Raw genomic sequence first — 139,979 nt, forward strand, 5'->3', positions numbered from 1 at the left:
AATCTAAGCTCTTTGAATGGTTTTTCATTTGGCATTTATATCTCTGGAGGCTAGCACAATGCTTTGAATATAACAAATGATTAATAATTCAACATATTGAATTTTGAGAGATGGAGAAGAGGAGGGAGTCCATTCTGGGAAAAGGGGCTGGCCTGTTCAAATACATGCATGAGGGAAAAGAAATGCCCGAGTATGTGAAACAGCTAGTAGCCTAGTTTAGCTGGAATGTAGAGTTTATACAGGAATCCAGTATGAAATAAGTCTGGAATGGTCAACTAGTAATAGATTGGGAAGGGCCTTGGCTCTTTGCCCATGTCTAATAGACATTGAGAAGGGGGTTATTTTTTGTACTAGAGAGACATAGATGAGGTTTTGGGCTTTTGTTTTTGTTTTTGTTTTTGTTTTTTTGGCAGGAGAGAGATATAGTCAAGCCCATGCCTTTGGATTATTTCAGTAGCAGGGTGATGGGCTGGAAGGCAGAGATTGGAAAGAAGGAAATAAATGGGAAAGTGAGTATAGTAATCCAGGCAAAAGGTGATGAGTCCCTGAGCTAGGCTGATAACTGTACACAGTACCCTACCATGTATAGGACACCATGTTGGCCTTGATCCAGCTCAGTGACTTTCCTCTCCTCTAGACTCCTGCCTTCATCATCTGTATCATTCAGCACTTCAAGAGATCATGTCAGGGATTGTTCACCATTGTTTCCTGTGTATTAGTCTTTAGTCTTCTCTTCCAAATTAGGTGATAGTTTCTACTTCTGGATCTCTCTCAGTACCTGGCACTTAGAAGATACTTGATGAATGTTGGTTGGTTGGTTGTTTGGTTGGCAATGAGTAGATTTTGTTCCATTGTGTTGGCCACTCCACTCAGAGCCTGTCCCTGAGCAAAGCTATTTACAATTGTTAGGTCAAGGAAGAAGTGGAGGTCAAGGCCCTTGACAAGATGGAGCAAGAAGATCAGCAACAACAACAACAACAACCAGCATTTACATCATATTTTAAGGTTTGCGAAGTGTCTCACACATACTGTCTCTTTTGAGCCTTGTGACGATCCTCTGAGGTAGGTGCTATTATTATCTCCACTTTACAGACGAGGAAAGTGAGTCTGAGACAGTTGGGATGACTTCATTGAACTTACATAGCTAGTAAGTTACCTGGTAAAATTTGAACTCAGGTCATCCTGACTCCAAGACCACCACTCTAGCTACTTACTGTACCACCCAGCTGCTAATGTATTCATTCAGCCTTCACATTAGTGTTGAGAAAAGGTAGCTGTTTTCTTAAGGGGATCATATACTGTGAGATCAGAGAGGTAGCTTTAGTTTCTATTGAAATAATTCGGTTTGGGATTGGGGCGGAGGGTCATCCTTGGGGTGGGAGCCCAGGTGACAAGTATAGATCTGTTTTTTGCCAGTGTGCCCCATGGAGAAGGAGCATGGCATATTTACTTTTATATGGTTTATTTTTATATAATGACATATATTGTTTTATATAACCACACACACACACACACACACACACACACACACATATATTACTATAGTAAAGAGAGAGTCAGTTCTGGAGTAAGGAAACTCTAGGTTCAAGTGTGACTTCTATTTCTTTCTTTTTTTTGGTAGGGCAATGAGGGTTAAGTGACTTGCCCAAGGTCACACAGCTAGTAAGTGTCAAGTGTCTGAGGCTGGATTTGAACCCAGGTCCTCCTGAATCCAAGGCCAGTGCTTTATCCACTGCGCCACCTAGCTGCCCCACTTCTATTTCTTTAAAAAATTTTTTTTTTGCAGGGCAATGACAGTTAAGTGACTTACCCAGGGTCACACAGCCAGTAAGTGTCAAGTGTCTGAAGCCAGGTTTGAACTCAGGTCCTCCTGAGTCCAGGGCTGGTGCTTTATCCACTGTACTATCTAGCTGCCCCCTCTAGTGTGACTTCTAACACATACAGTCTGTAACTTAGCCTCTCAGACTATAAATAATAGGGGAGGTGCCAATCTTTGTTCTTGTTAAGGGAGTTTTCCCCAAGGGGGAACTCACAGGTCCTGACCAAAAAGAAAATGTTTGTTGTACAAGCAGTTGTCCTCTAGGTCTGAAGGTTGATGGCTGGGACAGGCCACCTTCCCAAGGACTGGGCTGCCCCCCTGTTCCATTGACTCCTGTCACTTGGTGACAAGAAAGATGTGGGAAGCAAGAAAGCTGCTTTTCTATCAGAAAAGTGGTGTTGAGTGAGAGCACTGCCTGCCAATTTAGGGACTCCTTCCAGTGATAGCTATCTACACAGAAGCAGAGGAGGCAGGGCCTTTCAGAGGTCATCTTGCTCATCCCTCTGCCTCTAAGCTACCAGTTCAGCCCTTTCAAAGAGCCATCTCTTTTTTCTTCCCTCTCCAGAGAGGGAGGTTGTGCCTCATCTGCAGGCAACTTCTCATCTGAGGGGGACAAGGATAGAGACAGAAGTGGACTACTACGTGGAGGTATTGCAAACACTAGAAAGGGAAATTACTGGTAGGGGGCAGCTAGGTGGCTCAGTGGATAAAGCACTGGCCCTGGATTCAGGAGGACCTGAGTTCAAATCTGGCCTCAGACACTTGACACTTACTAGCTGTGTGACCCTGGGTAAGTCACTTAACCCTCATTGCCCTGCAAAAAAAAATAAGGAAAGAAAAGAAAGGGAAGTTATATGTTTGATGGGAAAGAGGTCAAGGCCATGTTGAAGTTGAACAGGAAGGCTCTTCCTTTGGGAGAACCTCTGGGGGCAATAGCTGCACATGATCTCTCTCCATAATCTGTTTCCTATTTAGAAGCTTGAGACCAAAATCATAGCCTCAAAGACTTGGGATTGGAAGAAGCTTTAGTAGTCATCTAGACCAACCCATACCTGGAAGAAATCACCATTAGAACACATTCAGCCAGTGACCATCCAACACTTGCTTGAAAACTCCCAATGACAAGTACCCTACTACCTACCCAGGCAGGCTACTGTAACGATTGGAGTGATGCCACCTGCTGGAGAGCTACTGTAGGAAAGCTCCGCCATGAGGAGAAGGCATCTGAGGGCAAGCCATGTGGTCAGTTCCTTGGCGTGAGGAAGTGACATTTGCTTGTGGGGGCTGTCTATCAAAGCTACCAGCCAATTGGCTTGGAGCTGTGTGTGCATGTGGATGGGATGTCCCCAGTTTCACAGGAGGCTTCTGAGCAAGAAGGAAGCGTTGGGTCCTTTTTGTTCCTGACCTCGCCATGGCAGGTTGGATGATGGGATCTCTTAGAAATAGTTAGATTTTTACCTTTTTCTCTGATCATTAGATCCTAATGCTCTTTAATAAATACTTAAACACTTAAATACTCTTGCTAAAGCTTCTAATTTATTGGCGACCACTCATTAGATATTTTAGACAGACTAGCTAGGATTTTAGCAACTATACACTACTCCACTTTGGGATTGCTTTAAGGGTTATGATGTTTTCCCACACATCAAGTCTAAATCTTCCTCCTTGTATCTTTCACCTGCTGCTCCAGTTTGTGGTAGAAGGTATCATGATGCAGTGAGGTGTCAGATTTTGAATCAGAGATCTGATTTTGAATCCTAGCTCTGCTGTGAACCTCTCTGGGTCTCACTTTCCTCAGATGTAAAATGAAGGGGTTGAGCTAGATGACCTGTAAGGTCTACTCAAGTTCTAAATCCATGTTCCTATAATATTGGTTTATGATCATATGCAAAGCTCTCTACAGACTGAAAAACTTTAGATAAACATCTGTTATTATTAATGTCTGCATGACTTTGGATAAGTTGCTACATCTCTCTGCAACTCAGCCCCCTCATCTATTAAGTGAGAAGGCTGCCAAAGAAATCAAAGAAAGAAATGGTCCTACATGTACAAAAATCTTTATAGCAGTTCTTTTTTGTAGTAGAAAATAATGGAAACAAAAGGGGTGCCTATCAGCTGGAGAATGGCTGAACAAGTTACGGAATATAATAATATAATATTATTGTGCCATAAGAAATGACATAACAGATGGTTTCTGAGAAAACTGAGGCAGCCTGTAGGAACTGATGTAAAGTTAAGTGAGGATAACCAGGAGAGCAGTTTATAATATAACATCATAAGGAAAAGCAACTTTGGAATATTTGAGAACACTTGCTTTGCAATGGAAAAATGTGGTTTCAGAAGATTGAAGATGAAACATGCTATTTACCTCCTGACAGAAAGCTGATGAACTCAAGGTGGAAGCCAAGTTAAGAAGCATTCATTAAGTACCTCCTAAAATGACAAATGTTGTGGGGGATATGGGGAAAAATGAGACATTAATACACTCCTGGTAAAGTTGTAAACTGATTCAAACATTCTATAGAGCAATTTGGAACTATGGCCAAGGGGCTATAAAACCATGCATATTCTTTGACTTAGCAATACCACTACTAGGTTGGTATCCTAAAAGAGATTTGTTTTTGTTTTTGTTTTTTTAGTGAGGCAATTGGGGTTAAGTGACTTGCCCAGGGTCACACAGCTAGTAAGTGTTTAAGTGTCTGAGGCCAGATTTGAACTCAGGTACTCCTGACTCCAGGGCCGGTGCTCTATCCACTGTGCCACCTAGCTGCCCCCTAAAAGAGATTTTTTTAAAGTTGAATTCAAAATAGAACAATTGGGGAATGGCTGAACAAATCATGGGATGAGATTAGGATGGGACACTATTGTGCTGTAAGAAATGATGTGCAGCATGCTATTAGAAGGACTTATGAAAAAGGCAATCCTTCTACAGAGAAAGAACTGATGGTATCTGAATATAGATTGAAGTATAATTTTTTTGTTAGTTCCTCTGTCTAAAGTTTTTTTGTTTGTTTTCTTTCACAACCTGACTAATGTGGAAATGTTTTGCATGACGCAACATGTATAACTTATATTGAATTGCTTAGGGGGTAGGGAGGGAGGGAGGAAGAGAATTTGGAACACTAAGTTAAAAATCAATGTGAAAATTTGTTTTTACATGTAACTTGGGAAAAATTCTAGGTAGTTAATAAAATAAATAAATGAATGAATGAATAAGTAAATAAATGAACAGATAAATAAACAGATAAGCAAATAAATAAATAAATGGATGGATGAATAAATAAATAAGTAAATGAGTAAATGAATGAATGAATATTAAGCACCTCCTATAACAGGCACTGTGCTAAGTGCTGTGAGCAGAATGAAACAAGTTTTGGATGGGGCCAGTGTGGGAATTTGCCTTGTTTGATTACAAATATTTGTTATGAGGACTTTATTTATTTATGTTCATCTAGGGCAAGAGGAGGTGGCAGAAAGAGAAAATAAAATGAAATTAATTTAAAATATCAAACGTGGTTGGTAGTAGAGGTGGAATGGATGGCTTTTAAGGTCCTTTTCTGCTTTAGATCTTGTAAAGCCCAAATGGAATTTGCCCCCATTCCTAAGGATGGCTACATTGACAATGCTGGGAATGAGACACCAAGCTGATGGACAGGACTGGGAAAAGGGCCAAGTTTTCCACTGATTCTTCTTCCATATTGTTCCAGCCTGGGCATGTTTCCTGCTTCCCCTCCAGCCATCGCTCCCCCCCACCTCCCCGCACCACCACCTGCTCCACACCCATCCACACTATTGCACCTCACCCGTAACTTGAACCCAATTACTACGAAAAGTTATCATTGAGTTCCACCCACTCATCCCCCTTAATCCCTAGCCTCTTTATTTTGGTGACGTGTTCCACGTGGCCCCAGTCATCCAAGGAAGAAGAAAACTATTAGCATCCTGTGGCACCCAGGAATAGCAGCTTCTTCCTGTACAAGAAGTAAGGGGAAGGGCAACCAAAACCCAGGGATTAAGGGGAGGAAAGTGGCAGCAGAGGGAGAGGCCCAGGCAGGCCCTGCCTTGCCGCTGCGTCAGGCTTTTATTTCTGCACATTAAACCTGGGCTGGGCCAAAGACAACAGCAGTCATGGAGAGCCAGGTTTCCTATCTGATTGTCCCATCTACCTTCACCTGGGTTGCACTTGCCATTCTTCAAATGAGAAAACTGACATAAGCACACTTATGGTACTTAGGGAGAGCAGCCCGGAGCCATGAGAAAGACAAAGGATAGGACTGTGACTTAGGCTGGGGGGGTGGGAGCTCCCACCATCAGGTCATACGAAGGTCCCTATGATAATGGACACTGGAGAGAGAGGGCTTCCCCGGGCTGGAGCTCTCCTGAGAAAGGAAATCATCTGGATTCATGCATCAAGTCAGTAATGAGCAATAGAAAGAATCCAGGTCTTTAATTCTCATTTCTGTGTGCATTGTTTGGCTTTCAAAGCCCTGCCTACTTTCTCAGCTTTGTTGTACATTACTCCTCTTCCTGTACTCTAGAACAAAGTTTCTTAAACCATGGGTCATGAGCCAATAGTGGGGTCACATAACTGAATGTGGGGGTTGTGAAAAACTTAGCAACAGTAAAAAGTTATGTATACCTATTTATATGCCTATATACCTGGGGTCAGGTCTCAGGCAAAAGGGGGGCATGAGTGGGAAAAGTTTAGGAAGCCCTGATCTAGAAGAGTCCCTCCAAACTGACTTTCTTGCTCTTTCTCACACCTCACCCTCTATGTAACACCTCTGTGCCTTTGTACAGGCTGTGCCCTGCCCATGTCTAGAATGCTCTCCCTCATCACTTCTACTTCTTAGAATTCTTCCCTCCCTCCGCTCCTTCCTTCCTTCCTTCCTTCCTTCCTTCCTTCCTTCCTTCCTTCCTTCCTTCCTTCCTTCCTTCCTTCCTTCCTTCCTTCCTTTCTTCCTTTCCTTCCTTCCTTCCTTTCTTCCTTTCTTCCTTCCTTCCTTCCTTCCTTCCTTCCTTCCTTCCTTCCTTCCTTCCTTCCTTCCTTCCTTCCTTCCTTCCTTCCTTCCTTCCTTCCTTCCTTCCTTCCTTCCTGCCATCTCTCCCCTCCATTCTTTCCTTTCTCCCTTCCTTAGCTCAAGCACCTTCTCTATGAGGACTTTCCTCATCCTCCCAGTTGCTAGTGCCCTCCTTCCCCAAACTACCTCATACTGATTTTGTCTGGGGTCAGTCTATGAGCAGTGCCATGGTGGAGCACCTAGAGAGAGCCTTGAAGCTAGCAGGGCCTGGGTTCAGGCTCTTTCTGTGGCACATACTAACCCTTCCAAGCCTCAGTGCTCTATGAGCCTCTCTGAGACTGTAAGTTAAAGAGAAGGCATCAGTCAACAGTGGTATAGGGCATTCTCTCTCTACTTGTTCATAAAAGCAGTGAAATCCCAGGTCCAGTCCCCATTCCTATATTCTCTATGAGCTTATCTATGCAGGTATTGTCTTTCCATAGTATGGAAGCTTCTCAAGGACAGGAAATCATCTTTGTAACCCCAGTGCCTTGTGCCATTCCTAACAAACAATAGGCACTTAATAAATGCCTGTGGCTTGATCTATTGATGGACTTTCCTTGAATCTACACTATAATAGCAATAATAGTATTTATATAGCTGGGACGGCTGGGTGGTGCAGTGGATAGAGCACCAGGCCTGCAGTTATGAAGACTCATCTTCCTGAGTTCAAATCAGGCCCTTACCAGCTGTGTGACCCTGGGCAAGTCACTTAATCCATGTGCCTCAGTTTCCTCATCTGTCAAATGAGCTGGAGAAGGAAATGGCAAACCACTCTAGGGCCAATAGTCTTTCCATTCTATTGTGCTGGGGAAGTTGGGATATGTTCTATATAGTGGATAAGTTAAAAATAGGGCTTCGTCTTCTTTTTCCCATCTTTGGGCTTTCAACTTCCTCCTCTGCCCTTGATTGTAAACAAAAGTCACTGATTAAGAACTTCTGGAGAGGAATGAGTCTTGAAGGAGAGGAGAGGGAAGATTGGGTAACAGGATGTTTTATGAGTAGGGGACTAAAGAACACAGAGAGAGAAGATCTGAGAGGTAAGAGCAAAGATTTTCCATTTTCGTATGTTCTCTCAGGGCTGATTATGATGCGGTAAGATCCCTTGAGGCTAGAGAGTGGGTAGAAAAGTGGCCCAGTGTCAGTGCTGGCATATTTAAGGTAATAATTTAGGGGGAAATGTACATAGTATGAACTCAATAAATGGTGAATTGAGTAATAAATAAGCTATTCTTACAGGATAATAGGCCCTAACCTTTGGACTCCTGAATTAAAATGTAGGATCATGATCATAGAATTTAGAAGTAGGAGGGCCCTTGGAAGTCATCCTGACAAAATATCTCATTTTATAGGTGAAGTCTGAAAGGTGGTAAGTAGGGAAGCTGGCATGAGCACCTAGGTCATCTAACTGGATATAATGCTTTCTTCACTTTGCCAGGCTGCCTCAGTCACCCTGGAAAAGGATCCAGCATCATGGGACTTGGTCCAGGAGGGAACTTTAGAGACCATCCCATTCAAGCCTTTGTTGTACAGATGAGAAGACTGAGATCCAGACAAATCACATAGTTTTTCCCAGGTTACAAAATGAGTTTGTAGAATTGAGGTTAGAACTCAAGTGCGTCCTGCCTCTCATTTCAGAACTTTTCCCCTGGCACAATGGCATAGGAAGGGCATTGCAAAGAAAAGAAAAAAAAGGTAGTAGGAATGTTCCATGTTCTGGTCTTGGCACTCTTAGAAAGGAAGGAGAGTTTTCAAGAGAAAGGCAGATAAAATAAAATAAGGAAATGGAGTCAGATGATATGAAAGATTTGAGGAGATTCGAACCCTTTAGTCTCAGCAGACAAGTTTTTTTTTTTTTTTTTTTTTTTTTTAGTGAGGCAATTGTGGTTAAGTGACTTGCCCAGGCAGACAAGTTTTGAAAGGAGAACTACCCAGAGTAGAAAACCATGCACAATCTAGATAAAATGAGCATAGACATGTTGACAAAATTACAGAATACTAGAACACAAGGCAGCACCCTTTGAATTGAAATAAATGGAACAAAGGTTTAAGAAGTGCCCACCGTGTACAAAGTAACAGGAGATGGAATTTTAAGATAAAGAAAAAGAAGTCCTATTCCGTATGAGAGGCATTAAATTTAGGGAAATCATTATCCCAGGAAAGTTTTGTTTTTTGTCATTCAGTTGTTTCACTTTTGTCCAACTGTTTATGATCCCATTTGGGGTTTTCTTGTCAAAGATACTTGAGTGGTTTGCCAATTCCTTCTCCACCTCATTTGACAGATGAGGAAACTGAGGCCAACAGGGTTAAGTAAGTTGCCCAGGGTCACACAGCAGGTAAATGTCTGAGGCCAAATTTGAACTTAGGAAGATGAGTTTTCTTGACTCCAGACCTAGCACTCTAGCTATTGTGCCACCTAGTCGCTAAAAAAGATAGATTAATAAGAAGTTTAGATAAATTAAGATCATAGATTTAGAGCTTAAAGGAACTTTGGAGCTTATCTAGCCCAGTGACTCTCAAAGGCTATAACTAAGGTTTGCTAGATATACCAGGAAATGGCTACCCACGCCAACACTTTCACATTCCCCAGCTTTACTTTGCTGCCTGTTCTTCCCACCTTGGCACTAGGAAGGTCACGAAGGGCAGCTCTGTATCCCAGCATACAAAGTGTGTCTTTTCTTTTTTGAGTCTGGGGAAAATGAAGAGGTTGAGGAGGTGGGAAGAGGGAAAGAAGGGCACACGAGTCCCAAGGCTCAGCTAATGGGTCCGTTGACACAACTGCTTGGGAACCTTTCTTGGTGGCTAACTTAAATGTTTGCTCTGCTGCAATTCTTCACAGTGAAGAATACTGTGCTATATGCTAAAAATAAGGTGGGATCCAGAACCACTCAATCAACTGCAATGTGTTTATTAAGCCCAACACTGTGCTAAGTATTGGGAATACAAATAGAAGCAAAAAGCAAGACAGTGTCTGCCCTCAAGGAGATTACATTCTAATGGGGGAAAATATATAAAAAGGGAGCCGAAAAGGGAGGTGGGATGTAGGGTGGAGAAAGAGGTACTCTCAGAGGCCATGGTCACTAATCCTAGAGAATAATGGTGTAGCCGGTCTGGGTCCTTTCCCAAAATGGAGGTTATTGGAAGAATGCATTAATAGGAGAAAATGCCTGCAAGAGGGAGATGAACACATAATGAATTTTAAAGAAAAACCAGGCAACTTTGGGCCACCTTAATTGTCGTGGCTGATTTTAAAGATAGCCATGCCCTCCCACTTCCCTTGGTGATGTTATTAGAAAGAAATCACTTTTCTGAGTATGATCCCTTATAGCAGTGCTTCTTAATCTGAGGTCCTACAAGGAATCCTTGGATAGTTTAGGTGGGAAAATGACATATTTAAACAAAACAATCTCTACTTGAAATGTAACATTTTCTTCAATTACTTAGAAATATTATTCTGAGAAGGGGTCCATGGGCTTCACCATCCTGGCAAAGGGGTCCATGATTCAAAAAAAAGGTGATTAAGAACCTTGCTTTTTGGTATTCTTTATTTTATGAGTTGCAGAACACAAGTGTTGGAGACAGAAATCCATGGGTTCAGATCCTGCTTTTATTACCATGTGATCATGAAAAAATGATTCACAAACCTTCTGAGCCTCCATTCACTCATCTGTAAAATCAGAATAATAACTATAGTACTTCTCTCCCTAGGTTGTCTTAAAGAACTAATGAGATGATATATGTAAAAAAAAATTTCTGACTTTAAAACATTATGTGGGGGCAGCTAGGTGGTGCAGTGGATAGAGCACCGGCCTTGGAGTTGGGAGTACCTGAGTTCAAATCCGGCCTCAGACACTTAACACTTACTAGCTGTGTGACCCTGGGCAAGTCACTTAACCCCAATTGCCTCACTAAAAAAAACCCAAAACCCCAAAACCCCAAAACCAAAAAAACACTATGTGGGGGGCAGCTAGGTGGCCCAGTGGACAAAGCACTGGCCCTGGAGTCAGGAGGACCTGAGTTCAAATCCGACCTCAGATACTTGACACTTACTAGCTGTGTGACCCAGGGCAAGTCACTTAACCCTCATTGCCCCCCCCCAAAAGTTAGAGCCAGTCATTCCTTGGTCTGTGCTTCCATCAACATATGTGCTTTTGTTTCTTCTCCATGGCATAATTTACCAGTGATTTCTCCTCTTTATCATAAAAACCCAGAATTCAGAGTTTGCAGGGGATTTAGAGATCATTTCATCTCATTTTACAGATAAGGAAACTGAAGCCTAGGGAGGGCAAATGCTTTGCCCATGGGTACCCAGGTATTAAATGGGCCAGCATTTGGATCAAAGTCTTCCACCTCTAAATCCTTGCCATTAACTCTTCCAATCCCTTCCTTCTGCTCTCCCCCTTGTCTGCTAATCCTTTTGCCACCTAACCTACACATGGCCCTTCTTTCTTTCCTTCCTAATGTCTCCCAAAGTCCCTTCTACTTCCCTCTCCTCATCTCACCCTCCAGCTTCATCAATTCTTGGACTCATGACGTCCTGCCCTGGCCTTTGATTCCCAGGTAATTGTGGCTAATAGTCCTTGCCACCCATATACCTCCTAAGAATGTGGCAGGATTAGTGGGGATTAAGGAAATTTTAGGATTAAGGACAGGTAGGTAGTTAAAAGAGATTTTTAGCTCCTCCTAAATGAGAGGATCAACTTGACAAGGTGACTAAGAACACAATGTAGTGAGCCAACATATTTCCCTCTGGTCATAGTTCTTCCTGTCCCCTGGTCTCATAGCAGGGTTCCTTTTTGGGTTGTTTAGAAATATGAGCTTTTAGAGTTATCATCCCACCCCACCTCAATAACACTCACCCATGTACAAATGCACAGCCTCCCTTAATCTTGTAGCAGCAGATACCACCAGGCAAATAGAGAGGTGTGTGTGTGTGTGTGTGTGTGTGTACAATAGAAAAAGCCAGAGGCTCTGGGCTCTAATCTTGCCTTGAATGTAGCACTGTAATGGGACCTTGAGAAAGTCAATTTTCTTCTCCAGGTCTGTTTCCTCATCATCTGTCAAATGAGGGGTTTGGATGAGATGACCTTTGAGGTTCCTTCCAGCTCTGGAGCCAGGGTCCTATGATAATATCTTACTCAGTCATTGTCTAGTCACAGCATACTTTTTTCATTAGCATACTTCTCTTGTGTGTTGGAAAAATTATTTTGACCACAACAAAGAAATCCCTTGGATTTTGCCAAAGATAACACAGGTTTGCCCACAGGAGGTGGCAGAACAGTTTTTTTTTTCAGATCCTGCTTCTGTGACCTCTCCTTATATTTTCCAGTTGTATCACTACTTCAGGACATGAGTCCTCTGCTTTAGTCACCTTGGTCTATTCCTCATTCACCAAATAACCCATGTACATGCCTGTTTCTCTGTCACTAGGTAATTTGAGATCTGTGGGCATTCCCTAGCTCTTTTTTTTTTTTTTTGTCTTCTCTGTATTGCAATCTGTTAGTTTATCTACTTAACTGAAAAACTGGTGGCTTAAGATCACCCAGAAAAGAATTCTTTCTTTTAAGTCCTTTAAACTCATACAGAAAAGAGTTAGTCCCCTTTTAAGATGCAATTTGGAGTAGTGGAATGTTGGACTTTGAATTAGGAAGACCCAGTTCAAATCCTGTTTCAGGCAATAATAGCCATGTGATTCTGGTAAAGTGGATAGAGCCCTGGATTTGGAATCAGGGAAACCAGAGTTTAAACCCAGTTCAGATACCATCTGTGTGACCCTGGGCAAGTCACTTACCCTCCATTTGCCTAGTTTCCTCATCCATAAAATGGAAATAATAATAGCACCTACCTCCTAAGGTGTTGTGAAGATCAAAGGAAAGGTTATTTGTAAAGTGCTTATCACAGGGCTTGGCACATAGTAGGTACTTAATAAATACTTGTTCAAGTTTTAAAAAATTTAGAAGTTACAATTTCTTTTGGTCTCAGTTTCTACATCTTTAAAATGATGGCTTTAAAATGATAGATTGTTTGTCCACTTACAATTTAATTTAAAATTCAATTTGAACTTAAATACAAAAAGACAAAGAAAAAATTTCCATGTACACAGCACAAAAAAATGAAGATTCAATATGAAACCACAAATTTCCATTTTATACTATTTTTTGAATAGTATGTAATAAATACCCTGCTTTTCTGTGCTTCCTTTTGAATTTTTCTTTTGTTCTCTCCTGTGCTCTTCCTCCCCCTCCCCTCCTCATATATATATATATATATATATATATATATATATATATATATATACACAGTACAATACATGTATGCATGCACACACACATGTATGTACACACATGCAAATCATACTATCCATACTTCTATTACCTATATATGCCATAATATATATAAAATCACATATATACATAAATGCATGTATACATACATATACATATATGTATATAAAACCGTACTATATATACTTCTATTGCCCCACATGTAATTTCTGGTAGAATGTGTTGGGAGATGTGAATCTAATTCCATTTTTAAGTGTACTTTTTTTTTTTGAGGCAATTGGGGTTAAGTGACTTGCCCAGGGTCACACAGCTAGTAAGTGTCAAGTATCTGAGGCTAGATTTGAACTCAGGTACTCCTGACTCCAGGGCCGGTGCTCTATCCACTGCACCACCTAGCTTCCCCTTAAGTGTACTATTATATAATTTTCCCAACTTTTTTTGTGTGGGGCAATGAGCATTAAATGACTTGCCCAGGGTCACATAGTTAGAAAGTGTCAAGTGTCTGAGTCTGGATTTGAACTCAGGTCCTCCTGAATCCAGGGCTGGTGCTTTATCCACTGTGCCACCTAGCTGCCTCTCCCCAACAATTTTGATTGAATAATGATTTTCTTTCCCAGTGTTTTGTGATCTTGATCAGACACTGGGCTAGTCTAAATTTAGTTCTACTCACTTGTATACTGCTCTCTGATACTTCCCCTATCATCTCCATGTCTTTGTACTGACTGTCCCACATGCCTAGAATGTTCTCGCTCCTCTCCTCTGCCTTTTTGTTTTCCTACTCCCCTTTAAAGCAACTCAGATGTCACTTCTGCAGGAGGCCTTTCCTATTCCCACTGACTGCTTGTGCCTTCCCCTTTGGGGATACTTACATTTACTTTGTGTGTATGCATGTAAACACACCATATATGCATATGTATACACATATAAGTGTACGTATTTATGCATGTGTATACACACGTATATCACATACTTACTTATTTGTACATTTCTCTCCTGCAATAGAAGGTAAATTCCTTGAGGGCAGGGATTCTGTTTTTATCTTTCTATCTCCAGTCTTTGACAGAGCACCTGACATATAGGAAGAGTTTTAAAATTCTTGTTGACTTTCTATTCTGTTCCATTGACATATTCCTTTTCTATTAAAATAATCAATCCAGTACCAGATTGTTTTAATAAATACCAATTTAGAGTCTGAAACTCCCCATGCCCTTCTCCTCTCCATAGTTTCATCCTTTGTTTCTCCATGTTCATTTGATCATTCATGTGGTTCTATGAAGTGGACCACTGTTGTTTTGATTGGCATTGTAATGAATCGATAAACTAAGCTGCGTAGAATTGTCATCTTTACTATATTGCCTTGACCTATCCATGCATATTGAATTTTTCTCCAATTAGTTGTCTTTTCTTTGGCTAACCTTGATTTCTAGATGTCTTTATAGTAGTGTTTTATTTTTTAAAAAATTCTTTAAATTTATCTATCTATCTGTCTGTCTGTCTATCTATCTATCTATCTATCTATCTATCTATCCATCTATCTATCTATCTATTTATCTATGTTGCAGGGCAATGAGGTTTAAGTGACTTGCCCAGGGTCACACAGCTCGTAAGTGTCAAGTGTCTGAGGCCAGATTTGAACTTAGGTCCTCCTGAATCCAGGGCTGGTGCTTTATCTACTGTGCCACCTAGCTGCCCCCTATCTTTATAGAAGTTAATGGGAATTTTCTTCATAAAAGCCCAGCAAAGTAGGTACTAGCTAATATGGGACTTTTTCCATGTATAACTTATTTTGAGTTGAGTTCTTGTGGGTGAGGGGTGGGAATGGGAATGGAGGGAGGAAGAGAAGTTGGAACACAAAGTTTTAAAAAATTGATGTTAAAATTTGTTTTTGCATATATTTTGGAAAATGAAATTCTATTCAAAACAAAAAAAAGAAGTTAATGGGAAATGTGGGGCTCAGGATCAAGTTAGAGCTGGAACTCACCCTGGTTGATACTTCCCTTGCCTTGGCTATCTGGGTAAGGGTTCAGTAAAGGAGACAGATAAAGAATGCTTAGTGAGCTAGGAGAAGAATGAGGACTTGGGAAGTGAGGGTATTTAGAAGAAAGAAGAATTACATTTGTTCTGTTTGCCCCTGGAGGGCAGAAGTAGGAGTCATAGTTGGTGCAGATTTTGTCTTCACAGCAGGAAAAAAAAATTCCTATCAGTGAGAGCTCTCCACACATGGAATGAGCCACTTCAGGAAGTAAAGGGTTCCCCCTCACTAAAGCTCTTGCAGTAGAGAGGGGATGATAACTTTTCAAGTGTGTTGTAGTAGGGATTTTTTTTTTTCAGCTAGAGGTTGGACAAGATGGTTTCCAAAGTCCCATCCAGTTTTTTGGTTCACTTCTGACCTTATTTGTTGCAGCTTACTCATGACAGAGCCTTGTGGGTGAAAATGGCAGCCAGTCCCAGCAAGGAATCATTCAATCATCACAGTTCCTTATGACCCTTTCACTTAGGCCTTGCCTACCACTCTATGCTGCCATTAAATCACATCACTTCTATTCTCCCTTCTTCAGTTTCCCCTTGTTCTTCAAGACCTTCCTTGTTATTTGCAACAGATGGAGGGGGATGCTATAAAGGCTCACTACACATAATTTATTTTAACAATCTTCTTCTTCTTCTTCTTCTTCTTTGTGGGGCAGTGAGGGTTAAATGACTTTCCCAGGGTCACACAGCTAGTAAGTGTCAAGTGTCCGAGGTTGGATTTGAAGTCAGGTCCTCTTGAATCTAGGGCCGGTCCTTTATCCACTGCGCCAACTAACTGCCCCTTAACAATATTCTTTATGATTGTTTGGGGTGTATTATTTTTGTGTCCTTGAAACAGAAGTTCCCAAAATGCTATTTGCAATCACCACATTGACTTTGTTAAAAAAAAATAAAGACACACCATTGCAAGCATGTACTCTACAGGATACTCCAGGTGGTCATAGACTAATCTTGATGGAAGAGAATTGGAGGAAGTTACAGACTATCATAGATTGAATGAAGAATAGCAGTGACTAGGCAAAAAGAAGATAATGAGAGCATGAGAACTTTAGCCAAAGGACAACTATAAACCTGGCAAAAGTTAAGGCAAAAAAGTACTGGATAGACTCATTGCCTCCTGAATCTCTTAATAATAGCTCTCACAGAATATTATGGGGTAGTATGAAGCATCAGAATTGACCCTGATATTTGATTGCCTAGGAGGTATGGTAATTAAGAAACAAAAGGGATAGTTAGTGACAAAGGAGGTTTGTTTTTTCTTTTTCTTTTCTTTTTTTGACAAAGGAGTTTCACAGATGAGGTGGGAAGGGAGGGCAGAAGAGACCCTTGTGGGAATCAAGTTGGGTTCAGGTTATGAACATACAGCTTTCTCATACTGTTACAAGCTTAGTCAAATAAGCTTAGATGAATCTTTGAAATATTTCATTACTATGTTACCTTGACTTATGGGACATGATAGAGGTGCACCATGATGTGAACCTGGATTTAAGAGCTAATATTTTATTCATTTGTCAGTTTCTAAACTAATTGTTTTTCTCTTTTTCACATGAACACAAGCAATCATGTATGTTAGTTTATCACTGAGTACTACTTTGGCTATGTCCAATACATTTTGATATATTGTATCTTTCATATATTACTTCTATATTTTGTTCATTAATCCAGAAGTTATCCAACTGTTCATTTTAATTTTCATATAGCTTTAAATCTTTTGATTATTTTTTTCTTGTTGATCATAATTTTATTATGTTTCTAGCTTTTTGACTTTATAACTTCTTAGTACTTATGAGGAATATTTTACACGTATTTTTTTAGAAGTATATGTTTCCCACTGGAGATAAAATGCTGGTTAGGAAGGTATTGCAATAGTTAAGTCTTATTTTTTCTGAACTTAACAAACACTTAATAAAAGGAACATTTACATACACAAAGAAGAATAGAAAAAGAATGATTGTCCACAAAACTATGTGACTATTATGTACAGCTTGCTTTTTCTTTTAAGTATATAATAAATTCAGTGTGTAACTTTCAAAACTGTCCTACTTGTCTATGTTCCTTTCTTACTTTCATTCTGTTCTCCTCTATCCATTGAAAAGTACTCCAATATTGCCTCCCTCCCTCCTTCCCCTTCTCTCACTCCCTTCTTTCCTTCCTTCTATATTTTCTATCACTAGCCCCTTTACCTCCCTCTCTTTTCCCTTAGTTGAGGGGAAAAACAAACAGCTTTTGTAACAAATATGTATAGTCAAAGAAAACAAATCCTCACATTGGTCACAATAAAAAATGCACATCTCATTCTGTACTTTGAGTCCATTAACTCTCTGTTAGTAGGTGGGTAATATTTTGTCATCAATCCTCTGGAATCATGGTTGGTCACTGTATTGATCAAAATTCATAAGTCGTTCCCCCTGCCCCTTTACAATGGTGGTGTTGTATAAATTGTTTTCCCAGTTTTGTTCACTCTGTATCCATTTGCATTTGTTAAATTGTTCATTTTATCAGAAGGGAATATAATCTTCCTAATTTCACTAAAACAAATCCTTCCCCCCAAACACACAAAATTAATAGATTTTTATATTCCTGACACTATAAATTTTAGAAAGAAAAGCTTGATCCCCCATTCCCTTGTTTAAAATGAGAATTTTGCTATAGTAGCCTCCTTCATTTCTTAACCTTCATTTCCTTGCTATTTTCTTTTTCTGCAATGTCTATAATCAAAACAGTAATTTGTTCCTTTTTATTTTCCTCCTTAGCTATGACTGTCACTCAGTATTTAATAAAAACATTACACTATTGAGTTTTTTTTAAAAAAAACCCTTCTATAGTGTTTGCATTGAGATGGTAATTAGTTAATTATAGGTGTAAAGTATCTATTGATTAAAGCATTTGGAGTGTCAGCCCAGATATTTTCCAGAGGCATTTTCCTTTGTTCTCTCTGGGCGGTCAGTTGTTTAATATCTTGAATCCTCTTTTTAATTGTGTAAATAAAGTTATTCTGACTTTGCTCACAGTCATTTTGATTATTAAATGTTCCTCTTTTGTTTACAAAAGAATGCTTAGTTTTTGTTGGGACCTTGTTCAGGGATTAAAGCCCTGTATTTCTTAACTTCTGATTTGTCATATTGCAGCTTGTGATGTTTCTTGTCTTTTTAATTGTTTTTAAATCCTATGAAATTTGAATCAGTGCTTGTTGATACTAGATCCCTTTCTCCTTGGCTTCTTGAAAGATCCAGCTGCTTGGCTTATTGTTGTAGTTTTAAAGGTTAATAATGTTATGCCTAGGTGAAAAATTAATTTTATGCCCTTCCTTCTATCTGTAATCCCTTGTTTCCCAATATTTATCAAAAATTTGTCAACATAATTTCCTAAATTTTAGTTGTCATGTTCTTTAATTTTTCAGTTTTTAGGGCATCTGATATCTTAAATTTTGTCAACTTGGTCTGTTTTTATCACCTTTGACTTATGTCTGCTTTTTAATCTATTTTTCCAGTTGAGTTGTGTTTTGGGTTAAATTTTCTGTTTCTCTTGTTCTATAAGTGATTCCATTCTTCAAGTAGAATATTACATTTTTTATTGATTCCATTGTTGAGTATATATACTCCACAGATATTTTAAATATGCTGAGTTTGGAACCTACCTTTTCCTCTACATTTAATGTTATCATTTTGGTTGTAGGGGCTAATTCCATTTTCTCCTTTTATTCACATAGTGTATTTGGTATTTATTTATAGTGTCTTGAGAACATTCTAGCTTTGTTTCAGATACTATTGCTGGTTTACTTTCACTACATTTTTCATTGGTATAGTGTGTGTGTATATGAGAGAGAAAGAGAGATTTTAAACTTTTCAGGATACTTATAGGAGGGCAATTATAAATAGGGGAATATTAAAGTTCCTTATTTGAAATAAAACAGATTAAGCACTGAATTTTATTAACCAGCAAAGGGAGTTTTTCATTTTTGTAAAACTTGATTATCATTGGGAGCTGGTTTACATTTAGGTAGAAGGGAATATCTGAAGATGGAAAGAATTGGAAAACATTTTATACTAAAGTGTTTTACCTAACTTGGGTATCTAAAGAACTTCCTAAAATTTTGTGTTGTCTTAGAATGGATTTCCTCACGAAATAATGAATCCCTTGTATTGACAAGGGGCTGGGTGATCATTTGTCAGGAACAACATAGAGTGAAAGAGGTAAAAGGAGATGATTTTCCAACATCCTTTCGAACTCTAGGATTTCATGATTCTAAGTCAGTGAGCAAAAAGGCTGCCAAGGGCCCTCAGAATGACCAATGGAACATGTTAGAGGGGTTTTGTCACATAGGAAAAAAAAGCAGAGAGAAGGGAAAGGTACAGTTTCTTCTCCAGAGAGAGAGAGAGTAGCCCATTTCTTATTATATGTCCTTTTGACCATTCAGATAAATGTCCAGATTCCCAGGATATAAAATGGTGACCATATTACAAGCAGGAAGAATAAGTGATCTCTTAGATGCCACATAACTAGGTTGCAAAATCAGTAATTATTTTTATGATTGATGAGGCACTAGAAAATACTTCTTACTTCCCCCTCTTCCTCCCCTTTCCCAATATTTCTGTCTCAAGTACTACAGTGCCTGGAATCCTACCATTAAACATTCATTTAATATTATAGGATTAGAGAAATTTAGGGCTGTAAGGAAACTTAGGTAAATTCTAGTCAAATACCTTCATTTTATAGATGAACTAAATGAAGGTCTTTGAAATAAAATAGCTTGGCCAATGTCACACAGCTATTCAGTTGCAAACACAGAATTCAAATCCAGATATTATGATTCAAAACCTCCATTATACCAAACTTCTTTCTGGGTATCCTTTCAAAAATATAGATTCATCTGAATAAAGTAAAGCATTTGCATTATTTGTCAAAGACTCTTTCAATATGAATAGCTTATGTAACACATTGGGGGATTTTTATACTTCAGTTCTATAGATATTTATTTTACCTCTCAACTTTCTCATACACAAAACCTGGGAAAATTCTGACAAATGTAGTTTATTCTGGAATTTTCATGGACTACTGGAGTCAGTGTAGGGGAAACATAAGTCTTAATCCCCAATCATAGCATTAACTAGAAATAAAATAGTAAAGAGTTTGATTGGGACAGAATAGCCAAGTAAATAACAAGAAAATGTCAAGCAATAGAATCCATCTCAGCTCTGAACCTCACCATCACTGGCCACACACACAAATTAGTACAATTTCCTATAGGCCCATTTGATGGTGGCAAAGGGCAGAGTCCCTTGAATGAGCAACTAGTAGTTTCAAAATTATATAAATTTCCATAGTCCTTTATTTTTATTTTTAAAAATTATTTTTTATTTATTTTATTAAATATTTTTCAATTACATGTAATTTTTTTGGCAATTATTTTTAGAATTTTTGAGTTCCAAATTATTTTCCTCCCTCTAATCCCTCTCTCCTCCTTAAGAAGGTAAGCAATTTGATTTTGATTTCACACGTGAGGTCATGTGAAACATATTTCCATATTAGTCATGTTGCAAAAGAAAACAGAGACAAAATAAAACAATATAGATAAAGAAATTTTTTAAAAAGCATGCTTCAGGGGCAGCTAGGTGGCGCAGTGGATAGAGCACCGGTCCTAGAGTCAGGAGTACCTGAGTTCAAATCTGGCCTCAGACACTTAACACTTACTAGCTGTGTGACCCTGGGCAAGTCACTTAACCCCAATTGCCTCACTAAAAAAAAAAAGCATGCTTCAATCTGCATTCAGAGGTCATCAGTTCTTTCTCTGGAGGTAGATAGCATTTTCCATCACATATCTTTGGAAATGTCTTGGATCATTGTCTTGATCAGAGTAGCTAAGTTTTTCACAGTTGACAATTGTAACAGAATTGCCATTACTGTGTACCATGTTCTCCTGGTTCTGCTCACTTCACTCTGTATCAGTTCATGTCAATCTTCCCAGGTTTTTCTGAAACCATCCTGCTCATTATTTCTTATGGTACAATAGTAGTCTATCACATTCATATGCTACAACTTGTTCAGTCATTCCCAGTTGATGAGCCTCCTCTTGATTTCTAATTCTTTGCCACCACAGAAAGAACTGCTGTAACTACTTTTGTACAAATAAGTACTTTTGGGGGCAGCTAGGTGGCGCAGTGGATAAAGCACTGGCCTTGGATTCAGGAGTATCCGAGTTCAAATCCAGCCTCAGACACTTGACACTTAACTAGCTGTGTGACCCTAGGCAAGTCACTTAACCCTCATTGCCTTGCAAAAATTAAAAAAACAACAACAACAAAACCAAATAAGTACTTTCCCCTTTTCTTTGATCTCTTTGGGATACATACCTAGTGGTGGTATTTCTGATTCAAAGGGTCCAGAATGCCTGGACTAGTCCATGACCCCACCAATGCTGCATTAGTGTCCCAATTTTTCCACATCCCCTCCAGCATCTGCCATTTTTTTCCTGTCATGTTAGCTAATCTGATAGGTATGAGTAGTATCTCAGAGGTGTTTTAATTTGTATTTTCTAATCAGTAGAGATTTATAGTATTTTTATGTGACTGCTGATAGTTTTTATTTCTTTTTCTGAAAATGGTCTGTTCATGTCCTTTGACCATTTATCAGCTGAGGAATGGCTCTTGTTTTTATAAATTTGGCTCAGTTCTCTATATATTTGAGAAATTATAGGACTCCTGTAGCATATTTTTGTTACACCCCCCCCCCCTTTTCTATTGTTCTCTTTTGGCAGAAATGAAAATTGAAATGAGATGTTGGTACGTGAATGTCTTTTTTTTTCTTTCTCTAACTTCTAATTCTACTAAATTCCACTAATTCTACTAAACTATGGACTCTGCACAGTTTTTTGGGCAAGATAAAGATAAGTTTCTAGGTGTGAGAAATAGGTAGTTGTCTCCTCTCAATGTGGATATAATAGTCAGTCATACTCCCCCTGACCTGTTTGTAGGATAATGTTAAGGGTTAAAATTCTAAACTGTCTAAAATATCTAATGAGTGGTCGCTAATAAATTATAAGCTTTAGCAAGAGTTAGACTTTTAAGCATTTATTAAGGAGAATAAGAATTTGGTAAAGAGAGAGAAAGGCCTAGATTCCTATCTATTAAAGGGAGAGCACATTTCTAGCTCTGCTCTCCACCAGAGTCCTCAGGAAAGAGCGAGAGACCGAGTGCCAGTCTCTTCCTTCCTCCTCCCACTAGCCTGCGTCATTTCCTGACACCAAAGAAAAGACTCCTGGTCTTGTCCTCAAAGACCTTCGTTTCATGGGCGGAACTCTTCTACAGTAAGTCTCCAGCAGGTGGCGTCATTCCAATCGTTACAGTTCCCCGCTTTGTTTCCTCAAGAAACGGTACGTTTCCTTGATGAAACAGTCAAAAATAACAGAATATAATAACCTATGCTAACTAACAATATGTTAATAACAATATAGAAAAGGAAGAGAGGAAATTTTTGTCCAGAGGGGCGATTTTTTTGTCCTCATGAACCGACACTTTGACATTGGTCTTGCAAAGGGAGGGCCTCTGCAGAGAATACATGTTACAGATGGTGTATATTATAACAGAAAGAGAAAAGAGAAAAAACCAACAACAACAACAACAAAACAAAACTGTTCATTTAAAGTCTCTGAAAGTCTTTTCTTAGATGTCCTCTAGGTGTAGTCATGGAATAGAAATCTTTTCAGGGGTTGATGTGTAGATGCTGGTAATCAGCCAGGAAAATTTCCTACAAAATTGAGCTTAACACAACTTTAAAATAGCTTTGTCAATAATCAAATCAAACAATGAAAGTTCTCAAAAACATGTCTAAGGGAATTCAGAATCTTGGTTGTTACACATGAAACATATAATAAAACAAAAATTGAAACATTCTTTAAAATGAATATTAATATAGTTCCCCCTTATGGAGGGCAATTGAGAAGACAATTGCTGCGATATTAATTATTAAAAATAATTTTTATCTTTGTTTCATCACTTTTTGCATCATCTGCCTAATCATCCTCATGCCATTATGAGAAATTTAAAAAATCTAATATAATTGGTAACAGATGTCAAGGCCAAATTCAACAGTGTATTTATCATGACACCTGAGGTAATTATGGGTGTTACCATAAAAGAACAGAGAAATGATGGGATATGAGCATTCCCACACTTGAGCAATATATACTGCCCATGCAGTATGCCAGGCTTAAAATAGGTGGATGGAATATATGTCCATGCCACCGAATATATTGAAGGAAACTGAGTCAGACTTAATCAGATGCATGGGATTCAGATATCCATGGCATCAGGCATATAGGAGGGGGCATAGAAGCCAGGTGTAGAAATGAGATGGGTGGGATCAATACTTCCAGCCATCTGTACAATATTGTGGGGGAAAATAGAATAAAATATTAAACCAAGAGAATCCAACCTCAACATTTGTCAAAAGCCGTTCCCTCGGCCATACCTTGACTTCATGCATGTCTCCCCTCATGTGACAGTTCAGTGTCTGCTCTTGCATGTATTCCTCTTGTGATTGGATGGCATCTTGGCCAACTGGCATCTGATAACTCAGAATAACGGCAATTAATGTCTTAAATGATAAGTTCCCATAATCCAAGTCTCATATGGATTTAAAAATTGAGGATAATAAATGATTGCAAAAAATGTGAATACATCTTGACTCAGAACACAATATATAATTATGAAACAATTTCAAATAATACCCCTTTTTTTTACTTAGTATACAATTAATTACTTTTGTGAAAAATCAGAACATATTTAAATATAAGTTAAAGCACAACAGAATCTCAAAGAAAACTTTTTTTTTTGAAAAAAGAAAACTTTTACAAATGTTCCCCTCTTTTTTTTTTCTTTTGGGAATATGCTTATCAAAAATAATACTTCTAGAATCAATTTACCCTTGCCATGGCAACCAATTTGCCAGGGAAATGCTTTAAAGAGTTTGATCAAATAATCAGTTGAGAGAAAATAACAAAAACAAACAACTCAGAATATGGGAGCACAATACTCCTAGAATTAACATTGCATTATGAAATCAAAACCATCTTGCAATGTTTCAAAATTAGATAGACAAATGAATATAAGAAAATACACATGGAACAATAAAAGACAATGACATTCAAACTAAGGAAGTCTAAATGAATGTGAACTTAATATTAATAAGAGTATTATAAAATATAAACTTGATCACATGACCATAAAAATTTTTTACAAATGTTCTCCTTGTTTTAAAAACTAAGTATAAAACACAATCTCAAAAGCATGAAAATCTCTATGAAAATAAACCCATACCATTAATTTCAAAACATAGATGTGATAGCATAGAAATCCTAGGTAACCTCTGAACTGACATTAATACTCTGAGTGAATTCAGAACACTTTTGATTCCGATATCTAAAATCCCCACTACTCATATCAATACCTTGCTGCTTACTTCTACATTTCTGTAAAATATATACCCTTCCATGGCAAAAGAAGTGGAGTCTTGAACTATGGTGATGATTGTCATTCTTATTCAGCTTAAGTTTTTCTTCTTTAACCCCTCTATATTGTCTGTCAGTCTTTTCACCATACAAATGCTTTATAAGATTACTAATTAAAGACAAAAGCAGGTTAGCAAAATTATGAACAAATCGAGCATATCTGGAATTTAAAGGGTTTTCTAAGGTTGTCTCAGAAGCACAGGCAGGCTGGGGAAGGGCTGAGCCTGAAGCTGCAAATGTAGTTAGAGAAAGTTGAACATGCGCATCAGATCTCTGGACTTCCCAGGCAGGGGAAGCAATGGGCTTGGCCATGGGAGGAGTAGAGGGTGGGGTCTGGAGAGGAGGGGAGGGACCAGTGCAATTTGAATCAGACTTGATTTTGAACTCAGGCCTGGATTCCTCTTCCCCTACTTTGCCTCTAGGTGCTAGGGTATTAAAAGCTTCTAGAGGGTGGGTCATTGCCTCCAGGCATGCAAAATTAGAGCAACAATTAGTGTTAGAACTGGGAAAAGCTGCAGGAATCTCTTCAGGTTTCTCTGAAAAAGCATGGTTGGGAGAGGGGGAGATATTTCCTTGTGTGAGTACATTGCTGGCTCTTCTAACAAAAATAAAAAGAAAAATAGAAAATACACAAAAACAAAGCATTAACATGATCTTATCTCCCATTTGTCTGGTTAAACAGACTAAAATAAAAAATAGGGTAATTAGAGAGTTTAAAAGGTCCATTCGAAAAAATTTAAAGGGAAAACACCCGGCAATTCAGCAGTACTTTGGATTTAAAGGGATAGGGTAGGGGAAATTTCTTACCCAACCAGAAGATCAGAAGACTGAGGTTTAGCTTTCCTCTTCGTGGTCAGCCATCTGTTAAGGGCTAAAATTCTAGCTAAACTGTCTAAAATATCTAATGAGTGGTTGCCAATAAATTATAAGCTTTAGCAAGAGTTAGACTTTTAAGCATTTATTAAGGAGAATAAGAATTTGGTAAAGAGAGAGAAAGGCCTAGATTCCTATCTATTAAAGGGAGAGCACATTTCTAGCTCCGCTCTCCACCAGAGTCCTCAGGAAAGAGTGAGAGACCGAGCGCCAGTCTCTTCCTTCCTCCTCCCACTAGCCTGCGTCACTTCCTGACGCCAAAGAAAAGACTCCTGGTCTTGTCCTCAAAGACCTTCGTTTCATGGGCGGAACTCTTCTACAGTAAGTCTCCAGCAGGTGGCGTCATTCCAATTGTTACAATAAAGGTCTCAGATCCCCTCCTCCCCCTCAGGTTAGCAAGGTCACATGGTTCAAGGAGTCCTGGTCTCAAAAAGGTCTGCTCCAGAGTTGTGGACATATAAGGAAGAGGGGTGGGAATACTGCGTTCCGAGTAGCTAGTTTTTGCGCTTAGATTGTAACCCCAACAGTGATGAAAAAGGGGAGGGTCCATTTACGTTAGGGACTAGGGTATAAAACAGGGCCTGTGAGCCCCCTTTCTGGGCATCCACTAGCTGCACACTAGGGTGCCTCCTTCTCATGAGAAGAAAATAAAGCCTTTGTCACTTCGCTGTGGAGTTCCTGAGAATTATTGAGAAGAGGATTGATTTTTCCCTCACACTAGGGTCCTTCAATCTATCAGTGCCATCTCTCCCATGGAAGAAGGCAAAACCTCCAGACTCTTCTCTTTCTTTCTTCATGCCATGACATTCCCTTCCTGGGTCCTTTTTTTTATCTTCTCCAGGCCTCACAAATCGCCAATCTCATATATTGCTGTTTGGGCCTTTATTTAGCTACTATTCATTCTTCCCATGTACTCACAATGTAAGAAAAGGTAAAAAGGTCCCAGTGGTGGCTCCATCAATTTGTTTCCCCACATAAAAGAGGGGATTCGGATAACATGAGAGTCTTGGGTACTTGATCAAGGGGGTATTAAAATAGCAGATCAGAAAGATCCCAAAAGGAGAGGACAGTATACTTAAGACAAGTGTCACCCACATTCACAATTTTATCTTTTTTTGAGGGGGCAGGGCAACGAGGGTTAAGTGACTTGCCCAGGGTCACACAGCTAGTGTCAAGTGTCTGAGGTCAGATTTGAACTCAGGTCCTCCTGGATTGAGAGCTGGTGCTTTATCCACTGTGCCACCTAGCTGCGTCCTACAATTTTATCTTAAAGGTGTTTTTTGGTTACTATGGAAAAATTTCCTTGAATGAGTTCTTTTGCTTTTAAATCTGTTGGAATTTAGCTAGTCCCCTCCGATTCAATACACCTTTTCTGATTTTTGTTTTCTGAGGAGGGAAAGGAAAAGACAAGCAAGAGTTGCATAAAAAGCTTCTTGAGGAACAGTCTTGAGAGGTCTCAAGATGCAGGCTTCTGAGTCCAGGCAATTCCTGAAAATGCTGTGTTTGGGCAGGTTTTAGGTTTTTGTGATCTCTAAGACCAGCCCTTCAATTATAGCCCAGAGGTACTGTTTCATTTCCTAAGTGATCTAAGAATAGGTTGGACCAGGTATCTAAAGGTTTTGGGGTGGGTGGGTGGGTGATTTCAAGCTGCACGTGTGCAGACTGTCAGCCCAATGTGGGTATAGTCTATAAATACACTGTGGCAGGGCAAGTGATAGGCCAGTTTGGTTATCCTGGCCAGCCTCCTGAAAAGACAGCCACAGGGCTTGTGCTTAATGACTGTGTTGTCTCAACCATGTGGACAGTTTGCATGATGGTGAAAAGAGGCTCTACTCAGGCCTGTAAAGCACCAAGAGTCCTTCCAATAATTGTTATTATCATTACCAGCATTATGATTATAATGTGCTGATGGTTCTTATTATAAGAAAGTCTCTGTGAAATTAATAGTATTGGGGGCAACTAGGTGGTACAGTGGATAAAGCACTGGCCCTGGATTCAGGAGGACCTGAGTTCAAATCCAACCTCTGACACTTGACACTTACTAGCTGTGTGGTCCTGGGCAAGTCACTTAACCCTCATTGACCTACAAAAAATTATATTATCATGCAACAACTACAATCCACTTGGGGTTCCTGGGGAGCTCACTGGCTTATCTGGGTCTAGGGCTTGGGGGAAGGACCTGCTGGTGGCAATGGACAGCTCAGAGATGGGGGTGAGTCCCTTTCCAAGAAATGGCCTTTATATTAGGACTCTGAGAAGACAAAACATGGGGTTGAGGCCAATTGCTGTAGTCTGCTTCAATCAACAATTGATCAAAAAGCACTCATTAAATGCTTACTATGTGCCAGGCATTGTACAAAGAAAGACAAACACAGTGTGCCTGCTCTCATGGAGCTCATATTCTTTTTTTTTTCCGGGGCAATGAGGGTTAAGTGACTTGCCCAGGGTCACACAGCTAGTAAGTGTCAAGTGTCTGAGGCTGGATTTGAACTCAGGTACTCCTGAATCCAGGGCTGGTGCTTTATCTACATTGCCACCTAGCTGCCCTATGGAGCTCATATTCTAATGGGGAAGACAACATTAATATAACTGTGGACAAGAAAGATATAAACTGAATAGATGGAAGGAAGGTAATCTTGTAGGGGAAGGCTGCATCAATCAATTGAACAATTAATAAATAAGTATTTATTAAATGCTTGTTACCTATATACTAGGTACTAGGGATACAAGTACAGAATGGAAAAAAAATCCCTATTTGCAAGAAGATTATATTGGAATATTCAACAGGTACTTTAAAAATATATACTATATGCTATAACTATAAAGTGAATACATATAAATAAATGGTAGTTTGAGGGGAAGGGCACTGACAGTTAGGGGGATTAGGATTGGGGGGGATTGATGATGCCCGAGTTTTGTCTTAAAGGAAGAGTGTTGTTTCGAGTCAGGAATGAGAGAGTACATTCCGGGTTATGCAACAGACATAGCAAAGGCAGGGAGATGGAAAATGGAGTTGTAATGGAAAATGGAATGGAGATGGGTGATGGAGTGATGTGTGTGAAGAACATAGAGCAGTCTTGGGTTGTGCCAAAGCAGCTTTGTTTTGTTGTTGTTCAGTCATTTTAGTCACATCTGACCCTTCAAGATCCCATTTGGGGTTTTCTTGGCAAAGATACTGGAGTGGTTTGCTACTTCCTTCTCCATCTCATTTTTACAGATGAGGAAACTGAGGCAAACAGGCTTAAGTGACTTGCCCAGGGTCACAAACCAATAGGTGTCTGAGGCTGGATTTGAACTCAGGAAGACAAATCTTCCTTACTTTAGGCCCTGTACTGTGTACAGTATGGTGCCACTTAGCTGCTCCAAGCTTTGTTGTTTTATCTCATCTGAAGGATATGGAGAACAAGAGAAAACCAGTCTTGACTCCTTATTCTACTTTGGATACCCAAAGCTAGGGTTAGGACTTAGAGTGGGACACATTTGATTGGTTTATGTGTAGGGTATAAAAAGGGCCACAGAAGACCTCAGTGAGTAGTAGCATTAACTCTCTTGGAATTACTTTGCATATACTTCATCTTTATGTAACTGTGTACACATTCTATTACCTCCCTGTGTAAAGCCCTCTAACCTTAATGCTCCCAAATATAAACTCCTGGAGGGCAGGAGATTTGTTTTTGTCTTTGTATCCTAAGTGCCTAGCAGGAAGCTTGGCACATAGTAGGTAATGTGTGAACTGAAATGAAAAAAAGGTGGACCCTAAGATCTAGGCTAACAATGGCAGAAGCAAAAGGTCAGAAAAGAGTCTTGTACATGCCCAAAACACTGAGGAGGTGTCCACATACTGTGGATGAATCTAGAGGAAACTCCTGAGAAGTGATCCATCCACCAGTGTAATTTGGAGACAGAATTGTCTAGGAATTGTCAGGAAGCAACCACCCTAAAAATTTAATCCACGTTAAATCCTTGGGCACTTGGAAATTTTAGCATGTAATGAAAAGATGTTGAAATGAAGAAGGATGAGGTGGAGCCAAGATGGTGGAGTATAGGCAGCCACCTAACTGAACTCTCCCAACAATCTCCTCCAAAGTTTAATATAATTCCTCAAATCAAATTTTGGAGAGGCAGAGCCAACAAAAAAGGTCAAAGTGAGGTATTTTTCCAGCCTAAGACAATTTAGGAATTTGGCAGAAAAAGTCTGGGGTGGGGGCCAGGCCAGAGTGTAGGACAAGTAGCACCAGCTATGGGGCAGCTGTGATGGTGGCAGAAGCAGCAGCAGCAGGAACTCTAGGAGCTCTCAGCCCACAGATTGTAAAGGAGATGGACAATTGATTAAAAAGAGATTACAGGAGACCTTTTGCTGGCACTGGGTACAGCTGGTACTGATTGATAACTCTTTTGCCCAGAGGCAGTTCTGGGTCACAGTTCCAGGGTAGAGAGGAGTGCTGGTGGTTGGTCACAAAGGAGCAGGGGCTCTTGTTGAAGTTTCAAGCAAACTCAATGATCTTAGAAAAACATGGAAAGGCTTGTATGAAATACTGAAGAGTGAAAGGAGCAGAACCAAGAGAACACCATATACAGTAACAGTAATATTGTTTTAAGAGTGACTTTGGGGAGCAGCTAGGTGGCACAGTGGATAAAGCACCAGCCTTGGATTCAGGAGGACCTGAGTTCAAATCCGACTTCAGATACTTGACACTTACTAGCTGTGTAACCCCTGTTGCCCTGAAAAAAAAAAAAAGAATGACTTTGAGTGAATAAATTATTTTGATTATTACAAATACCCAAATTAACTATAAAGGACACATGAAGATACATGCTATCTGTGCCCAGAGAAAGAACTTAAAATTAAATGTATATATAGAATAATTTTTTATACATACATACATACATATATATATATACACATACACACACACACATATAGATATATATACACACACCCATTTGTGTCTAATGGTAACCATCTCTAATGGTAAACCAGAGAAAAAACTTATAAATAAAAGTATCTGTAGAACAATTTAACATATATATGTATATACAAACATACACACGTATGTGTATACATACGCACGCACACCTATCCCTATCCCTATCCCTATCCCTATCCCTATCCCTATCCCTATTTGTGTCTAATGGTAACCATCTCTAGGGAGGGCACGGGGAACAAAGCAAAGAAAAAAAAGAAATTTACATGGTAACTTTATTATATATTTAAAAGGAATAGCAAGTTGTACATAATAGATTTGTACTTTCGTGTGCAATAATCTTTTAAAATATATTTTGTTATGCAAAAATATATAAGGTCTAATTTAGGGGAGAGAGCAGCTAGTGGTTCAGTAAAGGCTTCATGTAAAATGGGGCACTTGAACTGTATTTTGAAAGAAAAAGAGACTAAGATGTGGAGATGAGATGGGGATGCATTATGGGCATGAGGGAGGGCCAATGCAAAGGTGTGGAGATGGGAGACAAAGTGTCATGTTTGAGGAGTAGCAAAAAGGCCAGTTTAGCTGGATTGTAGAGTGAGAGAAGGGGAATATTGTATAATAAGTTGGGAAGGTAGGTTGTGCCAGGGCTTGCTTTCAAGGGACAATGCTGGTACTTGCTCTGTGTAGTTTCCTCCCCCAGGATGACAACTTGTGCATGGAATTGGGAGTGTGCCAGGATCTTGCCCAAGGGGTAACCCTCCAATTGCTTAATTCATTTGCAAGAAGCTAATTTAGAAATTTTGGAAGGTACCATTTCCTGGTTTCCCCCCCTTCTCCCGTGCCTGTCCAGTTCTCCACATCTCCTTTCCTGAGCAGCAGCATAAGTATATATAGATGGTCCATGGGTGGGAGTCAAAAGAAAGGAAGATACTTCATAGAACAGGGTCAGAGCTCTAAGGGAGGAGTGGCCTTGTGTGCTGGGATGGGACATAGTTATAGTTACTGTCAAAGCCACTTCTAGCTTTGGGTCTGCCATCCAACCCCCAATCCTGTGTGCACGTAGGGGTTTAATAAATGCTTGCATAATAATGTGTCCTCCCAATAATCCCCTGACTCAGAGAGTGGTATTGAATCCCCAAACCTCAAACTTAGCAGGGCCTCCGGGGCCATCTAGCCCACTTTATGCTTGAACAAGAATCCCCCTTACATATATCCCTGACAAATGGAGGAAATTGGGGAATGGAGGAGGGAATTGATGAACTCCATTTTACCAGCCCCCAACATAATGATGCACAGAATAGCAAAATCTTGGAGGCTGTGCATGATGACAACAATGCCTGCTATACCTCCCTCCTTGGGTTGTAGGGAGAACCAAATAAGATAATGTATATACATTACTTTTATAAGTATTTAAGGGAAATATAAATGAAGCTTAGTTCAGAAGGGCATTGGGTTTGTCAGCAAATATTTGGGGTCAGATTCTGTCTCTGAAACTTATGAGCTATATAACCTTGGGCAAGTCATTTACATCTCTGAGTCTCAGTTATTTTATCTATAAAATGAGGATAATAATACCTGCTGTACCTAACATATTCTGACAAGAAATTTCTGGTTGCTGATGTGGGAATCACTGCTGACTCAGATGTCTTTGTCCAGTCAGACACCTAGTTACAGCAAAGATAAAAATCTATACCATATTAGAAGAAAGAATAAAAATGAGACCACATGGCATGTGTTTAGGGCAACTCCAAGCTGACCTATTAAAATAAGAGGCTAATACTCCAAAATGGAGAAATGGACAAAAATATGACAATGACACAGACTCTCATAATTTTCTAATTAATTTACTGATGTAAATAAATTGTTACGGCAAGAAGAACAAAAGAATCTAGAAGCTTCTTTAGCCAAAACTGATCTTGTTGCCAAGTGGAAAGAAATCACAACCAAGAGTGACACTGGTTTATGATATAAAATTGTTCACATTTTATTATAGTGGAGGCCAACGGAAAACTGGGGGAAAGTTCCCAGCATATTGGATAGACATTTGTTGAGGATTTAGGGGAATACATGGACAAGAATCATCATACATAATAACATGTGAATTACTTGCAACTGGTGATCAATAAGATCACAGATCTGTGAGAGTATGGAATTACTTGAAAGGTATAAAATTATGATATATGTGAAAGGTTTCATAAACACTATAAATATTTACATGTAAACATATGTAGCTATTCTGTAGCCCAATACTTATCTGAGACATGAATCCCCCTACAACATCCCTGTGAAATGGTAATCCAAGCCCTGCGATATTGTCAAAGAAAAGAAATTTAATATATTACACATGTTTCCTTTCTTTCTGTTCCAATCTTTCTCTATCAGGTCACACCTTTCCAATCTATTCTCCACACAGCTGCCAAAGTGATTTTCCTGAGGCACACATCTGACTGTGTCACTCCCTTACTCAATCAATTCCACTGGCTCCCTATTACTTGTGGGATCAAATGTGAATTCCCTTCTTTGGCTTTTAAGGCTCTTAACAACCTGGCTCCAATCTACCTTTCTTGATTTATTATGTGTTATTCCCTTCCAGGCATGTTACAGTACAATTGAGCTGCTCCTTATACATAGCTCTAACTCTATTTCTCATTTCCATGCCTTTGCATTGGCTATCTCACATGTCCAGAATGCACTATCTCCTCACCTGATCTCTGGAATCCCTAGTTTCCTTTGAAATCCATATTAAGTGATACCTTCCTTATGATATCTCCTGTTTTTTTTTTTTTTTGTGTGTGTGTGTGTGTGTGTGTGGCCTCCTCCCTCAAATTTCATTGTTTCTTTCTTTGCATATTTCAATGGAAGCCTAGCTAATGGGGCCCCATTCTTAGAGTATAGGCAATGGACTCTGCCAGCTGCTATTTCACTTGCAAGAGGCTAGGGAGTCTGCTTCCAGAAAAGCATGAAAACATATAATGAACCAATTCTGGTCTCTCATTTGGAACATGCAAAGACATTGAATAATTTGTTCTTCTCTGAAAACCCAGTGGTGAAGAGATAGACTTTTGATTACCTGCTAAGCTGGAGCTGGGCTGCATTCAAAATGCCAAAGAGAGGCTTCTTTCTCACCTTTTCCTTTTCCTGACTGGCACTTGAACAAGAATGATGTGCTATGCTTGGCTTCTGGGTGGAGGACTGGCATTGGGACATCTCTCACCTGGATCTAGCAGGAAGCTGAGAGCTCTGCCATTGAGTTTGTCTGTTTCTATTGTTTATATTCTTATGGATAAAGAAGTATTAATGATGGTGCTTACCTTAGGACTTTTGAAAGGTCAGGATGGAGAGCAACTAGAGGTCCAGGAGCTAGAATTCTTGCTAAATTTTGTGACCAGCCATGAGGAGCAAGGCTAGAAGCAACCTATCTGACCTAGCACAGATAGAAAGCAGCCAAGAGGGAGTGATAGCAATTCTTTCATTGGCTATGCCCATTTGGACGTGAGGAAAATGCTTTGCAGAAGCTGTTTTAAGTTTGAACCTTCTCTGCCTGGAAATGTGGGTGGCAAAGAGGTTGGTTGCCCAGGTGTTGGACAAGGAGGGGAAAAGGATCATTTCTACTTCTGTTTTTTCTATATCTTTATAATAAATATCCATTTAAGAAACTAATTGATATTAATTGGTTAATAAAACTGGAGCACTGATATCAGTTAGTTACCACTGAGGAGAACTCACAGGAATGGGAGCTAGAGCAGATAGCATTTGAAAATCACCCATGATTTTTTTAGGGGTTAAGCCTTAAACTCTGAGTGGGAAGAGATGTAGCTGGTCTTGCCCTGTGAGAATGAGTCCAGAGCCAGATTGAAAATTCTCAGAGATCATAGGGGCTACAATTTATTTAGTATGTACCTATATATGTATATGTCCCCCCCTCTCACTCCGCTAGAGCCTATGCTCTTTATGGGCACTTATTGCTTCATTTTTGTCTTTGTATCTTCAACACCTAGCACAGTGCCTGTTACATAGCAGGTACTTAATAAATGCTTTTTGATTGATTATAGAAGTATCAAACATGTGGCCTTTGGGCCCATGCAGCCTAAAAAAGTCAGTGGGGTCCAAACCAGATTAAAATGTAATTGGGAAATATTTAACAAAATAAAAATGAAATGCAATGTAGATAATGTTAATTTGTGGTTTTTCTAGTCAATATGTGGCAGTCAGGGATAAGGTTTTTTTTTTTTTTTAGTTTGATGCCACTAGATTACAAGATAGTCCATTCCATCATTAGTCAGCTCTAATTGTTAAGAAGTTTGTATATTAAACTGAAATCTGCTTTCCCCACCCTGACCCAAATTCCATCATGACTTTTAGCTCCTTAAAGTGGGGCACTGTTTCCAGGCTGCAGTATCCCAAGCTTAAGAAGTCCCAGGTGTTTTGATTTAAGGAGGATCAAGTTCTTCACTCACCTGGCCTGTTTCTTGGTCCATTGATGACCCCAGACCAACTTGCTAATCAACCAGCTTTGTGTGTTGTGGTTGTCAGCTCTGATGAGCCTGTGCCCCTCCTCCACTCCTGTGCCCCTCCCCCACCTAGGCCACTGCAACTCAAGCCTACCTCCTGGTTTCCAGCAGGGGTGAAAAACCCAAGTTCTGCCTCAGCACCAGCATAGACCCCTGTAGTCTCCCCCCTGCCAAGGTCTCAGCCCTCTCGCCAGACTGTGAGTTTAGTTTCAGATGACACTGGCACTTCAGCTGATTCAGAGGCTCTGGGGGTTTCCTCTGGTGAGGCCTTCCTGGGACTGGATCTGTGTCAGGGTGACTGTGGGGTTGGGCTCTACTCCTGTCTCGGCACAGCAGCTCCCTCCTTCCCAGCAATATTGTTTAATGAAGAACTGTGAATGACTTAGTGATTCTCAGCAATACAATCATCCAAGACAATCCCAAAGGACTAATGATGAAGAATACTGTCCACCTCCAAAGAAACAACTGGTATTGATTGAACACAGACTGAAACAGCCTATTTTTCACTTTCTTTTTTTTCTTTTATTCAATTTATTCATTTTCTTGTACAAAATGATTAATATGGCAATGTTTTATATTATTGCACATGTACAACCTATATCTCATTGTTTATACCTCAGGGAGGGTGGTATGGCGGGAGGGAAGGGGGGATAAAATTTGAACTCGAACCTTTAAATAAAGGAGGATTTACAGAGAAAAAAATTAAGATCTTTCCCAAGTCTCAGTTTGTCTTAGACACCATTTTTATAGAAGCATAGACATAAAGATGAAAGAGACTTGGGGGCCATCTAGTCAGCCTCCTCATTTTACAGATGAAGAAAACGAGGTCCAAGGAATGTAAGTTACTTGTCCAAGGTCCTCTTCAAGAATGAAGGAAAAACAATAACACTGAAATGGCTGCTCAGAGAGGACAGGTCTGATGTAAAGGAGAAAAAATTTTTTAAACAGCCTCTCAAAGTGTTCCTATTTTCTGGGAGAAGTCTAATGAAGTTGTTACCCTTTCTGTTAATCACGGGAGGAAGGATGTATTACATCTAATTTTTTTTTTTAGTACTTATATTTTTATACTAACTTATAGGCTCCTGTGAGTCATTTGCAACTTTTTTATTTTCTACCATAGGTGAAATAAAGACTGTCACATACCTGATACCCATATTCTACATTGAGTATCTGTTGAAGTTGGAGACCATTACTGACATTTAGGGGAACTTAGGCAACAGCCATGCCTAAGGTGAATACAGAAGATTTCTCCAGAGTAAAACTCTGGGGTTTGCCATGAGTTAATGTGAGAAAATAACCCCTTGGAATCAACCTGCATGAAAAAACAAACACATTCTGAGTAAACCCAGTCTTTGGAGGGTAGTCTTGGGCCATATTTACTATTCTTTTGAATACCTCTTTCATTTTGTCCACAGGATATCATGACTTTGTCAAATGTCTTGTTGAGCTCCAGAAACTTTTTTTTTTGCTTTTTTTTGTGCAGGGCAATGAGGGTTAAGTGACTTGCCCAGGGTCACACAGCTAGTTAAGTGTCAAGTGTCAGGTAGGATTTGAACTCAGGTCCTCCTGAATCCAGGGCCAGTGCTTTATCTACTGTGCAACCTAGCTGCCCCCTACAGAAACATTTTCTCTTTCACATCTCCAGAGCTACCAGTCGAATAATACAGTCCAAAAAAGAAATGAGGTTAGGGAACAAAAGCTGGCTCCTGGTGCTCAAAACTTTGTTTTCTAAGTACTCACCATTTGTCCATTTAATAACACTTTGTAGAATTTAACTTGAGATCTATGCATACAAAAGCTATGGTTTTGGTTATCTATCTTCTCCCTTTCTTTAGAGAGGACATTTTCTTATCTCCAGTGTTGTTCTATCTATTCTGTTTTTTATGATATCTCAATAATGAGTAATAATAATTCAGAAATCACAACCATATTTTGTTCAGAATTCTGAAGTATAATTCCCTTGGTCCCAGAGACTTAAATTTATTGACAAGAGTTAGATATTTGTATAAGCTCCCCTTACCTACTTTTTTTTTCTTTTCTCTTCTTCTTTTTTTTTTTTTTTTTTAGTGAGGCAATTGGGGTTAAGTGACTTGCCCAGGGTCACACAGCTAGTAAGTGTTAAGTGTCTGAGGCCAGATTTGAACTCAGGTACTCCTGACTCCAGGGCCAGTGCTCTATCCACTGTGCCACCTAGCTGCCCCCTTACCTACTTCTTAATTGGCTCTTTAGACTACATTTCCCCAACATAAAGATCATTCTCCTTAGTTCTGTTTTCTCTCTGTCATCTATCCACATTATTCCATTTACCCCAGGCAGCAGGGCAACACGATCCTTATTTCTCTTTTCCCCTGGATATAGTTTTAAAGATCATTTCTATTAGACTGAGAAGGAAAATAGTGAGTAAAAATATGATGGAGAAAAATTCACAAATAGCAATTATAACTTGGAACGTTAATTGGATGAACTAATTTATAATAAGGAAACAAATAGCAGAATAGACTAAAAATCAGAATCCAGGGGGCAGCTAGGTGGCACATTGGATAAAACACCATCCCTGCATTCAGGAGGACCTGAGTTCAAATGTGACCTCAGACACTTGACACTTACTAGCTGTGTGACCCTGGGCAAGTCACTTAACCCTCATTGCCCTGAAAAAAAATCAGAATCCAACAATATGTTGCTTATAAGAAACACATTTAAGAATGAGAGATACACAAAGAGTTAAAATGGAGTGTTGGAGTAGAATTTATTATGCTTCAGATGATGCAAAAAAGGCACAGGTAGCCATTATATTCAACAAAGTTGTGGCTAAAATAGATTTAATTAAAAGAGATACAGGGTAAGTACATTTGGATATAAGGTACCATAGACAATGGGGTCAGTTAGGTAACTCTGGATAGAGCACTGGCCCTGAGCAAGTGAGAGGACCTGAGCTCAAATTTGACCTTTGACATTTGCTAGCTGTGTGACCCTGGGCAAGTCACTTAACCCCAATTGTTTTAAAAAACAATCTGGTCATCCTGATATATATCTTGCAACTGGACCCAGATGGCTCTGGAGAAGAGTAAGGTTGGTTACTTTGCATAGCCCTCCTTCACTTTAATCCAATGCACTACAAGTCATGACATCACCCCAATGTCATGGTCTTCTTTGAGAATGAACAAGAAACAACAACAACAACAACCATAGACAGTGAAGCAATATCAATGCTGAACCTATATGCACCAAGTACTATAGCATCTAAATTTTTAAAAGAAAAAAATTAATTAATTACAAGGCGAAATACATAGTAGTACTATAATAGTTGGGTACTTAAATCTTTCCCTCTGAGAACTAGATAAATCTAACTAAAATACATAAGAAAGAAGTCAAGGAAGTAAATAGAAATTAAAATAAGCTAAATATGACAGATATCTGGAGAGAATTGAATGGAAATAGAAAGGAATACACCTTTTTTTTCAGCAGTTCATGGTACTTTTACAAAGATTGACCATATATTAGTGTATAAAATTTTTATAATTGTCCTTGGTATATTTCTATTCTTTAGGTTTTCCTATTCAGTTCTTAGAGGTACCTGTCAGGGCTTTATAGTTTTCTTTAATGACATCTAAGGAAGATGCTTACATTTTTCATATGTTCTCTCTGAATCTGAGTTCATCATGGAGCAGCTGGTGAAGCCATGTTAGTTTCTTTAGATGCCTCTCCCTCCACTTTTTTTTTTTAGTGAGGCAATTGGGGTCAAGTGACTTGCCCAGGGTCACACAGCTAGTAAGTGTTAAGTATCTGAGGCTGGATTTGAACCCAGGTACTCCTGACTCCAGGGCCAGTGCTCTAGCCACTGTGCCACCTAGCTGCCCCTCTCCCTCCACTTTTTTTCCTTATTGGGATATTTCTCTATTGTAATACCAGAATTTCATTCTTGAGAGCCTCCTATTCCTTTTGAACCACTTTGGGCATCATGGGTTGGCCTCTTTGGATCCCCTCAGCTTATGGCCCCATAAAATTTGGGGGTCCTCTCAGGTAGCATTGAGGCCTATTTTAATGGGGAGATGCGGAGGAGATATGAGGGTCAAAGAAAAAGAAAAGAGGAATAGGACAGAAAAGCATGAAGGGACAAATGAGCAGGAAGGAACAGATGAGAAAAAGAGGATGGCAATTCTTGATATCCTGAAGGAATTCAGAGGAGTGAAAGTTTCTAGTCCCTGGAATTTGCATACCCTCTTGTTCCCTTTCCTGATTCCTCACTTGAGCTACCCACACAGCCTAGTCTCAACCAATATTGGGTGGTGGTGGTAGGGGTTAGGCCACCATCAAAGCTCTTCTCATTTGCTCCTGTGAACAGAACTTGTCTGACCAAAGGTGGAACTTGGGCCATTTCCTCAGGTAGAAGCAAAGATTTAGCCAGGAAGAAGATAAGGAGTCTTATTTCTAGTTAGTGTCCTACCTCCCTAGTCTGTCACTGTCATTGTGATCTTGGCCAACACCTCCCTAGGCCATAGTTTTCTTATCTATTGAATGAGGAGGATGGACCAGATGGCTGCTATGAAGACCTATCCAACTCTTATTCTACACTCCTCTAATCTCTATGCCTCTGCTACAATTGAGACTCAGCCTTGGGGGTGTGCACATATATCTAGTTTTTGTGAGAGTGAGAGAGTTAGAAGAAGGGAAGGGAGGACAGTCAGTGAAACTTTGGAGCTGGGACACCTCTTTTAAGGGAGGTGGAGTATCCACACTAAGTTTGGAGTTAGAGCCCCTGGGTTCGAATCCTAAATATTCTATTGATATCTGTGTGACCTTGAGTATTTTGTCTTTCTGGGTCTACTTCCTCTGAAAAATAGGGGAGTTCAACTAGACAGTGTCTGAAGTCCTTTTCAGTTCTAAACCCTATCATCCTTTTGACTTTTGTCCTCTGAAAGAAATGTCAGCAAAGTCAACATTTATTGATATAGGGTGATATGTCAGCATGGGCTCACCCTGCCTCTGAGGTTCGTGCCCCACTCAGGTCATAGAATTGTAATCCCAAGGCACTTTCAGTGGCTTGGCACTGAGGGCACCCTGGGAAAGAAGTTCTGAGAAGTGAAGCACTGTAAATATTGGAGTGAGAGCCTAAGGGGGGGGGATGATCCCCTTTTAGTTCAAATGAAATGTAAACATAGAGCAGAAGCCTCATTTATTTGGAATCATTTAGGTGTTAATGTGAATGGAAGGCAAGGTGATTCAGTGGGTTTCTTTCCAGGTCTAAGACTATGATTTTCATTTTATTTTGTTTTGCTTTTTAAAATTAAGGTATCTAGGTGGCATGGTGGACAGAGAGCTGGATTTAAAGTCAGGATAACTCGAATTCTAATCTTGCCCCAGACATTCACTAGCTATGTGACTCTAAGTTAATCACACAACCTCTCTAAAACTCAGTTTCCTTATGTTTAAAATGAATGGGGATTATGATAGCACCTCCCTCATGGGATTGTTGTAAGGATCAAATGAGATAACAGCTATAAAGTGCCTTGCAAATTGTAAAGCACTATATAAACGCTAATTATTATTACTATTAAATATGTTTTATTGATAGCTTTTGTTTTTACAATGCAGTTTTATACACCTGACTCTCACTTCCCCTTTAACCTTGAATGTTCCCCTGTAAACAAGGAAGAACACTGAAACAAAAACAAATGAGTTAGAGCCCCCTCTCACAATGTATGCAATGTTCTGTCTTAGTAATCCTCCACACTTTTGCCTAGCCGATAGAGGTATGTTTCATGACTATATCTGATCCTCAGGTTGGGTTCTCTTTTTGATCATCTTTCCTGCTTTGGTGTCAAGCTCTGAGCTTGGCACTAGAGAAATGAATAATCGGTCTCTGTAGACACCTAGTGGCAATTTAGAGATAGCAGGTACATGTTCAGGACCCAAAGGCCAGAAATGTGGCTGGGGACTCACTCTGTATAACCTCGAAAAGGAAATGATGTTCCTGCATCCAGGGGTAGGACAATAGCTCCTGATCCTTAGTGTAATATGTTTAGCTCAGCTTTCTAAAACATTGAAGGAAGTCTATACCTGAAACCTATATGGCATAAGGGAAATCTTGGTGTTTAATAATAAGGATAATTGGGGGCAGCCGGGTGGCGCAGTGGATGGAGCACCGGCCCTGGAGTCAGAAGGACCTGAGTTTGGGTCCAGCCTCAGACACTTGACACTTACTGGCTGTGTGACCCTGGGCAAGTCACTTAACCCCAATTGCCTCACAAACCCCCCCAAAATAATAAGGATAATTACTGATTTTTGTACAGTGTTTTATTTTTTCAAATTAGTTTATGTACACCATCTCATTTGTTCTTCACAACCATGCTGTGAGGTAAGCAGTATAGCTATTGTTATTGGGGTCCAATCCTGATCCTCTGTACTTTTCTCCACCATGCCACAGTAGCTTTCTCATCCTGGAACTTGATTGTGTTCTTGGCTTTCTCACACTGGAAGTACACTCTGCTCCTGCAGCCCCTTCTTCTGATTGGCTGGTTTTTCCCAGATTCTTCATTTTGAGGAAAGTGCCAAGGTCAATCACATTATTACCACCACCGCCAGCAACAGCATATCATTATTACTATCACCACCACAACCACAACCATTATCTTCATCAGCATAGCTAATAATTATATAACACTTAAAGGTTTGCAAATCACTATCAATATTATCTCATTCGATCATCACCATAACCCTAGGAGATAGGTGCTATTATTATCCTGATTTTACAGATGAGGAAACCCCAGCAAATAGGTTAAGTGACTTGTCCAGGGTTATATATCTAGTAAACGTCTGAGGCAGTATTTGAACTTAGGTATTTCTGACTTCAAATCTTCATTGCTATTCATCTTTCTACTCCTGACTTTCTGGACTACTTGTATTTGTATTTCCAGGGCTTAGCACAGAATCTAGTGAATAATAAGTGTTTAGTAAATGCTTTGGGACAATAATTCACTATTGGAAAAATAGATGGGAAAAATAGAAAGCAGTTAGGCAGAAACTAGGCGTGTACCAACATCTCACACTGTATACCAAGATAAGGTCAAAATGGGTATATGATTTAGACACAAAGGGTGATATCATAAGTATATTAGGGGAGCATGGAAAAATGTACTTGTCAGAAAAATGGCTAAAGCAAGAGTTTATGACCAAACAGGAGACAGAGAGCATCACAGAAAGTAAAATGAATAATTTTAATTATTTGAAATTAAAAAGCTTTTGCACAAACAAAATGAATGCAGCCAAAATTAGGAAGAAAACAGAAAACTAGGAAATGTTTTATACTTACATTTCTCAAATATATAGTGAACAGAACCAAATTTATAAAAATAATAGCCCTTCCCCAGTTGATAAGTGGTGAAAGGATATGAACAGACAGTTTTCAGAAAAAGAAACAAAAACTATCAATAGTCATATGAAAAAAATTGCTCTAAATCCCTACTGATTAGAGAAATGCAAATTAAAACAACTGTAAGGTCAACTTACACATAGATTGGCTAACATGACAGAAAAGGAAAATGACAAATACTGGAAGGGATATGGCAAAATTGGGATGCTAGTGTACTGTTGGTGGAGTTGTAGACTAATCATTCTGGAGAACAATTTGAAACTATGCCCAAAGAACTATAAAACTATGCATACCCTTTGACTTAACAATAACTCCTTTTAGGTCTATATCCCAAAGAGATCAAAGAAAAGGGAAAAACACATATTTGTACAAAAATATTTTGTAGCTCTTTTTGTGGGGGCAAAGATTTGGAAATCAAGGGGATGCCCATCAACTGTGGAATGGCTGAACAAGTTGTAGTATATGATTATGATGGAGTACTTTTGTGCTATAAGAAATGACAAGCAGGATGGTTTCAGAAAAATCTGGAAAGATTTACATGAATTGATACAGAATGAAGTGAGTAGAACCAGGAGAACATATAGTAACAGATGATCAAATGAGAAAGACTTAGCCACTCTGATCAAGACAATGATCCAAAAGATACATGATGAAAAATGCTAGCTACTTCTAAAGAGAGAACTGATGAACTCTGCATGCAGATTAAAACATACTTTTAAAACTTTATTTTTCTTGTTTTCTTGTCCTTTTTTGCAACATGGCTAATATGGAAATGTTTTATATGACTTCATATGTATAATCAATATAAAATTACTTGGCTTCTTAGGAGGGAGAAAAAGAAGGAGAGAATTTGGAACTCAAGGTTAAAAAATGAATGTTAAAAACTTTTTAAAACAGGTAATTGGAAAATATTTAATTAAAGAAAAACACTAAAATGAATATATTGGAATACTGGCATGTAATAAGAAATGATGAAAGGAAAGGTTTCAGTAAAACCTTGGAAAATTTGAATGAACCACGCAGACTGAAGTAGGCAAATCATGGGAATAATTTATACAGTAAAAGCAATATTATAAAAAAATTCCTTTGAAAGACTTAGGAACTCTGATGAATGCAAAAGACCAACCACAATTCCAGAGGACCCATGATGAAACATGCTACCCACCTCCTAACACAGAGGTGATGGTCTCAGGGTGCAGAGTGAGACACATAACTTTTTTGAGACTATTTGCCACAAAGATTTTTTTCTCTTTTCTTTACTCCTCCCTCCTCCCTCCCTCCCCCCTCCTCTTCTGAGGGGGAGAAAGGGAATAAACAATTATATGGATTAAATATTTTTTTATTTGATCCTCACAAAATCTTCACAAAACCTCACTGTACTGCTAGCTGTTTCAGTGTGGGGAGGGGAGGAAAATTATTACTGCTAGAATTGAAAAAAATAATTAAAAATAAAGTAAAGGTACCCACCAATAAATAACCCCTTCCAAAGAACTTTGTAGAAAAAATTCACAGCAGGAAATGACCCCTTGCAGTTCTAGGCAGCTCCCAGCAGGTGGCATGATGGCCTCCTGCAGTTCTAGGCAGCTCCCAGCAGGTGGCATGATGGCTTCCTGTAGTTCTAGGCAGCTCCCAGCAGGTGGCATGATGGCCTCCTGAGGTCTAGGCAGCTCCCAGCAGGTGGCACATTGGCCTCTTGCAGTTCTAGGCAGCTTCCAGCAGGTGGCACAATGACCTCTATATTTCCTCCAGCATTGCTCCTCAGTCCCTTAGTATCTTGTTTACTCCAAATAGAGTGCTTTATCTATTCTATCCCTAAGCCATCCTCTTCTAGGGTTCCAGTGACCTAAATTGAGATTTAAGAGGTATCAGGAAAGCCTCCGTATCTTTTCCCCTGAGATGTCCAGTACCTGAAATTCCACCATTAGGATCTCACTTTTTTTGGATTTAGAATTTTCCTTTTCCATGAAGTCCTTGACATCACTTTTTGTTTGCATAGGAATTTCTCTTAAGCCTCAAGTTTAAGGCAGCAGGAAGTAATGGATAGGTGACCCTCAGAATCAGGAATATCTGTGTTCAAGTCCTCCCTGACACAGTGGCTGTGACTCTGGGCACACTGCTGAACTTCTCAGTGTCCTAGGCAACTCCCTAAGACTCGAAATTGAAGAACAATTGCCAATATGGATTGGTAAAGGGAGTTTTCTCACTGGGGAGTCCTTACATTAATAAAATCACAAGTGGGGCAGCTGGGTGGCACAGTGAATAAAGCACCCACCCTGGATTCAGGAGAACCTGAGTTCAAATCCGGCCTCAGACACTTGACACTTACTAGCTGTGTGGCCCTTGGCAAGTCACTTAACCCCAATTGCCTCACCAAAATCAAATCAAATCAAATCATAAGTAGGTCCAAAAAGGAACCAATAATTTCTCAGAATGGGATCTTTCAAGTTACCCATAGATGTTAGTTGCTACTGCTAGGGTGAGGAGGAAGAGTCAAATCTTACCATTACCTAGTAAATGAGGTGAAGGAAACTAGCATTTATTAAGCACTTATGTGCCAGGCTTTGAAGGGTAGGTAGGTGGCAGAGGGGATAGAGTGCTGGGCCTGAAGTTAGAAAGACTTCTCTCACACACTTACTAGCTGTGTGACCCTGGGCAAGTCACTTAATTGTATTTGCCTGTTTCCTCATTTGTAAAATGAGCTGGACAAGGAAATGGCAAAACACTCTAGTATCTTTGTCAAGAAAACCTCAAATGAGGTCACAAAGTGTTGGACATGACTGGACGAGGTCAGGCATTGTGCTGAGCACTTTATAAATATTATTATTATTATTAGGGAGGCAATTGAGGTTAAGTGACTTGCCCAGGGTCACACAGCTAGTAATTGTCAAGTGTTTGAGGCTGGGTTTGAACTCAGGTCCTCCTGAATCCAAGGCCAGTGCTTTATCCACTGAGCCACCTAGCTGCCCCCCTTTATAAATATTATTTAATTTATTCCACACAACAAATCTGTGAGGTAGGTGCTATTATCTCTATTTTACAATAGAAGAAACTGAGTCAGAGATTAAGTGACTTGCCCAGGATCATATTGATACCAAATTTCTGAGGTGGATTTGATCTCAGGTCTTCCTGAGTCCAGTCCCAGGCCTCTACCATACCATCTAGCTACCTCTGAATCAGCACTTATAGGGACCTCTAGAGGGCGCCAAAGACCAGCTATAGAAGCAGGCCTGATAATGGGCAGGTGTGTAGGAGGGAGAGGCTGAAATTCTTTGGAAAGGATTGCTTATTGGTGGGTACTTTTACTTTATTTCTTAAATTATTAAGTAATTAATTAATTAATTTTGCAGGGCAATGAGGGTTAAGTGACTTGCCCAGGGTCACACAGCTAGTAAGTGTCAAGTGTCTGAGGCTGGATTTGAACTCAGGTCCTCCTGAATCCAGGGCCAGTGTTTTATCCACTGCGCCACCTAACTGCCCCAAAGGATGTCAGAGGAACTTTTTTTTTTTTTTTTTAGCTAGTTAAGTGTCAAGTGTCTGAGGTCACATTTGAACTCAGGTCCTCCTGAATCCAGGGATGGTGCTTTATCCACTGCACCACCTAGCTGCCCCAATTAATGTTTTTTCAATGAACCATAAGCAATTTTCCCTACTCCCCCCACTCTCATAAATGCAGCTTGTGGGACACTAGACTTGGCAGATTTGTTGTGAGGATTAAATGAGAAAATATATGTTATACAAATGATTCTTCCCCTCTCTCCCCACCCCATCCCATTAAAAAGAAGAAAAAAAAGGAAAGAAAAAACCCCAAACCCATGTAGCAAATGGCAAACAAAACACATCCTCACACTGGCCACATCCAAAAACCATCTTACTACAACATGAATCCACCATCTTTTTGTTAGGTGGTGGGTACCATGTTTCATGGTGAGGCTTCTGGACCTGTGGCTGGTTGTTTGTGTTCATCAGAGTTCTTAAGTCTTTCAAAATGTTTTTTTTTTTTTTGCATAAATTTGTTCTCCTGGTTCTGCCTACTTTGCTCTATATAATTCATACAGGTTTCACTGAAATTGTGTCTTTTGTCATATGGCAATTAGTTTATATACTATATGGGGAGTTAGGTGGCCCACTAGATAGAACACTAGAAAAACTCAAATTCAAATTTAGCCTCAGACATTTATTAGCTGTGTGACTCTGCTGCAAGTCACTTAATCTCTTTTTGCTTGTCTTCATCTGTAAATTCAGCAGAATAATACCCCCTACTTCACAGTGTTGTTGCATTTGTTCAGCCATTTCCCAGTTGATACCCCACTTAGTTTATTTTTGCTAACTATAAAAGAGCTTCGACAAATATTTTTGTACATCATACAGGTTATCATCTTTTAAAAAATCTTTTTTTTGGGGGGGGGGAGGGTGGGGTGGGATGATATAAGGCTAATGGTATTGCTGGGTTCAAGGGCTTGCCTTACTTCCAAAACCTTCCATTCTGAGATCAGATTTTTTTTCTTTTGACCAACAAAATTTCATTTTGTGACCAGTAATAAAACTACATTCCATGAATTGCACGTTTTCACCTAGTGAGGAGTCACTAGGGGCCAAGAGAATAAGAACATGCACCTGGCTTCTTTCTGACCTGAGAGTTTTTGATACTTTAGATTGCTCGTTGTGCATCCAGAGGGATCCGCTACTATCACGCTTAGGTTTGATCATAGCCAGTGGCTCGGGGTGGGGTGTGGTGGCGTGTGGAGGCTGGCGGGCCTCAGCTCTGGGATTTCTGGTCCTTACCGACTACTTGGTCATTTCGTAAATAGAACAGCCAGCAGGTCGGCCCAGAACATTGCTGACCCACCAAGCCAAACCAAAAAATCAATCTCAATCTCTCAATCTCAATCTCAATCTCAATCTCAATCTCAATCTCTCTCTCTCTCTCTCTCTCTCTCTCTCTCTCTCTCTCTCTCTCTCTCTCTCTCTCTCTCTCTCTCTTTCTCTCACTCTCCCCTCTTCCCCTTCTTCCCTCCTATCCCCTCTTTCCCCTTCTCCCTCCCCGCCCACTCCCTCCCCATCCACTCGTCCGTCCGTCCGTCCGTCCATCCATCATTTATTTAATCTCTTTCTCATCTATTCCTCTAGTGTGGAGATAGAATACTTTTGCCCCACCCTCGCGCTCCCCCTCTCCACCGCCGCCTCCACGTCTTGGTCGGGTGCCTGGCTCCCGGGTGTCCACGCGTCTGTCTTTCTGTCGGAGCGTCCACGCTCGGGGAATGCGTGTCTGTCCCCAGCCCCTCAGGTGTATGCCCCTGTGTGTTTCTTTCCGTCATCCATCCTCAACCCCTTCATGCTCTCTGCGGTACTCCCCCTCCCGCCATGCACCTGCCCTTTTCCGTGTCCACGGGCTTGCCACGCGTGGCTCCTTCTGCTCCCCGAGGAGTCCGCCTTCCGGCCAAGTCCACAGCTGCCGCCACCTGTCTGCTGTTTAGCCGACGGATCGGGGAATATATCCGATTGGCCTCTTTTTGTTGCAGTTTATTGCTGGTGTTATTATTTTAAAAACTTTCCCGACCCCAAGGCTTGGTCTTCTAGAAAAAGGGCCTTATTGAAATAGAGATGTTGATGTTAAAAGCTCTTTAAATAGGCAAACTTTATGGGGGCAGATTGAGGGTACAATCTGCTATTCATTAAAATTTAGAGGAGGAAGGGAAATCTACTTAGAGATTCAGAATTTTTGCCATGACCCAGGAAAGGGGCAAAGGGGAGGATATTCCCCGTCCACCGCCCCCCCCCCCCCCCCCCCCCGCATATGGCTTGAAAATTTCTGGGTAGCTGGGAATCTCCCTTAACATGTTAGCATGTTTCCAAGGAAATCTGTTTCTGTTTTCCTTTTCTTTCTTTCTTTCTTTCTTTCTTTCTTTCTTTCTTTCTTTCTTTCTTTCTTTCTTTCTTTCTTTCTTTCTTTCTTTCTTTCTTTCTTTCTTTCTTTCTTTCTTTCTTTCTTTCTTTCTTTCTTTCTTTCTTTCTTTCTTTCTTTCTTTCTTTCTTTCTTTCTTTCTTTCTTTCTTTCTTTCTTTCCTCTCTCTCTCTCTTTCTTTCTTTCCAGCTCTCTCTGTTTTCTTTAGGCTTCACAACCTTTTTGTGATTCTTGTGGATAGTCCTTCTCTGATCAGCTTAGACTTTTCTCTTGCTCTTGTCTGTTTACTAAATTTTGACCTCAGTCAAAATTTTAAGTGTCTTTTCTTCTTGCCTTGGTTCCAAAAAGAATCAGCCCTGGTGGGTATTGGGGGAAGGGGAGTGGATCACTGTTGCCAGCAGTTATCCCCTGGCCTCCCTTGATGTGTGTGACTTGTACTCTCAAAAGTCATTGAAACCATGTTGTATGAGAAGCTCAGCCCTGTTAGACAGGTGCTCCCCATTCAGGTCTGCAGAGACTATCATCTTGGGGTCCCTTGGGTTGCCTCTGACAACCTCCAGAAGCCAGCAGATGCTGACCAGGAGGTAGATACCTGGAACTTCCATGTAATTGAAGGAAAACCAATCTGTATCATTGCAGTGGGATCCCTCATTGAGGAAATTTGCAGGTGGGGCTACAGTTTTCCCTTTCACATATTCCATATATTGTGGGTTGGCATAATAAATCAAATGGGAATTTTTGGGGAGCTTTGTGGAAGCTGCAGACAACACAGAAAAGGTTTAGAAACTCAGAAATGCATAAAAGATATGTATGGTATTGCATAATATCAACCCAGGTTTTACAATATGGTACTGCAAACACCCTATAAAAGAAAGAAAAAATTCAGACTTCAGCTCTGGTACAAAGGAGGGTCAAAAATTTTTACAAGGATTTTCCAGATCGAAGGAGATGCCTATAACCCCCGAAGTGTGGGAGTTAATTAAAAACAGCTAGGTGCTGGTCCCTGGAGTCTGGAAGTCCAGAGTTCAACTCCAACCTCAGACACTTACTAGCTATGTGATCCTGGGACTGCTGTCTGCCTTAGTTTCCTAAATTGTAAAATGGGGAGAATAATAACACCTACCTTCCATGATTGTTGGGAGACTCAAATGAGATAGTAATTGTAAGGTACTTAGCACTGTGCTTGGCACATAGTAAAAAGCATTATATAAAGGTTAGATATCACCATTACCACCACCATCATCAAGAACCTGGATAAACCTGGTACTTTGTGACACTTTTTCAGCATTTTGGTAGCATCTTATCCTACAAGGCGGCCTGTGATGAGAATAGTTCTAAATGTATACACTGTGAGACCTGGGATGCTGCAGATAGAGCTATGGAGAAGATGAAAGGCATGCTTCTCAAGGACTGCAAAATGTTCGTTGGTAAATTCTTTCTCTCTCTCTCTCTTTTTTTGTGGGGCAATGAGGGTTAAGTGACTTGCCCAGGGTCACACAGCTAGTAAGTGTCAAGTGTCTGAGGTTAGATTTGAACTCAGGTACTCCTGAATCCAGGGCTGGTGCTTTATCCACTGTGCTGCCTAGCTGCCCCTATTGATAAATTCAAGTCAAAGAAAGAAGTAAGTTGGGAGACAAAACAAAAAGAAATTCGCCAATGCTTACATAAAAAAAACTTTGGAGATGCCATGGATGAGGAAAGATTGAAGGAACTTTTCATCAAACAGCATAAAACGCAGTGTAAAAGTGATGACAGACCCCAGTGGGAAATGGCAAAGGCTTTGGTTTTGTGAGTTTCGAGAAAACTGATTAAAAAAACCAACATCAACTGGAAAAGGGTATCAGTAGTCTGGGCAGAAAATAGGTTGACTATCAGGCTGAGTTAATATGGACATTTGAGCAGCTAAAAAGGAGAGAATTAGCTACTCCTAGGGCATGAGTACTAAGTCTGTACTAAGAACCTGGATGACACCACTGGTGATGAAAAATTAGGGAAGGAATTTTCTCTTTTTTGTATCAATTACTTGTGCCAATGTGATGCTCAAAGATGGGTGAAGCAAAGGGTTTTGTTTTTTTTTTTAGCTTTGTCTGCTTTTCCTCACTTGATGAAACTACCAAAGTAGTGACAGAAATGAATGGGTGCATTGTGTTCTCTAAGCTGCTGTATGTCACACTTGCCCAAAGGAAAGAAAAAAGAAAAGTCCATCTTTAACAATCAGGAATGAGAGCTCTTTTTGCTAATGGGATCATCAATCAGTTTCAGCCGACTCCTGGCAGGGTTAGGGTTGCTTCATGTGAGCAGTGACCAAGACTCAGAATAGACTTTCTTATTATACATCCAATCAAATAGCCCAGATAAAACTTAATCCGTGATTGCAACAACTTGGGAGAGCTCATGGCTTTCAAGGAGTGTTATATGCCATTGGTCAGTCTGGGTCATGCCCAACTCACCGCCACCAGACTCCCACCATTAATGACCAGGCTTCTCATGGTTTCTCTATATACTTCAGTGAGTTGGGGTCCCCACTACCGTGCACAATTTATCTTAGACTCTATGTAGCTACCCTGAACCTAAAGCTTTCTGTTCTTATAAATACCCTTCAAATGCCCAAAGCCCCTTTTCAGGCACTTTAGCAGTTCATGTACAGGGATTCAAGCCCCTTATGAGTGAGCTTCCTGTTGGCTGCTGCTCCTCGGAAGGAAAAGAAGTAGATGGGGGCAGCTAGGTGGCACAGTGGATAAAGCACCAGCCCTGGATTCAGGAGGACCTGAGTTCAAATCTGGCCTCAGACAATTGACACTTACTAGCTGTGTGACCCTGGGCAAATCACTTAACCCCCGAAGAAGAAGAAGAAGAAGAAGAAGAAGAAGAAGAAGAAGAAGAAGAAGAAGAAGAAGAAGAAGAAGAAGAAGAAGAAGAAGAGAGAGCCTTTGTTGCCATTGATTTAAGTCATGCATGATAGTTTAGCGGGGAAGACCACAGGTGTGTAGCCAGAGAGTGACAATTCAGAACAACTACACATGCTGAGTTCTCCATAACCTCCCTGTTCCAAGGGAGAGGAGGTGATTGCAGGATGACAAGCTCATCCTGCCAAGAAGGAAGCTGCTCAAAAAGTTCCTGTGGTTGCTGCTCCCTCTTAGACCAGGAAAACTGGAAATTTGAAAGCCAAATAGCCTCCTCAAAGATATTTACTCAACATGTGGAGACTTCTTCGCTGTACTGCAGACTGAACAGTAGATGGCAGAAACTCATGCCATTCTGTATGTTTTTTTCTTTTGGAAAAGTCAATTTTAGAGCTCATTTTTTGAAAACCTTAACTTTTTTAATGGCCGAAATGTACAGCTTTCTTGTATGTGTCTCGGACCCTGTTAACCTTTAATTTAATTCAATTTGATTTAATTTAAATTTTTCTTCTAAAAAGGAGCTTGATTCTCTGTCTGATCTTTCTCTTTTTTAAAAGCCACATTAAATTAAATTTTAATTAAAATTTTAAATGTCATTAAATTTTAATGTCAATTTCAAGTAGACAAAAGTAAGAAATTAAAATAGTTGATTTTAAATATCCCTACAATATAAACCTGCTGAATTAATTAAGGTGTCAAACATTCTGCTATCTTAATCTATAATAAAATATATTTTAAAAGTTGGTTGTTCCTAAATATTTATAATTTTATATTATTTCCACAGCTATAATAATTGTGCCTAATTTATACATCATAATTTTACATTCCTATATTATCAACATGATCTCAATACTCAAAATCTAAATAATCCAATACTGTTCAATTATATTAAAAATAAAAAGGACAATTTCTGTATTGAAGTTTTTTGTATTATACATAGTGAGAAAAGGTTTCCTTTTAAAAGTACCATATGAACATCATTCAGAGCATAAATGAACATATTCTGATTATAATGCATGGATTGCAATTTGCATTGTTAGAAGCAACTCCTGATTCGAGGAGATCAAAAATCCTTCTGAGTATTTGAACATTAACACTGCATTCGTCTAACATCACTGAGGAATGAAGTGTTTCACATAAATGAACTTTCCAGCTAATTTAAGATTAATCTTTTAAACACTTTTTTGTGTGTGTTGGGTAGGAGAACAAGAAAAACATTTTTTGGTTTCTGAAGTACACTAAATATTTCCTTGCTTTATGAAATGATATAGGCTTAATACTACTAAACTTTTTCCTGACAATTTGGCGTCTTAAGATCAGTTAATGAACTGTCATACAGACCAGTGACATCCTGCTAAAGTACTGAGGTATACAGTGACATTTGTCTCCTCCACAAATGGTATCAGACTTCTGTACATTCATAGTTTTCTACTTCTGTTCCTGTTTTTGTTTGTAAAGCATTCATTTACATCATTCTTTCGTCCCCTTTCCTGGTGTCACTGATCATTCTTTCTTAGTCTCGTTTTGCTTGATCTCCATTTGTCATCCCACTAACTGTGGATGTCTCTCAAGGCTCTGCCTTGAGACCCCTTTTCTTATTTAAAAATCTAGACTTTATCATGTGCTGTCAGTGGTACCACCATTCACCCAATGTCTAATGTTTATGACATTCTTAATATAGAATGTAAACTCATTAAGGGCAGGAACTAGTTCATTTTTGTCGCTTCATGAGATAACCAGAGTTTGGATCTAGATTTCGAAGGGTTTTCAGCTTATTGACCACTTGACTGACTTTCCTAGGTTATTGCAGTAGCTTTTCAACAGGCCTTCCCACTATTTCTTCTCTACCCAATTCACAAGCCTGCTAGATCAATCTTCTTCACATATACCCTATTTAGTTGTGTCATTTTTGTAGCTTAGAACTTTCCAGTGGCTCCCTCTGGCTCTTGACAATTTGCCGGCATTATTGAATATTGCTCCCCTCCTCATATTCTATGTTCTGGCTCATCGACTACTTAGGATGCCTTGTTCAGGCCATGTTCATCCTTTCTTCTTGATCTTTGTTCATGATAATCCTTGTGCCTGGACTTCCCATCCCACCTTCACCCTCTTGTCATCCTAGCATCTTTATAAGCCCAGTTCTCATATGACTTCCACCATGAAGTCTGACATAAAAATCTCCTTCCCCCAGTACTCTCACACAGCTTTTGTCCCTCATGACATGGCTTGTGTGTCTCTCCTATGCACTTATTTTGAATTATAGAACATTGTTTTTTTTCTAAGTGTTCTGTCTTCCTACCCCTTGGAAATTCTATTAAGGGAATGAATAGTTCTTTTTTTTTTTCCGGTAAGGCAATTGGGGTTAAGTGACTTGCCCAGGGTCACACAGCTAGTAAGTGTTAAGTGTCTGAGGCCAGATTTGAACTCAGGTACTCTTGACTCCAGGGCTGGTGCTTTATCCACTGCGCCACCTAGCTGCCCCAGAATGAATAGTTCTTATCGAATATAGTCTTTCTCAAACCTAGCACAGTGCTCTCCACCATGGAAGCCAGTTGGGAGGTTACTAGGCAGCCTTCAGTTGTTCAATTGTTTCAGTCGTGTCTGATTCTTCGTGACCCCCACTGAGGTTTTCTTAGTAAAGATACTGCAGTAGTTTTCCATTTTCTTCTCCAGCTCATTTTACAGATGAGAAAACTGAGGTAAACAGGGGAAAGCAACTTGCCCAAGGTCACATAGCTACTAAGTGTATGAGGCCAGGTTTGAACTCACAAAGATGAATCTTCCCACCTCCAAGCCTGGCAACTAGGGACTGCCATAGTGCACAGAGACCTGGGCCTGGAGTCAGGAAGACCTGAATTCAAATGCAGCCTCAGACACTTACTAGCAGCATGACTCTGGACAAGTCACCTAACTTCTGCCTCAGTTTCCTCAACTGGGATAGTAACAACGCCTACCTCCCAGGGTTGTGAGGATCAAATGAAATAATATTTGTAAAGTACTTAACATTGTGTCTTGCACATAGTAGGTACTTAGTAAATGTTTGTTCCCTTCCCATTCTCCTACTACAATAATTAGAAAAGTTCAGTCAGTTAATCTAGTAGTCAAGAAGTGAGGTACCTTCCAATCTAGATGTAGAATCCTATTATTTTATGAAGGTACTCAATAATTATTGGCTAAATTGAATTAACTATGAAACAACAAAGGATAAATAAGAATGCAGATGTCTAAAAAGTACTAAATTGTATAGTACTAAGAGATTGGAGGCAGCTAGGGGGTGCAGTGGATAGAGCACTGAGCCTGGAATCTGGAAGATCCAAGTTCAAATCCAGTCTCAGACACTAACTGGCTGTGTGATCCTGGGCAAGTCACTTCGCTCCCATTTGCCTCAGTTCCTCATCTATAAAAATCAGGACACACTGGGGAAGGAAATGGTAAACTGCTCCAGTATCTTTGCTAAGAAAACCAAGTCAACAGGGCCATGTAGAGTAGGTCAGGACTGAATGACTAAACAACAACAACAAAGAGATCAGAGGAGAGGCTCGTTAGTAAGAAGTAGAATAATCAGAAAAGACTCCTTGGAGGAGGTCGCCTTTGGGCTAGGCCTTGAACAATACTCATGTATTAGCAATAATTAATAATGATGATGATAATAATAGCTGACATTTGTATAGCACTTTAAGGTTTGCAAAACTCTTGATTCTGTGAGGTAAGTACTCTAGATATTGCACCCATTTTTGCAGATGAGGAAATTGGGTTTGGGAGAGGTTAAGCCCTCTAATTCTATGTTCTAGCTCACCTGACCACTTATGGTGCCTTGTTCAGGCCTCGTTCTTTCTTCTGGGCCTTTCCTCATGGTAATCCCTGTGTCTTGCCCTTCTTTGACTCTTTTGCCTGTTGAAGGCCTGCCATCTTGTAAAAGCCCAGCTCATATGTTATGTCCACCATGAATCCATGTCCATGCTAACCTAGCTAGTATAAGAAATAGGATTTGAACCTGAATCTCTCTTGACTTCCAGTTGAACCTTCTTCCTACTATACCAAACTTGTCACTTGAAAATTAGATTGGATTTGGTTAGGTTATAAGGGCACTACAGGTGAGAGGAAAAATGTGAGGGATTGGCATGGAAGTGAGGCTCAGCCTGGTGTGTTCTTTTTGTTTGTTTGCAGGTCAATGAGGGTTAAGTGACTTGTCCAGGGTCACACAGCTAGTAAGTGTCAAGTATCTGAGGCCGGATTTGAACTCAGGTCCTCCTGAATCCAAGGCTGGTGCTTTATCCACTGTGCCACCTAGCTGCTCCCCTGGTGTGTTCTTAAAATAAGGCTGTATTGGGAAGGGCTACATTATTTGGGAGGGGGCTTGCATTTCAAGATAGGGCTCTAGCAGTGGTGCCCAGGTACCAGCCTCTGCCTGCTTGAGAGCATGAACATGGGCACAGGGCACTGTGTAAACCGTGCTTGGCATGGCACTGTGAATGGTAAATCCATCATCAATCTGGGTCAATCCCAAAGAGGTAATCGTGGAGTTGAGGTAAATCCACCCAACAGGCCAGGCTAGGTACAGAAATAAAGGTGGAGTCCAATCATGTTCACCTTGCATCTCTTTGGCAACAATATCCAGCTTATGGATTGTCCTTATCCAACTTATAATATCCTTCTCTTTGGTAACAATATCCAGCTTCTCAGCCTTGGGCCATGATGTCAAGCAAAGCAATGTTATCCTATGAAATCATCACATGGCAAAAAGTCCCTTCTAGTCCCACACCCAGGAAACACCTCCTCTGGAATCTGTCCCCAGCAGAAGGCCACCCAGGGAATTGTGGGAAATAGAAATGGGCTGCTCCTGAAAGAAATGTCAGAGAAACCACATGGGAAGAGCTTTTGCTGCTGAAAGCCTTTCTTGGGCCCCATGATTAATGTAGCTTTGAATTTAGCATCTTCAGGATAGCCTAGACCCAGGCACAAAAGCTCTAGCACTGCCCCTTTCCTACCTTCCCACTGTTGGGTAAGGATGAGAGGGTGAGAACTAGCTCTGTTCTTACTTCTGCCTATACAACCAAATCTTAGAGCCAATCTAGCCTCAGTTCCACAAACATTCCCATGCCTGCTATGTCCAGGGCCCACCCTGTGCTAGTGCTGGCATTTTTGAAGGCAAAAATGAAAACCAGGCTGGCTCTCAGGGAACTTGCATTGTCCAGGAGACAGAGTTACAACATGAAGCTGGAAGGTTTCTCAGAGTCCAGCTTGTTTTACAGATGAAGAGAATGAAGCCCAGGGTTAAGTGACTTGTTCAGGGATCCACAGGTATTAAATGTTGGAGGCAGGATTTGATCTTGGTTCCTCTGAATCCTGAGTTAATTTTCCCCCCACTGTGCACAGAGAAATAAACATAGAGTAAATAAAGAGTGATAAAATGCAATATATACATACATATATATATATATACATATATATAGAGAGAGACAGAGACAGAGACAGAGACAGAGAGACAGAGAGAGAGACAGAGACAGAGACAGAGAGACAGAGACAGAGAGGAAGAGAGAAAAAGGTAGAGAAAGACAAAGAAAAAAAGACAGAAAAACAGAATGAGAGAGACACACACACACACAGACAGAGAGACAGAGAGAGATAGAGAGGCAGAGAGAGCCCTAACAACTGTTGGGGGGCAGAGAATTAGTCTTGCTTTGAATGTGATTGAGGAGTGCCCTAAAACAAGCTAGGGATCCTAAAATGTGGAGGTGAATACAGTTCAGTAATGGTGGCTCATTTGTATAAAGGCAAGGAGAGAAGAGATGAAATGCTGCCTTTGAGAAACAGTTAGAGGGGCACTTTGAACCCCTTTTTTATGATAGAACATGATTTTATTTATTTATTTACCTGAATCTTCAGATTGCAGGGAAATGTTGGACTTCTGTTGTGTCTTCAGTGAGGGAGACTTTGTCTTGTATCCCATTGTGTCTGATAGTAAACACCAACATGATAATGGAGAAGGTTCAGTTGGGTTCTATTGAGTCAAACTTGTGCTGTCTGGCCACCAGGGTTTGTTAAGGGGCAGAGGACAAAGAGCTCAGCAAAGACCAGGACTGGTGAAAAGTTCAAGAGGACATGGTCCCAAATTCAACCCATCTGTCATAGAAACATAGGATTTTAGAGTTGGAAGGGACCTTTTCAATTGTCTTGTCTAGTCCATACTGGAAAAAAAGGACCCCACGAGGAATATACCCTACAAATTATTATGTAGCACGGGGGATGGGGTGCTGGATTTGGAGTTGGGAAAACTTGAGTTCAAATCCTGGACATTTACTAGCTTGCCAAGTGACCCTTGGCAAGTCACTTAAGCTCTGTCTGCCTCAGCTTCTTTCGCTGGAAAATGGGAATGATAATAATAGCTATCTTCTAAGGTTGTTACGAGGATAAAAGATGTTAATATTTATAATGTGCTTTAAGACCTTAAAGGTTTTATAGAGATGCAAGCTATTAGAATACATAATATAATATAATATAATATAATATAATATAATATAATATAATATAATATAATATAATATAATATAAAACAACATTATATAATAATATATAATAAAATTTGTTAGAAAACCTCCAAAGAGGAATTCTAGTACTTTATGTCACTGCAGAACCTACCCACTGGGCATGTTACTCACTATTCCTTCTATTTCCATATGGTATCTGGGATGTTGATTTGGGCCAGGTTGCCATTGCTTCACTTAGGGAATGGCCTTTGTGGAGGTGTGCCTGAGACTGGAGGAGGGAAGGCAAGTTGGAATTTGGACTGTTGAGTGAGCCCTGACTTCATCCAGGGGCTGTGGCTGTTGCCACAAAGAAGTTGTTTCTAGGTTGGGATTAGTCCCGATGAATTTTCTGTGGGAATTTATTGTGATTTGGGGACCCTGCCTTTGGGCTGAGATGAAAAAGCCTTAGGACCTCAGGGCTAGTGCCCCTCCCTCTCCACTTCAGCTGAGCCAAAAAAGCCCCATGGGCTTTTCAGGACCCCAGGTACGACTGGGGCAGGGGTGGTGGGGAAAGCCCCAGCTCCCTATGCCCTGAGGGGAGCTGCCCTAGAGATCCCAGGCTTGTCCTGCCAGGCCCTAGCATAGCCCATGCAGATAGGACCTCAGCACAGGGGGCATGGCCCCTTGAGCCCCGCTGGGCACAGCCCTAGTATGGCCGGTGGATTAGCTTGGCGTGTGTGGGGGTGCAGAGAGCCCGAGGTTTGAGGGAAGAGAAAGAACATATATACAGGGGATGAGACAGTGAAGGGAGGATGCCAGAGGGCTAGGAGGACAAGGGGAGAGGCTGAAAGATTAAGAAGACAGTAAGAGAGGAGACAGACAGAGGAAGGAGAAGTAGGGAGTAAGGGGCTTTTCAGGGGTTCCTCTCTACAGTAGTGAGAGAGAAGTTAAAGAGTGAAGCAGGGGGCTATTCAGTGGGGCAGTCAGCACAGAGGAGTTGGAGAAAGGGCTTTCCAGTTAGAAGGTAGAGAGAAGAGGACAGACAGAAAAAAGATGGAGAAAAAGCTAAGAAAGAGAAAGCTGGAGCATACCCTAAGGCAAGAGATGGGCAACAGCCCTTATTGTATTAAAAGCATAGAGGTTGTATAATTTGCATTTCTTAACCCTTATCTCTCACATTTATTTTTATAAATAAACTCGGCTTTGATTATTTAATTAAGAGGCTTCTTAATCTTTTGCTTATCAATTTGGGAGCAGTATGGACAAATTTTATAAATGGCCCATATTAAATTTATAGCAGTCAGATAGCCAGCCAGTCAAACATCCACAGATTAGTTAAAAGTCCCCAGACTAGCTCCTGCAGTCAGATTAGTCCCCCCAAATTAGGCCTAAATTAAAGTATCTTTACATTTGAATGGTGACCGTGGTAGGACTAACGGCCCAATTATAATTTTTCTAAACTTATAATTTTTCATATAGCCCACAGTTATTAATTTTTCAGATTAGGTAGGATTAGTTAAATTAATTTTTTTTTTTTTACATTTCTCTTGACACAGCTGAAGCTGGTGTTTTTGGTCAGTCTGCATGTCTATGTGGCTATGCAGGACAATAATACCTCATTATACACAGATGTTATTTCTTTGGTAAGAGTTGAAGGAGAAGAGGGCTGACTTTGGTCAAAATGATCAAGTTTTTCTGAAGTGCTTCCAGTCTCATCTTTTAAATACCTTTATACTTCTTGCAGGTGTTGTTTCCTTGTAGGAAACCAAAGTAAATCAACATAGTTTAGAATGATGTACCTGTAAGAATGGAGCCAGATCATATGGCTCTGGGTCTTTTGGGTCACATTTGGGGGAAAAGGAGGGTTGAGAGAAGAATCTCAGGGTGGGGTAATGAGATTGGAACATCTAAAACCACACAAGATATGTGTGTGTGCCCACTGACAGACAAAAACAGGAAAAATGAGTCCTTTTCTCAGATCTCCTTAATTCAGGTACTATTACTCTGGAGAACATGAGCACAGGGAAAGTCTTTGCAGGTGGCAGCAGACTCTGATTGAGAGAACTCCACTTTTTGAACTTTAGGATATTGAGCAGTGTCAAGGAAAATGAGTCCTTGTACCTTGAGGGAAAGTTGGATTTTGGAGAGAAGTGACAGGGGAAAAGGACATCAGCTCCCCCCAGCCCCCACAAAAAGATGTTAAAGACGTTACAAGCTGTATCTCCTGTTCTATGCCTTTACTTCCAAAGCTTATAGAGTACCTTGGCCCTGGGATAGTTGATCCCCTGTTGACCCAGCCTGAGAGTGTAATTTGAGGGAGAAGCATCAGAGAAGGTGCTATACTCTGTTCAAGGTAATCTGTGGATCTTTAGTCTTAAAAATATCATTTAAGAACCCCTTTTCACCTGTATATCTACTTGTAATACAAAGGAAGGTGGCCTAGCTGTACCAGATCTAAAACTATATTATAAAGCAACAATCATCAAAACTATTTGGTACTAGCTAAGAAATAGAGTGTTGGATCAGTGGAATAGGTTAGACACACAAGACACAGTAGTAAATGACTATAGTAATCTACTGTTTGATAAATCCCCAAACTCTAGCTTCTGGGATAAGAACTCATTATTTTATATATATTATAAATAATGTATATGTATATATATATATGTGTGTGTGTATATATATATATATGTATATACATATATATATATATCTATCTATCCTATATTGGATTGCCTGCTGTCTAGGGAAGGCAGGGAGGAAGAGGAAGGAGGGAGAAAAATTTGAAATTGGACATCTTATATAAACAAATGCTGAAAACTATCTCTACATATAACTGGAAAATAATAAAATACTTTTATTTTAAAAAAAGAACTTATTATTTGACAAAAACTTCTGGGAAAATTGGAAAACAGTACAGCAGAAACTAGGCATAGACCAACACCTTATAACATATATCAAAATAAGGTCAAAATGGGTACATGATTTAGACATAAAGGGTGATATTATAGGCAAATTAGGACAGGAAGGAATAGTTGACCTGTCAGATTTATGGAGAGTGGAAGAATTCATGACCAAATAAGAGATAGAGAACATTATGAAATACAAAATGAAACAATTTAATTGAATTAAATTAAAAAGGTTTTGCACAAATAAATCCAATGCAACCAAAATTAGAAGGAAAGCAGAAAGCTGGGAAACAATTTTTATAGCCAGTGTTTCTTTTCTTTTTTTAAAAAAATTTTAATTTTTTTAGTGAGGCAATTGGGGTTAAGTGACTTGCCCAGGGTCACACAGCTAGTAAGTGTTAAGTGTCTGAGGCCGGATTTGAACTCAGGTACTCCTGACTCTAGGGCTGGTGCTCTATCCACTGTGCCACCTAGCTGCCTCAACCAGTGTTTCTGATAAAGGCCTCATTTCTAAAATATATAGAGAACTGATTCAAATTTATAAGAATACAAGTCATTCCATTTGACCATTGAGAAATGGTAAAAGACTATGAATAGTTTTCAGATGAAGAAATTAAAGCTATATATAGCCATATTAAAATGCTCTAAATCACTATTGATTATAGAGATGCAAATTAAAGCAAGTTTGAGGTACCACCTCACAGCTATCAGATTGGCTAATATGACAAAAAAAGAAAATGATAAATGTTGGAGAAGATATGGGAAAATTGGAACACTTGGAACATTGTTGGTAGAGTTGTGAACTGATCCAACAATTCTGGAGAGAAATTTGGAACTCTGCCCAAAGGGCTATAAAACTATGCATACCCTTTGACTTAGCAATACCACTACTGGGTCTGTATCCCAAAGAGATCATAAAAAAGGAAAAGGACCCACATGTACAAAAATATTCATAGCTGCTCTTTTTGTGATGGCAAAGAATTGGAAATTGAGTGAATGGCCATCAATTGGGGAGTGACTGAACAAATTGTATGAATGGGATGGAATACTATTGTCCTATAAGAAATAATGAGCAGGCAGATTTTGGAAAAACATGGAAAGACTTACATGAACTTTTGCTGAGTGAAGTGAGCAGAACCAGGACAACATTTACCTGATATACCCAGTTGACATAATCAGCTCAAAACAAAGGCACTTGATTATGGTATGATACAAATAATAGTAATAAAACATCTCCCTAACAAATCTGGGGTGCACTCTCCCAAAACTATGTATATAGCATTAATGAGAAGAGTAGATACAGAGGTGTCAAACATGCCCCCAAAGTACCTGGTTTAACCCAAACCAGATGAAAATATAATTGTAAAATATTTAAAATAGATAGCAATACAATAAAACAATGTTAATTTGTGGTTTTCTAAGTCAATGTGTAGTTGTAGGCATCCTTAAGCATGGTTTAGTAGCTCCTGTTCTATTGGAGTTTGACATTACTGATGTAGAGTACGGTAGCAGACAGGTACAAACATAGCAAATGTATGTGGACCAGGTAACACACACTGTTAGCACTGTACAGACCTGATCCTCTTTCCCTTCTTGAGGGTGTAAGCATCTTTCTTGGGCAGGTTACTCAGCTGAGCTCCATGGCTTTTTCTTAGCAGCTCAAAGCTTGATCACCAGGATTATTAATCTCTCTCATCTCACAACCCTCCTTCTGTCTCATTCATTAATTCATTAGGCCTGCTTTCTGGTGGGTGCAATGTCTTGCTTTGACTCCTTTGCTGATGACATCCAAAGAGAAACAATATTATAAGCATTGGGGACTTTCCCTCCAGGGATGATTAAACACTCCGATTTAAACAGGTCTTCTTCCTTTGCCTTTTTCATTGTGTAGGTGGAGAATATAAACTAGAGATACTATCCTTGTGAGTTTTAAAAGGTCAGGAGAGTAAGCCTCCATGTCCAAAGGTCTAGGAGTCTATAAGCCCAAGCAAAACAAGTCTTTGTTTAAGAAGACAGCTTTTAAATAATTTGAAGGGAGATGTTATATCTCCTCTGACCTCAGTTCCTTTCTTCTCCAGGATAAACATTCCCTGGTTCCTTGAACAGCTCTTATACAGTGTATTCTCAAAGCCCCAGCCCCCCATTCTGTTGCCTTCTTCTGCACACTCCCAGTTTGTCAATGTATTTTCTAAAATATGTTAAGTAGAAATAACAGTAGCATTTCAGGCATGCTCTAACCAGGACAAAGTACAGACAGGCTGTCTTCTCCCATGTTTTGGATGCTTTCTTTTAATGCAGACTAAAGACACTTCATTAGGAATTTTTTTTGGGGGGTGGCGGGGGTGGCAGAGAGAGAGGCATACTATCATTGTGTATGCATCATGAGCTGTTGAGGAGAATTGCCAAGGCTATGGTCAGTGAGTCCTTTTGGAATGAATCCATAGCCAATCAGAATCTTCTATTTATCACATGGTTAGCTCATTGAAACCAGTTACAGAGTGTCTCTGCATGCTCCCATGTCTCTGCAAGACACTTCCATTGTCATCAATTCATTTCCAGAGCCATATTGTTAACCTCCTACATGTGGGATCTTGTATCACTGGCATTCTGCCCAAGTGCCAGTTATACAGAAAATCATGGAAAGATTTACATGAACTAATGCAGTGAAAATAAGAAGACCCAGGAAAACAATATACATAATGCAATGTAAATGGAAGAACCACAATAAAAAAGTTATGAAATTTAAAAAAAGTTTGAAAGGATATAGAAATAAATGAGGAAAAAATGAGAAAAAGAGGATATACACATGACTGACACTGAATTGTCAGATTTTTTGAGTTATTAATCATTTTTGTTGAAATTTCTCCTCTTTCTTTTCTTTCTTTCTTTTTTTCTGATAAAAGTATTTTATTTTTTCTAGTTACATGTAAAAATAGTTCTCAACATTTGTTTATATAAGCTTTCCAATTTCAGATTTTTCTCCCTCCCTCCTCATCCCTCCCCCCTCCCCTAGACAGCAGGTAATCTGATATAGGTTATATATATAAATATATAATAACATTAAACATATTTCTGCATTAGTCATGTTATAAGAGAAAAATCAGAGCAATGAGGAAAAACCTCAAAATAGAAAAACAACAGCACCAAAAACAAAAGAAATAGTATGGTTCAATCAGCATCTATACTCCACAGTTCTTTTTTCCCCCCTGGATTTGGAGATCCTCTTCCATCATGAGTCCCCTGGAACTCTTCTGTACCATTGCATTGGTGAGAAGAATCTAGTCCATCACAGTAGATCAACACACAATGTTGATGATACTGTGTACAATGTTCTCCTGGTTCTGCTCATCTCACTCATCATCAGCCCACGCAAGATCCTCCAGGTTTCTCTGAACTCCTCCTGCTCATCATTTCTTACAGCACAATAGTATTCCAATTACAATCATATACCACAACTTGTCCAGCCATTCCCCAATTGATGGGCATCCCTTCAACTTCCAATTCCTTGCCACCACATAAAGAGCAGCTATAAATATTTTTGTACATGTGGGTCCTTTTCCCTTTTCCATGATCTCTTTGGGAAAAAGACCCAAAAGTGATATTGCTGGGTCAAAGGGTATGCACAGCTTTATAGCCCTTTGGGCATAGTTCCAAATTGCTCTCCAGAATGGATGGATCAGTTCACAGCTCCACCAACAATGCATTACTGTTCCAATTTTTCCACAGCTTCTCCAACATTTATTATTTTCCTTTTTTGTCATTTTAGCCAATCTGATAGGTGTCAGGTGGTACCTCAGAGTTGTTTTAATATGCATTTCTCTAATCAATAGTTATTTAGAGCATTTTTTCATATGGCAATAGGTAGCTTTGATTTCTTCACCAGAAAACTGCCTGTTCATATCCTTTGACCATTTCTCAATTGGGGAATGACTTGGATTCTTATAAATTTGATTTAGTTCCCTATATATTTTAGAAATGAGGCCTTTATCAGAAGTACTGGCCATAAAAATTGTTTCCCAGATTTCTGCCTCCCTTCTAATTTTGGATGTATTTCTTCTGTTTGTACAAAACCTTTTCAATTTAATGTAATCAAAATCATCCATTTTGCATTCTATAATATTCTTTATCTCTTGTTTGGTCATAAACTGTTCTGTTTTCCAAAGATCTGAAAGGTAGACTTTTCCTATCTCTCCTAATTTACCTATGGTATCACCTCTTACATCTAAATTGTGTATCCATTTTGGCCTTATTTTAGTATAAGGCGTAAGATGTTGGTCTATGCCTAATTTCTGCCATACTATCTTCCAGTTTTCCCAGCAGTTTTTGTCAAATATTGACTTCCTATCCCAGAAGCTGGAGTCTTTGGGTTTATCAAACACTACATTACTAGTGTCATTTACTACTGTGTTTCCTGTGCCTAGCCTATTCCATTGATCCTCCACTCTATTTCTTAGCCAGTACCAGATAGTTTTGATGACTGTTGCTTTATAGTAAAGCTCCAGGTTTGGTACCGCTAACCCACCTTCCTGTGCATTTTTTTTTTCATTATTTCCCTTGATATTCTTGACTTTTTGTTTTTCCAGATGAATTTTGTTATTATTTTTTCTAGCTCTACAAAATAATTTTTAGGTAGTCTGGTATGGCACTGAATAAGTAAATTAATTTAGGTAGAATTGTCATTTTTACTATATTAGCTCTGCCTATCCATGAGCAATTGATATCTTTCCAATTATTTAGATCTGATTTGATTTGTGTGAAGAGTGTCTGGTAGTTGTGTTCATAGAGTTCCTGGGTTTGTCTTGGCAAGTAGACTCCCAAGTATTTTATATTATCTACTGTTTCTTTAAATGGAATTTCTCTTTCTATCTCTTGCTGCTGGACTTTGTTGGTCATGTACAGAAATGCTGATGATTTATGTGGATTTATTTTATATCCTGCTACTTTGCTAAAGTTGTTAATTATTTCAAGTAATTTTTGAGTTGATTCTCTAAGTGTATTTTTAGTGTGTGTATTAAGTGTATTTTAAGTGTGTGCCTATTCTGTGTATATTTATGGAAGGGAACACTTGTTTCTTTTTGGAAATGCTCTGTAACTACTACTCTTGCTATGTCATTTGAGCAAAAACCTCTGCTTGACTGATTATAAAGTAGAAACACATTACTGGGGGCTTGAAGATAGAATTTAGATGATAGCCACCCATAGGGTTATCCTGAGAATACTAAAAATAATAGCACCCACTTTTTAGGGGATGTAAAACATTTTTAAAAATAGCATAAATAACTGCTGCATTTTGTCAACAAATTTTCCATTATTTATTAATTTGTGGTTTTGGTTGTTTCAGTTTTTAATGTGATTAGATATATTAATTGTTTTCTTAAAATGGAATCCTTTTAGACATTAAAGGTGATACCATAGGTATATTAGGAAAGGAAAGAATAGTTTATCTCCCTGATCTTTGGAAAGGAGAACAGTTTATGACCAAATAAGAGATAGAGAATATTATGAATGCAAAATGGATGATTTGGATTACATTAAATTAAAAAGGTTTTGTACAAACAGAAGAAATGCATCCAAAATTAGAAGGGAGACAGAAAGCTGGGAAACAATTTTTATGGCCAGTACTTCTGATAAAGGCCTCATTTCTAAAATATATAGGGAACTAAATCAAATTTATAAGAATCCAAGTCATTCCCCAATTGAGAAATGGTCAAAGGATATGAACAGGCAGTTTTCTGGTGAAGAAATCAAAGCTACCTATTGCCATATGAAAAAATGCTCTAAATAACTATTGATTAGAGAAATGCATATTAAAACAACTCTGAGGTACCACCTGACAACTATCAGATTGGCTTAAATGACAAAAAAGGAAAATAATAAATGTTGGAGAAGCTGTGGAAAAATTGGAACAGTAATGCATTGTTGGTGGAGCTGTGAACTGATCCATCCATTCTGGAGAGCAATTTGGAACTATGCCCAAAGGGCTATAAAGCTGTGCATACCCTTTGACCTAGCAATACCACTTTTTGGTCTTTTCCCCAAAGAGATCATGGAAAAGGGAAAAGGACCCACATGTACAAAAATATTTATAGCTGTTCTTTTTGTGGTGGCAAGGAATTGGAAATTGAGCGGTTGTCCATCAATTGGGGAATGGCTGGACAAGTTGTGGTATATGAATGTAATGGAATACTATTGTGCTGTAAGAAACATTGAGCAGGCAGATTTCAGCAAAACCTGGAAGGACTTGCATGAACTGATGATGAGTGAGATGAGCAGAACCAGGAGAACATTGTACACAGTATCATCAACATTATGTGTTGATCAACTGTGATAGACTTATTTCTTCTCAGCAATACAACGGTACAAAATAGTTCCAAAGGACTCATGATGGAAAATGCTCTCCAAATCCAGAAAAAACAACAACTGTGGAATCTAGATGCAGATCAAACCATACTATTTCTATTGTTTTTTGTTATTGTTGTTTTTCTTTTTTGAGGTTTTTCCTTTTTGCTCTGATACTTCTTTGCCAGCATGACTAAGGCAGAAATATGTTTAATGTGATTGTACATATATAACCTATATCAGATTACTTGCTGTCTTGGGGAGGGGAGAGGGAGGGGAGGGAGGGAACTAGAAATCTTATAAAAACAAATGTTGAAAACTATATCTACATGTAACTGGAAAATAATAAAATATTTATATGAAAAAAACCCCAAAACTAAATCTTCTAAATACAGAACTTCTACACCAGACAAAAAATGGAATCATCTTTTTATTCTTGTTATAAATCCAATTTGGTCATAGCAAATTTTAAATTTTATTTATTGCCTTTTGGAATCTGTTAATTTTTTTTGCATTAATAATCATTAGTGACATTGGTCTATGATTTCTTGAGTTATGCTGGCTAATCCTACACCATACCCTTACTATGATCACTCACTGCCCCTAAGACCAAGTTATTCTATTTCTGATTCTGTGTTGCTCCTCCCATTTTGGATTCTGGATGCTCCAATAGTCTTTTCTAGGATGACATGAAGTCTTAAGAAATACAATCCTTGTTTGAGAAAAGGCAGTCTCTCATTTTGCCCATTCCACTCATATGAAATTCATTATAAAGGATCTCTTGTGTGTGTGTGTGTGTGTGACAGAAACATCACTCTTCTCTCCACTCCAATGTCTCTGATATGGTAATGTTTTAATGGCATCCCTTAACTTTCCCTTCTGGGATAAGACTTGATTTCTAATTCCTCTAACCCTCTCCTCCATTGATTTTATCTTATTCTTTCAAGTTTCTCTTCTTGTTGAGAGACCAAAGAAAAATTAGTATCTCTTCTCTGCTCACTGCAGGGCCAGGTAGGCATATACTCCCGGATTCCCTCTTTTTCCTATCTCCCATTTTCCCATATGTATGACTTCCCTTTATGTAATCCCTTCCATAAAAGATATTCATTCACCCACTTATAAGGTAATATAGAATTTAGTCCATTGAATATTAATTTACTTCTTTTCCCTCATTTCCTGATTATTTAAGGTCCTCATTAATGCTTTAGCCCTTTTTGACCCTTGGTGATAATTTTTTTTTCTTTGCAGGACAATGAAGGTTAAGTGACTTGCCCAGGGTCACACAGTTAGTAAGTGTCAAGTATCTGAGGCCACATTTGAACTTGGATCCTCTTGAATCCAGGGACAGTACTTTATCCACTACGCCACCTAGCTGCCCCCAATTATTTTGTTTTGTCATAGATGTTTTATTTATTTAATTTAATTTAATTTTTTTACATATGTGTTTCAACTAAAGATCCATCTTAGGATAACATCCAAAGCTGGGGGTATGGGGAGGGAGAAGCTCATGAATTCACTTTTTTGGGGGTGTGTGTAAGGCATTTGGGGTTAAGTGACTTACCCAGGGTCACACAGCTAGTAATTGTCAAGTATCTGATGCTGTTTGAACTCAGGTCCTCCTGACTCCAGGGCCAGGGCACTGTCCACTGAACCACCTAGCTGCCCCTGGTGACTATTTTTTAAAACTACTCAGTCCAAGTTTTTTTTTTTTAATAACAAAATAATAGCCTGCAGATATGAGAGACTTTATTTCACTGATCACCTTTTTTTGATAATTGACCTTATTTTCTTTCCTTACATTTCTTTTGAGTGTTTTTAATTCAAAGGTTCTACTCACCTTCAGTTGAACTTAAAATTCTAAACAAACACCAAATGAGTATTTCCATATCCATTCTAGAAGACGAGAGCATTGTATATGAAATTGTAAACTTCTGCTACTTAGAACTTGCTTTTCCTTTTAAGTAGGAATGTATTCAACATGTATTTTTCTTTCTAAAAAGTATTTTATTTTAAAATATCAAGCATTCATTTGTTCTTTTACATTTTCCTCCATTTCAGAAATGAAGGAATGAAGGAAAGAGTGGAAGGGAAGAAGAAAGGAAGGAAAGGAGATGGGAGGTGAGGGTGGAAGGAAAGGAAGGAAGAAAGGAAGGAAGGGAGGAAGGAAAGGAAGGAAGGAAAGGAGTGAGGAAGGAAAAGACAGAAGGAAAGAAGGAAGAAAAGGAAAGAAGGTGGGGGAAGGAAAAGAATGGGGAGGAAGGAAGGAAGGAAAGAAAGAAAACAAGGAAAGGAGGGAGAAAAGGAAGAAAAAAAGAAGGAAGTGAGGGAGGGAGGAAGGAAAGAAGGTCCTTTTACTTTTTCTTTAATCTCTTTGGATCTAGTAGTGCTATGGCTAAGTAAAGGGAAGATACAGTTTAATGTCCTTTAGGGGCACAGTTCCAAATTGCTCTCTAGAATCACTGGACCAATCCAGATTTCCACCAAAAGTATATTAATATGCCTCTTGAACAATGGTTAGTTCCTTCAGCATTTGTAACTTTTCCTGTTTTGGACTGATGTTTCCAAATGTGATGGGCATGAAATGGAATCCTTGACTTCTTTAATTCTTCTTTAATTATTAATGATTTGGGGCTTTAAAAAAGTTTGGCTAATGATAGCTCTTTCTTTTTCTTTTAAGAAGTGCTGGGGGCAGCTAGGTGGTGCAGTGGATAGAGCACCAGCCCTGGATTCAGGAGGACCTGAGTTCAAACCTGGCCTCAGACACTTGATGGTCACTAGCTGTGTGACCCTGGACTTAACCCTCATTGCACAGAAAAAAAAAGTGCTTGCTCATATCCTTTGACCATGGTTCTATTTGAGGAGGGAATGGAGGGAATAAACACTTACATATAGTCTACCATGTGCCAGAAAATGTGCTAAGCACTTTACAAATAGTATCTCATCTGATCCTCACAACAATCTTGGGAAGTAGGTACTGCTGTTAGCCCCATTTTGCCACTGTGAAAAGTGAGGCAGGTAGGGCTTAAGTGACTTGTCCAGGGTCACACAGCTAGCAAGTATTTGAGACCAAGTTTGAGTTTAGATCTTCTTGATTACAGGCCTGACACTCTATCCACAGCACCATTTAGCTTCCTTTCAGCTAAAGTATCTCTACCACTTTTATAGAAATGCAAAAGATGACTCTGTTCTTGTTGACATTCCATTTTAAATTATAATTAGGCTCAGCTTTGTAGGCTATATTACCTTCTATGCTTTTTGGAATATTACATTTGATTCAGTTCTCTGATTTTGTGTCACCAAAAAGTAATTCTTAGCCATTTAATACAATGTTCCTTTGTAGATGAAGGTCTTTCTCCCACTAATTTTAAAATGTTATAGCACTACATGATAAAGGGTTTTAAGCATGGGGTTTTCCTTTGGAATTATTCTGGGGATTTCATCAATCACAGTTATTGTCTACGTTCAAAAGTTATGGCCAATTTTTTTGTACTATTCTCTGCAGGGCAGTTTTATAATATTCTCTTGGAAGACCTGCAAAGCCTCTTAACTGATTTTCCTGCCTCAGGCCTCTCCAGACTCCAATTCACCTTCCACAAAACTGTCAAAGTGATTTTTATTAAATCATCTACTTGACCACGTTGCCCTTTCCCCTATTCGGTAAACTCCAGTGGTTCCTTATTACCTGTAGGGTCAAATAGAAATTCCTTTGTTTGGCTTTTAAAGCCCTTCACAGTCCGACTCTTTCCTTCCAATCTTCTTATACATTAGTTTCCCTCACGCAATCTGTGGTCTAGCTAGACTGGTCTATGTGCTGTTCTCCCCACTCAAAATGCCATCTCTCGTCTTCATGTCTTTGCATTAGTGATCTATCCCTGATACTTTCTTTTTATTTAAATTTTATTTTTGATTTATGGAAGGAAACAATTCCATAACATAGTATAATAAAAAAGATGATTGTACATGAAACTGACAATCTATTATGTACAACTTGTTTTCCTTTTAAATATATAATAAAGTTATTATGTAAATTTCTTTCCTCTTCTTTTTCTTCCCTCCTCCCCACCTCAGCCCTAGAGGGCTACCATTAGACACAAATAGGTGTGTATATATATATATATACATACATATATATATGTATATATGTGTATATGTAAAATTAATCTGCATATAATTCTATTTATAAGTTATGTCTCTTGATATAGACAGCATCTTTCTTTTATGGTTAATATGGGTATTTTTAAATAGTCAAAATGACATTCACTCAGTCATTCTCAAAACAATATTGGTGTTACTGTATACAACATTCTCTTGGTTCTGTCCATTTTGCTCTTTATTATTTCATGTAAGTCTATCCATTTTTTTCTTAGATCATTGATATCATAATTTCTTATAGCATAGTAGTATTACATCATAATCATATACCACAAAAAATAATCATATACTACATATTGTTCATTCTCCAATCGATGGACATCCCTACAATTTCTAGTTCTTTGCCACCATGAAGAGAACCACTATAAACATTTTATAAATATAGTTTCTTTTCCTTTTCCCCTAATCATGTTTGGAAATAGACCTAGTATTGGCATAGGGTATAGAAGGTTTAATAATCTTTGGTTGTAATTCCAGATTGCTCTCCAAAATGTTTGAGTCAGTTTACAATTCTACTACAATGAATTAGTGTTCCAATTTTCCCAAATTTCCAACATTTGTTGATTTCCCCTTCAAGCATTTTATCCAATTTGACAGGTGTAAAATGATATTTCAAGGTTGTTTTAATTTGCATTTCTCTAATAAATAGTGTGTATGACTATGAATTGTTTTTATTTCTTCATTGGAAAATTGCCTGTTCATATCCTTTGATCATTTATCAATTCGGTAATGATTATGCCTGATACTTTCATTCCCTTCCTTAGCCCCAACTTCCAGAACTCTTGTTTTATTTCAAGACTCAGCTTAAGTAATACATTTTGTAGAAGTTCTAGAAGACCTTGAGTTATTTCTTATAACTAGATGTATGTTAGTGTGTTTTACTGTGTCTTGAGTGTTCCTACTTTTGCTTCCCACACTTGGGCAGAATCAATTCCTTCTGAGTTTTGTTGGTATGAAGCAAAAAAAGATACAGACCATATTATCTGATAACCAATTGTTTATTTTCAATTATAATTAAATAGAATTTAAAAACATTTCCAAAATATCCTAAAGCAAAGAAAGGTCAATAATCCTGAGGATGTTACAATCAATTATAAGAGCAAGGCAATAGTAACATGCATCGTCCCCTCACTACTCCTGATAGATAACATTCTCCTAAGTAAAAAGGCTAGTGAAAGGAAGACGTAGTTTAAAGTAAGAGGTCCAGGAATTATTCCCTGTATTTTTTCCAGGCCATAATAGTATTTGAATGAGGTTCCCTAAATGATTTCAGAACCCACATTTCTGCTCTTTGGATTAAAATAGGAGAAATTCCTCTCTATCAAAAGGAACCATTTTTGTTCACTTTGGAGGGAGAAGGGAATGGTGCCAGGTCCTCTTAAAAAATTGTTGATTTGTCTATCAAAGATGAGCTAAGTAATCAGGAATTAGAGACCATTATGCTTTAAAAGTGATGACAATAGAGTTGTGCTTTGATGGTCAATGGATCCTTTTCCACAGCAGGGATGGAAGTAAAAATTTGGATTTCAGGACTGGGAATTTAGTCAACTATATGTGAGATCAATCAAGATTGAATACACAAAATATCAATTCACAAAAGATTTTTATAAAATGAGTTCTAAAGAAAACCTCATTGTCATGCCAAGGATCAAAGACCCTTCCTAATTTGATCCTGCAATCAATCACAGAATATAACAAGATCCATTCATTGAGTTTCTTCAAAATGTGCTAATTGAGGAATCTACGAGTTACACAATGAAATGACAAAGCTAGAAGGAAGGAAAGGTGAATAGAAAAGAAAAAAGTTCTAAATAGAAGGATTAAAAAGAGATGGTAATGAATCAGCCAAAAATTGATATGATTAAAGAAATTGAGAGAGCTGGTGATAATTTCTTTTCATATATCATGGGTCAGTCTTAAAAAGATATTTAATTAATTAAGATGAAAGATACAGTGAGAAAATGAACAGGATATTAAAAAAGGCCAGGTATATGATAAAGAAAAACCATAGAATTATAGGATTTAACACTGGTAAAGATCAGTAACTAAAGGAGGAAGAACATGCATTGTTTAGGATTAGAAGATAATTGTTCACTCTTTATACAGAATCGATATAGTTCCTGGTGATCATTCCATTGTCCAGAATGACTGGTAGAATAATCAGAAGTGAATCTTGATGTCTCAAGAGGAGATCCACGTGGGGCCTCACAATCACAAGAACTCTGATTCTTTTCAATAGAAATTCCTGACTTGGAACTTGAATTAGATCCATAGCTCTTGCTGCTAGATGACTGACCTGAACCAGACTCACGTTGACCAGAGCTGGAGCCAGAGCGTGAGCCACGTTTGCTAGAGCTAGAGGACTGATGGGAGCTGGAACTTTGTCCTCTACGCCCAGAGCTTCCTGATTCCTCATCTGAGCTGGAGCCACGTCTCCGGTGAGAGGAGGATTGACCTGAGCTGGAGCCTGAACCTGAACCGTGTCTTCCAGAGCTGGAGGAACGGCCTGAGCTAGAGCCCTGCTTCTTAGAGCCTGAAGACTGACCTGAGCCATATTCTGAGCCAGATTCAGAACCAGAGCTGGAGCCTGAGCCTGAACCTGAGCAGGATCCAGAGCCAGAGCTAGAGCCAGAGCCATATTTGCCAGAGCTGGAAGACTGCTTGGAACTGGAACTATGTCCTTGTCCTCCACGACTGCTTGACCGTCCACCTGAGCTAGATCCATGCCCCTTGCTGCTAGACGACTGACCTGAACCAGACTCACGTTGACCAGAGCTGGAGCCAGAGCGTGAGCCACGTTTGCTAGAGCTAGAGGACTGATGGGAGCTGGAACTTTGTCCTCTACGCCCAGAGCTTCCTGATTCCTCATCTGAGCTGGAGCCACGTCTCCGGTGAGAGGAGGATTGACCTGAGCTGGAGCCTGAACCTGAACCGTGTCTTCCAGAGCTGGAGGAACGGCCTGAGCTAGAGCCCTGCTTCTTAGAGCCTGAAGACTGACCTGAGCCATATTCTGAGCCAGATTCAGAACCAGAGCTGGAGCCTGAGCCTGAACCTGAGCAGGATCCAGAGCCAGAGCTAGAGCCAGAGCCATATTTGCCAGAGCTGGAAGACTGCTTGGAACTGGAACTATGTCCTTGTCCTCCACGACTGCTTGAGCCGTCCACCTGAGCTAGATCCATGCCCCTTGCTGCTAGACGACTGACCTGAACCAGACTCACGCTGACCAGAGCTGGAGCCAGAGCGTGAGCCACGTTTGCTAGAGCTAGAGGACTGATGGGAGCTGGAACTTTGTCCTCTACGCCCAGAGCTTCCTGATTCCTCATCTGAGCTGGAGCCACGTCTCCGGTGAGAGGAGGATTGACCTGAGCTGGAGCCTGAACCTGAACCGTGTCTTCCAGAGCTGGAGGAACGGCCTGAGCTAGAGCCCTGCTTCTTAGAGCCTGAAGACTGACCTGAGCCATATTCTGAGCCAGATTCAGAACCAGAGCTGGAGCCTGAGCCTGAACCTGAGCAGGATCCAGAGCCAGAGCTAGAGCCAGAGCCATATTTGCCAGAGCTGGAAGACTGCTTGGAACTGGAACTATGTCCTTGTCCTCCACGACTGCTTGACCGTCCACCTGAGCTAGATCCATGCCCCTTGCTGCTAGACGACTGACCTGAACCAGACTCACGCTGACCAGAGCTGGAGCCAGAGCGTGAGCCACGTTTGCTAGAGCTAGAGGACTGATGGGAGCTGGAACTTTGTCCTCTACGCCCAGAGCTTCCTGATTCCTCATCTGAGCTGGAGCCACGTCTCCGGTGAGAGGAGGATTGACCTGAGCTGGAGCCTGAACCTGAACCGTGTCTTCCAGAGCTGGAGGAACGGCCTGAGCTAGAGCCCTGCTTCTTAGAGCCTGAAGACTGACCTGAGCCATATTCTGAGCCAGATTCAGAACCAGAGCTGGAGCCTGAGCCTGAACCTGAGCAGGATCCAGAGCCAGAGCTAGAGCCAGAGCCATATTTGCCAGAGCTGGAAGACTGCTTGGAACTGGAACTATGTCCTTGTCCTCCACGACTGCTTGACCGTCCACCTGAGCTAGATCCATGCCCCTTGCTGCTAGACGACTGACCTGAACCAGACTCACGCTGACCAGAGCTGGAGCCAGAGCGTGAGCCACGTTTGCTAGAGCTAGAGGACTGATGGGAGCTGGAACTTTGTCCTCTACGCCCAGAGCTTCCTGATTCCTCATCTGAGCTGGAGCCACGTCTCCGGTGAGAGGAGGATTGACCTGAGCTGGAGCCTGAACCTGAACCGTGTCTTCCAGAGCTGGAGGAACGGCCTGAGCTAGAGCCCTGCTTCTTAGAGCCTGAAGACTGACCTGAGCCATATTCTGAGCCAGATTCAGAACCAGAGCTGGAGCCTGAGCCTGAACCTGAGCAGGATCCAGAGCCAGAGCTAGAGCCAGAGCCATATTTGCCAGAGCTGGAAGACTGCTTGGAACTGGAACTATGTCCTTGTCCTCCACGACTGCTTGACCGTCCACCTGAGCTAGATCCATGCCCCTTGCTGCTAGACGACTGACCTGAACCAGACTCACGCTGACCAGAGCTGGAGCCAGAGCGTGAGCCACGTTTGCTAGAGCTAGAGGACTGATGGGAGCTGGAACTTTGTCCTCTACGCCCAGAGCTTCCTGATTCCTCATCTGAGCTGGAGCCACGTCTCCGGTGAGAGGAGGATTGACCTGAGCTGGAGCCTGAACCTGAACCGTGTCTTCCAGAGCTGGAGGAACGGCCTGAGCTAGAGCCCTGCTTCTTAGAGCCTGAAGACTGACCTGAGCCATATTCTGAGCCAGATTCAGAACCAGAGCTGGAGCCTGAGCCTGAACCTGAGCAGGATCCAGAGCCAGAGCTAGAGCCAGAGCCATATTTGCCAGAGCTGGAAGACTGCTTGGAACTGGAACTATGTCCTTGTCCTCCACGACTGCTTGACCGTCCACCTGAGCTAGATCCATGCCCCTTGCTGCTAGACGACTGACCTGAACCAGACTCACGCTGACCAGAGCTGGAGCCAGAGCGTGAGCCACGTTTGCTAGAGCTAGAGGACTGATGGGAGCTGGAACTTTGTCCTCTACGCCCAGAGCTTCCTGATTCCTCATCTGAGCTGGAGCCACGTCTCCGGTGAGAGGAGGATTGACCTGAGCTGGAGCCTGAACCTGAACCGTGTCTTCCAGAGCTGGAGGAACGGCCTGAGCTAGAGCCCTGCTTCTTAGAGCCTGAAGACTGACCTGAGCCATATTCTGAGCCAGATTCAGAACCAGAGCTGGAGCCTGAGCCTGAACCTGAGCAGGATCCAGAGCCAGAGCTAGAGCCAGAGCCATATTTGCCAGAGCTGGAAGACTGCTTGGAACTGGAACTATGTCCTTGTCCTCCACGACTGCTTGACCGTCCACCTGAGCTAGATCCATGCCCCTTGCTGCTAGACGACTGACCTGAACCAGACTCACGCTGACCAGAGCTGGAGCCAGAGCGTGAGCCACGTTTGCTAGAGCTAGAGGACTGATGGGAGCTGGAACTTTGTCCTCTACGCCCAGAGCTTCCTGATTCCTCATCTGAGCTGGAGCCACGTCTCCGGTGAGAGGAGGATTGACCTGAGCTGGAGCCTGAACCTGAACCGTGTCTTCCAGAGCTGGAGGAACGGCCTGAGCTAGAGCCCTGCTTCTTAGAGCCTGAAGACTGACCTGAGCCATATTCTGAGCCAGATTCAGAACCAGAGCTGGAGCCTGAGCCTGAACCTGAGCAGGATCCAGAGCCAGAGCTAGAGCCAGAGCCATATTTGCCAGAGCTGGAAGACTGCTTGGAACTGGAACTATGTCCTTGTCCTCCACGACTGCTTGACCGTCCACCTGAGCTAGATCCATGCCCCTTGCTGCTAGACGACTGACCTGAACCAGACTCACGCTGACCAGAGCTGGAGCCAGAGCGTGAGCCACGTTTGCTAGAGCTAGAGGACTGATGGGAGCTGGAACTTTGTCCTCTACGCCCAGAGCTTCCTGATTCCTCATCTGAGCTGGAGCCACGTCTCCGGTGAGAGGAGGATTGACCTGAGCTGGAGCCTGAACCTGAACCGTGTCTTCCAGAGCTGGAGGAACGGCCTGAGCTAGAGCCCTGCTTCTTAGAGCCTGAAGACTGACCTGAGCCATATTCTGAGCCAGATTCAGAACCAGAGCTGGAGCCTGAGCCTGAACCTGAGCAGGATCCAGAGCCAGAGCTAGAGCCAGAGCCATATTTGCCAGAGCTGGAAGACTGCTTGGAACTGGAACTATGTCCTTGTCCTCCACGACTGCTTGACCGTCCACCTGAGCTAGATCCATGCCCCTTGCTGCTAGACGACTGACCTGAACCAGACTCACGCTGACCAGAGCTGGAGCCAGAGCGTGAGCCACGTTTGCTAGAGCTAGAGGACTGATGGGAGCTGGAACTTTGTCCTCTACGCCCAGAGCTTCCTGATTCCTCATCTGAGCTGGAGCCACGTCTCCGGTGAGAGGAGGATTGACCTGAGCTGGAGCCTGAACCTGAACCGTGTCTTCCAGAGCTGGAGGAACGGCCTGAGCTAGAGCCCTGCTTCTTAGAGCCTGAAGACTGACCTGAGCCATATTCTGAGCCAGATTCAGAACCAGAGCTGGAGCCTGAGCCTGAACCTGAGCAGGATCCAGAGCCAGAGCTAGAGCCAGAGCCATATTTGCCAGAGCTGGAAGACTGCTTGGAACTGGAACTATGTCCTTGTCCTCCACGACTGCTTGACCGTCCACCTGAGCTAGATCCATGCCCCTTGCTGCTAGACGACTGACCTGAACCAGACTCACGCTGACCAGAGCTGGAGCCAGAGCGTGAGCCACGTTTGCTAGAGCTAGAGGACTGATGGGAGCTGGAACTTTGTCCTCTACGCCCAGAGCTTCCTGATTCCTCATCTGAGCTGGAGCCACGTCTCCGGTGAGAGGAGGATTGACCTGAGCTGGAGCCTGAACCTGAACCGTGTCTTCCAGAGCTGGAGGAACGGCCTGAGCTAGAGCCCTGCTTCTTAGAGCCTGAAGACTGACCTGAGCCATATTCTGAGCCAGATTCAGAACCAGAGCTGGAGCCTGAGCCTGAACCTGAGCAGGATCCAGAGCCAGAGCTAGAGCCAGAGCCATATTTGCCAGAGCTGGAAGACTGCTTGGAACTGGAACTATGTCCTTGTCCTCCACGACTGCTTGACCGTCCACCTGAGCTAGATCCATGCCCCTTGCTGCTAGACGACTGACCTGAACCAGACTCACGCTGACCAGAGCTGGAGCCAGAGCGTGAGCCACGTTTGCTAGAGCTAGAGGACTGATGGGAGCTGGAACTTTGTCCTCTACGCCCAGAGCTTCCTGATTCCTCATCTGAGCTGGAGCCACGTCTCCGGTGAGAGGAGGATTGACCTGAGCTGGAGCCTGAACCTGAACCGTGTCTTCCAGAGCTGGAGGAACGGCCTGAGCTAGAGCCCTGCTTCTTAGAGCCTGAAGACTGACCTGAGCCATATTCTGAGCCAGATTCAGAACCAGAGCTGGAGCCTGAGCCTGAACCTGAGCAGGATCCAGAGCCAGAGCTAGAGCCAGAGCCATATTTGCCAGAGCTGGAAGACTGCTTGGAACTGGAACTATGTCCTTGTCCTCCACGACTGCTTGACCGTCCACCTGAGCTAGATCCATGCCCCTTGCTGCTAGACGACTGACCTGAACCAGACTCACGCTGACCAGAGCTGGAGCCAGAGCGTGAGCCACGTTTGCTAGAGCTAGAGGACTGATGGGAGCTGGAACTTTGTCCTCTACGCCCAGAGCTTCCTGATTCCTCATCTGAGCTGGAGCCACGTCTCCGGTGAGAGGAGGATTGACCTGAGCTGGAGCCTGAACCTGAACCGTGTCTTCCAGAGCTGGAGGAACGGCCTGAGCTAGAGCCCTGCTTCTTAGAGCCTGAAGACTGACCTGAGCCATATTCTGAGCCAGATTCAGAACCAGAGCTGGAGCCTGAGCCTGAACCTGAGCAGGATCCAGAGCCAGAGCTAGAGCCAGAGCCATATTTGCCAGAGCTGGAAGACTGCTTGGAACTGGAACTATGTCCTTGTCCTCCACGACTGCTTGACCGTCCACCTGAGCTAGATCCATGCCCCTTGCTGCTAGACGACTGACCTGAACCAGACTCACGCTGACCAGAGCTGGAGCCAGAGCGTGAGCCACGTTTGCTAGAGCTAGAGGACTGATGGGAGCTGGAACTTTGTCCTCTACGCCCAGAGCTTCCTGATTCCTCATCTGAGCTGGAGCCACGTCTCCGGTGAGAGGAGGATTGACCTGAGCTGGAGCCTGAACCTGAACCGTGTCTTCCAGAGCTGGAGGAACGGCCTGAGCTAGAGCCCTGCTTCTTAGAGCCTGAAGACTGACCTGAGCCATATTCTGAGCCAGATTCAGAACCAGAGCTGGAGCCTGAGCCTGAACCTGAGCAGGATCCAGAGCCAGAGCTAGAGCCAGAGCCATATTTGCCAGAGCTGGAAGACTGCTTGGAACTGGAACTATGTCCTTGTCCTCCACGACTGCTTGACCGTCCACCTGAGCTAGATCCATGCCCCTTGCTGCTAGACGACTGACCTGAACCAGACTCACGCTGACCAGAGCTGGAGCCAGAGCGTGAGCCACGTTTGCTAGAGCTAGAGGACTGATGGGAGCTGGAACTTTGTCCTCTACGCCCAGAGCTTCCTGATTCCTCATCTGAGCTGGAGCCACGTCTCCGGTGAGAGGAGGATTGACCTGAGCTGGAGCCTGAACCTGAACCGTGTCTTCCAGAGCTGGAGGAACGGCCTGAGCTAGAGCCCTGCTTCTTAGAGCCTGAAGACTGACCTGAGCCATATTCTGAGCCAGATTCAGAACCAGAGCTGGAGCCTGAGCCTGAACCTGAGCAGGATCCAGAGCCAGAGCTAGAGCCAGAGCCATATTTGCCAGAGCTGGAAGACTGCTTGGAACTGGAACTATGTCCTTGTCCTCCACGACTGCTTGACCGTCCACCTGAGCTAGATCCATGCCCCTTGCTGCTAGACGACTGACCTGAACCAGACTCACGCTGACCAGAGCTGGAGCCAGAGCGTGAGCCACGTTTGCTAGAGCTAGAGGACTGATGGGAGCTGGAACTTTGTCCTCTACGCCCAGAGCTTCCTGATTCCTCATCTGAGCTGGAGCCACGTCTCCGGTGAGAGGAGGATTGACCTGAGCTGGAGCCTGAACCTGAACCGTGTCTTCCAGAGCTGGAGGAACGGCCTGAGCTAGAGCCCTGCTTCTTAGAGCCTGAAGACTGACCTGAGCCATATTCTGAGCCAGATTCAGAACCAGAGCTGGAGCCTGAGCCTGAACCTGAGCAGGATCCAGAGCCAGAGCTAGAGCCAGAGCCATATTTGCCAGAGCTGGAAGACTGCTTGGAACTGGAACTATGTCCTTGTCCTCCACGACTGCTTGACCGTCCACCTGAGCTAGATCCATGCCCCTTGCTGCTAGACGACTGACCTGAACCAGACTCACGCTGACCAGAGCTGGAGCCAGAGCGTGAGCCACGTTTGCTAGAGCTAGAGGACTGATGGGAGCTGGAACTTTGTCCTCTACGCCCAGAGCTTCCTGATTCCTCATCTGAGCTGGAGCCACGTCTCCGGTGAGAGGAGGATTGACCTGAGCTGGAGCCTGAACCTGAACCGTGTCTTCCAGAGCTGGAGGAACGGCCTGAGCTAGAGCCCTGCTTCTTAGAGCCTGAAGACTGACCTGAGCCATATTCTGAGCCAGATTCAGAACCAGAGCTGGAGCCTGAGCCTGAACCTGAGCAGGATCCAGAGCCAGAGCTAGAGCCAGAGCCATATTTGCCAGAGCTGGAAGACTGCTTGGAACTGGAACTATGTCCTTGTCCTCCACGACTGCTTGACCGTCCACCTGAGCTAGATCCATGCCCCTTGCTGCTAGACGACTGACCTGAACCAGACTCACGCTGACCAGAGCTGGAGCCAGAGCGTGAGCCACGTTTGCTAGAGCTAGAGGACTGATGGGAGCTGGAACTTTGTCCTCTACGCCCAGAGCTTCCTGATTCCTCATCTGAGCTGGAGCCACGTCTCCGGTGAGAGGAGGATTGACCTGAGCTGGAGCCTGAACCTGAACCGTGTCTTCCAGAGCTGGAGGAACGGCCTGAGCTAGAGCCCTGCTTCTTAGAGCCTGAAGACTGACCTGAGCCATATTCTGAGCCAGATTCAGAACCAGAGCTGGAGCCTGAGCCTGAACCTGAGCAGGATCCAGAGCCAGAGCTAGAGCCAGAGCCATATTTGCCAGAGCTGGAAGACTGCTTGGAACTGGAACTATGTCCTTGTCCTCCACGACTGCTTGACCGTCCACCTGAGCTAGATCCATGCCCCTTGCTGCTAGACGACTGACCTGAACCAGACTCACGCTGACCAGAGCTGGAGCCAGAGCGTGAGCCACGTTTGCTAGAGCTAGAGGACTGATGGGAGCTGGAACTTTGTCCTCTACGCCCAGAGCTTCCTGATTCCTCATCTGAGCTGGAGCCACGTCTCCGGTGAGAGGAGGATTGACCTGAGCTGGAGCCTGAACCTGAACCGTGTCTTCCAGAGCTGGAGGAACGGCCTGAGCTAGAGCCCTGCTTCTTAGAGCCTGAAGACTGACCTGAGCCATATTCTGAGCCAGATTCAGAACCAGAGCTGGAGCCTGAGCCTGAACCTGAGCAGGATCCAGAGCCAGAGCTAGAGCCAGAGCCATATTTGCCAGAGCTGGAAGACTGCTTGGAACTGGAACTATGTCCTTGTCCTCCACGACTGCTTGACCGTCCACCTGAGCTAGATCCATGCCCCTTGCTGCTAGACGACTGACCTGAACCAGACTCACGCTGACCAGAGCTGGAGCCAGAGCGTGAGCCACGTTTGCTAGAGCTAGAGGACTGATGGGAGCTGGAACTTTGTCCTCTACGCCCAGAGCTTCCTGATTCCTCATCTGAGCTGGAGCCACGTCTCCGGTGAGAGGAGGATTGACCTGAGCTGGAGCCTGAACCTGAACCGTGTCTTCCAGAGCTGGAGGAACGGCCTGAGCTAGAGCCCTGCTTCTTAGAGCCTGAAGACTGACCTGAGCCATATTCTGAGCCAGATTCAGAACCAGAGCTGGAGCCTGAGCCTGAACCTGAGCAGGATCCAGAGCCAGAGCTAGAGCCAGAGCCATATTTGCCAGAGCTGGAAGACTGCTTGGAACTGGAACTATGTCCTTGTCCTCCACGACTGCTTGACCGTCCACCTGAGCTAGATCCATGCCCCTTGCTGCTAGACGACTGACCTGAACCAGACTCACGCTGACCAGAGCTGGAGCCAGAGCGTGAGCCACGTTTGCTAGAGCTAGAGGACTGATGGGAGCTGGAACTTTGTCCTCTACGCCCAGAGCTTCCTGATTCCTCATCTGAGCTGGAGCCACGTCTCCGGTGAGAGGAGGATTGACCTGAGCTGGAGCCTGAACCTGAACCGTGTCTTCCAGAGCTGGAGGAACGGCCTGAGCTAGAGCCCTGCTTCTTAGAGCCTGAAGACTGACCTGAGCCATATTCTGAGCCAGATTCAGAACCAGAGCTGGAGCCTGAGCCTGAACCTGAGCAGGATCCAGAGCCAGAGCTAGAGCCAGAGCCATATTTGCCAGAGCTGGAAGACTGCTTGGAACTGGAACTATGTCCTTGTCCTCCACGACTGCTTGACCGTCCACCTGAGCTAGATCCATGCCCCTTGCTGCTAGACGACTGACCTGAACCAGACTCACGCTGACCAGAGCTGGAGCCAGAGCGTGAGCCACGTTTGCTAGAGCTAGAGGACTGATGGGAGCTGGAACTTTGTCCTCTACGCCCAGAGCTTCCTGATTCCTCATCTGAGCTGGAGCCACGTCTCCGGTGAGAGGAGGATTGACCTGAGCTGGAGCCTGAACCTGAACCGTGTCTTCCAGAGCTGGAGGAACGGCCTGAGCTAGAGCCCTGCTTCTTAGAGCCTGAAGACTGACCTGAGCCATATTCTGAGCCAGATTCAGAACCAGAGCTGGAGCCTGAGCCTGAACCTGAGCAGGATCCAGAGCCAGAGCTAGAGCCAGAGCCATATTTGCCAGAGCTGGAAGACTGCTTGGAACTGGAACTATGTCCTTGTCCTCCACGACTGCTTGACCGTCCACCTGAGCTAGATCCATGCCCCTTGCTGCTAGACGACTGACCTGAACCAGACTCACGCTGACCAGAGCTGGAGCCAGAGCGTGAGCCACGTTTGCTAGAGCTAGAGGACTGATGGGAGCTGGAACTTTGTCCTCTACGCCCAGAGCTTCCTGATTCCTCATCTGAGCTGGAGCCACGTCTCCGGTGAGAGGAGGATTGACCTGAGCTGGAGCCTGAACCTGAACCGTGTCTTCCAGAGCTGGAGGAACGGCCTGAGCTAGAGCCCTGCTTCTTAGAGCCTGAAGACTGACCTGAGCCATATTCTGAGCCAGATTCAGAACCAGAGCTGGAGCCTGAGCCTGAACCTGAGCAGGATCCAGAGCCAGAGCTAGAGCCAGAGCCATATTTGCCAGAGCTGGAAGACTGCTTGGAACTGGAACTATGTCCTTGTCCTCCACGACTGCTTGACCGTCCACCTGAGCTAGATCCATGCCCCTTGCTGCTAGACGACTGACCTGAACCAGACTCACGCTGACCAGAGCTGGAGCCAGAGCGTGAGCCACGTTTGCTAGAGCTAGAGGACTGATGGGAGCTGGAACTTTGTCCTCTACGCCCAGAGCTTCCTGATTCCTCATCTGAGCTGGAGCCACGTCTCCGGTGAGAGGAGGATTGACCTGAGCTGGAGCCTGAACCTGAACCGTGTCTTCCAGAGCTGGAGGAACGGCCTGAGCTAGAGCCCTGCTTCTTAGAGCCTGAAGACTGACCTGAGCCATATTCTGAGCCAGATTCAGAACCAGAGCTGGAGCCTGAGCCTGAACCTGAGCAGGATCCAGAGCCAGAGCTAGAGCCAGAGCCATATTTGCCAGAGCTGGAAGACTGCTTGGAACTGGAACTATGTCCTTGTCCTCCACGACTGCTTGACCGTCCACCTGAGCTAGATCCATGCCCCTTGCTGCTAGACGACTGACCTGAACCAGACTCACGCTGACCAGAGCTGGAGCCAGAGCGTGAGCCACGTTTGCTAGAGCTAGAGGACTGATGGGAGCTGGAACTTTGTCCTCTACGCCCAGAGCTTCCTGATTCCTCATCTGAGCTGGAGCCACGTCTCCGGTGAGAGGAGGATTGACCTGAGCTGGAGCCTGAACCTGAACCGTGTCTTCCAGAGCTGGAGGAACGGCCTGAGCTAGAGCCCTGCTTCTTAGAGCCTGAAGACTGACCTGAGCCATATTCTGAGCCAGATTCAGAACCAGAGCTGGAGCCTGAGCCTGAACCTGAGCAGGATCCAGAGCCAGAGCTAGAGCCAGAGCCATATTTGCCAGAGCTGGAAGACTGCTTGGAACTGGAACTATGTCCTTGTCCTCCACGACTGCTTGACCGTCCACCTGAGCTAGATCCATGCCCCTTGCTGCTAGACGACTGACCTGAACCAGACTCACGCTGACCAGAGCTGGAGCCAGAGCGTGAGCCACGTTTGCTAGAGCTAGAGGACTGATGGGAGCTGGAACTTTGTCCTCTACGCCCAGAGCTTCCTGATTCCTCATCTGAGCTGGAGCCACGTCTCCGGTGAGAGGAGGATTGACCTGAGCTGGAGCCTGAACCTGAACCGTGTCTTCCAGAGCTGGAGGAACGGCCTGAGCTAGAGCCCTGCTTCTTAGAGCCTGAAGACTGACCTGAGCCATATTCTGAGCCAGATTCAGAACCAGAGCTGGAGCCTGAGCCTGAACCTGAGCAGGATCCAGAGCCAGAGCTAGAGCCAGAGCCATATTTGCCAGAGCTGGAAGACTGCTTGGAACTGGAACTATGTCCTTGTCCTCCACGACTGCTTGACCGTCCACCTGAGCTAGATCCATGCCCCTTGCTGCTAGACGACTGACCTGAACCAGACTCACGCTGACCAGAGCTGGAGCCAGAGCGTGAGCCACGTTTGCTAGAGCTAGAGGACTGATGGGAGCTGGAACTTTGTCCTCTACGCCCAGAGCTTCCTGATTCCTCATCTGAGCTGGAGCCACGTCTCCGGTGAGAGGAGGATTGACCTGAGCTGGAGCCTGAACCTGAACCGTGTCTTCCAGAGCTGGAGGAACGGCCTGAGCTAGAGCCCTGCTTCTTAGAGCCTGAAGACTGACCTGAGCCATATTCTGAGCCAGATTCAGAACCAGAGCTGGAGCCTGAGCCTGAACCTGAGCAGGATCCAGAGCCAGAGCTAGAGCCAGAGCCATATTTGCCAGAGCTGGAAGACTGCTTGGAACTGGAACTATGTCCTTGTCCTCCACGACTGCTTGACCGTCCACCTGAGCTAGATCCATGCCCCTTGCTGCTAGACGACTGACCTGAACCAGACTCACGCTGACCAGAGCTGGAGCCAGAGCGTGAGCCACGTTTGCTAGAGCTAGAGGACTGATGGGAGCTGGAACTTTGTCCTCTACGCCCAGAGCTTCCTGATTCCTCATCTGAGCTGGAGCCACGTCTCCGGTGAGAGGAGGATTGACCTGAGCTGGAGCCTGAACCTGAACCGTGTCTTCCAGAGCTGGAGGAACGGCCTGAGCTAGAGCCCTGCTTCTTAGAGCCTGAAGACTGACCTGAGCCATATTCTGAGCCAGATTCAGAACCAGAGCTGGAGCCTGAGCCTGAACCTGAGCAGGATCCAGAGCCAGAGCTAGAGCCAGAGCCATATTTGCCAGAGCTGGAAGACTGCTTGGAACTGGAACTATGTCCTTGTCCTCCACGACTGCTTGACCGTCCACCTGAGCTAGATCCATGCCCCTTGCTGCTAGACGACTGACCTGAACCAGACTCACGCTGACCAGAGCTGGAGCCAGAGCGTGAGCCACGTTTGCTAGAGCTAGAGGACTGATGGGAGCTGGAACTTTGTCCTCTACGCCCAGAGCTTCCTGATTCCTCATCTGAGCTGGAGCCACGTCTCCGGTGAGAGGAGGATTGACCTGAGCTGGAGCCTGAACCTGAACCGTGTCTTCCAGAGCTGGAGGAACGGCCTGAGCTAGAGCCCTGCTTCTTAGAGCCTGAAGACTGACCTGAGCCATATTCTGAGCCAGATTCAGAACCAGAGCTGGAGCCTGAGCCTGAACCTGAGCAGGATCCAGAGCCAGAGCTAGAGCCAGAGCCATATTTGCCAGAGCTGGAAGACTGCTTGGAACTGGAACTATGTCCTTGTCCTCCACGACTGCTTGACCGTCCACCTGAGCTAGATCCATGCCCCTTGCTGCTAGACGACTGACCTGAACCAGACTCACGCTGACCAGAGCTGGAGCCAGAGCGTGAGCCACGTTTGCTAGAGCTAGAGTCGTGACGGGAGGTAGACCTTTTTCCTCTAAGTCCAGTGCTTCCTAATTCCTCATCTGACTTTCGACTGTGTCTTTTGTGAGTGGCTGATTGACTTGAGCTGCATTCTGATTGATTTTCTTGTTTGCCTTCAATTGACCAATGTCCTCTTTTTCTGTCCTCCTCATTGTTTGAGGTTTCCTTATTATCAGATTTTGAGCAGCATTCTGAGCCTGTTTCTGATTCATAGCTGTATTTCTCTGTGCATGTGGATTGATTTTTTCTGCATCCTCCTTGCTTTTCAAAAGTCACTGAGTGACCTTTTTTTCTTGTGTTATTTTCTTCTTTTTTATATATATCTTCTTGACTGCTTTTTGATGTATATTTTCTTTCTCCTTCTGTGTCTGAATTCTCAGTGTTTGTTTTGTAATCTTCCCCTTTTATTCTTGCGGTGCTTTTCTTTGACTTCTCTTCCCTTTTTTTTTGTTTTCTTGAGCTTGATGCATGTTCATCTTCATTATTCTTTTCTGTGTTGCTTACATTTGAGCCATGATTTCTTTTCTTTGATGTTGTGTGCTTTGATCTTGGGAGAGAACTTTTGTCTTTCTCTTCCAAGTTAGACTTATGCCTGACTTTCTTTGTTCCCTGTGATTTCCTGGTTCTTGATGTTCTGTCTTCCTTTTCAGTGTTTCTTCTTGAGGTATTGGATTCTGATCTTCCCTCTTTCTGTTCTTCTTCTTCTTCTTCTCCCTCTTCTTCTCTTTCTTTTCTATCCTTCTGATCATTACAACAGTAGTTCTTTTTGAAAGATTTGTTGAATGCCATTGTAAGCTTGAATATCATAAGTAAGAACTCAGTAAAATCTATTCTTCTGTTATTATCTCGATCTAGATTAAGCATGATGACATCCACAGTATCAGGATCATCTGGATTCTGTATAATAACAAAGTGAAAAAGAAAACCAATGAATATGAAACCGTCATCCACTAATAGAAGGAGTGTTTTCCAATATTCTTTCACATAGTTGCACTATAACCTGTTCAGGGTACACTGTTGTTATCCTGTTAATTGTCACTAGGCAAAAAATCATTTTTAGGGAATGAATACTGAAAGGTAGCAGGGAATACTGTTGGGTAAGAGGTTGAATGAATATAAGACAGCTCATGATTCTGGAACTATGATGAATACTTTAGAAAGAATAGGCTAAATTTGTATCAAGTCTTTGGGAATCCACAATCAGTAAATATGATCATCTTTTTTCTTTTTCTTTATCTTTGTTTCTTTAAAGACCCTTGAATGTTTTCTTTCTTTCCTTCCTTCCTTCCTTCCTTCTTTCTTTCTTTCTTTCTTTCTTTTTTTCTTTCTTTCTTTCTTTCTTTCTTTCTTTCTTTCTTTCTTTCTTTCTTTCTTTCTTTCTTTCTTTCTTTCTTTCTTTCTTTCTTTCTTTCTTCCTTCCTTCCTTCCTTCCTTCCTTCCTTCCTTCCTTCCTCTCTCTCTTGGTTAAATCTGGGTTGTCTGGGTTAAGTGACTTGCCTAGGGCTACACAGCTAGTAGCTATCTGACACTGGATTTGAACTAAGGTTCTCCTGAATTCAAGGCCTGTACTTTATTTGTGACACATCCTCACTGCCCAGAATATGTTTTCAGTGAATAGGTAGTTCCCAAAGGAGTAACTCTCATTTCTACCATCGCAGATTATAAGCTTTTTAGCAATATTTGGCCTTAGAGAGTTGCCTTTAGTTTTTAGAGTTTAAATGACTTGTCCAGGGTCACACAGTCTGTTTGTGTTAGTGGTAGGAGTTGAATATAGCACTTTTTTGGTTCAAGGCCAGATCATTATCTACTCCCTCAATGATATTATTAGATTGTAGAAGATCTTTTATAGTATTCAGAGATGAAATATTGATTATGTGTATCTTTTGCTTCCTCCTTATTCAAAACACATGATATCTAGGATTTTTATGTAATCCTTTAAGGTTGTGAAGCACTTTATAAAGTCTTATATTGATCTTCACAATTGCCATGTGATGGCTGTGCTACTTCCCCTTCCCCTCCCATTTTACAGATAAAAAGACTGAGGCTGAAATATTTTAAATGTCTTGCTCAGTGTTATACCACTAATTAGTGTCTAAAGCTCTTCCCTTGTCCAGTCCTTCTAGCTGCTATACCACCTAGCTGTCTCTTTTTGAGGCAAGCCTGAATATGACAAATACCAAATAAAAGAAAACACTGCTTATTGTGAAAGCCCATTCAGTCTAATAGAAAGGGGCAGCTAGGTGGTGCAGTGGATAAAGCAATGGCCCTGGAGTCAAGAGGACCTGAGTTCAAATCTGGCCTCAGACACTTAACACTAGTTGTGTGACCCTGGGCAAGTCACTTAACTCCAATTGCCTCATAGGAAAAAAAGAATCTAACAGAAAGATCTCACCTTCAGAATAAACTTCAGTTCATTTTCCAGAAATTCCTTCAGTTCACTTTGGCTCATTGTGTCATACTCATCATCTTGGCCACAGTATTGGTAGAAAACATCCAGGATGGTGGCGATGCTTGTCAGAAGATGGGACATCTTGGTGCACAACTTAATGAACCTAGAGGGGAAAAAATGTGGCCCCTTTCTGTCATTTCTTTTCTTCCTTTAAGAGGCCTCAGTATTAATTATCTGGAATAACATTCTTGAATTTATTTCCCATCTCATCTGTCTAATCTTTGAAACAGTGTCATGGGGAAATATGGGGTAGGGTTGGTTCATCCTTGTCAATGTAATAAAACACTCCTTGGGATCTTAAGCTCCAAGGTCCCACAGGAAGCCAGGAAAGACAGGACTGGAAGCCAAGGCTGCTGTTACTCTGAGGATGGCTTTAAAGGGAGGGGAAAGCAAAGCTTCCAGGAGTTTCTGGCACCTCAGCACATTATAGGCATCATAACAGCCTGAGTTGTGTTGGAAAGGACCTTAGAGATATCTTGTTCCCCACCCTCACTTTACAGATAAAGGGAGTGGGGTTCAGACAGTTCAAATGACACACCCAAGGGAAGGGGCCAGATGAAAGGGAAGGGGAAAGGAATAAGAGTTTATAAAGTCCCTGCTATGTGCCAGGCACTGTGCTAAGCTCTCTGCAACTATCTCATTTGGTCTTTACACCAAACCTCAGAGGTGCTATTATGATTCCCATTTTATAGATGAGGAAGAGTTCGTGGTTAATATACTTGCCTAGGTTCACACACCTGGTATCTGACTTCAAATTTGAACTCAGGTCTTTCTGACTCTATCCTCAGTGCTTTGTGCACTGTGGTGCCATCTAGCAGTCTCAGGTCACACTACTACTAAGGGGAAGAGCTATGCTCTGAACCATGTTCTTTTAGCTCCAATTTGGGGTTCCTATTCTACTCATCCCCATTTCTGGATTTACCCTTTCACACAATCCATGGACCTGCAGTCCTAGCAAGACCAAGTCAGTCCCCACTTACCTAGTTCACCAAAGGAACAAGTAGGATGGAGATGGAAGCAACTTTCAGGGTACCAACTGTCTAGGATGCTGGGCTTTTTATACTGGGTTTAATTGTCCACCTTAGGATGGTGACGCCCTTTCTGTGGGATGGCCTGATTTATTCTCAACCAAACCCAGTGCCATTTCTTCCTCCACCCCTGTCATCAAGGACATTAACTAAAGTAACTGCTCACCTACTCATCTGTGATTACCCTAGGAACTCCCCAATTTGGGCCAGTATCAGCCCCCACCTATCATTGTGTTAGGACATTTTACATAAGAACCTCTGTGGACATCATAAGTTTGCTGAAGGCAGGGGCTATACAATTATAGGGTTATAATATTTAGAACTGGAAAATGGCCATGGCAATTTCAGAGTCCAACCTAGGTCCTAATTTTCCAAATAAATAAATGACCTGAATTAAAAAAAAAAAAAAAAAACAACAACAACCCAACAGTCATCAGCTCTTACCATGTGCCAAGTACTGTGCTTGTTACACAAATTTGACAGCAAAACAACATCTGCCCTGAGTCAACTTCTATTGAAATAAGAGGGAACAATATGTAAGCAGGCAGTGTGGCCAGGGAAGTGTGTTAGCATCTGGGGAGTCACAGGGATGCCAAGTGGAGCCATAGGAAATTTTACTGACATACAGAAACTTGGGTGCAGGGGGTACAGTTTACAGAGAAGAAGAGAAAGCACGTGATCGATGATGGCTATCAGTAAGAATTTCTGAGTGCTTTATGGATGGGATATAAAGCCTGGTTTGTCCTGGTCTGGGGCAGGCTAGATCTAGCCAATACCCTTGGAACTGTACATAGCCTTTTCTAAAATGAGTTGAAGTCCTCAGAGGTACAATCCTCATTTAAAAGAAGGTAGCCTCTTGTTCATTCCACCCTTAAGAGATTCATTATAATGTATCTGTTTTTTTGGGACAGATGCATACATGCCTTTTCCATCCACTCCCACCTCTTTGATATGGTAGTGATTGTAATGGTATCCCTGAACTTCCCCTTCTGGGATTAGAGTTGATTCACCCCCCCCTTTTTTTTGGGCTGGGCAATGAGGGTTAAGTCACTTGTCCAGGGTCACACAGCTGGTGTTAAGGGCTAAAATTCTAGCTAGTCTGTCTAAAATATCTAATGAGTGGTAGCCAATAAATTATAAGCTTTAGCAAGAGTTAAGTTTTAAGCATTTATTAAGGAGAATAAGAATTTGGTAAAGAGAGAGAAAGGCCTAGATTCCTATCTATTAAAGGGAGAGCACATTTCTAGCTCTGCTCTCCACCAGAGTCCAAAGGAAAGAGCGTGAGAGCGAGCCCCAGTCTCTTCCTCCTCCCACTAGCCCACGTCACTTCCTGACACCAAAGAAAAGACTCCTGGTCTTGCCCTCAAAGACCTTCGCTTCATTGGCGGAACTCTTCTACAGTAAGTCTCCAGCAAGTGGCGTCATTCCAATCGTTACACTGGTAAGTGTCAAGTGTTTGAAGCTGTATTTGAACTCAGGTTCTTCCAAATCTGGGGCTGGTGCTTTATCTACTGTGCCACCTAGCTGCCCCTCTAGAGTTGATTCCTAATCCTGTGATTATGTATTACTCTCCCAAGTTGCTGCTCTTATTGAGAGGCTAAAAAATTACTTTTCCTTCTCTGCTCATCACAGGGTCAGGTGGCCATATATTCCTAGAATCCCTCTTATTCTTCTTTCCCAACTTCCCAAGCATATGGCTTCTCATTATGTAATCCCCTCCATAAAAGATACGGACTTCTTTATAGGGTAACTTGAAATTTAGTCCATTGACTATTACTTGACTTCTTCCTTTCCCCCCCTTTCCTGATTATTTAAATATTCTCATTAAAGTATTAGTCCCCTTTTGACTATGTAAGTTTTTGTTTGTTTGTTTGAAGGACAATGAGGGTTAAGTGACTTGCCCAGGGTCACACAGCTAGTGTCTGAGTCTGGATTTGAACTCAGGTCCTCCTGAATCCAGGGCCAGTACTCTATCCATTGTGCCACCTAGCTGCCCCCAGACTATGTGAGTTTTTTTTTTTAAACTATTCAGTTGGGGCAGCTAGGAGGTGCAGTAGATAGAGCATTGGCCCTGGATTCAGGAGGACCTGAGTTCAAATCCGACCTCAGACACTTGACACTTACTAGCTGTGTGACCCTGGGCAAGTCACTTAACCCTAATTGCCCCCCCCCCAAAAAAAACCCACAACAACTATTCAGTCCAAGTTTCTTAAAAACAACAAAACAACTATCACCTACAAACATGAGACTTTATTTCACTGATTACCTTTTTGGGGAGATAATTGTCCTAATTTATGTTTCTTACATTTCTCTTGAGTGTTTTTAAATCAATGGTTTTACTTAGCTCCATTTAAACTTAAAAAATTCTGAAGTTAACAATCTCCAAATAAGATGAGTATTTCCATATAGATTATAGGAAAGGAGAGCATTGTACATGAAACCGTAAATCTCCCTTTTTAAAAATAGTATATTATTTTATTTTTATAATTAAATATAATGGTAGTTTTCAATATTCATTGTTGAATAGAATTTTATTTTCCAAAATATATGTAAAAACAAATTTTGACATCAATTTTTAAAAACTTTGTGTTCTAACTTCTCTTCCTCCCTCTCTTCCCACCCTCTACCCACAAGAACTCAAACAATTCAAAATAAGTTATACATGAGTAGTCATCAATATTCATTTTTGTAAGATTTTGAGTTCCAAATTTTTCTCCCTTCCTCCCTTCCCTTCCCCATCCTGAAGACAGCAAGCCATCTGATATAAGTTATACAGTATAATCATGTTAAACACATTTCCACATTAGTCATGTTGAGAGAAAGGGAAAAAAATCGCAAGAAAGAAGAAACAAAAAACCCAACAAAAGTGAAAATGGTATGCCTCAATCTTTGATCGGACTCCATAATTCTTTCTCTGGATGTGGATAGCATTATCCACCATGAGTTTTTTGGAATTGTCTTGGATCATTGTATTGCTGAGAAGAGCTAAGTCATTTGCAGCTGATTATCATAAAAGATTGCATACACACACACACACACACACACACACACACATATATGGATTCTGCTTACTTCATTTTTCAAAAGTTCACATCTTTCTTTGGAGGTTTTTCTGAGAGCATCTTGCTCATCATTTCTTCTTGCACAATAGCATTCCATAATAATTATATATTGGTCAGCCATTCCCCAATTGATGGACATTTCCTTAATTTCTAATTCTTTATCACCACTAAAAGAGCTGATTTAAATATTTTTGTACACATAGGTCCTTTTGCTTTTTTTCTTAATCTCTTTGGGATACAGAATAGTAGTGATATTGCTGGGTTAATAGGTATGTGTGGTTTTATAGCCCTTTGGACATAGTTCCAAATTCCTCTACAGAATAGTTGAATCAATTCTCAACTCCACCAACAGTGTATTAGTGCCTCCATTTCCTCATATCCCCTCCAGCATCTGTTATTTTTCTTTTCTGACATATTAGACAATTTGATAAGTATGGGATGGAATCTGAGAATTTTTATAATTTGCATTTCTTTAATAAATAGTGATTTACAGCATTTTCTCATATGAGTATAGATAGGTTCAATTACTTTGTCTGAAAACTGCTTGTTCATATACTTTGACCATTTATCAATTGGAGAATGGTTCTTATTTTGTTAAATTTGATTTAGTTCTCTTTATTTTTGAGAAATGAGGCCTTTATCAGAGATACTTGCTGTAAATTTTTTCATAGTTATGAATACTGTGTATTTTCCTTCATCCTATTCTCCCCCTTGTTTATTCTACTCTCTGTCTCCTTCTATCCTGTCCATCCTTAAAAGTGTTTTTCTTCTGAACACCACCTCCTCTAATTTGCCACTTCTTCTCTCAGTGCCACCCCCGCCCCCCCAGCCCCATATTCTTCTCCTCCTACTTTCCTGTAGGGGAAGATAGATTTCTATTCACAGCTGAGTGTGTATGTTATTTCCTCTTTGAGTCAATTCCAATGAGAGTAAAGTTCAAATGCTTCCACCTATCTCTCTCATCTTCCTTTCCACTGTAAATTCTCTTTGGTGCCTCTTTTATATGAGATAATTTCCCCAATTCTACATCTCTTTTCCCCCTTCTTACCGTGTATTCCTTTTTCACTTCTTAATTTAATTTTTAAAGATATCCCATCATATTCAACTCACACCTCTGCCCTCAGTCTATGTATACTCTTTCTAATTGCTTAATAATTATAAAGTTCTAAAAAGTTAGAAGTATCATCTTCCCATGCAGGAATGAAAATTATTTAACCTTATTGAATCCCTTATGGCTTCTCTTTCCTGTTTACCTTTTTGTGCTTCTCTTGAGTTTTATATTGGAAAGTCAAATTTTCTAGTCAGAACTGGTCTTTCCATCAGGAATCCTTTAAAGTCCTTTGTTTCACTGAATATCCATTTTCCCCCTGAAAGATTATATTCAGTTTTGTTGGGTAGGCAATTCTTGGGTTGTAAGCCTAACTCCTTTGCACTCTGGAATATCATATTCCAAGTCCTTTGATCTTTAAATGGAGAAGCTGCTTAATTATTATTAAATTATTAAGCTAAATTATTATCCTGATTATAGTTCCATGATATTTGAATTGTTTTTTTCTGGCTGCTTGCAATATTATGCCTTCCATTTGAAGCTCTGAAATTTAGCTATGATATACCTGAGAGCTTTAATTTTTGAGATGTCTTTTAGGAGGTGACTGGCAGATTCTTTCAATTTCTATTTCACCCTCTGGTTCTAGAATATCAGGGCAGTTTTCTTTTTTTTTCTTTTGGTAAAATTTTTATTAATTTTAAACTTATATAGAAAATGAGAAAAGAAAAAAAGAACACTGCCATCTACACAGCAGAACATAAGAGAATATTCAATATAAAACAATAAATGTCCATTTCAAGAAAACCTATATAATAAATTCTACACATTGTTTTCCAAGCTACCCAGCTTTTCTTTGCTTCCCTATAGGTTTTTTTTTTTTGTTCTCTGCTGTGCACTATTTATTTTATTTTTCCCCTCCTTCACCCCACTGAAAGAAGGTTACAATTTAACATGGAGAAATATGTATGTGTATACACACACATATATATGCACATACACATATACAGAAATATCTATAAACATACACATATGTACACTAATACACATATATGTAAGAACGTACAATGCATATTTCCACTTGTGATCTCTTTCTCTGAAGGTGGATATCATTTTCCTTCTTGGTTCAAGTCTTTCCATGTTTTTCAAAATCAACCAGCTCATCATTTCCCATACCACAACCATATTCCAACACAATCACATCCTATCTGAGAGAGCATCTATGAAAATTCCTCCCCCTCCCAGTTTTCTGCATTCCTTCTATTCTTGACTACATTGGTTTTATTTATATAAGAAAATTTAAACTTAAAATAATCAGAATTATCCATTTTACACTTCAGCAATGCTCTTGCCTTATAAGATAGTTTAAAAATGATACTGCTGAATCTCTTTCCTTTATATTTTCCTCCCCCAACCAGTTTCTTTTAAATTTCTGACCTTTTGTTCTTCCAAATGATCTCTGCTATTATTTTTTCTAACTCAGTAAAATAATTTGTGAGTAATTTAATTGGGGTGACATTGAATAAATAGATTTAACTAATCTATTTATTCAATGTCATCCCAATTAAATTACTCACAACTTTACCTAACTGGTAAAATTGTCATTTAAAAAATTATGTTGGGGCAGCTAGGTGGCACAGTGGATAGAGCACCAGCCCTGGATTCAGGAGGACCTGAGTTCAAATCTGGCCTCAGACACTTAATACTTACTAGCTGTGTGACTCTGGGCAAGTCACTTAACCCCAATTGCCTCACCAAAAAAAAAAAATTATGTTGGCTTTATCTACCCATGCACAAGAAATATTACTCCAGTTATTTAGATCTGCCCTTATTTGTATAAAAAGTGTTTTATTTTTATGTTCATATAGTTCCTGTGTCTGTTTTGGCAGGTATAGTCAAGTATTTTATACTGTCTAGTTATTTTTAAATGGTCTAAAACAATATTGAATAATATTTCTGACACTTAGTTTTCTTTGATAATTTCTTGAAAGATGATATCTAGGCTCTTTTTTTTTTGATCATGGCTTTTAGGTAGTCTAATAATTTAAAAATATCTCTCCTAGATCTATTTTCCATGTCAATAGTTTTCCAATGAAATATTTCATATTTTCTTCTATTTTTCATTCTTTTATTTTTGTTTTATTGCTTCTTGATGTCTCATGGTGTCTTTAGCTTCCATTTAACCAATTCTAATTTTTAAAGAACTATTTTCTTGAGTGAACTTTTGTATGTTTTCCCCCACTTCATCAATTCTGCCTTTTAAGGCATTCTTTTCATTAGATTTTTGTGCCTCTTTAACCATCTGCCCTATGCTGTTTTTTCATGTGTTTTTTCTTCATTGCCTCCTTTATCAAGTTGTTGACTCTCTTTTCATGATTTTTTGTGGATCATTGCCATTTCTTTTCCCAATTTTTCCTCTTCATATTTTACTTTATTTTAAAAATCCTTTATAAGCTCTTCTAAGAATTATTTTTTGAGCTTAGGCCAAATCACATTCTTTGAGGCTTTGGATATAGCAATTGTGACTTTGTTCTCACCCTCTGAAGTATGTGTTTTGATCTTTCCTGTCACCATAGTAACTTTCTATGGCAGGATCTTTTTTTTTCTTTTTATTTTCTTTTCACTTCACTATACACCAATGTTCATTAGTCTTTCCAGGTTTTTCGGGGATCATTCTGTTTGTCATTTCCTGTAGCACAAGACCATTCCACTACAATCATATAACACATCTTTTTCCATCATTCCTCAATTGATGGACATTCCCTTGATTCTCAATTCTTAGCCTCCACCAAGAGTTGCTATAAATATTTTTTGTAAAGTTTTCCCCCCTTTTCTCTTTTTCATGATTACTATTGTTAACTGTTTCCCTTCTATCCTATTCCTTTCCAAATCATATTTATTCTATTATCCATCTTCTTTCATCCTCTCACTCTTCAAAAGGGATTTGCTTCTGTCTGTCTCCCCCCCCCCCTTCTTTCTTTTGCCTCTCTCTCTTTATCCCCTTCCCCTCCTATTTTCCTTCAGGGTTATAGAGATTACTCCACCCAATTGAGTGTGTACATTATTCCCTCTTAGAGCCAATTCTAATGAGATTGAGGTCTTTGAGCCAATTCTGATGAGTGTTAGGCTCATTTACTGCCCACATTAAACAGATTACTTCACCCAGTTGGGTGTGTCTATTAGTCCCTCCTTGAGGCAGCTCTGATGAGTTTAAGGTCTTTGAGCCTTTTCTGATGAGTGTAAAGTTCATTTACTGCCCTGCTCCTCTCCCATCTCTTCTCCCACTCCTTAAGCCTTTTCCTGTTACTTTCATGTAGGATTTCACTTCTGCCCTTCCCCCTCCCCCAGTGAATTTCCTTCACCCCTCAATTTAACCCTAAAGATATCATCACCTAGCTAAGTGACACAGTGGACAAAGCATCACCCCTGGACCCAGGGGGATCCCAGCGAAAACCCAGCCTTAGACACAAGACAGTTGTCCACTGTGTGACCCCAGGTATGTCCCCCAGCTCCAATTTTTTATGGTTCTCTAGGGTCTTGAATTTGAAAGTCAAATTTGCCATTTAGTTTAGGTCTTTTCATCACAAATATCTGAAAGTCTTCTTTTTCATTAAAGTCCCATTTTTTCCACTGAAAGATAATGCTGAGTTTTGCTGGGTAGGTGATTCTTGGTTGTAATCCCATTTCCTTTGCCCTTTGGAATATCATATTCCATGCCCTCCAGTCCTTTAATGTAGAAGCTGCTAGATCTTGTGCTATCCTGACTGGGGCTCCAAAGTACTTGAATTCTTTCTTTTTGGCAGCTTGCAATATTTTCTCCTTGACCTGAGAGCTCTGGAATTTGGCTATAATATTCCTAGGAGTTTTCCTTTTGGGATCTTTTTCTGGAGGTGATCAGTGGATTCTTTCAATTTCTATTTCAGCTTCTTTTTCTAGAATTTCAGGGCAATTTTCCCTGAGAATATCTTGGAAGATGGTGTCTAAGCTCTTTCCTTGATCATGGTTTTCAGGTAGACCAATAATTTTCAAATTATCTCTCCCGGACCTATTTTCCAGGTCAGCAGTTTTTCCAGAAGATATTTCACATTGCCCTCTATTTTTTAAAATTCATTTTGGATTTGCTTAATTGTGTCTTGGTTTCTCATAAAGTCACTGGCTTCCATTTGTTCAATCCTAATTCTTAGGCAATTATTTTCATCAGAGAGCTTTTGTACCTCCTTTTCCATTTGGCCAATTTGACTTTTCAAGCTGTTGACTTTTTTCCTCATGTCTTTCCTGCATCATCCTCATTTCTCTTTCCATTTTTTCCTCTACCTCTCTAACTTTATCTTCAAAGTCCTTTTTGAGACCAATTCGTATTTTTCTTGGAAGCTTTAGATATAGGGGCCCTGATGTTGACATCTTCCTCTGAGGGTGCCCCTTGGTCTTCCTTGTTACTGAAGAAACTTTCTATGGTCCTCACCTTTCTCTGTCGGCTCATCTTGCCTTTCTTTTACTAGACTTTTAGCTCCTTAAAGTGGGGCACTGTTTCCAGGCTGCAGTATCCCAAGCTTAAGAAGTCCCAGGTGGTATGATTTAAGGAGAATCAGGTTCTTCACTTACCCAGCATGTTCCCTGGTCCTTAGATGACCCCAGACCAACTTGCTAATCAACCAGCTTTGTGTGTTGTGGTTGTTAGCTCCGACAAGCCTGTGCCCCTTCCCCACTTGGGCCACTGCTACTTGAGCCTACCTCCTGGTTCTCAGCAGGGGTGTAAAATCCAAGTTCTGCCTTAGTACCAGCATAGACCCTTGTAGTCTCCCCACTTCCCAGGGCTCAGCCCACTCACCAGACTGTGAGCTTAGTTCCAGACAACACTGATGCTTCAGCTGATTCAGAGGCTCTGGGGGTCTGCTTTTCTGGTGAGGCCTTCCTGGGACTGGATCTGTGTCAGGGTGACTATGGGGTTGGGCTCAGCTCCTGTATCAGCACAGCAGCTCCCTCCTTCTGACCTTCCAAGCTGTTCTTGGTTAGAAGATGATTTCAGCACATTCTTCTGTGAGTTTTGCTGCTCTGGGCATTTTCCTGTGGTGTTATTTGGATGTTTTTTGGAGCGATCATGTCATGAGGTCGGGAGTTCACTGACTTTCCTCTGCCATCTTGGCTCTGGCAGGATCTTTTTTGTTTGCTTATTTTCTATTCTAACGTTGGGTTCTGATCCTGAGGTGGAGTGGGTACTGTACTAAGCTTCTTAATTTTTTTTGCAACTGTTTTCAGAGCTAGTCCTGGGGGTATGTAAGGTTTCTATTTTTTCCAAGGTGGTATCATCTAAGGAAATGTATGTCTACTATTTTCCTGGCCTTTGTTCTGGTCTGTGGGTGACCACATGTACTCTTTTCCACCCTGGAACTGTGATAAGGGTCCCTGCTGCACTATGGCCAAAAATCCTGGCTTGCTAGTGTTCCTTTTTGCCTTTGGACTGAAACCTAGGATTGTGACTGGAAGAAAGTATGGGTAATACAACAGAATCTTACAGCCAGTAAGGGGACTTCTGCAATTTTCTAACCAGTTGTCAGTCTCCTTACAGTTTGTGGACTGAGGCAACCACTGCCTTTTCTCCATGATCTTGGCTCTGCCAAATTATTTTATTTTAAAATGATAAAGCATTCATTTTCCCTCTTCCTTTCATTTTGGAAAAGAAAGGAAGGAAGGGAGGAATGGCAGAAAGAGTAGAAGGAAGGAATGAAGGGAAGAAGGGTGGAAGCAAAGAAAGGAAGAAATGGAGGAGGGAAGAAGAGGAAGTAATGGAGGGAGGGAGGAAGTAAAAAAGAAGAGAGGGAGGAAAGATTGAAGGCAAAAGGAGAAGGGGGTGGCAAAGGATGAGATGGACAGTGTCATGGAAACAGTGAACCTGAGTTTGGACAGACTTTGGGAGGTGGTAGAAGATAGAAGGGCTTGTTATGGTCCATGGGGTCACAAAGAGTCAAATATGACTAAGTAACTGAACAACAACAAACAAGAATCACACAGCTAGTAAGTATCTGAAGTGAGATTTGAACTTAGATCTTCTTGAATCCAGGTCCAGTGCACCACCTAGCTGCCTTGTAGCTAAAGTATCATTACCATTTGTATAGACATGCAACAGATGCTTTTTTTTTTCTTGTTGTTGAAATTCCATTCATAATTATAATTGGGCTCAGTTCTATAGGACAGGTTTCCTTAGAGTCCAGTCTGAGCTTGTATGCTTTTTGGAATATTATATTTCATTCAATTCTCTGATTTCTAGTGTCTGAAGAGTAATTCTGAGTTATTCAAAGTGTTGTTCCTTGATAGATCCAGTTCTTTCTCCTGGAACTTTAAAAACTTTTCATTTGGTATTGGACTTCTGAAATTTCAGCATTACATGATAATAGGTTGTAAGCATGGGGCTTTCCTTTGGAATTATTCTGGGGATTTGATCAAATACAAGTTATTGTCTACATTCAAAATTTATGACCAACATTCTTGTACTTTTCCCTGCAGGACAGTTTTATCATCTTCTTTTAGGAGACCTATAATTAAGTTATTTATTGCAATAGCCTCCTAACTGGTTTTTCTTCCTCAAGTCTCTCCAGACTCCAATTGACCTTCCACAAAGCTGCCAAAGTGATTTTTCTGAACTCTAGTAGATCCATATTACCTCCTGGGTCAAATAAAGACTCCTCTGTTTGACTTTTAAAGCTCTTAAGACCTTGACCATTTCCTACCCTTCCAATCTTCTTACACAGTTCTTACCTTCACACACTCTGTGGTCTAGCTAGACTGGTCTATGTGATGTTGTGCACACTCAATGTGCCATCTCTTCTTTCCATGCTTTTGCATCTGCTATTTATCTCTGATTCTTTCAATCATCTCCTTTGTTCCACCTCTCAGAATTCCTGTTTTTGTCAACTCTCAGCTTAAGTGTTTCATTTTGTAGAAGGCCTTTCCTGATTACAATGGATCACTTCCTAGAGCTAGTGCCATCCATATTAATGTTACTTTCTGCTTTTCATATATTTTGCATACTTGGTTATGATATAGGTTGTCTTCCTAAACAGATTTTAAGGTGCTCAGAAGTAGTTCTTTTTTTGAGATTAGTTTATTTATTCATGCATTTATTTCTTTAGCATTTTCTACACTTAATAGTGCTTAGCCAATAATTGGTACTTAATGAATACAACTATTTAAACACAAATAAACATAAATATTTGATCCATTGATTGACTTCTATATAGTCTGTCCTTAGATGGACAATTTTGTTTCCTATAGAATTCATGTGGTTTTTTTTCAGAAGTGCAATGGCACCTTTACAAAGAGGAGTATAAATGTCCAAACCTAATTACAAGTATATACACTCCCTATAACACTTGAGAGGTTTAATCCTCTCACCCTTGTGCACCAGCTCAGTCAATGGGGGGGATAAATAGCTTAGGTTCATGGTTTGTTTAGTTCCCTTAGGGCATAGTCCCAGCTCTAAGCCCCAAAAGCTCCAGTGGACTTGAACTCTAGGCACACAGACTTGTCAGGGTTTCCATGTTGAGATGACTGGCTGCTGCTTTATCCCTCCTGTAATCCTGTCTCCACCCTGGGTGCTGGATCTAGAAGCACAGCAGAAAGGATGGTAGAAGGAGAGAGCAAATGACTTGGTGGAACTTCTTTTTTTTTTTTTTAGTGAGGTAATTGGAGTTAAGTGACTTGCCCAGGGTCACACAGCTAGTAAGTGTTAAGTGTCTGAGGCCGGATTTGAACTCAGGTCCTCCTGACTCCAGGGCCGGTGCTCTATCCACTGTGCCACCTAGCTGCCCCCTACTCGGTAGAACTAATTTTAAAGGTGCAGTTAGCTAATCAATAATGCTACCCTCACCTACCACAAATAAGTTATGCACCAGAGAGAATGCTGGGGCTGGAGTAAGGAAGACTCACTCAAGCACTAAAAGAGATGGGAGTTCCAGATCATCCTATTTGTTTCCTGAGATATGTTTGAGGGTCAAGAAGCAACAGTCAGGATTAAAAATTGAACAATCGATTGGTTTAAGATCAGAAGAAGCAGTATAACAATATTGTCTATTGTCACCTCATTTATTTAGCTTAGATGCAGAGGACATCATGTGAAATGGCAGTCAGTTGCTGGGAGAAATAGTAATAATCTGAAATATATAGATGATAGCATTCTGAGGGCAGAAAGTAAAGAATAGTAAAGAAGCCCCTTGATGAGGGTGAAAGAGGAGAGTGTAAAAACTGGCTAGAAACTGGACATGAACAAAACCCAAGATCATGGCAAGTGGTCCCATCCCTTCCTGCAAACAGTGGGAGAAGAAATGGAAGCTGTGTCAGATTTTATATTCTTGGGCTCAAAGTTCACTGCAGATGGATGACTGCAGCCAATAAATGAGAAGATGCTTTTTCCTTGGAAGGAAAGCTATGGCAAGTCTGGACAGCATACTAAAAAGGAGAGGTATTCATTTGACAACAAAGGTCCACATAGTGAAAACTATGGTTTTCCAATAGCAATAATCGGCAGTGAGAGCTGGACTATAAGGAAAACTGAGCAGTGCGGAATTGATGCTTTTGAATTGTGGTGCTGGAGAAGAATTTTGAAAGTTCTTTGGAAAGCAAGGAGGTCAAATCAGTCTATACTCAAAGAAATTAATTAGAGTATTCCCTGGAAGGACAAATACTGAAACTGAAACTTATATACTTTGTCCACATAAAGAGAAGATAGGACTCATTGGAAAAGGCCCTGCTGTTGAGAAAGATTGAAGACAAAAGGAGAGGGTGGTGGCAAAGAATGAGATGGATAGATAGTGCCAAGCAAACAATGAATCTGAGCATGGACAGACTTTGGGAAGTGGTAGAAGATAGAAGGGCTTGATGTGTTATGGTCCATGGGGTCACAAAAAGTAACTGAACAACAACAAACAAGGATCACACAACTACTAAGTATCTGAGGTGAGATTTGAACTTAGATCTTCTTGAATTCAGGTCCAGTGCACCACCAGCTTGCCTTGTAGCTAAAGTATCATTACCATTTGTATAGACATGCAACAGATGCTTTGTTGTTTCTTGTTGAAATCCCATTCATAATTATAAATGGGCTCAGTTCTGTAGGACAGGTTTCCTTAGAATCCAGTTTGAGCTTGTATGCTTTTTGGAATAGTATATTTGATTCAATTCTCTGATTTCTTGTGGCTGAAGAGTAATTCTGAGCTATTCAAAATGTTGTTCCTTCAGGGATCCAAATCTTTCTCCTGGAAACTTGAAAAATTTCTCATTTGGTATCGGACTTGTGAAATTTCAGCACTACATGATAATGGGTTGTAAGCATGGGGCTTTCCTTTGGAATTATTCTGGGGATTTGATCAAATATATGGTATTGCCTACATTAAAAAATTATGGCCAATATTCCTGTACTTTTCCCTGTAGGACAGTTTTATCATCTTCTTTTAGAAGACCTATAATTAAGTTATTTGTTGTAATGGCCTCCTAACTGGTTTTTCTGTCTCAAGTCTCTCCAGACTCCAATTGACCTTCCATAAAGCTGCCAAAGTGAGTTTTCTTAAATCATTTATTGGTCCATGTTGCCCTTCCCTCTACTCAGTAAACTCCAGTGGCTCTTTATTACTTCTGGGGTCAAATAGAGACTCCTCTGCTTGGCTTATAAAGCCCTTCACACCTCTATCCTTTCCTATCCTTCCAATCTTCTTACACAATACTTTCCCTTATATGCTCTGTGGTTTAGCTAAGCTGGTCTATGTGCTGTTATCCACACTTAATGTGCCATCTCTTCTCTCCATGCCTTTGCATTAACTATTTATCCCTGAAGTTTTCAATCACCTCCTTTGCTCTACCTCTCAGAATTCCTGCTTCTGTCAAGTCTCATCTTAAGTGTTCCATTTTGTAGAAGGCCTTTCCTGATTTCAATGGGTCACATCTTAGACTAGTGCCACCATGTTAATGTTACTTTCTTTCTACTTTTCATATATTTTGTATACCTTCTTATAATATAGGTTGTCTCCCAAATTGGACTTTAAGATGCTCAAGGGCCAGAATTAGTACTTTTTTTCAGATTGGTTTATTTATTCATGCATTTATTTCCTTAGCATTTTCCATACTTAACATAGTGTTTGGCAAATAATTGGTGCTTAATGAATACAACTATTGAAATACAAAAAAAACAAATATTTGATCCATTGATTAATTTTTTTGCACAAGTTTGTTTAGAAATTTATTTTTCCCATCTTACACGTAAAAACAAATTTTAACATCAATTTTTAAAACTTTGTGTTCCAAATTCTCTTGCTCCCTCCCTCCCTCCCACCCCTTCAGAACTCAAGAAATTCAATATAAGTTATACATGATTGGTCATGCAATACATTTCCACATTAGGTTGTGGAAGAAAACAAAAAAAAAACTTTAGAAAGAGGAACTGACAAAAAAAATTATGCTTCAATCTATATTCAGATACCATCAGTTCTTTCATTGTAGATGGATCGCATCTTTCATAAGTCCTTCAGAGTTGTCTTGGAACATTGTATTGCTGAAAATAACTAAGTCAGTCATAGCATATCATCTTACAATATTGCTGTTATTTTTATAAAGTTCATTTCATTTTGCATCAGCTCATGTAAGTCTTTCCAGGTTTTTGTGATAGCATCCTTCTTATCATTTTTTTTAGTATACTAGATTTATATAGTAATTTAAAGAAAGATTTCCTTAAAATAAACCCATGATGTTGATTATTGCAACAATAATAATAGATAACATTTATATAGTACCTTATAACTTACTGAGAATTTTCTTCACAATAGCCCAGCAAAGTAAGTACCACAGGTCTCCTCATCCTCCTCATCATAGTCATCATCTTATATTGCTCTTGCCTCTGCTTCATTTCTTTAGTGACTATTGCTAACTTTGTTTCCCTCCATCCTATTCCTTCCCCATGATATTTACTCTATTTTCTATCTTTTTTCACCCTATCCCTTCTCAGAAGTGTTTTACCTCTGACCCCCAATCTTCCCTCCTTTCTTTCACCTTCTCCCCCTGCTCCCATCCCATTCCCCTCCTACTTTCCTGCAGATAGATTTCTATACCCAATTGAGTGTGTATGTTAATTCCCTCTTTGAGCCAATTTTGATGACAGTAAGGCTTATTCACTCCTCTGCTTCCCCCATCTTCCCCTTTAGTCCATAAGCTTTTTCTTGCTTCTTTTATGTGAGACACTTTATCCGATTCCACCTCTCCCTTTCCCTTTTTCCCAGTGCATTCCTCTCACCACTTAATTCTTTTAAAAGATATCATCCCTTTATATTCAACTCACACCTGTGCTCTCTGTCTAAATATACTCCATTCAGCTCCCCTAATAATAAGAAAGTTCTTATAAGTTAGAAGTACTATCTTCCCATATAGCAATGTAAACAGTTTAACCTTTTAATATCCCTTATGCTTTCTTTTCCCTGTTTACCTTTTTATGTTTCTCTAGGTTCTTGTATTTGAATGTCAAATTTTCTATTCAGCTCAGGTCTTTTCATCATGAATGCCTGAAAGTACTCTCTTTTATTGAATTCCCATTTTCCCCCTGGAAGATTATACTCAGCTTTGCTGTGTAGGTGACTCTTAGCTGTAATCCCAGTTACTTTGCCCTCTGAAATATCATATTCCAAGCCCTCTGATCCTTTAATGTAGAAGCTGCTAGATCTTGTGTTATCCTGACTGTGACTCCACCATACTTGAATTGTTCCTTTCTGGCTACTTGCAATATTTTCTTCTTGACCTGGGAGCTCTGAAATTTGGCTATAATATACCTGGAAGTTTTAATTTTGGGATCTCTTTCAGGAGGTAATTGGTGAATTCTTTCAATTTCTATTTTACTTTATGCTTCTAGAATATCTGGGCAATTTTCCCTTCCAATTTCTTGGAAGGTGATGTCTAAGCTCTTGTTTTGGTCATGGTTTTCAGGTAGTCCAGTAATTTTAAAATTATTTCTCCTGGTTCTATTTTCCAGGTCAGCTGTTTTTCCAAGGAGATATTTCACAGTGTCCTCTATTTTTTCATTCTTTTGGTTTTGCTTTATTGTGTATTGATTTTTCATAAAGTCATTTTCTTCCATTTGCTAATTCCAATCCTAATTTTTAGGCAATTATTTTCTTGAGAGAGCTTTTGTATTTCCTTTTCCATTTGGCTTTTCAAGCTGTTGATTTTTTTTTCATGACTTTCTTGTATCACTCTCATTTCTCTTTCCATTTTTCCCTCTACTTCTCTTACCTTATCTTCAAAGTTATTTTTGAGTGCTTCCATGGCCTGAGACTAATTCATATTTTTCTTGGAAGCTTTGGATATAGGAGCTTTGACTTTGCTATTTTCCCCTAAGGTAGTATTTTGATCTTCCTTGTGTAAGGGGCTAACATTCTAGCTAGTCTGTCTAAAATATCTAATGAGTGGTCGCCAATAAATTATATGCTTTAGCAAGAGTTATACTTTTAAGCATTTATTAAGGAGAATAAGAATTTGGTGAAGATAGAGGGAAAGGCCTAGATTCATCTATCTATCTTGGGGAGCTACAGTTCTCCTGCTCTGCTCTCCAGGAGAGTCCTGGCGAAAGAGAGTGAGAGCACCAGCCTCGCCCCCTCTTCCTCCCACAAGCAAACGTCGCTTCCTGATGCCAAAGAGCCACCTGTCTTGCCCTCAGACACCTTCTCCTCATGGTGGAACTTTGCTACAGTAAGTCTCCAGCAGGTGGCATCATTCCAATTGTTACAGTCTCCCCGTTGTTTCTTCAAGAAACACAGGGTGTTTCCTTGATGAAACAGTCAAAAATAACAGAATATAATACCCTATGCTAACAAACAATATGTTAATAACAATATAGAAAAGGGAGAAAGGAAAGTTTCTCCAGAGGGGTGGTCCCTCATGAACCAGTGCATTGATACTGGCCTGCAAGAGGGAGGGCCTTTGTAGAGAATACAGGTTACAAATGGTGTATGTAATAATAGAAGGAAATAAAAATCAACAAAACAAAACTGTTCCTTTAAAGTCTTTGAAAGTCTTTACTCAGATGTCCTCTGGATGTAGTCGTGGAATGGAAGTCTTTTCAGGGGTTGATGTGTGGATGCTGGTAATCAGACAGGAAAATTTCCTACAAAATTGAGCTTAATACAACTTTAAAATAGCTTTGTCAATAATCAAATCAAACAATGAGAGTTCTCAAAAACATGTCTAAGGAAATTCAGAATCTTAGTTGTTATACATGAAACATATTAATAAAACAAAAATTGAAACATTCTCTAAAACTTAATATTGCTATAGTCCCCCCTTGTGGAGGGTAAATTGAGAAGACAATTGCTGTGATATTAATTTTTAAAAATACTTTTTATCTTTGTTTCATCACTTTTTGCATCATCTGCCTAATTATCCTCATGCCATTATGAGAAATTAAAGAATCTAATATAATTGGTAACAGATGTCAAGGCCAAATCGAACACTGTATTTATCATGACACCTGAGATAATTATGGGAGTTACCAGAAAAGAACAGAGAAATGATGGGATATGAGCATTCCCACACTTGAGTAATATATACTACCCATGCAGTATGCCAGGCTGAAAATAGGTGGATGGGATATACGTCCTTGCCACTGAACATATTGTAGGAAACTGAGTCAGACTTAATCAGATGTCCATGGCATCAGGCATATATAAGGGGGCAAAGAAACTATCTAGACTCGGCATCTTTTTCTGTCTTTTCATTTTGCCAGCCTATTTCTTGATTTTTAACTCCTTCTTAAAATGGGACACTGCTTCCACGATACACTGTCCCAAGCTTCAGGGGGTCCCACCTGGTATGATTTAAGAAGGGGCATATTCTGCACTCACCTGGCCTGATTGATTTCTATATAGTCTGTACTTAGGTCCACAGTTTTGTCTCCTATAGAATTCATGTTTATTTCAGAAGCACAGTAGCACCTATATAAACAGGGATATACATATCAAAACCTAATCACAAGTTTAACACTTGACATGCTTAATCTTCTAACCCCAGTTAATGGGGAGGGTAAATGGCTTAGGTCCATAGTTTGGCTTGGTTACCTTAGAGCATAGTCCCAGCTCTAAGTACAAAAAGCTCCAGTGGGCTTGAGTCCTAGGCACACTAACTTGTCAGCATTTCTATGTTGAGATGGCTGGATGCTGCTTCATCCCTCCTGTAATCCTGGCTTGACCCTGGGTCCTACATCTAAAAGCCCAGCAGAAAATTTGGCAGAAGGGGAGAGCAAATAACTTGGTGGAACTACTTTTAAAGGTGCTACTAACCAATAAATAATGCTACCCTCATCTACCACAATTAGGTTGATCAGTAGAGATAATAATGCTGGGCCTGGAGCCAGGAAGACTCAAGTGCTCAGAGAGATGGGAATGTCAGATCATCTTATTTGTCTCCTGAGATATGTGTATGATGGTCAAGAAGCAACAGTTAAAACTGAAAATTGTACAATTGATTTGTTTAAGATCAGAGAAAAAGTAGTCTAACAACATTGTCTACTGTCATCTTGTTTATCTTATATGCAGAGTACATCATGTGAAATGGAAGTCTGGATGAATAAAAAGCTAAGATTAAGGTTGCTGGGAGATATAGCAACAATCTGAGCTATGCACATAATGCCACTTTGATGGCAGAAAGTAAAGAGTAGTTAAGAAGCCTCTTGATGAGGGTGAAAGAGGAGAGTATAAAAAGTGGCTTGAAGCTTGACATGAAAAAAGCCCAAGATCCTGGCCAATGGGCCCATCCCTTCCTGACAAACAGTAAGAGAAGAAATGGAAGCAGTGTCAGATGTTATATTCTTGGGCTCAAAGATCACAGGAGATGGGTGACTTCAGCCATGAAATGAAAAGATGCTTGCTCCTTGGAAGGGAAGCTTTGGCAAGTCTGGACAGCATACTAAAAAGCAGAGATATCCCCTTGACAACAAAGGTCCACATAGTGAAAGCTATGGTTTTCCAGTAGCAATATTTTGCAGTGAGAGTTGGACTATAAGGAAAGCTGAGCAGTGAAGAATTGATGCATTTGAATTGTGGGGCTGGGGAAGACTTCTGAAAGTTCCTTGCATAGCAAGGAGGTCAAATCAGTACATACTTCAAGAAATTAACTAATTGTCCCTGGATAGACAAATACTAAAGCTGAAGCTGAAATACTTTGTCCACATAATGGGAAGACAGGACTCATTGGAAAAGACCCTGATGTTGGGAAAGATTGAAGGCAAAAGGAGAAGCAAATGGCAGAAGATGAGATGGATAGTGTCATGGTAATAATGGACATGAGTTTGGACAGACTTTGAATCTATTTATTTATTTATTTATTCTTTGTGGGGGCAATGTGGGTTAAGTGACTTGTCCAAGGTCACGCATCTAGTGTCAAGTGTCTGAGGCCAGATTTGAACTTAGGTCCTCTTGAATCCAGGACCAGTGCTTCATCCACTGCACCACCTAGCTGCCCCCTTTGGACAGACTTTGAGATACAGTGAAGTATAGAAGGGCCTATAATGCTATAATCCACGGGGTTATGAGAAGTCACTCTTGACTGAATAACAACATCAACAACAGAACCCTAAACTACATGCTATGGGACACCAAACACTACACCTTCTTCAAACTCCTGCTAAAGAGCAAGGTTATCAGTGTCTTTTGCTTTTCTGTTGCCAAATGTCCATCTACTTGCATATTTTTGTGTTTTAAGTTAGTAATTTTTCAGAGCCTCTGTTTCTTTGGAGATATTTCCTATCATTGAGAGACAGTGGCATACAGTGGAAAGGGGGTTGCTTTTAGAGTCATGGGATGTGGGTTCAAATCCTTGTTCTGCTATTCACCACCTGTATAAGCTTAGGCTAGTCTCTTTAACTCTCTGAACTTTACTCCTTTTCTATATAAAGAAGAACGTGAATTTTCTGGAATTTAATTTTCCTTTGAACTCCAAATCTGTCATCTTCCTTCCTCCACTTAATATTTCTCATTTAAACTTTATTTCCATTCTATTTTCTTCTTTTAAAAGTTTTATTTCTAGTTGGAGCAATTCTGGAGTATCTTATTTTTTGTGATAATCTCCAGAGAAATTGAAGATTTATTATTTTTCATCAGTAATTTTCACTTCATTTTTGTTATAATATATGTATATGTGTATTGTTTGTATACAAACAAGCATACACACATATATATGTAAATACACACACATATATACATAAATACATATACATACATGTATATATAATATACTAATATACATAAATACATATACATACATGTATATATAATATAATAATATACTATGTCTTCTGTCTTCCCTGAATTTTTTAATCCATTTTTCCTTTCATACTTGTGAGTTTTACTGATTTTTTTTTAGTCTGCTTTTTGCCTTTTAGCCTATTTTCTTTATTTGCATTGGCTCATCTCTGCCCCACCCCCTCTTTGTCTTTCCTCCTTTTCAGTGATGCACATATCTCCATGGCTGAGAAATTTGGGGCTCTACTTGGATATCTGTATATAGTATGCCATGTGGAAAGAGGATTACCCCAGGATGATTTTTTCATGTCCTTTTTCTCAGGCCTGTAAGATCATGCATCATCTCCTATAACTAGCTACATGTTATTGTTTTCCACTCCCTCTGGTGTTTTCTAAATTTTGCTTCCCGTGGTTGGGCAGAATCAATCACCTTCTGAGTGTTGTTGGTACGAAGCAGAGAAGATACAGATCATATTATTTGATTACCAATTATTTATTGTCAATTATGTTGAAATTCAATTTTCAAAATTTACCAAATGTCCTAAAGAAAGTGTCAATAATCTTGAGTTTGTTACAGGCAGGTATAAGAGCTATACAATAGTAACATACATTTTCCTTTTCTTCTCATAGATATCATTCTCCTAAGTAGAAAATCTGGTGAAAAGAAGAGGTAGTCTAAAGTCAGAGGCTGAAAGAAGTATACTTCATATTTCTTTCCAGGTTGGAACAGTTTCTGAATGAATATCCTTTAATGTTGTTAGAATCCACATTTTCTGCTCTTTGGATGAAAATGGGAGAAATTCCTATCTTTCAACAAGAACCATTTTCTCCACTTCTGAGGGAGAAGGTCAGGATATCAATATCTCTTAAAGATTGTTGATTTATCTATCAAAGATGCTCTAAGGAATCAGGGTTTGGTGACCATTATGAACTTTAAAAGTGCTAAAGATGTATCCTTGCTGTTATGATCAACACCCCTATTCCCACAGTAGAGCTCTGTATCTGGAAAATAGGGCTGGGAGTACAAATTTGGAATTCCAGAGGAAATCTAATCAACTGTCTTTTAGCTTCTTGGAGATCATTGACCAACAATAATGTCAATTCAGAACCACAAAGGTGTTCCATAAATTGAGTTCTCAAATGAAGAAAAATGCCATTGTTATGTGTAGCACCCAAGATACTTCCTAATTTGGTTTCCCTATCAGTCACTGACTGTATTTAGCTCCTTTCATTTATTCTCCTCATGATGTCCTAATCAAGGAATCTACAAGATATATTGATAAATGGTACAGCGAGAAGAAACCAAAATCAAAGAGAAAGAAAAGCATAAAATTCTATGTAGGATAGAAGAATAATAAAAAGATTGCTCTGATCCCAGAAGTAAGTGCTATGATAAAAGACTGGGTATTAACTTGTATTGTTCATTTCTTTTCTTCATTAGTCAGTCTTCTGAGGGTATTTAATTGATTAATAACATCAAATTTGTAGGATATAATGTCATATAATTGTAGGATATAATTGTCAAAATATATGAAAGGTAGAGTAAGAAAATGAATAGGTTCTCTCCCATAAATGTGTCAAAGAAGAATCACAGAGGTATAGTGTGTATTACCACTAAGTCTGACCAACTAGAAGAGAAAGAAAATGGATCCTTTAGGACTAGAATGTGGCTACTCATAGAAAGATCCCTGCTCTCTCTTTAAAGAAGACTGACCTGAGCCATATCCAGAGCCAGAGCCTGAGCCAGAATCTAAGTGTGACTGAGAGCCAGAGCCAGAACCAGAGCCTGAACCATAATTCCCAGAGCTGGAGGATTGCTGGGAACTGGAACCATGCCCTTGATGTTCAGGAATGCCTATCTTGCCACGTGGAATAGATCCATGATTCTTGTTGCTTGATGACTGACCTGAATCTGACCCATATTGACCTGAGGTAGAGGACTGACTGGAGCCAGACCTAGACCCGGACCCAGACCCAGAGCCATATTTGCCAGAGGTAGAGGACTGATGGGAGCTGGAAGTCTGTCCTTGACCTTGATGGGTTCCAGATTGCTCACCTGAACTTGACCCATGTCTTCTCTGAGAGGAGGATTGACCTGAACCTGAACCATGTCTCCCAGAGTTTGAGGAATGACCTGACCTAGAGCCTTGTTGCTTAGAACCTGAAGACTGACCTGAGCCATATTCTGAGCCAGATTCAGAGCCAGAGCCAGAGCCTGAGCGAGAATCTGAGCATGAGCCAGAGCCAGAGCCATGGTGGCCAGAGCTGGAGGACTGTTGGGTAGTGGAATTATGACCCTTTCCTCTATGACTGCTTGATCTTCCTCCTGAACTAGATCCATGTCCTTTGTTACTAGATGACTGACCTGATTCTGACCCATATTGGCCAGAACTAGATGACTGGCTGGAGCCAGATCTATATTTGTCAGAGCTAGACGACTGACGGGAGCTGGAATGATTTCCTTGACCTTGACGGTTCTCAGATTGCTCACCTGAGCTGGACCTATGTCTTCTCTGAGAGGAGGATTGACCTGAGCCTGAACCATGTTTCCCAGAGTTTGAGGAATGACCTGACCTAGAGCCTTGTTGCTGAGAACCTGAAGACTGACCTGAGCCATATTCTGAATCAGATTCAGAGCCAGAGCCAGAGCCTGAGCGAGAATCTGAGCGTGAACCAGAGCCATGGTGACCAGTGCTTGAGGACTGCTGGGAACTGGAACTATGCCCCTGTCTTCCATGACTGCTTGACCTTCCACCTGAGCTAGATCCATGTCCCCTTCTCCTAGATGACTGACCTGATCCTGACCCATATTGACCAGTTCTAGAAGACTGCCTAAAGTCAGACCCAGAGTCAGAGTCATAGTTCCTAGAGCTTGAGGACTGATGTGAGCTGGAACTAAGCATTTTACAAGCCCAGCTTCCTGATTCCTCATCTGAATTAGACCTATGTCTTTCCTGAGAGACCTGACCTGATCCAGAGCTAGAGGACTGCTGGGAACTGGAACCATGTCTTTGACCTTGATGGGTTCCAGATTGCTCACCTGAACTTGACCCATGTCTTCTCTGAGAGGAGGATTGACCTGAACCTGAACCATGTCTCCCAGACTTTGAAGAATGACCTGACCTAGAGCCTTGTTGCTTAGAATCTGAAGACTGACCTGAGCCATATTCTGAGTCAGAGCTGGAGCCTGAGCGAGAATCTGAGCGTGAGGCAGAGCCAGAGCCATGGTGGCCAGAGCTGGAGGACTGTTGGGTAGTGGAATTATGCCCTTTTCCTCTATGACTGCTTGATCCTCCTCCTGAACTGGATCCATGTCCCTTGTTACTAGATGACTGACCTGATCCTGACCCATATTGGCCAGAACTAGATGACTGGCTGGAGCCAGATCTATATTTGTCAGAGCTAGACGACTGACGGGAGCTGGAATGATTTCCTTGACCTTGACAGTTCTCAGATTGCTCACCTGAGCTGGACCTATGTCTTCTCTGAGAGGAAGATTGACCTGAGCCTGAACCATGTCTCCCAGAGTTTGAGGAATGACCTGACCTAGAGCCTTGTTGCTTAGAACCTGAAGACTGACCTGAGCCATATTCTGAGCCAGATTCAGAACCAGAGCTGGAGCCTGAGCGAGAATCTGAGCGTGAGCCAGAGCCAGAGCCATGGTGGCCAGAGCTGGAAGACTGCTTGGAACTGGAACTATGCCCCTGTCTTCCATGACTGCTTGACTGTCCACCTGAGCTAGATCCATGACCCTTGCTGCTAGACGACTGACCTGAACCAGACTCACGTTGACCAGAGCTGGAGCCAGAGCTTGAGCCACGTTTGCCAGAGCTAGAGGACTGATGGGAGCTGGAACTTTGTCCTCTACGCCCAGAGCTTCCTGATTCCTCATCTGAGTTGGACCTGTGTCTCCTGTGAGAGGAGGATTGACCTGAGCTGGAGCCTGAACTTGAACCGTGTCTTCCAGTGCTGGAGGAGCGGCCTGAGCTAGAGCCTTGTTTCTTAGAGCATGAAGATTGACCTGAGCCATATTCTGAGCCAGATTCAGAACCAGAGTCAGAGCCTGAGTCAGAATCTGAGCGTGAACCAGAGCCAGAGCCATTGTGGCCAGAGCTGGAGGACTGCTGGGTAGTGGAATTATACCCCTTTCCTCTATGACTGCTTGATCCTCCTCCTGAACTAGATCCATATCTCTTGTTACTAGATGACTGACCTGATCCTGACCCATATTGGCCAGAACTAGAGGACTGCCTGGAGCCAGAGCCAGAACCAGAACTGTCTTTCCCTGTGCTTGAGGACTGAAGGTTTCTGACACTTTCTCCTTGTTCTTCAAAACTCACTGATGGGCCCCTTTTTCTAGATCCATTTTCTTGTTTCTTAAATCCATCTTCTTGACTCCTTTTGGATGTATTACCTTTTCCACCCTTTTGACTTGAGTTTTCAGAGTCAGTTTCATATTCTTTTCCTCCACGTATTCTGGAGGGGCTTGTCTTTGAATTGTGTTTCCTCCCTCCCTGTTTGTTTGAGCTGGTTGCATGTTTATCTTCATCACTCTTTTTTGAATCGCTTGAATTTGACCCATGATTTGTTTTCTTTGAGTCCTTCTGCTGTGAGTTTGATGGAGAATCTTCTCTTTCTCTCCCTCCCAAGCCAGACCCATGCCTGGCTTTTTTTGCTTCCTTTGATTGCCCAGTTTTGGATTTTCCATGTTCTTTTTTGGTGTTCTGACTTGAATCACTGGATTCTGATTCCCCTTTTTGTTGTTCTTCTTCTTCCTCTTCTTCCCTTTCAGTCTGATCCTCATGGTGACCATGGGGGTACTCTTCCTCGAAGGTTTTGTTGAATGCCATTGTCAGCTTGAATATCAACAATAGGAACTCAGTAAAATCTATTCTCCTGTTACGATCTTGATCCATATTAAGCATGAAGATGTCCACAGTATCAGCATCTCCTGGATTCTGTACAAGAGCAAGGCACAAAAAAGAAAGCCAATGAGTCTGAAATACATCCCCACTAACTGAAGGAGTGTTGCCCAATGGTGCACAACCAGTCCTGGATACCCTGAACTTATTCTATTCATTGTCATGGACAGAGGGTCATATTTAGGGAATGAACAGCATTGGCTAGGTGGGAATACTGTTGGGTAAGAGGTTGAGTGAATATATGATAGCTAGTGCTTTTGGAACTATGATAAATACAACAGAAACAGTATGATAAATTTGCATTAAGTCTTTGGGAATCACCAGTCAGCAAATTTGATTGACTTTCCTCCTCATCTGTGTTTCTCTGGTCCTCTGAAAACCATTCCATGTGACCTTTTCTTCCTTCCTTCCTTCCTTCTTTCCTTCCTGTCCCAGTCAGGGTTAAGTGACTTGCACAGGGTCACACAGCTAGTAAGTGTCTGAGGCTGGATTTGAACTCAGGTCCTTCTGACCTGAGTGCCTATGTTTTCTCTATTGCACTATCTAGCTGCCCCAGAACATGTGCTTTCAATGAATAGGCAATTCCCAAGTGAGGAACTCTCAACTTTACCAATGTAGGTTAGAAACTTTTTAGCAACTCTTAGAGAGTTGCCTTTAGTACTTAAAGGCCAAGTGACTTATCCAAGGTCACGCAGCCTATATGTGTTACTGGTGGGAGTTGAAAACAGAACTTTTTGGGTTCAAGGTTAGCTACTACCTCACTAAATATTAGATATTATTATTGCTGTTAGATTCTAGAATGCCCTTTATAGGACTCAGATGGAATATTGATTATGCAAATCTTTTGCTTCCTGCTTATTAGAAACAAATGAAAGCTAGGATTTTATATAGGTCTTTTGGGATCATGAAGCACCTTATAAATACTCTCTCATGTTGATACTCACAATAACCCTGTGAGGTAAATGCTATTCTTTCCCCCATTTTATGGGTGAAGAAACTGAGGCTGAAACATGTTATGTGCCTTGATCAAGGTTACACAACTAATAAGAGTCTGAAGTAGGATTTGACCTCAATTCTTCCCTCCCAAGGAAGCTAGGTAGATAGTGTGCTGGCCATCTTGTGTGGAGTACCCAAGTTTAAATCTGGCCTCCAACACTTATTAGCTGTGTGACCCTGGCAAGTTATTTATGGCTGATTGCCTCAGTTCCTCATCTGTAAAATTAACTTAAGAAGGAAATAACAAAACACTCCAATATCTTTGCCAAGAAAACTCCCAAATGGAGTCACTGAGAGTCAGGCACTACTGGAAAACAACTTAAGAACAACAATAACAACTTCTTCCCTTCTTTACCCACTATATCACTGAGCTGTTTCTTTTTAGGCAAGCCTGAATATGACAAATACCAAATAAAAGAAAACACGGCTGCCTATTTTGAAAGCCCATTGCATCTACCAGAAAGATCTCACCTTCAGAATAAATTGCAGCTCATTTTTCATAAATTCCTTCAGTTCACTTTGGCTCATTGTGTCACAATCATCATCTTGGCCACAATATTGGTAGAAAACATCCAGGATGGTGGCGATGCTTGTCAGAAGATGGGACATCTTGGTACACAATTTAATGAACCTGGAGGGTGAAAAATGTGACCCCTTTCTATCATTTCTTTTCTTCCTTTAAGAGGCCTTAGTAGCAATTATCTGGAATAACATTCTTGGATTTATTTCCCATCTCATCTGTCTAATCTTTGAAACAGTGTCATGGGGAAATGGGGGGTAGGGTTGGTTCATCCTTGTCAATGTAATAAAACACTCCTTGGGATCTTAAGCTCCAAGGTCCCACAGGAAGTCAGGAAAGACAGGACTGGAAGCCAAGGCTGCTCTTACTCTGAGGATGGCCTTAAAGGGAGGGGAAAGCAAAGCTTCCAGGAGTTTCTGGGACCTCAGCACATAGGAACCACAACAGCGAGAGTTGTGTTGGAAAGGACCTTAGAGACTATCTTGTTCCCCACCCTCACTTTACAGATAAAGAGAGTGGGGCTCAGACAGTTCAAATGATACACCTAAGGGAAGGGGACAGTTGAAAAGGAATGAATTTGTAAAGTCCCTACTCTGTGCCAGGCACTGTGCTAAGCTCTCTGAAAATATCTCATTTGGTCTTCACACTAACCCTGAGAAGAAGGTGCTATTATGATTCTCATTTTGCAGATAAGGAAACTGAGGCAGACTTTAATGCTTTGCTTAAGTGACTTGCCCAGGGTCACACAGCTAGTGAGTGTCTGACTTCAAATTTGAAATCAGGTCTTCCTGACTCTATCCCCAGTGCTCTGTGCACTATGGTGCCACTTAGTTGCCTAAGGTCACACAGCTAGTAAGAGGAAGAGCTATGATCTGATCCCTGTCCTTTTGGGTCCAGTTCAGGGTTCCTGTTACAATCACCCCAACTCCCTGATTTACCCCTGGAAAAACACTAGGTGCTGCAGTCTTAGCAAGATGGAATAAATCACCACTTACCTAGTTTACCAAAGGAACAAACAGGATGGAGATGGAACTTGCAGGGTACTGACTGTCTGGGATGCTGGGCTTTTTATACTCCATGTAATTGTTCATCTTAGGATGGTGACACCCTTTCTGTGGGATGGCATGATTTATTCTCAACCAAACCCAGTGCCACCTCTTCCTCCACCCCTGTCATCAGGGACAATAGCTAAGGAAACGGCTTCTCACTTACTCATCTATGATTATATTAGGAACTCCCCAATTTGGACCAGTATCAGCCACCACCTATCAATGTGTTAGGACATTTTATATAAGGACCTCTGTGGACATTAAACATTTTCTGAAAGCAGGGGCTATATGATTATAGGGTTACAGAATTTAGAACTTGAAAAGAGACATGGCAATTTCAGAGTTCTATCTCCTAGTTTTGCAAATCAATAAATGACCTGAATAAATATAAGAAAACTATTCATCATCTCTTACCATGTGCCAAGTACTGTGCTTGTTACACAAATACAAGAGCAAAACAGCACCTGCCATAAGTCATCTTCTTTTCAAATAAAAGGGAATAATGTGTAAAGGGGGGTTGAGGTCAGGGAAGGGTGTTAGTATCTGAGGAGTCACAGGGACACCAAATGGAACCATAGGAAATTTAACTGACATGCAGAAATTTGGGAGCAGGTTGTATGGTTTGCAGAGAAGAAGAGAAAGCACATGAAAAGTGATGGCTATCAACAAGAATCCCTGGGTGGTTGTTTAGATGGGATATACAGCATGGTTTGGCCTCACTGGGGCAGGTTACATATAGCCAATAGCCTTTTTCTAGGATGGTGTTAATCTTTTGTTGCATTAACGATCCTTAGTCACATTGGTCTCTAGTTTCCTGAGTTAGGATGGCTAATCCTACCCCATGCCCTTACTATGATCACTCCCTGCCCAGGTTATTCTTTTTCTGGTTCTAGGTTCCTCCTACCATTTTGGATTCCTCCTGGCCCCAGGACGCTATACATAGTCTTTTTCCAAAATGAGTTGAAGTCTTGAGAGGTCAAATCCTTGTTTCAGAGAAGGTAGTCTCTCATTATGCCCATTCCACCCCTGTGAAATTCATCATAAGGTATATGTTTTTTGTGTGTGATAGAAACATAACCTCCTCCTTCCGCCCTGTCCGTCCGCTCCAATATGGCGGTGTTGTCTTTCCTTTTTTGGATGAGTCTTGATTTCTAACCCTTCCAACTATCTCCTCTATTGATTTCATCTTACTCTCCTTTTTCTCGTTTTCCATCTTCCCATGTATATATGACTTTCCTTTATGTAATCCTTTCTATAAAAGATATTGACTCACTTATAAGGTAACATAGAATTTAGTCTATTGAATAGTAATTTGTTTATTCCTTTTCTCCTTTCCCTGATTACTTAAGGCCCTCCTTAAAGCTTTGGCTCATTTTTGACCCTTGGTGGTCATTTTTAGTATACTTTTTTTTTTTTTTTGGTGAGGGAATTGGGGTTAAGTGACTTGCCTAAGGTCACACAGCTAGTATGTGTTAAGTGTCTGAGGCCGGATTTGAACTTAGGTCCTCCTAACTCCAGGGCTGGTGGTCCATTGACTGCGCCACCTAGCTTCCCCATGGTCATTTTTAAAAACTACTAAATCAGGGGCAGCCAAGTGGCACAGTGGGTAAACCACTGGCCCTGGATTCAGGAGGACCTGAGTTCAAATCTGGCCTCAGACACTTGACACTTACTAGCTGTGTGACCCTGGGCAAGTCACTTAACCCTCATTGCCCTGCAAAAAACCAAAAAACCCCTACTAAGTCCAAATTTTTTTAAAATAACAAAACAATAGCCTACAAATATGAGACTTTATTTCACTGATTGGATTTTTTAATAATTGTCCCTATTTACTGTTCTTACATTTTTCTTTTGTGTGTGTGTTCTCAAGCTAATGGTTTTATTCACCTCCATTTAAACTTAAAAAAAAATTCCGAACTTCACAAATACTAAATAAGATGAGCATTTTCCATATGCATTATAGAAAATGTGATAAATGATTAATGATATCCCTGTTTTATTCCAATCAGTATTAATATCTTTGATATGATTCCAAAGGGATAGTGATTCTAGGTTCTCTATATTAGACCTCAGAGCTGTGAACTGCAGATTGTAAGTTCACTTGCTTAATCATAGGAAACCAACTATAGGACTTCCACCCTTGTTTTTGCCTTGTTATGGTGACCTAACCCAGAGTAGCAGACATGACTCAATGACATGGAAAGGCACCCCCCTCAAGCTATTTTTGTTGCCCCTCTATCCCTCATCATCCCTCTATTGCTCAACATGGGGAGATGGCCATGAGCATTTGGCCCATAAGTAACCCTGTTTGCTGGCCTGTAGCCTGTTTTTTACCAGTTGATCAGCCCATCTAGATGTTTTGACATCTGTTTATCAACCCAGCCCATGAGTGTGCTAGTTGGCTAGGTAGGACCTCCTGAAAGGTCAAGATCGGTCTGTCAAAGTCTGCTCATTGGCTTATTTGTCAACCAATGGGATTTTGTATTTTGTGTAGACCTTCCTGGAGGGTCAAAAGCAAGGTCTATCAACCAATGAGAATTTTTTTCATTTTTTTTCATTTTATTTTAAATGTGTGGAATAAAACAAGCATTTTCATATCACAGTACAATAAAAAGATGATTGTATATGAAAATGCAAATCATCTATGCACAACTTTCTATTCATTTCAAATATACAACAAAATTATCATGTAAATTTGTCAACCAATGAGATTCTGTATTTTTAGTATTGTCTTCGTATCAAGCACTATAAATCTAAGGTCCTAGAGCAAGGGGGCATCTCAGATTACAGGAAAGATATGAAGTCTACTTCATTGGAAAGGACTGTAGACCTTTTAATAAAGTTCTATTGGTTTGGAGCTCTGCCTCAGTTTCTTTTATTGTAGGTTGGACAATTTTGTCCTCCCAATTAATGGTAACCCCAGATGGGATGGCAATGTGTAGATTCCCACATCTTCAGGCTGGCCCCTACAAGGGACCCAAAAAGGAAGAGCACAACTGGATGAATTTTTACTGATGACTCCCCCACAGATACTGGCCCTGGGAGGTTGGACTCCTCTCACCCTCCACATCTAAATTCTCTAAGTCTGAGGAAAGTCTCTTCCAAATGGGTGAGTCTGCCTTATTTTACTCATCAAAATTCTTTCCCTTAAAGGAAGGTCCCCAACTGGGCTAAGAGGGACTGTTTGGCTTTATAAACTCAGGAGCATTTAAATGAATTCTATTTTTAGGAAAATTATATGGCCATACTTTTAACTTTTTAAAAATAGCCAACTAGGGGCAGCTAGGTGTCACAGTGGATAAAGCACTGGCCCTGGACTCAGGAGGACCTGAGTTCAAATCTGGCCTCAGACACTTGACACTTACTAGCTGTGTGACCCTGGGGAAGTCACTTAACCCTCATTGCCTTGCAAAAACCCCCCAAAAGCCCCCAAACCCCAAAACCCAACAACAACAAAAAACAAACAAAAAAATAGCCAACTGTTTTTTCCCTTCTATTTTTCTTATTTTCATAATAGGCAACACTCAGGAGATTTAGCAGTGAGAGTTAGTTCCTCTTTTTTAGTGAGCAGCTAGAACAACTTCCTTTTAGCAGAATCAAATAGCTTTTTGCCTAATAAAGAATGGTTTTCAACAAGGAATAATTAAATTATTTTTTATCATTGGTAGAGTAATCTCCCAAACTGATTAACAGGGAACTCCAGCCGTGGCTTACAACAAGCTAAGGAACTGTCTCTAGGACCTTACCACCCATTTTTGGATGCGTAGGGTTTGCGGGCAGAATTCCCCACTGTAGTGCTCTGACTTTACCCTCAGGGAGCAATGATTAGACCTGACCTGATATCCTTAGGGGAGAGATTCCCCACCTTAACCTTAAGCTGTTAAAACTTGTGATCGTTCTGGGAGCAATCCCACCCTCTTCTGACCTGAGAAAAAGACTCATTTTAGTTTTATAGATATGAGGAAAGGAGAAGGCTCCCTTTTGCTTAGTGAATAAGGCTATTTTGAGAAAAGACCAGTGCATTATATTCTTACGATTAATTATTTAGGAGGTTTTAAAGGAAACCTGACATAAATTTTGTTGAAAATTTGGTCTCGATTGCAATTAATCTATAACATTGGTCTCTGAGGCACTTCAGCATAGAGTTTCCAGAGACCAATCACTTGATTTTTATTCATTCATTCATTCATTCATTCATTCATTCATTCATTCATTCATTTATTCATTTATTTATTTATTTGTTTGTTTGTTTGTTTGTTTATTTATTTATTTATTTGCAGGGCAATGAGGGTTAAGTGGCTTGCCCAGGGTCACACAGCTAGTAAGTGTCAAGTGTCTGAGGCCAAATTTGAACTCATGTTGTCCTGAATCCAGGGCTGGTGCTTTATCCACTGCGCCACCTAGCTGCCCCCCCAATCACTTTATTTTAATGTTTCTGTTCATTTATGAAAAGGCCTTTGGATCCTACTTCACTGGTCTTAGGACACCAGAGTATATACTAGAATACATTTCTGAATAATTGAGTGTTAGCTGTAGGAAGGGACCACATAATAGGGAATCTCCAAATTAATGGGGAAGAAAAATGACCCTTTAGAAAAGGCCTTTGTAGTGGCAGCCTTTACATTAGTGGGAAAGAAAAGGCCCTTTTGGAGAAGACCTTTTTAGAGGGAACCTCCACATTAATGGAGAAGATTGAGGATACCTACAGGAGAAATGGGGGCAGGCATAAATGAGGGTCCCTATTGGTCCATGTCCCCTGGCTAGGTCCTACTGAGTAGCTGATGGGCCAGGGAATTTTACATTTTGGGGATGGGGTGGACTCTCTGTCTAGCAGAGGATGACAAGCTGTGTAAGATCTGGTTTGATAGAACTTTTATTATTATTATCATCATCATTATTATTATTACTGAGGCAATTGGGGTTAAGTGACTTGCCCAAGGTCACACAGCTAGTAAGTGTCAAGTATCTGAGGTTGGATTTGAACTCAGGTCCTCCTGAATCCAGGGCCAATGCTCTATCTACTGCGCCACCTAGCTGCCTCGATAGAACTTTTGACAAGCAATCTCCTAAAACCGGTTTAGAGCAAATGCTGGATTAACCCCCCTTTCTTCATAATAATGGAAAATTTTCAGTTTTACTTAGACTCAGTTTTTCTTCCTGTGAATATGCTTTGGCAAAAAATCTAGAGGAAAGGAGCTTTTCTTTAAGTGGAAACTAGTGTGAGAAAATAATGGGTTTTGGGAGTCCCAGAGGTCCTCCATTGAGAGCTTTGCCTGATGTCTTTCAGAGCTAGCCCAGAATCAGTAAAGTTGGAGAGACAATAAAAATTAAAACCACACCTACCTGAAAGCCTTTCCCCTCAGAGCGTCTGTCCTCTGGACTCTGACCTCAGCACAAATTGCTCATTTTAATATGGACCACCCTTAAGTCCAGTAAACCAATAGATTTGAATAATGCTAGCTAATTAGCTTTGAGCAGTGTGTAAAGGCTGCCTCTCCTCTGGGAGTTTGAGCTCTCTTGGCTGGGACTCTGGAGGAGGCAGCCATGTGGACCCCACACTCTTCTCTCTCCTGTGCTCTCTTCTCTCTATCCTAGGTAATGTAGGACTTCTGAACTTTCAGATCCATGTACTCTCTCTTTACTAACATTTAATATGATTTAATAAATGCTTAATGCCAAAGACTGGTGCTACAGCCTCTAATTTATAAGTAGCAATATATTAGAAATCCCAACTAAGTTCCCTAAAACCTAGAACAGAGACAGGTACATTCATATATTTTCAAATGACACACTAGGGAAGGTTTTGCTAAAGCACACCTATTTCTAGGTGGATTTTCAAATCAGATTTGAGGGTAAACTTTTTAAAGAGAAAGCAAAATCCATAAAGAAAAGGGTAAGGACTAGAGAAAAAATTGTAATACTAGAAAGCAGGTTGGCTTGGCAGCTGTAACTTCTCCATTCTTTTTGCATTAAAAAAACAAAGAATAGAAGAGGTGCCTGTTTCTCCCTAAGGGGCCCATTTGTGTGAGTGTCTGTTTTGTTGGTGCTATGTTATTTGTGCCTTGTGCTAGCTAACCCATAGCTGACAAGTGTTTTACCTGTGCCTTTTCTTTCTTTCTTTCTTTCTTTTTTTTTTTTTGGTGAGGCAATTGGGGTTAAGTGACTTGCCCAGGGTCACACAGCTAGTAAGTGTAAAGTGTCTGAGGCTGGATTTGAACTCAGGTCCTCTTGAATCCAGGGCTGGTGCTCTATCCACTGCACCACCTAGCTGCCCCCTGTGCCTTTTCTTTTGGTGTGATCAACCAAAACAAACAGGCTGTAAAAAGTATACTTCCAAAAAAAAAGTCTTTAGAGAAGACAAATCATCCCCGCTCCCCCCGCCCCCCCCCCCCCACTCTGTTCCCAACATTGGCTATGTTGGAGATTGCTGAGATGAATGACAGATACAGAAATTACTTGAAAGCTAATATCAAAAACTAACTGAAAACCAAATTTGTGAAAAAAGAATGATTAAGTTCTTTCATTTCTTAAATATATTTGGATGGTTTATGAAATATTTTGACGACCCTTTGGGATACCAGCAAACTATGTAAAGTCTATTTAGAGTAAAACTTGAAAGATCAGTTATTTTATAAAGGGACCTTTGAAATCACTAGGGATCTATTTAAAGCTGTAGTTTGAATTTTAAGAACTGTTTTATTAATCATGACATGTTCAGGAAAGATTCGGTAAAATGGATTCAGGGAAGTGTTAAAATAAGAAAAACTTGGGAGATGGTACAGGAGAAATCAAAATAAAACTCTTGTGAGATTAAATAAATCCACAGCTCAGAATTTAAAAAGAAACAAATTTGCTAAGCCTAAAGTTTCAGTTATCCAATCTCTAAGTCTGAAGTTTGGAGGTATCAATCTGTGAAATTGATTTTAATTTTGGCATAGAATAAATGTATACTTTAAAATTGCACTTAAAGTTGGGATAAGTTTATTGCAGCAAGGAATTATTATTGTTAGAAGGCAGAACAAGGACATTTTAGACCATCTTCAGGAAAGAACAGAAGTCGGTAGAATTGGAGTTCATTTATCCTTCTATTGTTTACTATTTTTAAACAACCAACCTTATGGTACCAAGTGAGTCCTGATTGGGACTCTCAGATTGAAGGCAAATCCCAAAATGCTCCCAGAAAAAGAAAAGCTTGTTTTGAAATCAGGAAGCAACTGAAGGTGAGTGAAATTGTATAATAGTGCTATAATGCAAATAAATTGTTTAGGTAAATTAAAACACAGTAAAATGTGTTGAAATAAATGGAAGTGAAAATAAGTTGAAAATTACATTTTGGTAGAACTATAATTAGTAAAGGTATAATAAGGGTTAAAATTATTGAGCATAGAATTAAGCATAGAATTTAGGAATAAATTACATGCATGTACACCTGAAAGAGGGTGCTCAGATTAGAAAAGATAAAATTAAAATGATTATATGACTCATAAAAATATGAAAATACCATCATTTTGAGAGGATAAAGAAGAACTTGTAAATTATTTCAGAACAAATAAACACTTAAAAACATTATCAGTTGGAAGTTCACTACATCATAAAATAAACCACAGTGCTCTGGAATCAGAATACATGGACTTGGCTTTGAGCAATTTGAAAGCAAATAGAAAATAAGTAGAGCAAATCCTAATAAATTCATATGAAGTCAAAACTTTTAATAAAAATAGAAACTTTAAATCAAGAAATTATTATGCTACAAATAAAAGGATCTTTCTCATTCAAATCAATGTGAAATATATATTCAAGCACAAACACATTGATAATATTAGACCCTGAAATTTGAAATATTGGCAGTTAAAAACCTTTGTGAAAGTTGAGATTTTAAAATTAACACCATTAGTCATTATACCACCATATTTCATTTAGGTAAATTCAAAGTGAAATGAATGTAATAAGAATTTATGTTAAAATTATTGGAAAATATAAAAGTTTTGTAAAAGGAAGAGGCAATTAAGAATGAAGATCATTCATAGTCAACAGCACCAAAATGGAAGCTGCTTTTGAGTATTTCATTTAGAGGGCATAATAAAGAAGATAGTAATAATAACTTACTGTAGTGAGAGGAATAGTAGAGACTCTTTAATATTTTAATATCTGTGACATTCCTGTGTCATAAATGGGCTCTGGATGATCTCCCTTGTCATTGCTAAGTGAATTCCTTAATGAAATGGCTGAATAAATGCTTTTTTTTTTCCAGAAGAAAAGAGGTTAACTGAGAAGGAAATGAGTAATTAGAAGGGACTTTAAACTTTGCAGTTGTACTCAATAAGTTGAACATGATCATCACTCATAAAAACTGTAACCCTTAAAGAAATTGGATTGAAGGGGCAGCTATGTGGTAGAGTGGATAAGGCATCAGCCCTGGATTCAAGAGGACCTAAGTTCAAATCTGGCCTCAGGCACTTGTCACTGTGTGACCCTGGGTGAGTCACTTAACCCTCATTGCCAAGCAATGAAGAAGAAGAAGAAGAAGAAGAAGAAGAAGAAGAAGAAGAAGAAGAAGAAGAAGAAGAAGAAGAAGAAGAAGAAGAAGAAGAAGAAGAAATTGGAATGAAAGCAAAAAAGGGTGACAGTATCACAATTAATTGGCTTTGTGTAATAAAAATGAGCCTGTGTAAAGCAAAATTCAGTGGAGTACAGATTAAGTCTGTATGACTGGGAAATAAAGACTAGAGGAATTAAGTAAGCAGAAGAAAGTAAGAGAAGTGTTGGATAAGGAAATAAGAAAAGTCTGATTTGTAAGCATTTAATCAAGGAGGAATATGAAATGAAAGAAAAGATGGCATGCTAAGCAAGTAGGAATGAGAAAAGAATGGGTAGAAAGTTTAATGAAACTTAGAGTCTCTACTGACACAGTGTGAATGCAGGATTTGAAAGTAAATGATTTGGAGTTCTGAAAAGAAGCTTTGAGAAGGAATTTTTGATCCCATTGAAATAGAAAGATTTGGGAATTTTAAAAGCAATTCCTCTTTGATATTTGCTACATATCTCCATTCCCCAATCAATATAATATCATAAAATAAGTATAAATTTGACAAATACATATTACTAAAACTGATTGCTATGGAAAAGATTATTTCTTTCCTCTTGTTTAAAAAGTTATTATAAAAGATTAGTAATTTGGAAAATGTAAAGGAATTTATTTGGCTCTTTGCATGGTCCAAAGAAATAAAGAAGCAGTAATGGGGACTGGGAGTGTCACCATGGATTTTTAATATGAGTCACCTAAAAATAATTGCCACTTAGCAGTTATAACTTAAAAACAGATTGGGCACACACACACACACACACACACACACACACACACAAATGGATCGGGCTTAAAATTTAGTACTAAAACTATACTGTAATTGTAGTATTATTAGAATATTTAATCAATCTTTGTATGTACAGGGAAATAATAAATATTTGCACCTAACTCCTAGGGTTGGGAGAAGCACATGATTGTGGAATGCTTAGCTTGTGTAGGAATTCAATTGGACATAGGTACTTTTCTTAATTATCATGAAATGTTAAAAAATTTGCTGAATATTTCAGGAATTCAAATCCTAACTGAGAAATCATAGACTAAACATTTTAAAGCACTGCTGAAAACAGGTCTTTGAAATTCCTTAAAGAAAAATGCCGATATGTGATAACCACTATATAAACTACTATTCTGTGAAAATACCAGGGGTAAAAAGATAAATGGCTTTCTCTGAATTGATAAATTTGAAATGCATTGGATTAAATTAATATCACCTAGGATATTTTGTTTTAATAAATTTGAAAATAATAGAAATTCATCATTGGGAGAAGAGTTCCCTTCCAAGTTCTTCGTGAGTTATGAGATTTTAATAGCCCTGCTGACAGAGTTTGTGAAACTCTGCAACACTGCCATTTGAGTAATTAGGACCTCTCCCACCCACAGTGGGTGTCATTTTAGATAATTTAGGAACTCATGTAACTGTATCTTTTAATGCTATCATTTTAAAAAATTTACTTTTAATTCAGATGGTGGAGGAAAGGCAGTAACTTTCCAGACCTCTCCCCACAATCCCTCCAAATAGCTCCAAATAATGTCATAAGACAATTCCTGGAGCAGCAGAACCCACAAAAGGATAGGGTGGGATCATTTTCCAGCCAAAGACATCTTAGAAGGTTGGCAGGAAAGGTCTGTTGTACTGGGGTGAGAGTGGAGCTTAGACATGGGCTGGGCCGACACAGATCCACCCTAGGCAGGCCAGGCCAGAGAAACAGGCCTTTGGAGCCTCTTAATCAGCTGTAGTGGTGGCTACTTCTGGAACTTAGCTCACAGATCTGTGAGGGACTCGAGTGGCTGGCCAGGGGGAGATTTCAGGGGTCTCTGCTGGTACTGAGGTGGAACTCTGTTGTGTTGCCCATGCTCAGGAACCAGGAAGCAGTCTTGAGTGGTGGCCCAGGTCAGGGAGGGGCACAGGCATGCCAGGCTTGCAACCACAGTGAAACAGAAATCTGTTCCTTGCTTAAAGAGAAAGCAGACCTGTGGTTACTTACAGACCAGACCACAGCCCAGGGAGTGTAGAACATGTCTCTCAAATCGTACCACCTGGGACCCCCTGAAGCCTGGGACATGCACCCCAGATGCAGTGCCCCACTTTAAGGAGGAGTTGAAAGTCAATAAATAGGCTGGCAAAATGAGCAAACAGAAAAAAGTGTATTCCTTTCTATTCCCATTCAGTTCTCTCCAGATATCTATCATATCAAATTTATCTAAAATTCTATTCAGTTCTGCAACTTATTTCTTATTTATTTTGGGGTTAGATTTATCTAGTTCTGAAAGGGGAAGATTAAAGTTCCCCACTACTATAGTACTACTATCTATCTCTACTTGTAATTCATTTAACCTTTCTTTTAAAAATTTAGATGAGCTGTGTGACCCTGTGCTAGCTGTGTGACCCTGGGCAAGTCACTTAACCCCAATTGCCTCATTAAAGAAAACAATTCAGATGCTATAGTATTTGGTTCATATAGGTTCAGTACTGATATTGCTTAATTGCCTATATTATATATATATATATATATATATATAATCAAAATGTACCTTTTTATCTCATTTATTTAAATCTATTTTAAACATAACTTTGAGATCACAGTTGCTACCCCCACCTTTTTTTTTGCATCAGCTGATGCATAATAAAGTCTACTCTAACCCTTTATTTTAACTCTGTGTGTATCTCACATTCTTAAATGTGTTTCTTTTCTTTTCTTTTCTTTGTGGGGCATTGAGGGTTAAGTGACTTGCCCAGGGTCACACAGCTAGTAAGTGTCAAATGTCTGAAGCCAGATTTAAACTCAGGTCCTCTTGAATCCAGGGCCAGTGCTTTATCCACTGCACCACCTAGCTGCCCCCAAATGTGTTTCTTTTAAACAATATTGTTGGATTCTGATTCTTAATCCATTTTTCTGTTTCCATTTTATGGGTGAGCTGATCCCATTCACATTTGAAGTTTTAATTACTATTTGTGAATTTTTCTCCATCTTATTTTTATTCACTATTTTCTTTCTCAGTCTCTTTTTACTTTCCCCCTTACCATGCTATTCCTTATTTTATGAACCCTTCTAAAATTTCCTCCTTTATTTTCTCCTCCCATTTCCTTAATCTTATTCTATATACCCTTTTAAAAGTCTTTTCCCTACCCCACCCTCCAGTTTTCTCACCTTTCTAGAAGTTCAAAAGAATTCTAAACCTCTTGGGATGTATACTGTGCTTCCTCTTCAATCCAGATGAAGGTTTCAACATTACCAGCCTTCCATCCCAACTTGTTTTCTCTATTAGTTCTTCATTTCATGCCCCAGTTTTATGACATAATTGCTCCTTTTTACCTTTCCCTACTCAGTTTTGTTTAAGAATCACCCCATCAGATTGATGATGATTGGATAAAGATGATGTTTGATGAGGATTTATTGATGATGAGGACTAATTGATGATGATTAATTGATGATAAAACATATGGTATTTACTTGGCTGGGATATTATGAAGAAAATTCTTTGTCAGGTATAAGGTATTATATCAACATCTATTGCTGTTGTTGCAATAATCAACCTCATGGGTTTATTGTAAGGAAATTTCTCTTTGAAGTATTATATAAATGCAGTTTACCATAACAAAATGATGAGCAGGATACTATCAGAAAAACCTGGAAAGACCTACATGAGCTGATGCAAAGTGAAATGTACTGTATACAAAATAACAGCAATATTGTAAGATGATTTGCTGTGCATGACTTGGTTATTTTCAGTAATGCAATGATCCAAGACAAGGCCTTATGAAAAATGCAATCCATCTACAGAGAAAGAGCTAAGGGTATCTGAATATAGATTGAAGCATAATTTTTTTGTTAGTTTCTTTATCTGAAGTTTTGTTTTTGTCTGTTTTTTTTCACCACCTGGCTAATGTGGAAATGTTTTGCTTGACTACTCATGTATAACTTATATTGAATTGCTTGAGTTCTGGAGTGGGGGGAGGGAAGAAGAGAATTTGGAAAACAAAGTTATAAAAAATTGATGTAAAAATTTGTTTTTACATGTAATTTGGAAAATAAAAAATTCTAAAAAAAAGAAAAAAAAAGAACCACCTCATTATACACAACTCCACCAGAACCTTTGTTTCAAACTACCTTAGTAATGATAACAGTTTTCAGAAAACTGATAACATTTTCATATATAATTGAAGTTTAATCTTTATCAGTGCTTTATAATTAATCTTTAATGATTTCCTTATATTTCTTCTGGATCTTTTATATTAAATTTTCCATTGAGTTCTGGTCTTTTTATTGTTTTTATGTTTGTTTGTTTTGTGGCCAATGAAGTTATTCTGTAACCTGTGAGCCAAGAAACTTTAAAACCCTTAGAAAGAAGAGGAGTTTTGAGTTTCTCTCTTACGGAAGACTCCACACATGAGTATGTGTTATTTATTTCTTCTTGGGACAACAAAATATTAAACTGATATTAGGTTTTTTTCTGTCTGTCTCTGATCTGATTTTGTCTCAGGAGATATTAAATTTTCTTATCTGATTCTTAACCATGTTTTCTGATCTGTTATTATATTTTGTAGGAGGACAAGTATGGGAACAAATTGTAAGAGATATTATGAGATGTTATAATTTCTCTGATTTGTTTATTGGTTCTGTTTGCAGGAGACAGGCAGATACAAAAACTATATTTTAATGTTTGACAACTTCTTAATCCAATTTTGAAAATTGTGCCACATTTCTCACTAATTTATCTTTGTGAGACTATTATTATCTTATTAACATAAAGAAAGGATGTTATGGTCTCTATTATTTGTGGTTCAAATGACAATTCAAAATGATCTCTCAATATGGTAGGCTTCTGCCAGTTGCTGATGACCATGGATCAGCACCTTGAAGAGCCACAGGCCAGAGTGTGGCTGTGTAGTCCAAGATGGGAGCTGCAGATACTGCTGCAACGAGGACATCGGAAAACTGCACTCTCTGTTGCCCATCAGTTCCTGTGTCTCATTCGTTTTTCTTCCTCCAGAGCTTGGAGGCCCATCTCAGCTGTGCACAAGCTGCTCCTGATTACTGACCTCCATGTGGTGCAGTCCTTGGCCATCTCCTCCCAGCTGCTGGTGTCTATTTCCAGAGCCCTCAAGTCTTGCTTGCATACATCTCTGTAGCTAAGCTGGGGGAGTCCAGCAGGTCTTTGGCCTGAGACTAACTCACCATAGAGTAGGTCTTTAGGAATGCACCCTTCTTGTATATGGTGCACATGACTGAGCCAGCACAGCCGTTTTTGGTAATACTCTACTAGTGTATATTATTTAGTCAAAAATGCATTTTGGGAAGGTGGAAGAGTAGGTTAGAAATTTCCAGGATCTCTAGATTTCCTCCACAAACAGAAATTCCTCATGATATGTACATAGAAGAGCAAAAATAAAGGAATAAAGCAGCTGTCCTCCTAAAACATCTTGAGAGGACCTCAGAGAAGACTCCTGGGGGTGAGGTTTTGTTTGAGTGAAATGTAAAATTCTCCAGGCCAACTACACTGAATCAACAAATAGCAGGCCCTGAGGGAAGCATACTAGATCTCAAGAAATTTCACCTTACAAACTTTTACCTCACAAACTTTCATCTAAAGAACAGCAAAGGGTGAGTGGGAGAAGATTGAAGGACCCCCTGCTATTTCCAGAAGTCAGGCCTGGTGGTTCTGACCAAATGTGATTCCCTCCCCCACCAGCTGTGGCTGGGAGTGAGGAGGAGCAAAAGTAAAGTAAGTGTTGTACTGCAGAGAGCAAGAACATTTTTGGAAGTGTGGCTAGGACTTAGGGGAGGAAGAGAGGAGTCCCTGAGGTTGAGCCCTTCCCCTCCAACCCACTTCCCCCACAGAATTCAGTAAACAATAGTAAGAAGGACTTGAGGCCTACATGAACATAACTCACAACTCAGGATTAAAATATGATAATAATAATAATAATAATAATAATAATAATAAGTTGCTAAAAATAAAATAAGACCAATTAAAAATAAAAATGAGTAAGCAAAGAAAAAAGAACCTGACAATTGATAGCTACTTTGGTGTAAAAGAAGATCTGGGTTCATATTCAGAGGATAATATTAAGGTAAAAGAAAAAAGTCACTCCCACCCTAAAAAGTAACATCAAATGGTCACAAGCCCTCCCCCCCCCAAATCTTGGAAGAACTTTAAAAAGGAATTTTTAAAAATAGAGAAAAATTAGGGGTGGGGGGAAGCAATCCAAGAAAATTATGAAAAGAAAGGTAACCAATTTGAAAAAAAGATACTAAATCATAAGAAAATAAAAAGGAATTCAAAAATCAAATAAGAGAGAATTAAGAAAAGTTAGAAAAGAACAAAAGCATTTCAAGAAAATTATGAAAGGAAAGTTAACCAATTAGAAAAGGAGATATAAAATCTTTTTTGTTGTTTTTTTTGTCGAATTTTTTTGAGGGGCAGTGAGGGTTAAGTGACTTGCCCAGGGTCACACAGCTAGTAAGTGTCAAGTGTCTGAGGCCAGACTTGAACTCAGGTCCTCCTGAATCCAGGGCCAGTGCTTTATCCACTGCTCCACCTAGCTGCCCCCAGAGATGTAAAATCTTAAGGAAGAAAATAACTCCTTGAAAATTAAAATTGGGCAAGGGGAATCAGGTGACATTATAAGACACCAAGATACAATAAAACTAGAAAAAACTAGAAGAAAATCGGAAACATCTTATTAGAAAAACATTGGGAGGGGAGGAGCCAAGATGGTGGAGGAGAGGCTATGACTCCCACAAGCTCCAGATAAACCCATCCATTCATGCCCAAATAATGTGGTAAAAAATCAAAACCCAGAACAGCCTAATGCACATAAGAACAGAGTGAGACTATTTCCCCGCAAAAGAGGGCAATTCTGATCACCTACTGATCAGGCTGAACAGCTCAGCGTGTAGTCTGGACCCAGCCAGGGACACTGCTTCCAGTGCATGTCAGAGTCTTCAGCAACAGCAGCCTCTGAGGCTCCAATCACGGACTGGTGAGGGGGTTCAGTGGTAGGCTGGGGTGAAGTGGAGGCAATATCTACTGGAGTTGGGGCAAAGCACCCTGGGTCTGAACCAGTGGGCTGAATCGAGTGGTGGTGGCTGAATGGGGGAGGGGCAAAAGCACGCCAAGCTTCTGACCATAGAGAATCAGAGTTCCATCAGACTTCTGTTTCTGGGTCAAAGAGAAAGCGGCTGTTATTACTCACAATCCAGGCAGGCTGAGAAGAAGCCCAATCACCCCCTGGGCCATGCTGTAGCACGAACAGTGTGTCCTGGAAGCAGCACTACAATTTAAGAAGGAGTAAAAAGTCAAGAAATAGTAAGCCAGGATGAGTAGGCAGAGAAAGCAGAAGACCATCAAAAACTTCTTTGGGGGAAAGGTAGACCACAATACATCTTCAGAAGAAGAAGATAATAACAGGGTCAAAGCTCCAACATCCAAAGCTTCCAAGAAAAATATGAACTGGTCTCAGGCCATGGAAGTTCTCAAAAGGGACTTTGAAGAGAAAGCAGGAGAGATAGAATGAAGATGTAGAGAAAGAGAGGAAGGAATGGAAAGAGAAATGAGAGCAATTCAGGAGAGTCATGAGAAAAAAGTCAACAGTTTGAAAAGCCAAATGGAAAAGGAGATTAAAAAACCATCTGCTGAAAATAATTGCCTAAGAATTAGGATTGAACAAATGGAAGCTAGTGACCTTATGAGAAACCAAGACTCAGTAAAGCAAATCCAATTGAATGAAAAAATAGAGGACAATGTGAAATATCTCCTTGGAAAAACAGCTGACCTAGAAAATAAATCTAGGAGAGATGAAAATCATTGGACTACCTGAAAACCATGACCAAAACAAGAGCTTAGACACCATCCTCCAAGAGATTGTGAGGGAAAATTGCCCTGATATTCTAGAAGCAGAAGCTAAAATAGAAATTGAAAGAATCCACTGATCACCTCCTGAAAGAGATCCCAAAAGGAAACCCTCCAGAAATATTATAGCCAAATTCCAGAACTCCCAGGTCCAGGAGAAAATATTGCAAGCAGCTAGAAAAAAAGGAATTCAAATACTGTGGAGCTCCAATAAGGATAAAGCAAGCTCTAGCCGCTTCTACATTAAAGGACCAAAGGGCATGGAATATGATAATCCAGAGGGCAAAGGAACTGGGACTACAGCCAAAAATCATGTACCCAGCAAAACTAAGCATCATCTTTCTGAGGAAAACATGGAATTTCAATGAGAAAGAAGATTTTCAGGCATTTGTTATGAAAAGACCTGAACTGAATAGAAAATTTAACTTTCAAATACAAGACCCTGGAGAAGCATAAAAAGATAAACAGGAAAAAGACTTCATGAGGGATATTAAAAGATCAAACTGTTTATATTCCTACATGGGAAAATAATACTTAGAACTCATAAGAACTATCTCAGTAATGAATTAACAGAGGACACAGGTCTGAACTGAATAAGAAGGGATGATATCTGTAAAGCATTTATGTTTTGTTCTTTGTGGGGTGTCTTATGTCTGGGGCCGGATTTGTGCTTGGAGCCTCTTGGGTCCAGGGCTGGTGCATTGTCCACTGTGCCACGTAACTAACCCATAATGACATCTTTAAAACAGGGTTGAGGTGTAGGAGAATTAGACTGGGGGAGGGGGAAGGGGAGAGATGGTCTGGGGAGAGGTTGTTCACATGAAGGAAACAAGAAAAAAGCTTATGGAGGGGAGGGGAAGAGGGGGAAGAAATTGGGGAGTGAGTGAACCTAAATATCATCAGAATTGACTCAAAGAAGGACTAACATACATACTCAAGTGGATATAGTAATATATTTTTGCCCCGAAGGAGGGGAGGGAGATGGGGTAGGGGGAAGAGGAGAAGGAGGGAAGGGCAGATTAGGGGAGAGAGCAGTAAAAAGCAAAATACTTTTGAGGAAAGTAAAGATGTTCTGCATAACTGCACAAGTATGACATATTGAATTGCTTGATTTCATAGGGAGGGTTGAAGAGAGAGGGAGGAAGAAAATTTGGAACACAGAATTAGCTCAAAGACCTTAAACTCATCAGAGTTGGCTCATGGAGGGAATAACATTCACACCCAGTTGGGAGGAGTTATATATTTAACCCTACAGGAAAGTATGAGGGGAAGAGGATAAGGAAGGAAGGGTGAAAAAAAAGGGAGTGCAGAGTAGGGGAGGCGACGGTCAGAAGTAAAACACTTTTGAGGAGGAATAGTTTAAAAGAAAATAGAAAATAGAGTAAATATCATGGGAAGGGAATAGGATGGAGGGAAATAGTTATAATGATTGAATATCATTTTACAGCAAAATGTATGGTACCTACTTTGCTGGGCTAATATGAAGAAAATTCTTTGTCAAGTTTAAGGTACTTTATTTAGGTTATGATGAATAGGATACTGTAAGAAAAACCTGGAAAGACCTACATGAATTGAAGCAGAGTGAAATGTACTGTATACAAAATAACAGCAATAGTGTAAGATGATCTGCTGGGAAGCATGTGGTTATTTTCAGCAAGGCAATGATCCAATATAACCCTGAAGGACTTATGAAAATGGCAGCCCATCTACAGAGAAAGAAGTGATAGTATTTGAAAATAGATGGAAACACATTAAAAAAAATTTTTTTTTCTTTTTATTTTGGTGAGGCAGTTGGGGTTGAGTGGCTTGCCCAGGGTCACACAGCTGGTGGGGGTTGAGTGTCTGAGGCCGGATTTGAGCTCGGGTGCTCCTGATTCCAGGCCCGGTGCTCTGTCCACTGTACCACCTAGCTGCCCCTGTAAACACATTTAAAAAAAGTTTTTTTTCCTCTTTGACAATTCCTCAATCTGAAGTTTTAGAGTTTTTTTTGACTGTTTTCTCTCACAACCTAGCTAATATGGGAATGTTTTCTATGACCACTCATGTATAACTTATTTTGAAATGCTTGAGTTCTAGTGGGTGGGGGGTGGGAATGGAGGAGGAAGAGAAGTTGGAACACAAATTTTGTTTAAAAATTGATGTAAAAATTTGTTTTTACATATATTTTGGAAAATAAAATTCTATTCAATTAAAAAAAAGAAAAAAAACCATCAGATCTGGAGAGCAGATTGAGGAGAGGCAATATAATAATTGTTAGACTACCTGAAAGTTATGATAAAAAACGAATCTGAATATAATATTTTAAGAAAATATTAAGGAAAGTTGCCCTGAAGTTCTAGAACAAGAAAATAAAGTAGAAATAGAAAGAATCCACCAATCACCATCTGAAAGAGATCCTAAGAATGTCATAGCAAAGTTTCAAAATTCCCAGGTTAAAGAGAAAATATTGCAAGCAACAAGAAAAAAAAACACCACAATTTAAATACTGTAGAAAAAAAAATCAGGATTTCACAAGACCTGGCAGCTTCTATACTAATAGACCATAGGTCTTGGAACATTATATTTAGAAGAGCAAAGGAGCTGGCTTGCATACCAGAATAACTTATCCAGCGAAGCTGAATATAATCCTAAATAAGAAAAAAATGGATATTTGATGAACTGAAAAACTTTCAGGTATTTGTAACAAAAAGACCAGAAATCAGGGGCAGCTAGGTGGTGCAGTAGATGAAGCACTGGCCCTGGATTCAGTGGGACTGAGTTCAAATCCAGCATCAGATACTTAACGCTTACTAGCTGTGTGAGCCTGGGCAAGTCACTTGACCCTTTAATATTTGACATGTAAACGATCTTTCTATTCCATTTTCTTCTTTTAAAAGTTGCATTTATCTTTGGAGCAATTCTGTAGTGTTTTGCTGTTGTTTTTTTTAAATGTTTGGGGAGTATTTCATTGATTAAGTTTTAATTTACTTTATTTTAAATATATGGAATAAAGCAAGAATTTCCATAACACAATAAAATAAAAAAAGATGACTGCACATGAAACTGCAAATCTATTACATACAACTTGCTGTTCCTTTTAAGTATCTAATAAAGTTATCATGTAAATTTTTTTTCTTTTTTCCCCATGTCCCCACCCCAGAGATGGCTACTGTTAGTCACAAATACATACATGTATGTATACATATCTATATGTCTGTGTGCCTGTCTGTCTGTCTGTCTGTCGATCTGTAAAATCATTCTATACACATTTCTATCAGTTATTTTTCTGGATGTAGATATCATGTTCCTTAATATGTCCATTGCAGGTTATTTGGGTATTTATAATAGTAAAATGATTTATTTGCTTAAAGTTATTCTTAAAACTATTGATGGGAGACAAAATTTATGCTTTAGAGTGGGGTTTTGGAGCAACCTATGACTTCATTGATGATGGATCCTGTGTGGAAAAGCCTTCTACCGATGCAGATCAGCAACTCAACTGTGATTCATAATTTCCTGGGGAACTGAGAAGTTAAGTGACTTGTCCATGGTCACACATCTAGAATTTGTCAGTGGTAGGATTTGAATCCAGGTTATTCTCATTCCAGCACCATCTTTTGATCCACTATACCACAATGTATCTCTAAAATAAGGTTTAATTATATGAATGAAAAATTGTTTTGTGTGAAAAAACACCAATAATATTGCTATTACTGTATACAACATTCTATCAGCTCTTCTCATTTTGCTCTTGATTATTTTGTGCAAGTCTTTCCATATTTTTTTTTCTTAATTTAATTTTTAAAATTTTTTTGGTGAGGCAATTGGGGTTAAGTGACTTGCCCAGGGTCACACAACTAGTAATTGTTAAGTGTCTGAGGCCAGATTTGAACTCAGGTCCTCCTGAATCCAGGGTCAGTGCTCTATCCACTGTGCCACCTAGCTGCCCTTTCCATATTTTTCTAAGATCATCAAGGTCTTACTGTTTTGCAATGATCTCTGACGAAATGAAAGATTTTTTTTTCAATCAGGAATTTTGAGTTCATTTTCACACACACACACACATATACATGTGTATATATGTATGTATGTGTGTATATATATATATGATATATTCTGTGTTCTCTGAATTTATAGGCATATTTCCTTTCATGTTTGTGAATTTCATTGTTTTTCTTTTAATCTTCTATTTGCCTTTCAGCCTACTTCCTTTATTTGCAGCGGCTTATCTCTGGCCCCCTTCTCACTTTTTGTCCTTTCTCTCTTGCACTGCTGTATATACCCCCAAGGCTGAGCTTCTTGTAGCTGAGGAATGTGGGACTCTATTTGGATACCTATATATAGTATACCATGTGAGAAGAGCATTAACACAGAATGAATCTTTCATGCTTTTCTCTTAGGCCTGGAAGACCTTGAGTCATCTCTTATAACTAGCTATGTATGTGTCTTCCACTTCCTCCCTTGTTTTCTGGCTTTTGCTTCTCACAGTTGGGCAGAATCAATACTTTCTGAGTATTGTTGGTATGAAGCAGAGAAAACAAAGACCATATTATTTGATAACCATTTGTTTATTATCCATTATACATAAATTCAATCTTCAAAATTTACCAAATTTCCTACAGTAATGAAAGTTCAATAATCTTAAGTCTGACACAGGCAATTTATGGGAGCTACACAATTAGAACATATATTTATCCTTCCCCTCTCTGTATGGATAACATTCTCCTAAGTGGAAAGTCTGGTAAAAAGAAAAGGTAATCTCAAGTCAGAGGTCCAGAAATTACTCCCTATATATTTCTTTCTAGGCTGGAATAGTTTATGAATGAGCATCTTTCACTATTGTGAGAGCCCACATTTCTGCTCTTCAGATCCACTATCATTTTATCCACTTCTGAGGGAGAAGGACATGGTGCCAATTCTTCTTAAAGGCTGTTGATTTGCCTCTCAAAGATGCTCTAAGGAATCAGGGTTTGGTGATGATTATGAGCTTGAAGGAGATGAAAATGCTCCCTGGTTGATGATTAATACTATTTTCCTAAAGCATGGCACAGATCTAGAAGATGGTGCTGGAAGTACAAATTTGATTTGTAGGACTGTGAAACCAGTAAATTATAATTTAGTTCAGAAGGGACTACTGATCAACCATAATATAAATTCAGAATAAATAAAGTGTTCCATAAAATGAACACTTAAATGAGAAAAAACCACCCCATAGCTAGGTGAATCACCCCAGACAATTCATAATATAATTTCCCAATCATTTAGAGAATATATTTACTTCCCTTAAATTATTCCCCACAAAGAAAAATTAATCAAAGAAACTGTAAGCTACATTATTAAATGGCACAGCTAGAAGAAATTAAAAGCAAATAGAGAGAAAAGATAAACAATCAATGTTGAACGGAAAAAGGATTATAAAAAAGATGGCTGTAATTTCAGAAGGAAAGTTAATTATAAAGAAAAAGGCACAAGTAGTGATGTAAATTTCATTTCTAGATTCTTTGGTCAAGCTTGTGAAGAGGGATAATGGAAAATGTTTGCAAAGCTCTGGGATATAATAAGTGTGAAAAAAAGAAACCCCAAAGTAGGAAAATGAATGTGCTCTTTAAAAGTGGATCCATATGTCAAAGAAGAATTACAAGACTAAAGTGCTTATTTCTACAAAATCTG

The 139,979-nt window shown here is 40.5% G+C and overlaps 1 protein-coding gene and 1 pseudogene across 1 annotated transcript; one reads left to right on the forward strand and one right to left on the reverse strand.

Moving 5' to 3' along the window:
- Positions 1-47,735: 47,735 nt before the first annotated feature.
- On the forward strand, positions 47,736-55,095 carry LOC122755254 (annotated as a pseudogene).
- Positions 55,096-55,256: 161 nt separating this feature from the next.
- Positions 55,257-89,089, reverse strand: LOC122755255 (hornerin-like). The gene is made up of 19 exons (XM_044003577.1): positions 88,952-89,089; positions 84,170-86,480; positions 83,817-84,065; positions 83,271-83,693; positions 82,110-83,066; positions 81,657-81,887; positions 81,423-81,587; positions 80,877-81,305; positions 80,751-80,840; positions 80,298-80,375; positions 79,392-80,228; positions 79,158-79,322; positions 77,580-79,040; positions 77,127-77,357; positions 76,893-77,057; positions 76,311-76,775; positions 73,358-76,258; positions 55,578-55,730; positions 55,257-55,267 (listed from the first exon to the last, which is right to left on the reverse strand). The coding sequence occupies exons 1-19, from the start codon at positions 89,087-89,089 to the stop codon at positions 55,257-55,259; spliced, it is 11,460 nt and encodes a 3,819-aa protein (XP_043859512.1).
- Between the last annotated feature and the right edge of the window lie 50,890 nt (positions 89,090-139,979).

Source organism: Dromiciops gliroides, chromosome 4 (assembly GCF_019393635.1).
Source record: "Dromiciops gliroides isolate mDroGli1 chromosome 4, mDroGli1.pri, whole genome shotgun sequence".
NCBI lineage: Eukaryota > Metazoa > Chordata > Mammalia > Microbiotheria > Microbiotheriidae > Dromiciops > Dromiciops gliroides.

Bases quoted from the DNA above. Each gene is read 5' to 3' on its own strand.
- LOC122755255 (XM_044003577.1), bottom strand. From the start codon at position 89,089: ATGTCCCATCTTCTGACAAGCATCGCCACCATCCTGGATGTTTTCTAC. The intron at 81,588-81,656 runs GTCAATCCTCCT...CTGGGCGTAGAG, and splicing joins AGGTTCAGGCTCCAGCTCAG to GACAAAGTTCCAGCTCCCAT. The intron at 77,058-77,126 runs GTCAATCCTCCT...CTGGGCGTAGAG, and splicing joins AGGTTCAGGCTCCAGCTCAG to GACAAAGTTCCAGCTCCCAT.